Raw genomic sequence first — 136,627 nt, forward strand, 5'->3', positions numbered from 1 at the left:
TAGTACAAGTAATCTGCATAGACAGGTGGCTCGAGCACCAGTGTCACCTAATGCTGTTGCACTGATTGCTTGCACTCAGCTCACACCCATGCATTAGGTGGGGTCCCCAGCAAATGGCTAATGGAGAGGGAGAAAGCCCAGGCTCGGTTGAAGGATGCTATGTCTTGGTGTGAAGGAGACACACTGAAAATGAACTGCTCTCACGCTACGCCCCAGCTGTGGGGGGATGTCTTCCCAGTGGACAGAAGGTTGAGCAATGCACCTGGTTATTCAGAGGTGAATGCAGGGGCTTCTGCTTCACAGGCCTGACAGCTCTGTCACCACACAGAGCTTTCTGCTCAAAAGGTTCCACACTTGTGCTATTGCTACCTTGAAATTCATCATAGTTTTGAACAAGATGCTCTGCATTTTTATTTTACACTGAATCCCACAACATAGGTCCTGGGCAAAAGGTTCCAAGACCAGTACAGAATAGAGGACCCACAGAAGATAAGACTGCCTTGACTTGGGTGTGCCAGGCTACCTATGTGTGCGTGTACATGCGTGTGCGTGCATGTGCGTGTGCATGCGTGTGGTACATACTACGTACTCAAAGCTGATAGCTGGGGGGGCGCCTGGGTGGCTCAGTCGTTAAGCATCTGCCTTCGGCTTGGGTCATGATCCCAGAGTCCTGGGATCGAGTCCCGCGATGGGCTCCCTGCTCGTGCTCTCTCTCTCACTCTCGCAAATAAATAAATAAAATCTTAAAAAAAAACAAAAACCTGATAGCTGGGGCACCTGGGTGGCTCAGTCTGTTAAGCATCTGCCTTCAGCTCAGGGTCCTGGGATCGAGCCCCGCATCGGGCTCCCTGCTCCACGGGAAGCCTGCTTTTCCGAAACCTCTCCCACGCCCCCTGCTTGTGTTCCCTCTCTTTCTGTGTCTCTCTCTGTCAAATAAATAAATAAAATCTTAAAAAAAACAAAACTGATAACTGTTGTTACTGTGTGTTATTGATGATGATGGTGATAAGTTACTGGACTCCTCCAGAATTGTTTTTCAAACTTCCTGGAAGTCTGGTTAATTCACTATCTACAAGCCACCCTTCTGCTTTGTTTCATGGACTCATTTGCAAAGCGTTTTTTTTTTTTTTTAAAGATTTTATTTATTTATTTATTTATTTATTTATTTATTTATTTATTTATTTGAAACAGAGAGAGAGAGAAAGAGAATACAAGCAGGGGAAGCGGCAGGGAGAGGGAGAAGCAGGCTCCTGCCAAGCAGAGAGCCCGATGTAGGGCTCCATCCCAGGACCCTGGGACCATGACCCGAGCCGAAGGCAGACGCTTAACCAACTGAGCCACCCAGGCGCCCCACAAAGCGTTTTTAAATTTAAGCAGTGCCTCAGGAACGTAACACAAACACACACCTAGCCTTTCAAACACCCACTGGTTTGCACGCCTATATCCAATGTTACTCCGTTCATCCAGTTGCATCAACAGTCCCTAAAATCCCACCCCCCAACCCAGCTGCCCCAGATTCTCTCAGAGTTGACATGGACATGCACACTCACACCCTCAGGTCACCTGACTGCGTGGGTGACATCAGCACAATTCCCCTCCCATTCAGTGTGAAAACCTCCTGCCAGGGACAGCTGATGTGAAGGCTGCTTTTGTGCAGGTGGCAGACTCTAGAATTTGCATTTGAAATTTTAAAAAATTATTGCAAATCAGAAAGTATGTGCATGTGTGATTTCTGGGGGCTAGGAAGGATGAGAAGGCGTGGCATCTTGAAAGCACATTAGCTGTATTCCTATAGTTTTCTAGATTTCCAGGGAGAGCCAGAGGTTGTCATTGTGTGGAAGCTTAGCAGAGAAACAGAGGTGATTTTATGTTCTTGTGGAGTCTAGGGCTTGGGGGTGTTGGAAGCTCTGCAAACACCCTGGTGTGAGCCCCTGGGGTACAGGGCCCTGATTTAATAAGGCTGCCAGCATCAGGGGAAGAAATAGCAATTCTCCCGCTTCACATAGTACAACAAATCTGGCCTTCTAGATAAGAAAAGCCAGGGCTGAGAGGGGGTGGGGTGAAAGACGATGTCACCAGCTCCTCTCACGTTTCCTGCAAGAAATCCCAGCAGAGAAGAGACTCCTGGCTCAGTGAATCACTGGCTGTATAAGCCAAGAGAGGTGGAAAGCAGATTCCAGGAAACATGCAAGAGGAATCTTGAGGAAAGTTTTCAGCTTTAGTGTCAAACTTTCAAGCCTCTCTACTCTTGTGGGAACTGGAGGGGAAAAACAAGAGCGAAGAGTGATGAGAGAAATAGCAAGGATCCAGACAGAGCTCAGGTGAGAGCCTGTGCCTCTGGGCAATTTGGAATAACCACGGAGATGGCACCGACTTGGCAAATGATCTAGGCAGGTTCAGAGAGGGAGAAAAGCCCCCAGTGTTCCCGGGCCTGCAGTCTTTCCTAATGCAACAGGTATTTACACAGCATCTGCATCTGCCAGTCTCTGTGATGGGCGCTGGGCACTGGTAGTGAGTGAGGCACCGCAGTCCCTGGCCCTGCAGAACTTTCAGCCACCGGGCAAGCAGTCGCACGCGCTTATTACAAATGACGAGGAAGAAGCTTCAGCAGCACGAGGCCACTGTGGGGATCCTACAGGGCTTCTTTTTTTTTTTTTTTTAAAGATTTTATTTATTTACTTGGCAGATAGAGACATAGCGAGAGAGGGAACACAAGCAGAGGGGGAGTGGGAGAAGGACAAGCAGGCCTCCCGCCAAGCAGGGAGCCCGATGCGGGGCTCGATCCCAGGACCCTGGGATCATGACCTGAGCTGAAGGCAGACGCTTAACGACTGAGCCACCCAGGCGCCCCCCTACAGGGCTTCTTGACACCTCGGGTAGGATTCTCCAGACCCCAAAAAGGACAGGCTAAATTGCAGTCGGGGGCCTGGAATAGAGAGAGCGGGGCTGTTTGGAAGAAGTAAAAGGAGAAGAGTTTGGGGAACAGAGCCACAAGAAAAGACTGGATGAATCCTTTCTCTTTGCCAATTTTGGGTAATTTGTTTGCTTACAAAATTTGGGGGTGTGTGCATCTCCTCAGTGCCAGGCAACCTATTTGGCACTTTCTGTTTATCTGCAGAGCAATTCAATTCACCAGTGTTTCCTGAGCTCCCTGAGCAAATAGCTGGGCCCAGGCATGGAGTAGGCAGAGGGCACAGCAAAGGCAAAGGCCCAGAGGTGGGACCCCCCCCCAAAAGCATCTCAGGGAAAAGTCACTCCCTTGGGTCTGGAGTACAGTAAGGGAGCTGAGGTCCAAACGGAGCTGATCTTCAGACTTCGTCGAATGAGGAGCAGGATGAGTTCTGGAGAGATCCGTGCCCTGAGAAGCCGAGGCTGGGTGGAGGAGGTCCCACCTCAGCACATTCTCTTCTATGTGACGTTGGAGATAATTAACCCCAGGACCCTAGCAGCTGCCACCACCACCCTTCAGGAATTTGGGCCCTCCCTACATGACGTCTAGGCCACACTCCCGCCGCACAGCTCTGGGGGAGAAAGGAATCTCATTAACGCCTTTCAGCAGATGTGCTGCCCTGAAGTCACCTGCACGCCAGTCCCCTTGCTGGGACAGTCTCTACCAGCACCCTGGGCTCTCAAGGGCCCAGGCTGACGGCTGCCTTCCCCCCGGGCCATGAACCTGCCAATTCTCTGCCTATCAAGCTCCCATGGGCTCTCAAGGATCCTGACTCGGCTCACAATGGCATCTGGGGGAACAGGGGAGCCCCAGAGGGGAAGGTAAGAGCCTTGGGCCCCATCCCAGCCTGGCAGCTGGCTTGCTGTGGTGCACTTGGTAACTTTTGAGATCTAGGACGTCTGAGACTGAGAATCAGGCAGAGTGCCTGGACCTGGGTCTGGCCTTGGTGTGAGGAGCCCATATAGGAGCAGTTGTCCCTTTCAGAAGGGGAGGCACACATGGCTGTGGTGGGGAGCAGCATGAGCATTGTAAGCACGACCAAGAGGTTCCTGAACTAGCCTGGAGTCCAGGGAAGGCATTCCAGAGGAAGTGGTGTCTGAGCTGAGGCTTCAAGGGTAGGCAGGGGTTAGCCCAGTGAAGGAAAGAGGAAAAAAGATGCACAGGACAGCCTGTGGAGGCATGGGGAGCAGGGTGTATTCAGGGAACAAAGAAGTTCAGGCTAACCGGAACCAGGACCTCCTGGGGAGGAACTGGCCAGAGATGAAGGACCAGTGGGGAAGTGGGACGGGACAGGGTCCAATATGCAGAGGCCATCAGCTGCCGTGTGGAGAATGGACCAGGCTGGGCGAAACCAAGGACACCAAGAGGCCAGGAAGGAGGTGCGAGTGGTGCCCTGGCTGCGAGTGGGGTGGGGAGGTGGGGAGGACAGGACAGACCTGGTGGCTGGTGGAGGGGTGGGGGTCAGGGAAAAGGCTACCCAGACTACCATGAGAACCCTAGAGGGGGAGCAGTTCTGAGGAGAGGTTATGGGATGGACTTTACACAGTGAGTTTGGGGTACCCAACAGTCACCTTAAGGGGCAAATGGAATGAGAGATGGGGGACCGAGACTCAAGGTATCACTGTGGGGATGGGAAGAAGGCCCTGGAAGTTGTCAGGATGGCTTGGAGAAAAATATTAAGGATGAGGGAAGGGAGACCAATACCCTGAGGAGCCCACCAAGCGACATAAAGAGAAACAGCCGGAGAAGCAGCTAGAAATCCAAGAAGAGCAGTCACAGAAGCCAGAGGGAGTTTCAGAAGAGAAGGAGGATTATGTATATTCAGCACACCTGGAACAGGTCCAAGGCAGAGAGGACCTGGGAAGTGGAGGGTCAGGGAGCATTTGGGAATAGTCTTCAGAGTGTGGAGGATGTTTTAATGGTGGTGGTGGGGTTCCCAGTGACCGTGATCTGCCACTAGGTCCGAGTGTGAGGAGAGTCGCCGCTGCATAAGGCTGAACAGGTTGTGCGCCGCACACTCCAGGGGCTACCCATTCACAAAAACAGGACTTGGGGCAAGGGGTTGCCCCCTGGAGCTGGGCAGTATTTTGTGGAATGTGCTGCTGCAGTGTGGCTGCTTCCCACACGGTGGCGCCAAAGACCAACGCTGTACTTCCTAGGCGAGGATGGGGCAAGGCAGGGGTCAGTTCCAGGATGCACCGCCCCAAGATCATCTTCTGATGGGTGGAGGGTGTGACCACATACAGGGTGACTAGGACCTTCCCCCTCTACAGGGCCCTCCAAATCTTTCAGAACAGTTCTGCTAGTGGTAGGAACTCAGAATAAACTACACATCACTCACTGTAGCCTTTGGCAAGGGGCCTGGCCTGAAGGGGTCCCAGGGGAGCAGCACATCCCGTGACCTGGGAGAGGCGTGAACGTCCCTCCCTACTTGTCCCTTGGGAGAAGGGAGTCAGGAAGGAAGGAAGGACGCCTGGCCCAGCCTGTGGGACACAATCACCCCACCCCAGCACGGCACTGCTCACAGGCCCCCCTGGAGGCCAAAGCTGGATCAGTGGGGACAATAGCAGAAACCCCACCCCGCCTGGGGCAGAGTCCCCAGGGAAGTCACCTGTGGAGCCTGGGTGAGACTTAATGCCTACTAGGTGCAGGGACCAGGGGCCGGCCTGGAAATGTCTCAAGAAGAGGTGGCCGTGCGGTCTTTGAAAACAGTGACCCGTTCACTGCCAACCATTCTTTGTATAAATAAATACAAAGAAAAAAATAAAACCACGTGAAATTACAATGCCCAGAGGTGATGGCCACTGACAGCTCTCCTGACAGCTCTCAGGGGCCGGTGGAGGCAGGTTTGCCCTGAGGAGACTCCTGCGACAGGAGAACAGACAGCTGTTGTGTTTTCCCCACTCCTCCGTGTTTATTGGGTGGAGCACCCTTCCCTGTGGAGAGATGGAAAGCCCTGACTCCCTACCCTACCCTGACCTGAGCCTGCCGCCTTGCAGACCTCCTCTCCCTCTGCTGCAGCCCACGTGACTCACACACAGCAAGCTCATTGCCACCTCAGAGCGGTTGCACTGCTGTTCCCTCGGACTGCAATACCCTTTCTCTGGATCATTCCATGACTGTTTCTTTCTTGCCATTCAGTTCTCAGCTCAAAAGAGGCTTTCCCTGACCACCCTGACTAAAGTAGCCCCTCAGCCCCATCCCTCGACATCACATCAACCCTGGTGGTTTTCTCCAGTTCTCTCCTTTCTCTCTGAAGTTATCGTACTTAGGTGCTAACTTGATGATGATCGGTCTCCTTTGGCTGGAGTGTAAACTCCTTGTGAGCAGAGACCTCGCCTGTCTGGTCTGCCACTGCGTCCCCAGCATCCAGAATGACGCCAGGTGCCTCATACGTGTTTGATCCGTACCTGGCTTCCATTTCCAGTGGCCACAGAGCATCTCCGGGCATACGTGCACCTCCTCCAGCATTCTGTCACCCACTGATGGTCACGAGGACTGTGTCGTCCATTTATCCCGGGCAAGCAAGCCAGTAATCAACATCCTCAGGCACAGATCTTTCCTTGCCTGTACAACTCTTTCTTTGGGGTGAATTTCTTGAAGTGGAACTGAAAGAGGGGTTTGCACTTGACATCCTAAAACATACTGAAAAAACTACGCCTAAACCCTCAAACCAATTCCCACTCTCTTGAGAGTGTACACTCACACATCGTCCCTCACTTCCAATCTCAGAGGCAAAAAAAAAAAAAAAAGTGTTTCTTGTTGTTTATATTGACATTGTATTGATTATGAATGAGATGGAGTGCATCTTCAAATTGCAGTTTTAATGGGTGAATGGGTTCAGTTAAAGCATCGGAAAAGAGAAGTGGCTCCAGAAACCATGAGGTGAGAGTGGTAAAGCTAGGACTCGAACGTGGAGCAGCATCCTTGGCCCTTGCCCTTTGACACACACAATGGGAAGTAGAGTCCGGCTTGGGGCTGGAAGGGAGTGGAGGTCGGTGACAGGTACAGATCTAGCCACAGGCCCCTACGTCCTCCGTCTTGAGCCATCATCTGCCCCCACCACTCACCGACTCTCTCTCTCACACACACACATTGGTGACACAGGAGGTAGAGAGACTCAGGGCTGTAGATGCCCTGATTGACAGTGAGCCCCCATGAGCAGGGATGAGGTTGCCTCACCGCTGCCCCCCCCCCGCCCCCCGCTTCTGGTCCCTCAGGAGCTGAGCATGCAGCAGCTTCTGCTTGGTGACTATCTGGCGAATGAATGAATGCTGCACACTCTGTCCGAGGCACAGTAAGGGGCAGGCTTCTATTCTGTTGCCTCCCAGAAAGCTGGGGAGTGAAGTTGCATACCAGAGAGATGTAGCCATGGAGGCTGTGGGGTGGGGTGAGGAAAGCCTCCATTTTTCTGGGTTTGGGGACTTGAACTGCATTACTTCCAAAAGTGGGACTAGCTACACCCTACACGAGGAACTGGGGTTCGCCGTGGTTCTCACCACCCTCTGCTGTTTAGTTGAGGGACTTTTCTCAGGCCAGAGCCCTTCCTTTCAGGAATGTGGACTCATGGTACTTATGGTTAGAAATGGTGATGGTTCTGGGCTCTGCCCCGGCTCCTAGCCTGGCGCCAAGCTGGGCATGTGCTCAGGGAACCATGGCTGACTCAGAGCCAAACTGATTAGGACTCAGTGAACTGAGCTGGAGCTCAGACTCTGCCCCTTCCAAAGCACAGGACCATGGAAAGGCCCTGCCTTCCCTGAGCCTCAGGATGGCTCCTCTGTGAAATGGGTTTCAGCTGTGTCCTTCCTCACCTGGCTCATGGTTGTTGGGGAGAAGCCTGAGAGGCCTCCATCACCCCATAGGCCTCAGCTACCATCCCTCCTTCAAGGTGCCTAGGCAAGGGGAAGGGGCCAGGCGAAGGTGTCCCATCTGCTCACTGCAGCCCCATCCATGCCTGGCCCTGGTAGTCACAGGATGGGGAGCCAAGCCTGGTCACAGACAAGGACAATAGGGAGTAATAGGTGTTCAGAAGGGTTGAGTGGGAAGCGAGAGGATACAGGTTTCTTGGAGGAGAGTTGAATCCTTTTCCAAGTGGATAAGGGGGAAGAGCAACCCAGGTAGAAGGGAAGCTGGGAGAAGAGACAGAGGCCAGAGCATGGGGACCACACTCAGGGAGTCACAGGTAGAATGGCGTAGTAGAACCAGAGCACCAAAGACTGGCAGGATGCATGGGAGATGAGATGAGTAGGTGAGGTCATCTTAGACCAGACCTCTTAGAGGCTCCACGACTGAGTCTGGACTTATCCTGAGGGCAATGGTGAACCAGTATGACCTGATTTATGATTTCAAGATCACCCAAGCTGTTAGGTAGAGAACAACTGTAGGGGATAAAGGTGGAGGGAGGGAGGCCAGAAGAGATGGTGGGCCAGGCCTAGGTACCAACTGTGACCATGCAGAGACATGACCACACACAAAACGGAGTGGCTACGAAGGGTGAGGGAATCATCCATTAAAAGTGGAAATTTTCGGGACACCTGGCTGGCTCAGTCAGTAGAGCATGTGACTCGATCTTGGGGTTGTAAGTTCAAACGCCACCGTGGGAGTAGAGTTTACTTAAAAAAAAAAAGTAGAAATTTTCTGGAAGTGGAATTCCAGAATAAGAAAGAATTCCTCGGACAGTGCTCTGGTGAGCCCCTGTAATCAGCGCTGCCTCATCAAAGCTCCGAGCAATGGGGCAGGGACTGCTCTATGCCCTTGCCACCCCAGGAGCCAACAAACTGCCCAGCCTTGAGTGCTCAGTGGGTGTTTGTAGAATTAATTAATAAACAGAGTACTTGCAGTGGGAGGTGAGGTACAAGGAGGGAATGAATTTGAAACATGTCTTGGAGGTGGATCAACAGGACTAGAAGGCTGAATGAAGGTTGGGGCAGGAGAGATGACATCATGGTTCATGCATTTTCTGATTCATTCACTTCATTCATTCACTGGCTCATCTGACTATATATATATATTTTTTAAATTTTTTTTAAAGTAGGCTGCACATCCAGTGTGGAGCCCAATGCGGGGCTTGAACTCATGACCGTGAGATCAAGACCTGAGCTGAGATCTAGAGTCTGACGCTTAACCACCTGAGCCACCCAGGTGCCCCATCATCTGACAAATATTTCTCGAGCCAGGGACAGTGGTGACGAGGACTTCCATGGTCCCTGTCCCCACAGAACTTCAAGGCCCACAGTGAGGCAGGTTTAGCACATGAGCACACATGGGCATACATGCTTCCTGGTGGTGATTAGTGACATGAAGGTAGTCCACAGGACATGGGGAGAGAGAGTAACAAGGAGAGGCTGTCCTCAGAGAAGGTGGTCAGAGAATGCCTTGCAGAGGAGGTGACTTCAGAGGTGGGCAGGGACCAACTTGTGCCAGTTTTGAGAGCTCTGTAGAGGCCAGGCCTCTGGCTCAGGTGGGAGCCTAAATGGAGGTCAGTGCTTTGCAGAGATGAGACGAAGGAAGAAGAGTCCCTCAGGGGCCGGTCATGAGATCTGGTGGGTCAACGAGAGGCTCTGGAACGGGAGAGGGCTCTGAGCATGGAGGACTGCTTGGTATGCTCAGCAGTGGATGGATGGAAGCCCTGGGACTGGGTGATATTGTAGGGTGGGGAAATAAAGAGAACCCTGTCCCTGGAAGCAATCCCCAGGTTCAAGGACTATAGAGAAAGGTGTGCTGCAAAGGAAGGCAAAGAGGAGGGGCTGGGAGGCCAGAGTACTGGGAGAGGGTGGTGTGTCTCTTGGAAGAGCTGGTGATGGAGAGGATATTAGTGCCCCCTGAGGGTCTCTGCCCCCCTCCACACACACACACACAACTTCTGGGTTGTGAAGACCAACCCTGGGGGGTGCAGATATTCAAGAACCTCTTAAGGTCCCTCAGCCTGCTCCTGGGTATGTCTGTGCTACCTCCAAAGGTGAAGGACTACAGAGTGAAACCTGAAGGGTGAGGCCCAGAGCTCTCAGTTCCACCTCGAGCCACTGGAGGGGAGAGGCAGTGTTCCAGTCCCCTTATTGGGAAGGACTGGGCTCTGGCCCCCTTGGCCAACATGTGCCCTAAGCCCAGGTACCCAAACCCTGCCAAGCTCTGTGAGCAAGGCCTGAGGCTCCCCAGAAGCCAATAACCAATAAGTGGTGAATGCACGGCCAGGTGTCCAATGGCTAGGCTTCAGGCCCCCTTGTTCCCCTTCCGGAAACTGTCCCTGATCCTTTCCTCCAACCAACCCAACCCAGCAGTGGCCGCTCCAGGACCTGTTTCAGGCGGTCACAGATAGGAGGGCCTGAAAGATCTCTAGAGACCACAGATTCTGAGGAGGGGGCAGGCAAGCGGGGCTTTCCGGCGCACCCTGTTTTGGGATCTGTGTGGGAAGGAATGGGACTGGCTTTGCTAGCAGCTGCCCAGTTCCCGCGGATCCCGAGCTCGGAGAGCTCCCACCACCCTCGCGTCCTCCAGGGCCCCGCCTCCCCGCAGGCTGGTGGACCCCGCGGGCCACTGGCCTGCACCGTTACCCGAGAGGGCGGAGCGAGCCGTGGGCGCCTCCTCGGGTGCGGGAGCCGCGGGAGCGCAGTGGGTGGGGCCCAGCGGGCTGGGGAGGAGCGGGGTGGCTGGGCGGCGGGCGACGGGCGGAAGGAGGGGCGGACGCCGGCAGCGGCGACAGCGGCAGCTGCGGCGCGACCAGGCCGGGCAGGGACGAGCGCACGGAGAGCGCGAGGTCCGCGCAGCCCAGCGCAGCCATGTGAGTGTCACCGCCGTTTCCCGGGCCCGCGGGCCGTGCCGGGGATGGGCGCGGCGCTCCGGGTGCCTCCCCATCGGTCCCGGATCTGCTGCCCCGGCTGCGGCCCTGTCCCACATCGCCCCATCCCCGGGACCCGAGCCGCGCGGTGTGGTTCCTCCCCTCCCCCCGGGCGCGGAGGACGCCCACAAAAGCCGCCGCATCTGGGCCTTCTTCCCTCCCAAGGCAAGGCCCAGGCGGCCCTTGCCCCGGAGCTCTGGGGTGGGCCGGGCCTGACGGCGGGCCCAAGGCGCCAGCCTGGGCGCTGGCAGGGGCGCTCTCCGGGAGCCCCCCCTGCCCTCTCCGCGGGGGAGGCCGAGCTGGGAATGGGGAGGGGGCGGTGAGGGTGCAGGCCAGCCTCCGAGATGAGCTAATCTTCCTGGTCCTACCGGCCGGCCTAAGCGGCTTTGGGGCTCGGCCCGAGGTGGCGGATCCTGGCCTGTGGCCGGGCTCTTCGCCCAGACGGCTGAAGCTGATGATCTCCGTGGCCTGGCGGGGGAACAGACCCTGTCCCTGGGAATGGGAGGCTGATGCGGGGTCTCTCTGCAAGCAGCCAGGCTTGGGCACCCTGCAGAACTGTTTTGGGGAAGAAGCTGATCACCAAGTCTAGGGATCTGGCTAAGTCTGCCCCGGGCACCCTCTGTCCTCTCCCTGTTGAGGCCTGAGTCCAGTCTCCAGCACTGACCCTTCCTAGCCAGTTCTACTGGACTGATCCTAATTCCAGTCCAGGCGAGCTCGCGGAGCACCTACTGTGTGCAGTCTCATATAACAAATATAACAAAGGTGCCCTGGCCACCATCTGTGGGACCTCACCCTGGGCCTGCAGCATTCACACCAGCACAGCCTTCTGAGGAGGGTTATAGCAATCTGACAGATGCAGAAGCGGGCCCAGAGAGGTTAAGTAATATTCTCAAGGTCACACATCGGGCTTAGGGAGAAGTGGGAACTAGAACCAGACCTGAATTTTTGCCACGGCCCTACCACCTTTGTGGCATGGAGAGGGTGTGGGGAATGAGAATCGAAGAATGAGGTACAAAATACTCCAGCGGGACAAGGAGGCCTGGCTTAGCTTCCACTCCCACCACCCCTCCCCCTCCTGGGTTCTGTGGGGCAGCAGCCAGAGATAGAGGCCTGATTTGGGTGGGGGTGAGGGGCGCACGCAGGGAGCCAGGCTGGGTGCACCCTGGGTGGAAAGGCAGGTGAGGAGGACGAGGCTCAGTCAACCCTGGCCCTTCACTACGCCTGGGGACTCCCGACCCTGCCAGGCCCTGCCCAGGGGAGGCCACCAGGCTTCCAGGGCGCCGCCAGCCGGGGAATGTGACCAGCTGACCAGGGAGGGGGCCGGCAGGAAGTGAAGCCACCCGGCCGCCTCCGCCTCGTTCCGGGGTGGGGGGTCCCAGGCTGCGCGCGCGCGCGCGCCCCCCTCCCTCCCGCTCAGGCAGCTGCGGCATGACGTCAGCAGCCGGGTTTGGGGGCAGTCGCCATGGAGACCCGGACAGGTTCGGTTAGGGACCCCATTCTTGCAGCCGCCCCTTGCCCCGGTTATTTTTAGCGTCTGTTTACCTCAGTCTGGGGCAGCCCCGCGCCTGGGCGGGGCTGGACCGGGGACTCCTGGCTAGGCTGCTGGCCTGGCCTCTGGCATACCACTGAGCCGGCCAGTGCAGGTGGTGGGACCTCCCATCCCACACAAGTGCACCACTTTTGGCATAGAGGGTATTGGGGGTGGAGGAATCTGGGGCCATGCAGGCCGCCGGGGCTCCATTCCCTTCTGCCTGGAGCTGGCTGTGCTGCAGGCCCCATAACCTTTGGGACCTGGGATCTTTCCCATGTCCAGAACAGACTTCAGGGCTGGCATGAGTCCAGAGAGTCCCCTGGCTCCCATCATTCAGCCCCTGCCAGTTAAGGTGGGCCCTCTCCCTTAGCTCAAAGGGGTTCAGCTCTTTCTCTCCCCTGCAGCAGGGAAGATCCTGCCTTTCCACCCGCTGAAATGGTCACTCAGGTGGATATTATGATGGTCATTTGGCGAGAGTGCAGACCAACATCCTGGTCCCTGTCAGGGACTAGGGAGTTGGTGGCAGCAGAGCCCTAGTCAGAGAAAGAAAAGTGTTGGGACAGTTAGCCTACTCTGATTCTAGCCTACCCACTCGGTTCCAGAATCCCAGGGTCCCCACGCTGCCTTATGCCCAGGGAGCAGAACCTAACTTGCTGATTATATCAGGGACAAGGAAGATTGTATGCAGGATAGGGGAGTTGGGGTGGGCACAGACTTGAAATCTACCCCTTCAACAGCCCACGATCTGCTCTTCCTGTGTCCGGGCAGCCCGGTTCACTCAGCCCCCTCCCTCATCTCCCTGGTGTGGGGCCCAGAGGGCACAGCAGTGAACCCCACAAACAGGCCCCTGATCCCAGAGTTCACAGTCTGGTTGGAAGACAGATGCTAAAGGAGAACTGACAACTGAGCTATGTGGTCTCAGGGAGCAGAGGAAGGAAGCTATGAGGCGCCTGAAAGGGGGAACCAACCAACCCAGGGCAGGCTTCCTGGAAGAAGAAGTCATAGGGTAGGACATGAAAAAAGAGAGGGAGTTGTTCAGGCTGAGAGTATGGGAGGAGGGTACAGGAGCAATGGAGGTTGCTGCTCAAAGGCTGAAGAGCCTTGCAGGTTTCGAGAGGGTCACAGTAGCTGGAACAGAAAGACCATGAGAGGAGCAGGGGGACTGAGTGGAGGACTGGTTGAAGGTATATGTGGGGAGGCACAGAGCCTGAAGGGTGTTGGGGGTCATGTCAGAGAATCTAGACTTTATCCCTGGGGTAGGGAGTCACCCATGGATGTTTCACAAGAGTCAGAGAGAGGGATGTTAAAGACTCAGAGTCCTGGGGTCCGACTGTCTGGATTTGAATCCTGGCCCTACCACTTACCAGCTGTGTAATCTTGGGCAGATTAGTGATTATTAATAATAGCAGTTAATATTTGTCGTGTGCTTAAAGTGTAGTAGTGTGCCCACCCCAACTTCCTTACCCCACATACAATTTTCCCTTCCCCAAACACTCCCTAGAGAGAGAAATACCTCATTTCAGACTCCCAACAACCCCGGGAGACCATTGTTGTTATTATGCTCATTTAACAGAGGGGTATCTGAAGCCCAAAAAGGTTAAGAAATGTCATGCCAGAGGTCACACAGCCAGTTAGCCTCAGGTTTCTCATCTGCGAGATGGGGCTAATAAGATTTACCCCTAACCCTAATGGGTTGTTACCAGAATTAAATGAGATGATGTTTGTTGATTAAGTGCAGGGCCTGGCCTATAGAAAGCACTTGTCAAAGCACGGTTTTTGGCATTGGGAGATGACTGGAATTTTAAGAAGAGCAATGTTGTTATTGAATAAACAATGCATGGGGCGCCTGTTGGCTCAGTTAGTAGAGCATGCAACTCTTGATCTCGGGGGTCTTGAGTTCAAGTCCCACGTTGGGCGCAGAGCTTACTTTAAAAAAAAATGTAGGCAACCATGTAAAATAAAGCTGGATACCCTTAAGAAAAAAAAAAAAAGAACGGATCATCGTGGGTTACAGTGGAGACAGGGAGCCCATTAGGAAGCTGCAGTAGGGTTCTAGATGAGAGGTGGTGACAGCTTGGACTCGAATTCTAACTATGGGAGTGGAGGTGAGGGGAGCAGATTCCAGAGATGGCAGGAGTGGGTGGCTGAGTGGATGTGGGGGTAACGGAGACAGAGGCATCCAGGATGACTCCTAGTTTCTGTATTGAACAACTGGGTAAAGAGGGGGTGGGGCTGCCACAGAGAGGTTGACTGGGGAGAGTCAAGTTTGAGAAGGAAATTGGTGGATTCAGCTTGGGGACCTCAAACTCAGCACATCCCCAATAGCCCACTCTGCATTGTCACTCAGCTTCCAGGGAGGTGACAAGCAGGCAGTTGGCTATAGAGGCCTGGTGCTCAGAAGAGCCGTTGGGGCAAGGAAGAGATAAGAAAGTTGGCAACATTTAGATGGCATTGAGGTGTGGGAGATGTACCCAGCCCAAGAGTGAGGAGGCTGAGGCCCATTCCGGGATGATGAGAAAGACAGATCTCCTGTGGGAAAATCAGATGTCCAGCCAGAGAGAGATAGGTGGAAAACCAGGAGCATGTTGTTGCCTCTTGAAATTCAAGGGCTCAAAGAAGAGGAAGAGAGCCACAGAGTGAAAAGCTTTACTGAGATCAAGCATGATAAGGACTATGCCTTGGACACTGGATTCAGCAACAGGGAAGTCACTGACCAGTCAGGGGAGTGGTGGGTGTGGAAGGTGGACCAGGGTGGGAAGAGAACTGGCTGGTCATGGAGAGGAAATTGAGGTAGACATCTCTTCAAGAAATTTGACTCTGAAAAGGCCAAATGGAACCATGGGTGGGGTCGCTGGAAAGAGACGTGGGGTCCACAGAAGGGTCATTTTCATTTTGGAGTTATTAAAGTCAACTTTATATTAAAATATACCTACAGAGAGGGTGCATGTCCTAAGTGTACATCTCAACCCATTTTTCACAAGGGAACACACCCACATAGGATCAGAAAATAGAACCCAGGTTAGGAAATACAGAACATTACCAGCACCCTGGAAGCCCCCTTGGGCCCCATTCCAGTAACTACTCCCAAAGGGTAACTAGTATTCAGACTTCTATCGCCATAGATGTGTTCTGCCTGTTTTTGAACTTTCATATCAAGGGAACCATACACATGTCCTCTCTTGTGGTCTTGCTTCTTCTTTATGTCTGTAGGATTCATCCATATTGCTGTGTGCAGTTATATATTGTCCATTCTTTTTGCTGTATAGGGTTCCATTATCTACAGATGGGCATTTTGGTAGTTGCCAGGGTTGTTTTCATTTTTTATGTGGAAGTGACTTGAGTTTGTTTGAGGCTTGTGGAGAAAATCTGAAACACTCATCGTCTGTGAGAAGGAAGAAAGATGAGGAGGGCCACACAGGAGGATTTCCCGGGTGGGAAATGAGAGCCTGGGTGAGCTTGAGAGAATCGCTCTGTGGTTCCAGCTCAGTTCCAGCAGGTGCAGGCACAGAGAAGGCAGGGAGGTGGGTTGCCCAGCGGTGGTTCCTGCCAGGTAGGAGAGAAGCACAGAGTGCTCGGGATATTAGCAGCAGTGAGTGATGCAGTGGTGGCTGCGGATCTAGGCTGGGGAGAAGGATGTGCAGGGAAGAGAAGGTGGGAGGGAGCTGGCAGAGAGAAAGGAAGCTGGGGCCGATTGTGAGCTCTGTGCAGGATGGTGTCTGTGAAATTCTGGGCTGTATCTCCAGTGACTGACACATGCTTGGCACAGAGTTGTCACTCAGTGAATAGGTGAATAAATGAGCTGAGGGCTCAAGAGGTCTCAGGTAGAAGACAGGGAAGGTGGAGGTGATGGAGAGAGACTTAAGGTTGGAGTCACTGTGGTTGTGATTTAGGAAAGGGGCATTCCAGAGCCAGGGGTGTTCCCTTGGAGGGTGGCTGAAGGGAGCAGGAAGTCCAGTGTTGGGCAGGCAATGCACAGGAATACATAGTTGCTAGTGTAGGGTGCACAGCACCAGGTCTTCAAGGAGAGAGAGGAGGTTAAGCACTTCTCAAACTGGGGTTTCCTGGGCATCTTGCATCTGAATCTGTAGGGGAGTGGTGGGCTTGTTGGAAATGCTGATCCCTGGGCCCACCCCAGCCTCTCAGGGAGAAAGTAAGCAGAACTGAGCATCAGGGAGCAGGAGTATTTATGGGATGAGGGAGCACCCAGCCCTTCCAATGCCCACTAGTCCCTGGGCATGGTAGCCTCTATTTAGGCTCAAGGTGGATGAAGGAAATTCAGGGAAAAGATACTGGCGGCGGGAAAGGGCCAACACCAGGGAGATTCAGCCATGTGAGCTGGTGGCCAGGAGGGGGCCTCATTCTAGGATGCAGCTTCTACTAGAGAGGAGGCCCTGGCTGGGAAGTGGGACCTGATCCTCTTCCCTAGGGCCTGGGGGTGCCAGGGAGTGTGCCTAGAATGAGCACCCCCTCTGTGGATGGGGGCTGTGTGACTCTGTACCCAGTTCCTTCTTTGCTTCCTTCTTGAGGCAGCAACACATAATATGAGCTTCGCCCAGTCCCACACTTTAGCCCCTCTCTCTTCTCAGCCTCCCAGACCCCTCATGCTCGTGCCTGACTCTGCCCTCCATTGGCATAGACCCTCCACTCCGCACCCACAGCCCTTCCAGTCTTTACATACTCAGAACCCCAATTCCCAGCCCTCTGTGTGCTCAATCCTCTCTCAGCACCCCTCTACAGCCACTCTATGAGAACCTTATTCTAACTGCATCCAATCCAGCCTCCACTCAGGGTCTTCATTCTGTTTATCCCTCCTTATTCACCGCCGCGCTCAACTCCCTTTACCCAAGCGCCTAACCCCACCCGAGAGGATCCACTTCAGTCTCCTCCCCCAAGGGAACCCCCAGGCACCCCTCCCAGAGGCCGGCCAGTCCCCGGGCCCGGTGTCCCCCCCTTCCCGCCCCCCCCCCCCCCCCGCCCCAGTCCAGCCGGTCCCGCCCCATCCCGGCGGGCTGAGTCAGGCGGCAGGAACTGGGCGGGGGGCGGCGCCGGGAGGAGCTGAAGCCGGAGCCGGAGTCGCTGGGAGCGAGCGCGGAGCCCAGCTCGGCCAGCACCTAGTGGCCCTGGGCCTGTGGGGACACAGGGGCGGGAGGGCAAACGCAGGGGGTGGGGAGCTGTCCTGGACCTACCATGAGTGCCAAGAAGAGAGGTAGGACCCGGCCTGGGGCTCCGAAGGCCCTGGGGCTGGCCCCAGGGGGTGTGGGCCGGACTCTGGGGGCCAGGGGCACGTGTTTCGTCGGAGTAGGGTGGGGGTCTGCGGAGGATCCCTTCCCGCTAAGGGCGCGGGCGAAGGCGTCCATCTGTGACTCAGTTTCCAGGTCGGAGCCACAGGAAAGTGGCGGAGGCAGGGCACTTCTTGGCACTGCCCCCCACTCTGGGAATCCCCCGGCTGCTGGGCGCTGGGAGGGCTCCGGCGTCCCGGCGCCTGCGAGCCGGTGGGGGCTGGAGGGGAACAGTGTACACGGGGCGGGCGGGTCGCGAGAGCCAACCCCGCGCCTGCCGGGCCTGTCGGGCAGCTCCGCTGGGCTCAGAGCGTGCACCCCGCCCGGTGACCTCCGCGGCCTCGCGGGGTGGGGGCGCGGGAACTCCTGGTCACTGTTGGGAGGGTTGTGGGGTGAGTTCAGGGGCAGGGCTGGGGAGCCCGCCCCGCCCCCGGGTAAACAGGCGCTTCCGCACATTCTTCATGCGCCCCGCCCCTTTCCTGCCCCTTCCCAGCCGGGGGAGGGTCCCCGCGCGACCCCCCTTCCTGCCCCGCGACAGGCGGAGCCTGCACCTCTGCAGGAAGTGGGGGCCGAGCCGAGGCCACGCTGAGTCCGAGGCCGAGTCGCCCGGCCGCCCTGTCATTAGCGCCGGGGCCGGCGGGGTTGTCGGACTCCCGGCGTCAGGCGGTGTCCGGCAGGACTAAGATACAGAGGCCGGGCCTCCGGAGGGGGCTTCAAAAGCCTGACTGGCGCTGGACACCCGCCCTCGCCACCCCCCAGGGAGCCCCGCGCGGACTCATTCCATGATGTCCCTGTCGGTGCGGCCGCAGCGCCGCCTGCTCAGCGCCCGGGTCAGTAGGAGCCAGTCCTTCGCAGGCGTCCTCGGCAGCCACGAGCGGGGGCCCAGGTACGCAGCTGAGGGGAGCTAATGGGGTCAAGAGAGTGTGACGGGGTTGGAGCTGGGTGTGCATTGAGGGTTTGGGGACTCCTTCTTGTACCTTTCTGAGTGTAGCCTCTTCTTCAGGAGCTTCCCGGCCTTCAGTCCCCCAGGGCCCCCACGGAAACCCCCAGCGCTCTCCCGAGTCTCCAGGATGTTTTCCGTGGCGCACCCAGCCCCTAAGGTCCCGCAGCCGGAGCGGCTGGACCTGGTGTACACAGCGCTCAAGCAGGGCCTGACGTAAGGAACTCCTCCCAATGCCTTATCCCAGGACCCCTCCCTAAGCCCTCATCCCCTTTCTGCTAGTAGGAAACTTCCCCAGCCTCATATCTTCTTCCCACTGCCTGTACCCTGGGCAGCTGGAGGCTGCAAAGGTAAGCTAATTCTTGTAGTTACCCCTTTCCCCAGGGCCTATTTGGAAGTGCACCAGCAGGAGCAGGAGAAACTCCAGGGACAGATTAGGGAGTCCAAGAGGAATTCCCGCCTGGTGAGTAAAGGGTTGACAAGGATGCCCTGGATTACTGCTCTTTGCCCTTGTGATATGAGGGACTGGGTAGCACCAGCCGTGGGTGACATCAGGGCTGTTTTCTAGGGTGACTTAGCCCAGCTGTGACTAGAAAACAGGATATCGGGGAAAGCTGGGGCTGGGCAGGTTTCTAGCCCCACCTTCCCCAGGCTGTGTACACTTTCTGCCTAGGACCCAGTATCTGTCCGTGGGAGCTTTCAGTGGGGTGGGTCAGACTCCTACAGACATGGACAGCAGGAGACTATATTGTAGTAGTACTGATGGAGAGTCCTGGTTCTTCCCCAGGAACAGGGCAGGACTTCCTAGAGGAGGAAACACCTCTGCTGGGTCTTGAAGAATAAGAGTTCCCTGGTAGAGAGAACCTCTTCCTAAGGGTTGTGGGAAAGGGAGTGGGCCAGAGGAGGGATCCCAGGGGAAGAGGTCAGGGGAAGGGTACAGGAGGGGTCTTGAGGACCAGACCCTATGTCACTAACATTCACCAAAGGCCAGGCATGTGGGAAGGTGGGTCAGTCCATGAGTTGAGTGGAGTGGCTGTGGACTATGGTATGAGGGGGAGGAAGGCTGTGCAGGAGAGGAGTTAGCTGGGTCTGGGTAGACAGGTGCCCCTGCTGGAATACTTCCCATGCCTCCTAAGTGCCTCCTCTCCTCCCCTGTAGGGTTTCCTGTATGACTTGGACAAGGTGAGTGTGTAGAGAATGGTGTTGGAAGAGGTTAGCTCATGGGGAGGGTAAAGGGCTCTGGTCCTCTGGCCCCTCCTGACATACCTCTCCCTCAGCAAGTCAAGTCCATTGAACGCTTCCTGCGACGGTTGGAGTTCCATGCCAGCAAGGTACGTGTGCAGCACACGTGTGTGCACACAAGTGGGGCGGTAGACCGGTATCACAGGGAGATTGGGGTGGGGGCAGTGCTAGGCCCTGGGGGAGCAAGCCCAAGAGTGAGTCTCAGTTCCTCCAATACCACCCCACTCATCTGCCCAGATTGACGAGCTGTATGAGGCATACTGTGTCCAGCGACGTCTCCGGGATGGTGCCTACAACATGGTCCGTGCCTACAGCACTGGGTCTCTGGGGAGCCGCGAGGCCCGGGACAGCCTAGCTGAAGCCACTCGAGGGCATCGCGAGTACACAGAGGTGAGAGATGGCTGTCCATGAGGCAGAGGCACAGGGTATAGCAGAGCTGGTGAGGGGGGCCTGGTTCTTGACCCCCTCTTGTCCTTGACCACCCCTCTCAGAGCATGTGTCTGCTGGAGAGTGAGCTAGAGGCACAGCTGGGCGAGTTCCATCTCCGGATGAAAGGTACTAAGTGATGGGAGCAGACTGGTGGTGGGGAGAGGGAATTGTGTGCCTGGGACCCCTCAACATGGCTCATCTCCTTCTCCCCCAATTCCCAGGGCTGGCTGGCTTCGCCAGGCTGTGTGTGGGCGATCAGTATGAGGTATGAGAATGTGCAGTGAAGGGCTGGGATGGGAGGGTCGCAACACCCAGGGCTGCGTCATCCTGCCTGTTCACCTAGATCTGCATGAAATATGGGCGGCAGCGCTGGAAACTACGGGGCCGAATTGAGGGTAGCGGAAAGCAGGTGTGGGACAGTGAGGAAACCGTCTTTCTTCCTCTGCTCACGGAATTCCTGTCCATCAAGGTGATGTATCTGCCCAGGACCACAGGGCAACGTGATCCTGTGACTCATCTGTGAATATGTGACCCCCATGACCTTCATGACTCCGTGATTTTCTCTCTTTTAATCTTGTGAATATTGGACCCCCTGAACCCCCATGAGGCTGTGACCCCCATGACCTCAGTCACCCTCCAAACTCGGTCCTCTGTGATCTCCATGCTCCCAGGCTGCTTTAATCTTCCATGGCCCCGTCACTCAGAAAATTCCAATCCCTGCAACCTTCTCATGGCCCCGTGACCCTTTGACTGTCATATAACCCCTATGCATATTCAGACGTCTCTACTCTCACAACCTCATGACCCCTATACCCTTGTGACCTCATGATGCATTCTTGGCTACAGGTAACAGAACTGAAGGGTCTGGCCAACCACGTGGTTGTAGGCAGTGTCTCCTGTGAGACCAAGGACCTGTTTGCTGCCCTGCCCCAAGTTGTGGCTGTGGACATCAATGACCTTGGCACCATCAAGCTCAGCTTGGAAGTCACATGGAGGTTGGTGTTGCTGAGTGGCTTGGGGACAGGTCCAGGGGGCCTGTGGCACCTGCTAACAGCCTCTTCCTTCCCCAGCCCCTTCGACAAGGATGACCAGCCCTCAACCGCTTCCACTGTCAATAAGGCCTCCACAGTCACCAAGCGCTTCTCCACCTATAGCCAGAGCCCACCAGACACACCCTCACTTCGGGAACAGGCCTTTTACGTGAGTCACAGGCCAGGCTTAGGCCCCACCATCCCCCAGGGGCTCCCTGGGGTGGTCCTGAAATGCCCTTTCCTCTCTCCCAGAATATGCTGAGGCGGCAGGAGGAGCTAGAGAATGGGACAGCATGGTCCCTATCATCTGAATCTTCAGACGACTCATCCAGCCCCCAGCTTTCAGGCACTGCCCGCCACTCTTCAGCCTCCAGGCCTCTGGTGCAGCAGCCTGAACCTCTGCCCATTCAAGTCGCCTTCCGTAGGCCTGAGACACCCACCTCTAGGCCCATGGATGAAGAGGGCGCCATGGCCCCAGCCCTGGCCAATGGGCATGCACCCTACAGCCGGACTCTGAGCCACATCAGTGAGGCCAGTGTGGATGCTGTCTTGGCTGAGGCTTCAGTGGAGGCTTTGGGTCTAGAAAATCTAGCTCAGGGACCTAGCCTGCCTGCACACCCAGATCCCACCCATGGGGAGCAACCTGGTCCTGTCCCTCCTGCTGTGGACCCTTGCCATTCTGCCATAAGCCCCACCCTCAGTACAACAGGCCCTGCCCACACATCTACAGATCCTGCCCTGTCTGCACATCTAGACTTGCTTCACAAGGTCACAGACTCTAGCTCTTCTGAACTGCCAGGCCCCGCGCACGCCACTACAGGCTCAACCTATAATGCCATTAGCCCTAGCCACAGTGCTCCAAGCGCCACTCACACTACCACAGGTTCCACCCACAAGCCCACAGTCTGTACCCCTTCAACTACAGGCTCTACCCCCAGTACCACAACCCCAGTCCAGACCACCACAAGACCCACTGACGAAGCAATGCTTTCCGCCCTCACTACTGTAGGTCCTACCCCCAATACTACAGGCCCCGTCCAGACTATCACAAGCCCTGTCCACACTGCCGCAAGCCTGACCCATGCCACTGCAAGCCCCACCCATGCCACTACAAGCCCCACCCACACTACAGCAAGCCCCACCTGTGCCACTGCAAGCCCCACCCACACTACAGCAAGCCCCACCCATGCCACTGCAAGCCCCACCCACACAACAGGAAGCCTCACTCATGCCACTGCAAGCCCCACCCACACTACCACAAGCCCCCCCAATACTATTGCATGCACCCCACATACCACTACAAGCCCTACTCACAAAGCCAGGATGTCAACTCAAACTGCTACAAGCCCTACCCGCAAAGCTAAGGGCCCAGTCCAGACCACCAGGAGCCCCACCCATCCTGTCACAAGCCCCACCCTTCTAACTGTAAGCTCTTCCACTTGTCTAGACCATGCTGAACTTCCTAGCCCCTCTACAAACACAGACCCCACCCTCCCAGGTACCCACACCCTGTCCTGCAGCTACCCAGCCTCCACTCCTTGCACTCAGGCAGACCCCACAGCCCCCAGTACCTCCTACCCAAGTCCCGCCTCATCCAGTTGGGAACCCCTCACAAGTCCTTCCCCAGACCCCCCAGAGCCCATCCTTCGGAGCCCAAGTCCCCCTCCCTCACCTCTAGCCCCTGTGCCCCAGCATTTAGACCTTAGCCCGGCCGTGGCCACCCCAGCCTCAGTTCCAGGGGCAGCTGGAGGGGCTGGGGATAGGAGGCTGGAAGAGGCCCTGGGGGCCCTAATGGCTGCTCTGGATGACTATCGTGGCCAGTTCCCTGAGCTGCAGGGCCTGGAGCAGGAGGTGACCCGGCTGGAGAGTCTGCTCATGGTGAGGCGGGCGGGTGGGCTGCAGCAGCACAGGGAGGGCAATCAGGCAGTGGGTGGTGGCACTGACTCCCTTCATGACCCCAGCAGAGACAAGGCCTGACTCGCAGCCGGGCCTCCAGCCTTAGTATCACTGTGGAACATGCCCTGGAGAGCTTCAGCTTCCTCAACGAGGATGAAGATGAAGACATGGATGGTTCTGGAGACAGGTGAGGGGGGCCAAGTGAGGGGGCAGAGGTAAGCTGAGTGCCAGGGGAAGGAGAAAGGCCAGGAGGGGGGAATAGGAGAGGTGGGGCCAGGTAGAGCAACAAGGAGAGCAGCAAGACTGGAGGTGGGCAGAAGGGGATGCACCTGCCAGCAGGTGCATCTGTATTCACCCCCACCCTTTGTAGTCCTTGTGTGTCCTTGATGCCTGTTTCTAACCCTACCTGTGTCCCCAGTACTTCTGACCTCCCTCCTTCTGGTCCCTGCAATGCCTGCCTCTCCTGCTGGTCCCCATCAGCTCATGTTGCTCCAGCTCCTCTTCCCCTGGTCTCACCTTGGATCTACCCTATGGACAAGCCCTTTCACTGCCTCCCCATGCATCCTGGGTCCCCCAGCATCAACCCCCTCTGTCTCAACCTAGGCTTTCCCAGAGAACCCAGCCCCGTGGCTCCCTGTCCCAGAGGGGCCTTTGCCAAATCCTGGTTGAGGGTTGTGCCCAGCCCCTCCTCCCTCTGCTGCTGCCCAAGTTAGGGCCCTGTGCCCTGCACTCTTTGGGCCATAACTCCTTGCAGTCCACATTGCGTAGACCATCCCGCCTGCAACCCTACTCCCACCCGTCCCAGCCCCAGAAGTCCCAGCGGTTGTAGCTGGAGGAGGTAAAAGGCAGACGGACCCTGGAGATCCCCACTACCACCTGCTGGTCCTAGTCCCTTCCTCCTTCCGGAAGTCCTCCATGAACTTAACCATTGTCTGTTGTCTGTGCATCGTCTGTTGTTCCATTCTGGGATGGGGTGACTTTAATAAAAGTACACTGGTGACCACATGGTGATGCGTGCTCCTAGGGTGATTGACCCCATTTTTCTCTCAGGCCCCCAAACAGCCTGGAGCCTGGGGCTGAGGACAGCCTCGACTTGCCCAGTGCCCGCCCCCTCAGCACGGAGTGTCCAGCCCTGGACGCTGCCTTGGTCCAGCACCTGCACCACTGCAGCTGCCTCCTGCTGGTGAGGCTAGTGGTATTCCCCACACCCTCCTTTTATAGCCCCTTATTCCAGGGAGCCCTGCACTTCCATCCTGGCCCTCCATACCTCCTCCGACTTCCACTCCCCACTGCCCCCAGGGCCCTAGCATTTGGCTCTTGCTGAGTGGAACACCTCCCGTACTCTGGCTACCCACCCCCTCTCCATGCATGCTGCGACTTGTAGTCCCTGGGCTCCACCCTCCCCAGTCTTTATCCTGAGGTCTTAGTTGCTTGGCCACCCCTATTCTCCAGAAACTGGGCACATTTGGGCCCCTGCGCTGCCAGGAGGCATGGGCCCTGGAGCGGCTGCTGAGGGAGGCCAGAGTGCTGGAGGCCGTATGTGAGCTTAGCAGGCGATGGGAAATCCCTGCCACCTCTGCGCAGGAAGGTAAAGGCCCTGTCTGCCCCGAAGCTCCTCCCTTACCCAGCCCCATCTACATGCCCATCTGCCTGTTCCGTTGCTGATGCTCATCTACACCTCCGCATAGTGGTGCAGTTCTCAGCCTCCCGGCCTGGCTTCCTGACCTTCTGGGACCAGTGCACAGAGGGACTCAGCCCCTTCATCTGCCCTGTGGAGCGAGTGCTCCTCACCTTCTGCAATCAGTACGGTGCCCGTCTCTCCCTGCGCCAGCCGGGGCTAGCTGAGGCTGGTAAGTGGGCTGCCTACCTGCCCCCTCTTCCTCCTTTCTCGGATCCCCAGTGACGGGACCTCAGGAAAAGCCAGGTCAACCCATACAGACCTGCTGAGCTGAGCACTAGGAAGAACTAGTGAAGGCTATTTCCTTTGCACAGAAGGACCCAGAAGGGTAGGGTTTGGACAGCGGGCCCCTGGACCTGAACCTGGGATGGGAGCATTCTTCCCTGTAAGGGCCTGGGTCCATCCAAACCCTGAGGCCTGCGCACTGCCTCCCACAGTGTGTGCCAAGTTCCTGGAGGATGCCCTGGGGCAGAAGCTGCCCAGGAGGCCCCAGCCAGGCCCTGGAGAGCAGTTCACAGTCTTCCAGTTCTGGAGTTACGTCGAAGCCTTGGATAGCCCCTCCATGGAGGCCTATGTGACTGAAACCGCTGAGGAGGGTGAGGCAGAGGCCCTGATCACAAAGCGGCCTGACCCTGTGGGTGGGTCTGAAGTGTGGATGAGAGCATGAGTGTGCAAAGGACCCCACCCCACGAGGCTCCACCTTGTCCCACCCCTCCCTTTCTTTCAGTGTTACTGGTGCGGAATTTGAACTCAGATGACCAAGCTGTTGTGCTGAAGGCCCTGAGGTTGGCGCCCGAGGGGCGGCTGCGAAAGGATGGGCTTCGGGCCCTCAGCTCCCTGCTGGTCCATGGCAACAACAAGGTCATGGCTGCTGTCAGCACCCAGCTGCGGAGCCTGTCACTGGGCCCTGTCTTTCGGGAACGGGTGAGAGGCAGGCAGGCCTTCCTTGAGGCAAAGGCTGGGGCCCCAGGCTCCCAGCGTCTGGCTAAGTCTGCGCTCCCACCCTTACCCAGGCCCTGCTGTGCTTCCTGGGCCAGCTCGAGGACGAGGACGTACAGACGAGAGTGGCTGGCTGCCTGGCCCTGGGCTGCATCAAGGTAAGCCCTGCCGACCCAGCCCCGCTCCATGCCCCCCGAGGCTCCCTCGGCCCTGGGCCCTGGGCCTTTCCCACCTGCTCCACGGGGCCCACCTCAATGCTCTCTCCCCGGTAGGCTCCTGAGGGCATTGAGCCCCTGGTGTACCTGTGCCAAACGGACACAGAAGCCGTGAGGGAGGCTGCTCGGCAGAGCCTGCAACAGTGTGGTGAGGCCAGGAGATGGGAGACAGGGGTCAAGTCGAGTTTGGGAACATTTCGGCTGATGGGAGCTGGAGTGAGATGGAGTCAGGGATGGGAGGGCCGAGATGGGCTAGGATCACTCCTGACCCCATCCTTCCCTGTTACAGGGGAAGAGGGGCAGTCTGCCCACCGACGGCTGGAGGAATCACTGGACGCCCTGCCCCGCATCTTTGGGCCTGGCAGCATGGCCAGCACGGCATTCTAAATTCCCTCCCCGCTGGCTCCCGGGGCCCCCTCCCCTCACCTTCAGGGCTTATCAGGCACTGGCAGGGAGGGTGAGGGCTGGCTCCAGACACCTCTCCCCCCAGATTCCCATCAGTGAAAATCTAATATATTCTCCCGTTGCCCGTGGGTTGGCGGTCAGTGCCTGCAGTCAGGTGCCTCCCAGCCTCGGCTCAGCACACTTGCCACGAATCAGTGTCCCACCACACCCCTTGGTTTTATATTTTATTTACAGAGTTTTACAGAAAATAAAAAAGCAAAATGCCTTTCCTACATGGCCTGGCCTGGTGCGTCCCTGACCCTCTGCTCCAGCACCCTCTGGCTCTGGCGCTTCCTGACACTAGTGTATCTGCACCCCCAGCTGTGACAATGGCATGTGCTTTGGCCCTGGAAATTCAGGCAGAAGAGAGCCCAGAGGCTGGAACTGGGGTTGGGAAAGAGCAGAGGAAGAAGGTGGTTGGGTGTTGCTGACGAGGCCCTGTCTGGAGACCGGGGGTGCCCTGGGCCTGGAAGCTATGGGCCCAGGCTGCAGCCAAACTGTGGAGCTGGCCCAGAGAAAGCCCAGAGGTGCCAGTCCTGGGAATGGCTCCCCAGCAGCTAGCTCCAGGTGGCCTGGAGGCAGACGAAGCCGGCCGCAACGAGCGTGGGGAAGACTGGAGCTTCTGGCCAGAAGGGGGCAGCAGAACCCCATCAGGGAACGCCAGGCTTCTGGGTCTTCCCTCAGCAACAGCAGCTTCCTACCAAGGTGGCTGAGCTGAGAGCAAGGAGCTCCTGGAGGGCTGGATAGGAAGAAAGGGGAGATCCTTGCAGAGGGGGAGAGCTGGGGCCTGGGAAGCAGGAAACGCGAGTAGCTGCCCCTGTGACCCTAAACAGCAAGTTTTTTCTCTCCCCAAGCTGCCTCTTTTCTCTGTAATAACAAACCTGACTGAACCCTGAGCTCCCCACCCCCGACAGCGGGCAGACTGCTGCTTCAGGAAGCAGGGCTCCAGGGAGAGGGCTCACCTCTTCCCAGAGCTGCCTGGCACGTGAGTGTGTTAACCCCAGAAGGTTAAGAATTCAATGGGGGGCAGGGGGGCGGCGGGGATGGGATTTCAGGGTGGCAGGCCTGTTCCAAAGAGGGCTGGAGGGGGCCCACACCCAAGGCTGGACAAACAGGCTCTCTACCCTTCCCCTCTCCCTCCGAGCTTTCATTATTATCCAGGGGCAAGGAAAACAGGCCCTCCCTACTCCCGGAGCCCACTCTGGTGTCTCAGTGCACGTGGTGTCAGCACACAAGTGGGACACACTGGGGAGAGTGTGCGCACCTGCACTCAAGAGGAGCCAATGAGGTGCCGACAGCCCCCCCCCCCGCACCGGGGAGGCTGGGGGGGGCGGTGACCCAGATCCCCAGGGAGCCCTGCTCCCCAGTGTTTTAGCGCTGTGTATGAGGAGGTTTGGCTGGGCCTTTAACCACCTGCTGGGGAAGCCAAGCTGAGCAGAAAAACGGCCAACAGGAAGGAGCACAGGAAACACCTGTGTGTGGAAGCAGGTGGCTCATTCCAGAAGAGTCGGGGCTGAGGTGGGGGTGGGGGCGGGTAGACACCCTCAGCGCACCGGCACAGTGCTGTGTTCCCTCTGTAACTACGAAGGGTGGCATGGAGGGGATGGGGGACGATGTGCAGCTCAGCTTTTTGGGTGGTCGGCTAGAGTGGCAGGGGATGGAGAAAGCAAACAAGTCATGGAGACCAAACCAGCACCCAAAGTTGGCTACAGCTTGGGCCTGCCCCAAGGGCCCCTGCAGGAAGGTTGCAGTCCCAGAACCACCCCAAGGAGCCCCTCAGGCCTGCGGCCCCACAAGAGGCCCACTGGTAGGGCAGGACTGTCGACTTGGATTTGAAGCGTGCATGGCCTGTGTGGTGGGGAAAGAGGAAGTGAACACTGGCTGACCAGGTCCTGGGAAAGTGCAGACAGGGGTGACGGGGCCATCACGAGCTCACGGCTCAATCCACAGGAGAGGACAGGGCCTGGGCAAGATGTAGAGGATGGAAAAAATATCCCAGCCAGAGGTCAAATGGGGCTGTCACCAAAAATCTGAATGGCCTGCTTTCCAGTGCTGAGAAAGGATAGGGCCCCTCTCTGTCCTCTACAAGGAGAGTCCTAAGACCAGAGCCTAGTATTCAGCTCTAGCTGAGGGTGGGTGTGAGGGTCAGGAGCCAGAAAGAAGACACCATGAGCAAAGCCAGGTACCGGTGAAGGACTGTCAATGCCAAGGCAAGAAGAGTGTCCGGCCTTTGCCTCATCAAGCCTACTTAGCTCAGGGTTATGCGGATCGAGCCCAGAACAAGCCACTCAGACCCCCTCCCTCAATGCCTTGAGGTCAGGCTGAATGGCCTCCTACACTTAGGCCCACGTCTGTGAGGTAGTGGAGGGCAGGGAGAACCCATCCTCCCTCTTGTATCCTCCCCTCTCCCAACACACACACAGCCTCACAAGTGCTTCCCACAGGGCACTCCCCCTACCTCCTACGCTGCAGCCACTGAATAAGTAGCTGAATTGCTACGGCTAGCATGTACGTTTCTAGCTATATCCTCTGAATCTCCTTGCGGCCTTATCTGCCACCACCTCAAGGTTCAGGGAGGCACTCATTCCTGCTGCCCCAGGTGATGGGAGTGGGGGGCTGGTGACACCATCAGGAGTCAAAGGCACCAGGGCAGGGAAAGCCTATGCCCAGGTGTCCTGTGGAGCCTGTGCCAGGCTCTGTGAGGAAGAGGAAGTGTGACACATGGAGGAGCACCCCGTCAATCAAGGCCATCAAGACCACAGCCACGCCTTAGCCATCATCGTTGGGGCTCTCCCTGGACCATAACATAAGTCTGCATTGCAAAAAAGGGACCAGGCTGTGGTAGTCCAGGACACAGTTTATTGTATTGGTGGTCACGGGGGCCTCCCGTTTCTCCTCCCCTTTCCTCTTCCAATCTTACCTTTTCTCCTGTCTCCCACTCTTCTTCCTCGTGTTTTCAAAGCTGTAGAGAACCAAAAAAAAAAAAAAAGAAGAAAGGAAAAAAAGGCATGTTTGGGAAGGCAAAGAAGCAGATGGGTTGGCACGTGGGAAAAGGACTGCTTCTTTGTCTCACCCACAGAGTGGGGGTGCCTTCCTTGTGTGTTTCTGTGCATGGTGCGTGGGTACAATTTGCTGAACCCTAGGCATATGACATGCTCCCTCCCCCTCCCCCTGCCCCCACCCCCAGACAGCCCTGGAGTGTCCTATTCAGGCCATCTGCCCATCGTGGCTCAGCTGCCGGACCCCGATCTTCTGGGCCTGGGTAATACGGAAGAGTGAGCTTGGTAAGGACTCCAGCTATGGAAAAACAGTCTATCATTTAGAAAATAAGACGGTCATTGGCCTGCAAGAGAGGGGCCTCTTTTCAGAAGGTTGCAACGTGGTGGTGGCCACATTTGAGTTTGATGTCAACAGTAAAGTCTCGCTTGTCTCTGAATACACTCAGGCCATATGGACTCCCAGTGAATGCTGACTTAGGGGTGCCTGGGTGGCTCAGCCAGTTAAGCGTCTGCTTTCAGCTCAGGTCATGATCCCAGGGGCCTGGGATCAAGCTTTGGGCTCCCTGCTCAGTGAGGAGTCTGCTTCTCCCTCTGTCCTTCCCCCTGGTCATGCTCCCTTTCCCTCTCTTTCTCTCTCAAATAAATAAATAGAATCTTTTTTAAAAAATGCTGACTTAGAGCCACCGAATAAGTAGCTGAATTGCTATGGCTAACATGTACGTTTCTAGCTATATCCTCTGAATCTCCTTACAGCCTTCTCTGCCACCTCCTCCTCAAGCATCCTCTTACAAACATCACTCCACAGGATTCCGTTCCAGGCCCTTTCCTGTTCTCTCTTGAAACACATTCATCTGTTTCTCTGGCTCCATCTATATGTATGCCAATGATTCACATGGCTCTCTCCCCACTCCCATGTCCAACTGCTGACTGGACACCTCCTTTTGAATAGCCAAGGTGTTTCAAATTCAGCATGCTCGAAATCAAACTCAGTATCTCAAAACCTATTTCTCCTCCAGGTCTCTTGAGGTTACCAACTACCCAGCCACACAATCTGTCCTCTCATCCCAGCCACCAGAATCCTCTCAATTATCGCCCTAAATATTTCTAAATTCTGTCCACTCTTTATTATCCCCATGGGCACCACTCAGATACGGTACATGTTGACCTCTCGCTGAGAGACTAAAACTGCCCCCTCAAAGGCTTCCTGCCTCTGGTCTTATCCTTCTTCCATCCATTCTCCATGGTTCATCAGAGTGATTTCTAAAACCCACCACACAGGCTTTCTTTTCTCCTAGGGAAGAGTCCAGGCCCCTCAACCTGGACACAAAGCCAGCCTCAGTTATGCCACCTAACTTCTTGCTCTGCACTGTAGCCTTCTTGCGGGGCTTGCTTGCCCCTCGTGGTACACTCTTCCCACCTCATCTTGCCTTGTTAATGCCTGTTCACATGAACAGGCTTCAACCTAGACATCACAGATTTCTTCAGGAGCTTGCTCTTCCACTATGCTCCTGTCATGGGAGCCTGCACTTCCCCTAGTCTAGTACTAATCACACCCCATTGCATTTATTTATTTTATATCCATATATATATATATTACCGTGTTTAATGCAGAAAAAGCCTGGACACTCAAAATACCCCCATGTACCCTACAAAGCACAGTGTTTTAGAATGCACTTTTACACTGGGATCCCAATTAAGGAATAAAATGGAAGCCTGAGCACGGGACAATATAGGGAAGGAGAGCTGAGGCTGGACTGGTTGAGGAGGCAAGCAAGTTAAATCCACAGGGGCCAGAGGGAGCCGTTAGAAATGAGGCTGAAGAGGGGCACCTGTTGGCTCAGTCAGTGGAGCGTGCAACTTTTGATCTCGGGGTTGTGAGTTCAAGCCCCACATTGGGTGTGGAGATTACTTAAAAATAAAGTCTTAAAAAATGAGGCTGAAGAGTTGGGCAGGGGCTTGTCATAGGGCCTTGTGGAGTGGCTGTGGGCTTTGGAATTTACCCCCAGGGCACTGGAGACCCATCTGTGGGCTTGAAGCAGGGGAATTTTGTGAGCACATCTGGTCTTTGGAAAGGTCATTCTAGCAGTTGTGTGGAGAGAGGAAGCAGGAAGCAGTGAGGCATCTGAAGGCATAGTTAGGAGACTGATAGTCTGGGCCAGATGGAGGCAGCGGGGATGGAGAGGCTAGTGAAGAGATGTTCCAAAAGCAAAATGGAAAAATGGTTTGGTGATGATAGGATGTGGGAGGTGAGTGAAGCCCAAGTTTCTGGCCTGGTGAAGGCTGGATGGTGATATCATTCACTAAAAAGGGACAGCCCTTATAACAGAAGAAGGTTGGGAGGTAACAAGGCCGGTAAGGTGACCTGGGAGCCTTCCAGGAGGAAGTAACCAGAAAGAAGCTGGAAATGTAGATCCAGGGCAGGAAGATAAGGGCGTAGGCTAGAGGCAGAAGCTTGAGAGTCATCCTTGCTTTACTGTTAAGTCTTACATGACTACTGCGATGTTCAGTGACCAATCTGTTTCCCCCACACCTGTAGTCATACCTTATACTTGCCTCTCCGTCCTTGACTTTTAGCTACTAATGCTCGTGAAGTTTAGTCTGGCCTCTATAGGCTAAGACAAAATGTAAAGCACTTGAGGGCTAGGGACAGCATCTCTCTCCAGTATTACCCAGCATGGGCATTGATCTGTTATCTCAAGAAGTTGCTCAGAACATACTTCTAGATTAAAAATTCATCAGTCCAAATACTTCTGCTATCTGCCTTCCAAATGCCTGACATTTTCAAAATTAAAGCCCTTCCTTTGAGTTAAGGCAATAGTGTCCAACTTTTTTAGGGGCAGAAACCATTTCCTCTAAACTAATCCCGTAACATTTAGGGATGTGGGAGAGCATGAGGGGAGCAGAGATGCAGAGCCTTCCTGATAGACCTCCTTTCCCCTACCTCTTGCCCTTCCAAGGCAAACTGTGAGCTAATAAGCATCATCTCTAGAGGATCCCTATAAAAATGGAAATGTTTCTGACAGTGAGGACTTCTGAGCAGCCATTGAAAGAACTGGAAGAGAGGGGCTGGGGCTGGAAGATCTGAGCACTCATTTCTGGTTTTCCCAACAAGTTACTGGACGACTCTGAGCAAGTCACATCATTTCTTGAGTTTAGGACAAAACTGTGTCTGGCTCTTCAAACGGAGCTGTGAACATCAACTGAAAGGGCAGACGTGAAGATGTTTTGCAAAATGAAAGACGTACAGATGAGATGGATTTTTTTTTTTTTTGAAGATTTTATTTATTTATTTATTTGACAGAGAGAGACAAAGCGAGAGAAGGAACACAAGCAGGGGGGAGTGGGAGAGGGAGAAGCAGGCTTCCCGCTGAGCAGGGAGCCCGATGCACGGGGCTCGATCGCAGGACTCTGGGATCATGACCTGAGCCGAAGGCAGACACTTAACGACTGAGCCACCCAGGCACCCCGATGAGATGGATTATTAAAAGGTGATCAGTGCATGCCTCAAAAATGCAGGTTAGAGCACAGAAAACAAAAGAGCACATCCCCCAGTGTGGGATGTAGGTCTAGGTAAAGTCCTTTAGACTCTAGAAAGCAGTAATTTGAGCTAAGAGGTAAAAAATAAACATGGCTTTTTACAGGGGTCTAAAGAAAGTAGACATCAGTAAAGAAAAAAATCCTTGTGGTCTGGGTAGGAGAGGATATGAAAGGGCAGGTCTTTAAAATGTTAGGAGAAAGTGGTTGCCCTTGACACTGTGAAAACTTTCCAAATGTCTTGTAAGGCTTAGTGTCAAAAAAAAGGTTTAGTGTCCCTAGTTCAATGGTGTAGAATGACTTGCTGTCTCCCAACATTCTTGTGCCCTTTTATGCTCTTGATTATGGCTCCTTTTCACCTTACATGACTTTGCCTTGCTTGTTAATGCCTTCTGATCCTTTACCACCCAGTTGAAATGAGATACTCCTAGAGAATGATTTACTCCTTTATCTGTGAATCCACTTCTTCCCATTATAACCATTTTCACAATAATTGTTTTTTGTTTTGTTTTGTTCTGTTTTTTTTTTTTTTTTTTTTTTTTTTTTAACCAGTCTGACCAGTTAAACTTTGAGTTCAAGGACAGGAAACACATTTTGGGTCACTTTTATATCCCCAGTGCCTAGAACAGCAGGTACTCAATAAATGTTTGCTAAATTGGATTCTATCTCACATAATAGATACAGACACAACAGGGGTATTCAGGTGTAACTTTAGGTCTTACCCCCAAAGTGGGCAAGAAGATTCCTGCCCATTTTTACTTAGAAAATCAACACCTCTCCTCCATTGTTGATTTTCTTGCTTAAAGAGTTAAAAACAAAAACAAAAACAAAACAAAACATAAGGGATCGTAATAATAGCAGACTTTACATGGGGCAACAGGGGGAACCAAGGAAGATCTTGGAAATAGAATTGTTTTCTGAGAATTACAGCACAAAGTACACCATTCCCAGAAAGAATGGCTCCTAGGCCAAGGAAAGCCCAGTCAGTAACTGATTCTGTTAATGAATCTAGAAAGACAGTGTCCACTAGAAGGATGATTTGGGAGTGAAGGTAGGTAACAAGAAGCATAACAGTAAAATAATAATAGTTTACATTTTTTGTACAATTACTGGTGTCTAGAATTATGCCAAGAGCTTTACTTGCATTTTCTTGTTTAATCCTGTGTGAAGTACAATTATCATCCTATCTCATAGAGAAGAAATCTGCAGTTGTTATAATTCACCCAAGATCACACAACTAATAAAGAGCCAAGATAAGATTAAAATCCTGGACAATCTGACTCTAGCATCTAGAGAGGGCAATATTAAACATTTAAGTTATATAATTTACATCTCTTAATCTAATCAACTGCTCACCAAGCTTTCTAGTAATTTGGCTTCCCAGGAGGCTCTCCTGTAGGGAAAGAACATGCCTTTTGCCAGCACAAGGACACTGGTCCACTTGCCAGTTAGTAAAGCAGCCCTCTGCTTATCCATCAAGCTCCTGTGAACCTGACAAGTCCCTGAGGAAAAAATACACTCTTACGATACAGACTACATTTCTCGTCCTGCCCGTGAGGCTGAGGACCAGATCCTGGAACGTGGTGACTTCACATTGCCATGTGGTAAGCTGACAGCCCCAGCTGATAATGCCCTGGACTCCTGTGGACTACAAACCTTAGAGTTCATGAGAAGAATTCTTCCTTAAATCACAGAGTGGTTTTAAATCACCACAGTTCTCATTGGTGAGGTAGTCTGGAGTAGTACTGCAGGGAACAAATCTGTCCTTATTTTTATCTTCCCAGTGGTTTCACATGCTCTCATCATATTACTTTTTGCTCTCAGCTTGTTTCTGTCCAGCCTGAAGCATCCTATCCTTTTGGTTTGGCTCTCCATTTCTTGGTCTTTGGAGTCAATTCCATGAAACAGGACATATCCCTGTTTCCTACAGGGAGAAGAAAACATTTCCTTTTGTTCCTTTCTAGTGATCCTCAGCATTTTCTCAGCCCTGGGTCAGAATAGCACCTGGGATCTTTGTCTTCAGAAAGCAGGCTCCAAGGCCACTTGGACCCCACTCTTGGCTTCTAACTGATGCTTCAAGAGGTCATACAATTGATAGTTTGTTTTTTTTTTTAAAGATTTATTTATTAGAGAGAGAGTGCGAGCAGGCATGGGGGGAGGGGCAGAGAATCTTCAAGCTGACTTCCCACTGAGCGCTGAGCATAGAACCCCGTGCAGGCTCGATCTTGGGATTCATGAGATTACCACCTGAGCGGAAACCAGAGTCAGACGCACAACTGACTGAGGCACCCAGGAACCCCTAAAGATTTTACTTGCAAGTAATCTCTACACCCAGTGTGGGGCTCCAGCTTACAACCCTGAGATCAAGAGTCACACGCTCTACTAACTGAGCCAACGAGGCGCCCTTGATATAGTTGTTATAAATATAGTTGTCTCAGGCTGCTATAACAAAATACCCCTGGCTGGGTGGCTTATAAACAACAAATTTATTGCTCACAGTTCTGGAGGCTGGGTAGTCCAAGATCAAGGTACCAACATGATTGCATTCTGATGAAGGCCCTCTTCTTGGTTCATAGCCATTGCCTTCTGGTTGTGTCCTTAACATGGTGGAAGGGACTAGGGATCTCTATTAAGCCTCTTTTACAAGGCATTTATTCTATTTATGAGGGTTCCACCCTCATGACTTAGGTACCTCCTAAAGGCGCCACCTACTAATACATTGAGCATTAGGATTTCAAATATGAATTTTGAGAGGCACACAAATATTCAGGCCATAGCAGCTGTAAATATCATTGTAAATATAGTTGAAGTTTTTTCCATCTAAATACATTGACTTATATTTGCCCATATTAAAGCTTTAGAAGACATTCTTATAGCTTACTCTTAAAGATAAGGAAGATGGTTTGAGGTAAAGTCTTACAGAAAGTTTATTAATCAGATTATTAAAGGTGCCAGAAAGAAAAAGAAGCTAAGAATTTAAGCGCAAGTCAGCCTTGTTGTTCCCAGTACATAGTTTCTAGGTATACCAGGAGGTGTTTGGGGTGGAGGGCTGAAGAAAATGCAAGATGTAAATATTCCAGAGGTATCTGGTAATTTCCACTAAGTTTGCCTTTATTTTTGAGTCCTCGGGTATACATAAGAGACAAATGGAATCATTTGGTTTCTAGAAAAAGGGGTCACATGTAAATTTTTCAAATATTCACACATTTCTAGAATATTAAGTAAGTGATTAATAAGGCAAGTACCTGAGATTAGGAACCAGAAAACTTGGGCCCTGGTGTTGAGAAACCAAATTATCTCTTTCCTGCATGTCTGTACCCAAGCAGCTGAATATTGCTGGAAAAAAACACATACTAGGCCAACTGGTTTAACTTTAAATTCATGATCACAAACTTCAAATGGGTACCCAATGCTGCCAAGGCAGTCCTACTAGGAAAGTTGTACACTTGCTCCCCCTACCCTCACCAGCATTTGCATCGATCTTCACCTTTATTACCCATTATCACAATGGAAGCATCCTGTTCCTATCCAAGGTTAGTCCTCCTAGTTTCCTTATATCCTCTCATGGATTTCACTCCTATATAGGTCAAGCAAGCCTTCTCTCTCCTGTATCACTCCCAATGGCACATAAACATGCTCCAGAACCCTACCATTTTTTAAAACATCTCCTCCCTTGAGTCCGTATCTTTCCAGTTATCCCTAAATTTCTTTGCTCCCTTCACAGCAAAGCTTCTCATGTTGCCTACGTGTGCTGTCTCTATTTCCTTACTTTTCCATTCATTCTCAACCCATTCTAGTAAGGTCCAAGTCTCGATTTACCAACATGAATCAAGCCAAATTCGCCAATGATGTTCTCCATTGAATTCCAAGGTGACCAATCCAAAAGCCATGTCTCTGGCCCAAGTTGACCTCTCAGCAGCATTAGACACAGTTGACCACTCCCCCCCTACGGAAACCTTCTCTGCCCACGGACTCCAAATTCAACACGCTTGTGGATTTTTTTCTGTCTTCCTGGCTGCCCCCTTTTAGTTTCCTTCTCCATTATCCTATTTCTAAATGCTGGAGTGTCTAGGATCTGGCCTTGGAATTCCTCTTCACTCTTTCCTCCAAGTGATAGCCCACACACATATATATGGTTTAATCAGCTCATACAGTTTAAAAACGCCTGAGTTGCTAACACCTAAATACCTGAAGATTTTACATTACAAAAATCTAGATTTCTGATTCCCTTTTTCAACAAAACCCCGAGAAAATGTCAATATTGGACTGGCATCCTCATAATAGAACAATCAGCTGAATGGAGCAAAAACTGTCTCCTTGATGCTGGGTCCGTTTGTTGTCCGTGACATCTAAGGTATGGGAGTTCACAATACAGTCCTGAGTCAGATTCCCCTAAGTACCAAAGGCTCTCCTCTCTGGGTCACCAGAACATCTTCCAGTCTGTGGTCGGTGAACTTCACCGCTGGTTGGGTAGAATCCGCAGGTGCTTCCTGGGGAGGGGGAGGGACGACCGCACTGTAAGGCTGAAGGGCTGAAGGGCGCCGCCCACAGAGAACTTAACTCTCGAGCAGAGACAAGAAATGTACGTTTTAAAATACAGCATTAAATCACGCCAAATAAGAAAGTCCTTTTGGCAAAAGACCGGTATGGTCGTGTAAAAGCATCAAATCTGGTCTTCCGTCGGCCTTTCTTGGCTGAAGTGGCCTGGTGACACCAAGGGGAAGCCCATGCCTTCTCTTGCACCCGGTTTTAGGAGGCGGAGAGATCCCTCAAAAGCCACTGGGCAAGGACAGCCCTTCTCGCTCTCTGTCGCGGGCGCTGTACAGTTCTGAGGAGCTGGGAGTGTATGGGGACCAGCCCGGCCTTAACACCGTGGCTGGCAGCGGTGGGGAGCTGGGAGGGAGGGTCCGGCCCGGCTAGGGCGGAGACTTGGGCGGGGACCGGCCCAAGAACCGCCTCTGCTCCACCAACTAGCCCGGCGCGCGCTTCCTCCAAACACCCTCCCTCCCACCCCCAACCCCCCCTTTACGGGTTCAGGGCGGGAGACTGCGGCTAGAGAACCAGGTCAAACAAGCTTGGGATCCTGTACAGCCTAGAGGCGGCGGCCTCCGCCCAGGAAGCCCCACCCAGCGGGAGCCCGGACGTCGCGGCGCCCGCAGAGCCCACGCGCGACCGGGCGAGGGCGCGGGAGGGCGCGTGCGGCGTGACGCGACTCGCGGCGCGTCCCGTGACGCCATCGCGCCCGTTTTTGAAAGTTGGCGCCCGGGGCCGCCTCCCATGCTGCCCTGCGCCAACCCCTCCCCTCACCTTTCCTCCCCCGCCCTCCACTCGTCGCCCGGCCGGCCCCCCCACCCGTCCCTTCCCTTATCAGCACCCGCGGCCCCGGCAGCGCCGACGCAGGCGCACTGCACCGCGCCGCCGCCATTTTGTGCCCGAGCCTGTGGAGCGATTAAACCGTGCGCGGAGCTGCTTCTTTGGCGGCAGCGGCGGTGGCGGTAGCCGGTGCGGGTGCGCGGAGCTGGCCGGGGACGCCGGGTGGCCGGAGCGGTGGAGCGGCGGCGGAGCGGGCGCTGCAGGGGGTGTGGCGCGGAGGTAAGGGGGCCCGGGGTGGAGGAGGTTTCGCGGGCCGCCTCTAGGTGTCACGATGGGGCCGCTCCGGTCGGCGCTGGCTGCAGCCCGGCGCCAGCGCCGCCGCCGGGGGGTGTTTGTCTCCCTCTACCGTCCCTGCTGCGGCGCGGCCGCCGCCATTGCCCGTCGCCGCCGCGGCCCGGCCGCCCCCCCCACACCCTCCCGCTAGGCCTCCCTCCTGGCGGCGCGCTAGGCCTCCGGCGGCGGCGGCGGCGGCAACAGAGGCCCGCGCGCCGGCGACTCCATTTTCCTTCCTTTGTCTCTGCCCTCGAGGCCGGCTCTTGGCCCGACTGATTGCCCGGCCGCGGCCCGCCCTCTGCCCTCCACCCCTCCCGCGGCGGGTGGCCGCAGCCGAAAGGCGATCTCTGTGTCCCGGCTCCCGCGCCCGCCTTGCTGTAGGGTCTGGACCCACTGCTGCCGCGCGCGCAGCCCGGTTTCCGTGTAGTATGGGTGTCGGGCCCTGGCCGACGCCTCTCGGGCTGCCCCTCCTCCAGCTTGCCCGGTCCCCGGAACCTACCCGGCCGCTCTGCGAGCATACCCCTGCCGGTCGGCTGCTCGGCGGTCGCTCCCAGTCCGCGCGCCGCCGCCGCTGGTCTCCGTCTCCGCCGAGTGGCGCAGGCGGCGCTGCTGCGGCTGCGAGCAGAGGGACCCCAGAGCTGCCGAGAGCTCCCTCTGCAAGGCTGGCTGAGCTGCTCGCGCCTCGACGCTGCCTGAGCGGGCGGGGGGACGCGCGCTCGCCGCCCCCGCCGGGCCCGGCTGCGCCCCCAAACTCGCGGCGGGGCTCCTCGCTGGACCTGACCGGTGCGGTCCCCCACGATGGGCGGAAGAGACTCGAGTTCCGCACCAAGTAGTTTTTCTACAGCCAGGGTCGGACTCCCCTTGTAGTGATAGCCTGACTTTGTGCGCTAAGAGATCTCAAAGGGATCAAAACTTAATTTCGTTCTGATCTCAAGTGACGTGACAAATTCCTGAATTCGGGATTATGGGCTGGCTAAGTTGGTTTAGGCGACCCTTGAGTTTCCTTCCCGCTTTAAAATGTCCCGACGCTAACTTAGTACAGTATTTAGTACCTGATGCTTTAGGGCTAGACGAAGGCAGTTCTGCCCCGGGATTGTGCAACCCGATCTAAAGCGTCAGTAGGGCAGAATGAATTTATTCTTGACTCCACTGGTAATTTGCCCATACGCTGAAATACGAGGGTTGATGTTGTAATTGAATCCTGGGTCACTAGTTGCAGTTGGTTTATAAATATCTACGCCTAATGTAACTACTCTTTAGTAGCTGACTTCCTGTAGCCCAGAGTGCAGCATTAAGTAAACATTCGCATACGTAGTCTTCATGCTTTGAGTTTAAATCAACTAGGAAAGTTAAAAATCTACGTCCCCTATAGGCGGTAAAAGAAGTTAAACAGGGCATGTATATTAAATTTACTGTCCTTAATTGTCTTCTTGAATGATTAAAAAGCTTCCTGTTGGATTGCCATAGTTTTCTCTCTTATTTTCCTGAAATGTTCTAGTACTTTAATACAGTATCGTGCAGTAGTTGATGTGTCAGCTCCGGTTGCTTTGGAGAGAGGAAGGTTTTGATTAACTTTTTTTTTTTTTTTTTTTAAGAAAAGCTATGTTAAGCGTATGAGGAAATTAAAACAGCCTGGTGCTAAGCAAAGTTGTCGGGTCTGCTGTGTGTAATCTCAATCTGTAGGATTTCGCAGGAATCTGCCTCTATAGGAGTCTTTCAGCATCTCTTTTTTGAACCCTACAAAACGTTCCTTCTCCCCCTCCTCTCTGGTAAAAGTAAAATTGCACTAACAAATGCAGTAGTGTTGATGAAGTGTTAGATTTGGGAATAGAACTATGCTTAATTGTCTAATAAATTAGTCCATTTGTGTAATTTTTTGCATTTCTTGAGGTTTTTGGTTTTATTTTCCTTTTGACATTGTGGATGGCAGGTAGTCTGTTTTACTTATAAAAATAAGCTCTATTCGGGTTAAAGATTAAAATCCAGAAGATCTGTAATTGATCCAGGAGCAAAGCTTGTTTTCCCTGGTTAATGTTGTGCTCCACAGACCATGTTTTGTTTCTTCCTACAGTTCTGCCCTCTGCAGTCATCATCTTCTTAGTCTTTCATATCATTTATGCTGTTTTAATGGTATAGACTTTGTCTACAGAGTTGCTATTCTTTGAGATTTCCTGTATGCCAGGATTCATACTTTATTGGAAAATGAAATCTACAGAGAATAAATTGAGGATATAAGGTTACGCAAAGGAACTTATTACTTAAATCAGTAACATGAGAAAGATTACAACAGGAATGTTTGCCCACTTAAGAAAATACTGCTTATTCAAGAGGAATTGTAAAAGTCATCCTTAGGGGTCTATTCAACCAAAGTAAGAAAATTTAGAAGTTGTAAAAGTCATTCTTAGAATAAGATGCATTCCAATTCTAAGAGCTTTAGGATTTTGCTTTAAACAACACGCAAAATGAGGGAGATCTTTGGGAGTACAGAGGCCACCTGTGGCTGACTAGGACCTCAAGGAGGAGTCCTGTGGCAGAGCCTTGCACAGTGGTGCCTGCTGGCAAAAAGTCTCCTCTAGAGACTTTCTGTTTTGTTTTGTTTTGCTTTAGGGATGCTGCTGGCGTCAAATTCACTCCCCATCATCCATTTTATAGCCTCCATTTCATTTTTTAAGACCAGAAATTTAGTTGATCATCTATCTACCCTATTTACCTGTCTTGGTCCCAGATGACTTCAGGCTCTTTTGCTAGAAATCATGTCCCTCTTCAAACAACTAAAATTTGTCATAATTTAATACTTCGAGAAAGAGCATACAGCTTTGGAAAGAACAATAATGGCAAATAATGTGTAATCTTGAAGACCCTGGTTTGCAATTGGATGTGTGGATTTGGCATACCATATTTGTTTTTCTAAACATCCCTAAACTTTATCTAGTCACTATCTTCAAATCTTCTCTGGCAGTATCTTTGTGCATTTTCTTAGTGATTAGTATTTGAGTGCAAAGATGGAACAATGCGTATAGACTGCTAATATATACACCAAGAATAGTGATTTTTCCATACTTGATCTTCATTTTTATTCACCCTTAGAATGTTGAGGTACATAAAATCTCATCTCCTTTGAGGCATGCTAGTAACAATATATGGACTCCAATACAAAAGTGTTTCTTGGGGTGCCTGAGTGGCTCAGTCATTAAGCGTCTGCCTTCGGCTCAGGTCATGATCCCAGGGTCCTGGGATTGAGCCCCGCATTGGGCTCCCTGCTCAGCAGGGATTCTGCTTCTCCCTCTCCCACTCCCCCTGCTTGTGTTCCCTCTCTCGCTGTGTCTCTCTCTGTCAAATAAATAAAATCTTTAAAAAAACAAAACCAAAAAAAAAAACAACAAAAGTGTTTCTTGGACTAGATATACTAATCCTCAATTCAAGTTGTAAATTGCCTCTTAGCAGAGAAGACTTCTTTAGCTTCATCTAAGAAAATATTATATCAGCATGATTTATGGGCTTTAGTTAATTATGAGATGGATTCCCTCCTAGTTTTACCTGATATGCGAGATTTTTCGGAAACTTTTTTTTTTTTTTTAAAGATTTTATTTATTTATTTCACAGAGAGAGATAGTGAGAGCAGGAACACAAGCAGGGGGAGTGGGAGAGGGAGAAGCAGGCTTCCCGCGGAGCAGGGAGCCCGATGCTGGGCTCGATCTCAGGACCCTGGCTGGGATCATGACCTGAGCTGAAGGCAGACGCTTAACGACTGAGCCACCAAGCCGCCCCTGTTTGGAAACTCTTAACTCAATTTTAGCACTTTAATTTCACTTGTGAGTTTTCCTTTTTCTTCCTTCCTTCCTTCCTTTCCTTCCTAATAAGTTCCACTCTACTGTTGCCTGAAGCTTGAAGCTTGACAGTTAATTTATTTGTAATTTAAGGAGGAAAATGTCAGCTAACAAAGTATTTCATTGCTATGCTTCTAGGAATTTCAAGTCAGTGAAAGCTCTCTCCATAGTTATCTTATTAAACTGAAAAATACAGTCTTGTGGTGTAAACTACCTTAATCAGTAAAGCCACTACTTGCTGAATATAAGGAAATGATACTGTTAAAGGACTACTACTATATCTATAAGAATTAATTTTTTTGTCAGCTTGAATATACATACATGGGCCATTATTTGCTTGCAAGATCATAATGGTGTACTTTTTTTTTTAAGATTTGATTTTTTTTTTTTTTAAATACTCTCTATACCCAACTTGGGGCTCAAACCCAGAACCCTGAGATCAAGAGTCACATGCTCCACCAACTGAACCAGCCAGGCACCTCACTGGGGTACTGTTTTGATAATTACAGATCCTTTATATATTAAGCAAATGTCTAAAAAATAAGCGTGAGTGTTTTATTGGCTTGATAGAATTTATGGAATGCCTCATTTAGTAATGTCACCTGTTAACAAGTATATTGTCTTTTAACAATTTTATCAGCTTTCATCTTGCCCTCATTTTGCTTTTCATATTATATGTGCATTTGTGTATATTTGGTATTCATAAAACTATTGGTGTTTCTGTTTTAGAATGATCACAGATCTGGAGCCAAAGAACAAGATGCACTAGTGGACAGATTGCTAACCAGGGGCTTGAGAGTTCTGTTTTCCCTCCTCAAACTGACTTTGCAGTCACGGAGAGGTAAATGCTCTTTCCATTTCTTGGTCTTGAAAATGGGAGTAGTAAATCCTTTCTGGGGTTGGAGGATTTGCTATATTGTTCTTGGGTATAGGAGATGCAGGACAGTGGGTGATTGAGGGCATACCGGTTTTATAGTTAGAGTCCTTGGTTTGGAACTGTACTGCCATATGCTAGCTGGGTGACACTGAGCAAGTTACTTAACCTTTCTACTCCTACGGTCCCCATTTGTGAGAGAACAACACCAGTTAACAGAGGCTGTTCTCCAAGTTGATGAGAATGTGTGTAAAGCATTAAGTACCATTCTGAGTGTGTACGTAGAAAGACCCCAGGACATGGTTGTTTTTCTGCAGAAACCCTTGGAATATATTTTTTAACTATTGGCAAATGACCTCAAAAGTCCACGGCCTAGGGCAATTTGAAATTTTGATGGAATTCTGTTCTTGGGGAAACATCTTAGATAAAAGTTGTCTTAGTTAACTTGAGTTAGCCTAGCTGATGACCCATTTTTCCATCAGTTATAGTCATTACGAATAACTTTTAAAAACATTTTAAAGTGTCACTTAAAATTTACTGTAGCCTACAATGTCTGTTATAAAATATAATGGACATCATAGGGAACTTGAAACAGGGCTTATAAATGTTGAGATCTACTAGACTTTGGAATCTCATTAACAAAGTAGGTTTCTGGGTAGGAAAATTATCTCTTCTCAGGCTATCAGAAAGCACATCTTTCTTATCCCCTAGAAAATGTGAAAATGTTTTAAAAATGTGAAAATAGTTTAATTGCACTTTTGTAATGGCAAAAGAGAGGTGGGAATTAGAAATGCTGACATTAGATAAGCTTGTGTGAATGAATCATCTAAGTGATGACTACTAAGATTTTTCTTAAAAGCTGGGCCTGGAGCAAATAGAGAGGAGGAAGGGAACAGGAGTGAAAGCTCTACTATTCTTCACATCTCTGTTTTCCATGGGCAGCTTGGTACATTGATAGATGGGAAGGACAAGGTCTATGGGCTATTATTCTGTCACTGCAGAAATAATTTGTACCTTGCAGGTTTTTTTTAGGAGTGTTGACACAGAGTACATATTAATGAGTGCTGAAAAGAAAAACAATACTGATTTGAAAAGCTGTTGAGAAAACTAGCCATAAGAGTTTGGGGAATGGGATTATAGGAACATGTTGGTCACTTTTAAGTGTTATGGCTATTTAATTGTTTAGATCCCTGTTTCTCAAACTGGGATATGAATACCCTTAGGGTACAAAGTGGTATGATTCCGGGGTACTTGAAGTCACAAGATAAACATGACCCATCTTCTTGGAGCTTCAATTGTGCTCATTGAGGGGGCGGTGAGTTAAGTAATTTGACTGGTAAGTAATTTTTAAATTTTTACATTAAAACAAATACATATTTTAGCATCAGAATGGGAACTCTGTATGACTGTCTAAGATAACACAGGTTTTCAACAAAGTGGGTCATGAGTACCTGGGAATAAGAATTGCTTTTTGTATAGGTACTATAGTGGAAATACTTTTACTTTAGTATTCGAGAAGCAATACTTTTGAGCTATAGAACAGCTCTACCATCCAGCTTCTTTGTTCCCTGTAGTATCCTACTGTGGAATTAGATGTTAAATTGTATTAAATGGTGCTTGTTAGCTTGCATGCATGTTCTTGCACATGTTCAACATGCACAAGAGCTCTGCACAGATTGGTAGGCAGTTTCTAGATGGCTGGACCCAAGTCAGAAATATTAAGACCATTCCAATGACCTAAGAATTATAATTTTTAAATAAAGCAATGAGCAAAATCAGATCTAAAATTGTAAATTCTACAGAAGAGAATTTTGAAAGCAAATGTCACATTAACTCGAGTATAATTAACAGTTTATACTGATTTTGTTACCTCCCCCATTCAAGTTGTTATGTAATCAGAGTCATAATAAAATGGCTAAGTCTTAAGCTGGTAGACCTTGTGACTCCTAAGACAATTATTCAGAAGCATCTAAACTGTTTTGTGTGTTTTAGAATTACTAAGTATTGTTACTAGTTTATTGCTCTTAATATAAGTGGCACTTAAGAATTATATTTTCTATATTGATAATATCTATTCTTTGAATACAAGTTTTATATTTTAACCTGATTTGTTCTAGACACAATGGAGTGTGACTTTCTCTGAAACATATTTGAATTGGATCAGCCAGATGTTTAGATGTGCTCTAAATATTTACAGTATTTATTGAACACTTGTAATGTGTTCATTCCATTCTTTGAACACTTGCCTTTCTACTTTGTGTCAGGTACTGCATTAGGTACTGGGTATTTGAAGATGAATAAGAAAAAGATTGTTTTCCAGAGGGTCTTGAGTACGGGGCAAGGAATCAGTAATTAAGTGTTATTTGTGCTCCGATAAAAGTGTGTTTTGGATGCAGGGAGGATAGTCAGTTACAGGAGTTGGTGAAAGATGTTGAGAAAGGCTTTCTGGAGGAGAAACCCTGCTGTAGGTGTATGAGGAAATTCAAAAGGAGCATAAAATTTGATTTTAATCCTATTAGGGCACCAAGGTTTAGTCAGTGCAGCTGAATAGCTGTAGGGCCTTGGGCAAGTCCATTAGGGGTGACTTCCGTGTGCCTTCCTTTTCCCATTGGTAAAATGACAGGCTTATGGCAGTTAAATGTATTGTTGGGGGGAAATATATGTATTTGTAACACTATAATGTGCTATGTAGAAGTAAAGTGAAAATTTTTAGACTTTAGAACAGTTGGTCATTGTAGGGGTGCCTGGGTGGCTTAGTCATTAAGCGTCTGCCTTCGGCTCAGGTCATGATCCCAGGGTCCTGGGATTGAGCCCCGCATCGGGCTCCCTGCTCTCTGGGAAGCCTGCTTCTCCCACTCCCCCTGCTTGTGTTCCCTCTTTCGCTGTGTCTCTGTCAAATAAATAAATAAAATCTTAAAAAAAAAAAAATAGAATAGTTGGTCATTGTGTATATATTTTGCATTAAGCTACAGTGATGACTACCAGACTGTACAAAAATGATGTGAACCAAGTAAATTGGGACTTTGTGGATGAGAAAATTACATTTATCAAACTCTGTTGAGTAGTAGAGAAATGGATAAGTAAACAGGGGCACACCCATGTTGGGAGTGATGTTTGACAACCACAAAAAGAAATTGATTGGGGATACTATTAACCAGCAAAATGCTTATGAAGTTTTTTTTTTTTAGTATAATACAAAAAAATAGTTATGGAATAAAAGTAAAAAACCAAAAACCTGGCACATAGCAAGAACTCAGTGAGTAGGGGCGCCTGGGTGGCTCATTTGGTTGAGCATCTGCCTTCAGCTCAGGTCATGATCTCAGTCCTGGGATCAAGTCCTACGTTGGGCTCCCTGCTCAGCGGGAGCCTGTTTCTCCCTCTCCCTATCACTCCCCCTGCTTGTGCTCTCTGTCAAATAAATAAAATCTTTAAAAAAAAAGAACTCAGTAATTGAATGAATGCCTAGGAAAAAGACTAAACAAACATCAAAACACTGGTCAAAATAAAATAAAAAACTAATAGTTCAAGAGTGGCTAGGTCTGGGGTAACTTCCTGGTTTTCTATAGTTTGTATAACATCTTGTAGCGCAAATAAATTTTTCCGGGGTTTTTGTTTTGTTTTGTTTTTTGTTTTAAATAAAGTAGAATTACCAGAATTTGGGAATGACCATATTCAAAAATGGAGTGATTAAATTATGAATATCTGTATAATAGGATGTCATGCAACTATTGTATTATGTATAGTAACATACTGAAAGGTAGAGATTTGAGATGTATTATATAAAGCAGATTATCAAATAGTATGCACAGATACGTGTGTGTGTATAAGGAGGGGACTGTGGATATAAACCAGAATGTTTATATAAAACCTATGGGGGGCACCTGGGTGGCTCAGATGGTTAAGCGTCTGCCTTCGGCTCAGGTCATGATCCCAGGGTCCTGGGATTGAGCCCCACATCGGGCTCCTGGCTAAGCGGGGAGCCTCCTTCTCCCTCTGCCTCTGCCTCTCCCCCTGCTCATGCTCTCTCTCTCTCTCTGTGTCTCAAATGAATAAATAAAATCTTTAAAAAAAAAAAAAACCTATAGAGGCGCCAGGGTGGCTCAGTCTGTTAAGCGTCTGCCTTTAGCTCAGGTCATGATCCCAGGGTCCTGGGATCGAGCCCCATTTCCGGCTCCCTGCTCAGTGGGAAGTCTGCTTCTCCCTCTGCCTCTGCCCCTCCCCCTGCTGATGCTCTCTCTCGCTCTCACTCTCTCAAATAAACATACAAGATCTTTAAAAAAATAATATAGGGATGCCAGGGTGGCTCAGTCAGTTAGGTGTCTGCCTTCGGCTCAGGTCTTGATCCCAGGGTCTTGGGATTGAGCCCCGCATCGGGCTCCCTGCTTAGCTGGGAGCCTGCTTCTCCCTCTGCCTGCTGCTCCCCCTGCTTGTGCCGCCTCTCTCCGACAAATAGATAAATGGAATCTTTTTTTTTTTTATTTGACAGAGACACAGCGAGAGAGGGAACACAAGCAGGGGGAGTGGGAGAGGGAGAAGCAGGCCTCCCTCTGAGCAGGGAGCCCGATGCGGGGCTCGATCCCAGGACCCTAGGATCACGACCTGAGCCGAAGGCAGACACTTAACGACTGAGCCACTCAGGGGCCCCGATAAATGGAATCTTTAAAAAAATAAAATAAAATAAAACCTATAGATGTATATTCTTGGTTATCTGAGTTTTCTCGTATTTACATATATAATTTTTTTTTTAAAGATTTTATTTATTTGTCGAGAGAGAGAATGAGAGAGAGCAAGCACAAGCAGGGGGAGCGGCAGGCAGAGGGAGAAGCAGGCTCCCTGCTGAGCGAGGAGCCCCATGCGGGACTCGATCCCAGGATCCTGGGGTCATGACCTGAGCTGAAGGCAGACGCTTAATGGACTGAGCCACCCAGGCATCCCGTGTATTATATAATTTTTAAAGGGAAAAGGAATCCAATACAGTAGGAAATAGTACTGAAGCTTTCTGATAAATATAATGAAATAATAAAAGGAATTTTTGTCTAGTTTACTCTGGCAGTAAAGTCTAGACTTCCTGAGTGGATTCAAAACCTTGCCAGAACACTGTTGCAGAAGTGCAGGCAGGAGGGAGGGGCCGGGCAGCCATGTATCTGCCCAAGTGTTAGGAGGAATTGAGGTTGCAGAGGCAATTCTTAGAACTCTCCTCACTTACATTTGGTCTTAAACTTTTTTTTGTATCATCTGAATAATGTTTAGTTTCATTCTTTGGAAGAGTCTAATAGTTGTGGAACTATACTAAAACCTAAAGAACTCTTTTTATTTTCTTTCCACAGAGATAAACACTATTAACAGTTTGGTGTGTTCCCCCTTCGGTTTTTTCTCTGCACTTCTGTAAATGGGCGTGTACATTATAATACAGTTTGGTGTTTTGTTTTGTTTTTGTTTTTGTTTTTAGAGAAGGTGAGGGGGAGGGAGAGAGAATCTTTTTTTTTTTTTTAAGATTTTATTTATGTATTTGAAAGAGGATGAGAGGAGAGAGAGAGCACATGAGAGGGGGGAGGGTCAGAGGGTGAAGCAGACTCCCCGCCGAGCAGGGAGCCCGATGTGGGACTCGATCCCGGGACTCCAGGATCATGACCTGAGCTGAAGGCAGTTGCTCAACCAACTGAGCCACCCAGGCGCCCAGGAGAGAGAATCTTAAGCAGGCTCCATACCCAGCACAGAGCCCAATGCAGGGCTCAGTCTCACAACTCTGAGATCATGACCTGAGCTGAAATCAAGAGTCAGACACTTAACTGACTGAACCACCCAGGCGCCCCCATATAATACAGTTTCAAAGACAAAATATAATTGTGCTATATAAGTATTTTGTAACTACTACATCAAATAAAAACATGGGAATATTTCAAACAGTACAAAATGTGTAGTGGAAAGTAATAACTTCTTCCCACCTCTGATCCCTCAGTTTTCTTCCCGAGAGGTAATAAATACTAATTTTTCATATATCCTTCCAGAGAAAATTCTGTGCATGCATAAACATATGTGTTTGTGTATCCTTTTAAGAAAACACAGATGGTAGCATACTATATACATAGCTCTGGACATTTGAGTTGTTTTCAGTCTTGCTGTTAGGGAAAGATGTTCTAGTAGATATCCTTGCATATATCTCTTTGGGTGCTTGCACTAGTGTATTTATAGGATGACTTCATAGAAGTTTAATTGCTTGTATATTCCCAGAAGAGGGAATGGCATGCACAAAGGCCCAGAGGCAGGAGGAGAGAAGCCTAGGAAGTTCTGGCCACTGAAAGCAGTTATGAAAGAGTGTATGGGGCTGGATGCAGCTCTGCTGATAGGACCTTAGAGGACCCTGTAGTCCAGGTGAAAGAGTGTAGGCTTAAGCTTACAAGTTTTCACAGGGGAGGTTTCAGAATTGAAGTCTCCTTGCTGATAATAAATTTCCATCTTAGAAATCTTTGTCCACTGTGTGAAAAATGGTGGTAAGGAAGCAAGAGGGGAAGCAGGAAAACTAGTTGAGAGGCCATTGCATCAGTCCAGGAGAGATGTAATACCTGCCTGACTTAAGGTAGGGGATCTCACCAAAAATGCTATTTGTATAGTTTTATTTGTTTCATTTTGTTAAACTAAGTTGGAATCCTGTCTTGCATCCTCTTTTGTAATCTTTCTTCATGTTATATGTTAATGAACATTTTCCCCATTAGATACCCTATGTTATTTCAAATTACTAGGAATGTACTTCCTTATTGCTGATTGTTACGTTTTCTAATCTGTTCCTTTGGGGATAAGTCTCTTGGTTTTGGCTCTAGCTTCTTGCCTCTAATACTTCATCTCTTCTCTTCCCCATTGTTTGAATTATTTTTAATACAAGAGTAAATGGACTTTGAGTTAAGAGCCCAGTTAATTGTACATTTGAGTGCATAGATTTTGAGATGTCTAATAACCGTTCAGAGTCCTTTTTTGATTCTGTTCTTGACTGTTCTCAGTAGTAGATATTTACTGATTGACTTTCAGATAAATGTGCATCTTAGCTAATGGTTAAGTCAGTTATCGTATCAAGTATATAGCTATGGCTTTAAGCATTTTTCACCCTAAAATTAAATCCCCTATTTCTTATTTTGAAGGAGGGTAGATGCCTCCCCAACAAGAAAGGTGGCAAATAGAGTCCTAAAATGTCCTGGATTGGTAAGGGCTTTTGAAGAGCAGATGTCTTGATGTTCTGTGTGCAAGGAGAGTGGGGGGGTGGGTATACAAATCGTGATTATACCTTGACTTTGAGCAGCCTTTCTAGCTTAAAATATGTCCTAATGGAGGGAGGAAAGAGCCAGTCTGGTAGATTATATCTAATGTTTGTGTGTTTTTGCCTGACACAAAGACTCCTCATTAAATTTCCTGGACTTGAAGGGTGCCTGGGTGGCTCGGTCAGTTAAGCATCTGACTCTTGATTTTGGCTCAGGTCATGATCTCAGGGTCCTGAGATCGAGCCCTGCATGGGGCCTCTTGCTGAGCGTGGTACTACCTACTTAAGATTCTCTCACTCCCTTTCTCTTTGCCCCTCCCCCCCCCAAAAATTTCCTGGACTTCAGATGTAAATGCCACTTAGTAGAGTGGTGTGCATTAGTCATCTTCGTCTAAATAGATTTTAGAGACTTCTTCCTGATTCTTGGTTACAGACAAGTGGACTGCGAAGCTAGGGAACTACCTTTTGCTCCATCCTTTTGTACAACTTTGTTGTATGGACTTGTTAAAATTTCTTGTCTGACTTTTTTAGCTGGGAAGTAAGGGTACTTGTACTTGTTCCCTTGTTACCTACAAGGATGAATCTAACTGATAACCTAAAAAAAAGTGTAGGATGTTAAACCCAGATGAAATTTTAAGTCATCTGGCAGTCTCTTCATTTTACAGAAAAGAAACCTAAGAGGCAAAGTGATTTTCCTGAGATTATAGATGTAGGACAGGTGCTTCTCCGTTTTTTTATTCTTCCCCATACTGTTTCTGAATAGTCTCTGGTTTCACAGAATATCCTACTGCATTTGGTTCTGTAGCTAATTATTAGATACTCGGTTTTTTAGATCTCTTTTGACAGAATTATAAATCCGTGTATATCTATAGAAAAAACAGTGTGAAGATTATACATTGTTACTACTCTTGAGTATAGTATACCTGTGCACTGGCACAAGTTAGGTTTTTAGTATGTGTCAGAATTTTTTTTAACATTGTCACCAACTTTAAAGGTTGTCCATGTGTACAATGCACTATTAGACCCTGACTGTCACTAATATTAAAGCTTGGTGTCCAGTGCTAGCACTGCTCGGATTTGAGCTTCTTTACTTCTTTCCTTATAACTCAGGACTTCTTCAGAATCCTTCCATAGTTTCTCTGTGATAAGAACAAACCATCGTTGGAGGTCAGTGTTGGTTAGCACCTATTTTAGTATTGTCCAGTTGGACCATTGAAAGTTAAAAATTATTTCAGCCCACTACTTTTATTTCTTTATGAACTCTGGTATAACAACTCTGGCATGGCATGGTCATGATCATATATCATAGAGCAGGTACAAAATATTTTACATTCACAGAGGTATGTATGTAACTATTCTATAATAATAGAGGGTACCCTAGTTACTTTCACTATTTCTCGTGTCTCTCTTTTATTTGTATCTTTAACTTTCTACTCCTACTTAAAATTTTTTGTTGTGAATATATGTTGAGACTATAAAATAATATCTTATATATTTTTTTCCTTTCTGGCCCCTTGTCAGACAAGGTCTTTGCTCTTTCTCTCCTTGTCATGTCTTTTGGGTATTTATAAATATATAATTCCTCCCCCCGCTCCCCCACCCCCGTCTCTTGGTTAAGCTCTTGCCTTTATCTCCTTTCCTGTGTTTGTTCCCATATTTTTAAGTAGTAACCAAATCGACAAATTACTTGTTTTCATAAACTAATATTAAAGTTTCTTCCATTGTTTAAACTTCTGTATCACATGTATAGCCTTTTTCTGTTTTTCAGATTTCTTCTGTTCTATTGAGTAGCACTTTATCCATACTTCATGCTACTACACTATTGACTAAGAATATCTTACTTCTTTTTTTCAATATAACTATTACTTGATCTTTGTTCAGAGACCTCATACTGCCATTTATTATCATTATTATACTTTTAGTATGGGTACATTGTTGGATTTAAGCTGTTGGCTTCTGATTTAACACTGACCTTATAGGAGACCCCATTTACCAAATAAAAATGGTCTTGGTTCCACCAGGTAGCCTTCATGACTGAGTACTGGGTTATAGAGATACTCAGGCATTGGCCACATGGTCACTGAGACACATTGCAAAACCAGTTCACTCTTGTTATGTATATCCATTTTTCTTCTTTTTACTTTTTTCCTTGTGTCATGTGTTAAGCTTGTTCATACCGTGTAGAGAGAGATTTTGTTGCTGGTACCCATGGTAGAGGTAAAACTTTAGGACTTTTTTTTTTTTAAGATTTTATTTATTTATTTATTTATTTGACACAGATATAGCGAGAGAGGGAACACAAGCAGGGGGAGTGAGAGAGGGAGAAGCAGGCTTCCCACGGAGCAGGGAGCCCAACGTGGGGCTCGATCCCAGGACCCTGGGATCATGACCTGAGCCGAAGGCAGACGCTTAATGACTGAGCCACCCAGGCGCCCCAAGATTTTATTTGACAGAGAGAGACAGTGAGAGAGGGAACACAAGCAGGGGGAATGGGAGAGGGAAAAGCAGGCTTCCCGCTGAGCAGGGAGCCCGACATGGGGCTCGATCCCAGGACCCTGGGATCATGACCTGAGCCAAAGGCAGACGCTTAACGACTGAGCCACCCAGGCGCCCCAAAACTTTAGGACTTCTTTTTTGGGTTGTACATTCCATTACTGCTTATATGGGAATCATACTAGTTTTGAAGTAGACTTTGTAGATTTTTCTCTAAATAAATAAATGAAGTAATTATTTGTTCTAAAGAATGAACCAAAAATTCTCATAGTAGAAAACCATGGGTATTTGAGTAGCTTGGATTTATGTAGACCTGTATTTAGGGTGGATAAGTATTGTATTCTAGGTCAGTCACTTCCAAGCCATGGTCAGCAGAGGTTCTATATCAATCACTTGGGGACCTTTTGAAATCAAGTCTCTTCCACCCTAGATCTACTGAATCAGAATCTCTGGGATTTATGTATTTTAAAGCTCATCAGGTGATTCTGATAACCATCCAGGTATGGGAACCACTGCTCGGGTAGAATCTGCTCCCAAATCCATAGATGTGCCTATTGCATGTTCTATAAATTCTTTATTGTGTGTGTGTGTAATCTATTCCTTTTTATGACATATTTATTTATTCAAGGTGATAGACTTGCTATAGATCCCCAGCCTTTCTCATATTCCCAGCAGTGAAAGACTGTAGGACTGCTCCAAAGACAGTGTAACTCTGAGCTGCTTTCAGGGATATGGGCTTGGAGCAAAGCAAAGAGAGATGTGGTAGTTCCTGACAAAGTCCCAAATAGACTTTGTCTTCTGTTTCATGTGTAAATGTTCAGTAAGTGAGATGAATAGGCTACCCTTACTGAGGAATCAGAACATGGCTTCTGAAGCCAGGTCACACTAATAAACCTGAGATAATTTAGTACGGTTCCACTTAGTTATGTTGAATTTTTTTGCACAGTATTTGACTAATTCCATACATGTTTTTTTCTCCCACCTACAGTTTCCTCTTTTATATGTTCCTCTCTACTGTAGTTTGCCTGTCAAGGTCCATCTCATCCTTTAAGATCCAGCTTTAGCAGCCCTCTTTTACCCACTTAAGCCATCCTTTGTGCCAGGGTGGTGGGAAGTATGTTAATCCCTGTTACAGCACTCATCACACTACAGTGGGCCCTTAAACAATGTGGGGTTAGGGACGCCAATGCCCTCCACGCCCCAACCTCCAACTCGAAAATCTGGGTATTACGTATGACTCCCAAAAAACTTAACTACTAACAGCCTACTGTTGACCAAAAGCCTCACTAATGATCTAAACAGTTGATTAACGCATTTTGTATGTTACACGTGTTATATACTGTGTTCTTACAATTGTGGGAACTTGGGATTACTATTTCTTGAGAAGAGTGTATAGCCTTCTAATATTCTCCAGGAAATAAGTTGGGATTTCTTAGCAATCAGTTGTCCCTTGTAAAGGACAGTAGTATATTAAAAAGTTGTGGTAGTTTTATTTGTAGACTATTAGAAATCATCCTTTTCTACTATCTTATTCTCCATATCCATCTATTATTCTTAGTACATATGTATTTTGTAATAACTGATCTCCCCAAAGGACTAAACTCTGTATTGGTGAGTATAAAAGGTTATTTTGGTTGATTTCCTTTGGAAAATATCTGACATATTGGCTGTACAGCCGTTATCTAGGTGATAAATTACTAAATCTTATTGTCAACACTAGCATAGTCACAGTTAGCCTTTATTTAAAAAAAAAATTTTTTTTTCAGCCAGAACATACTTATTGAGTACCTACAGTGCATGATACAAGTGCATTTTATTATTAGTTTTTAAAATTTTAAGTAAGCTCTCCGTGCGTTGTGGGGCTTGAACTCATTACCCTGACATCAAGAGTCGCATGCTCTACTGACTGAGCTAGCCAGGTGCCCCTAGCCTTTATTTTTATGTGGCAGGATTTTTTTAATCCAACCTATAATTGTGTTGTTAGGACTTTTTATTTTTCTTTATTTAAGAAATGACACACACAAAAGAAATGACACAAACAACAATAAAGGAAATAAATTCATATAGTTAAGCTTCCACTTAGCACACAATAGTTTGTTTTTCCATATTCCCTTCCTGCTCTTGTCATGGGCTGGAAACATCGATATGTATTTGATGTGACAGTAAAATCAATATTGAGTGTGTGCTGTTTACATAACACTGTCTTGTATTTACTGCTGTAGAGGATACAGAAGTAAAAGGCATAGTTCCTCCCCTCAACAAGCTAATAAGACTATTTGAGGAAAAGACAAACATAGAACAGTATACTATAGTGAAAACCAGACAAACATGAAGTCAGTTTGCACTTAAGAAGATGTGATTTAGGGACGCCTGGGTGGTTCAGTCGGTTAAGCGTCTGCCTTTGGCTCAGGTCATGATCCCAGGGTACTGGGATTGAGCCCCACATTGAGCTCTTTGCTCAGTGGAAAGCCACTTCAGAAAGAAAGTTTGATCAGGCAGCAATATGCTGGACAGACTAGTAAAGAGTAAAGTCTGGGATGCTGTTGTTCCTTTTTGGCTCTTTTTCTTCACTAGAATTGGTTAGTCACCAGGTTCTGTCCACTGGTTGCTACCTTCATCCTACAGAAATTCAGTAGTTTATCAGAGAAGACATTTTATTGGGGAACATTTATGTAAGGTTTGTGATTAGATTTCTAGGAAACTGGGGCACTGAGTGGCTCATTGGATTAAGTGTCTGCCTTCAACTTGGGTCATGGTCCCGGGGTCCTGGGATCAAGCCCCACATTGGGCTCCCTGCTCGGTGGGGAGTCTGCTTCTCCCTCTCCCTCTGCCCCTCCCCCCCCACTATGCACACACACGCTCTCTTTCTCTCTCTCTCAAATAAAATCTTTAAAAAAGAATTCTAGAAAACTGAAAGGTTATATATTTGTTCGGCTAACATGTATTCATTACCCTCTGGGGTGGAGGATCCAGAGGAGCACAGTAGCCAGGCTTTGTGTGTGCATTGTTCTATTGAATCTTTATGACAGCCTGTGAAGTAGATACCATTATTGTCCCTGTTTTATACAAAAGGAAACAGAAGCACAGAAGGGTAGCATATCTCACTCAATGTCACACTGCTAGTTAAGTAGAGGAACCAGAATTGGGATGCAGGTTTCTGGCTAGGGGGGCCTAAGCTTTTAATGACTATTCCGTTCTGCTTCTCCTGTCCCTTCCCTCATTTCTTTAATACGGAATGAGCATTTTCCTCATATTAGGCATTATATTGAAATGTAATTTTTCAGTGTTTGCATAATATTCTACTTTGTGGATGTGTCATTTTCCAGGTTTTAACTATTCACCTATGGTGGTATATCTAAGTTGTTTATAATTAGTCCCTTTGATTAATAATATCCTTATAATCGGGCTCCTGGCTGGCTCAGTCAGAAGTGTATGCGACTCTTGATCTCTTGGGGTCATGAGTTCGAGCCCCACATTGGGTATAGAGATTACTTAAATAAATAAAACTTATTAATGTCCTTATAATCTTGATGTTCATCTCTGATTATTTCTGGGCATAAAGTGAAGTGGAGTTACTGGATCACAATTTGAATATTTTAAAAATTCTTGATTCATATCATCAGTTACCTTGCTGATCTCATGGCAGCACGACCAACATTAAGGACTATCCTTTAAAACAGCCGTAGCAGTTTAATAGAGATAACATTTGTCATGTTATTTTAATTTGCTTTTTTGTGTGATTTAGTGTTAAAGAGGTTCTTTCTCCTTTTTCTCTCTCTTTTTTTTAATTCATCTGCCTTTTTTTTTTTGGTCATTTATTTATATCTTTTGCCCAGCTTTTTCTTTTGGTGTTCATCTTTTTCTTATAAATTTTACAATCATATGATAAGGATGTTAATCCTTTGTCACATATGCTGCAAATACTTTTTTTCTGTTGACCATTTTCTTTTTAATTTTGTTCAATTTTTTTAATACGAATTTTTTTTTAGGATTTTATTTATTTATTTGACAGAGAGAGACACAGCGAGAGGGGGGACACAAGTGGGGAAGAGGGAGAAGCAGGGTTCCCACTGAGCAGGGAGCCCGATGCAGGGCTCGATCCCAGGATCCTGGGATCATGACCTGAGCCAAAGGCAGACGCTTAACAGCTAAGCCACCCAGGCGCCCCAAGAATTTTTTTTTAAGGTGGTCAAAATTTCAGTAATTTACTCTGGTTTCTCCCTGTTATTTCTGTGCACAAAACCTCCCTCATTCTGAGATCAGAAGGCTATTCACCTGTATCTTTTTTCAAGGTGGGTTTTTTTTGTTGTGTTGTTTTTATTTTTTTAAGATTTTTTATTTATTTGTCAGAGAGAGAGAGCACAAGCATGGGGGAGCATCAGGCACGGGGTAAGCAGGCTCGCTGCTGAGCAAGGAGTCTGACGCGGGACTTGATCCCAGGACTCTGGGATCATGACCTGAGCCGAAGGCAGACGCCTAACCGACTGAGCCACTCAGGTGCCCCATGTTTGGCATTTATGGTCATGGATATAGATAGTAGTGTCCCTGTTTAGTGACACTCCCATTCTTGGGAGAGTTTTGTAATCTTCAAATAGGTCTGCAAATTTTTAGTTGAGGATATTTTTATTTTGATAGGTTTCTTAAGAATGGCATAACTTCCTATATTTCTGTATTTTGTATGTATTAAATATATATGTATATACAGTTTTAAGTTTATAGCTCATCTTATTCCACAAAGAATTTAGAGAAAAGTACAGAAAATATAAATAAGAAATGTTAGGGTACCTGGGTGGCTTAGTTGGTTCTCAATTTTGGCTCAGGGTCATGAGCTCCAACTCTGCACCCGGCTCTGCGCTGGGCATTGAGCCTGCTTGGGATTCTGTCTCTCTGTCCAGCCCCACTCACTCCCTCTCTCTCTTAAAAAAGAAAAAAAAAAAAGATAAAAGTCAAAACCCTAGAAAATACAAATTAGAATAGAAAGCTATTATTACATAGCTTGAGAGGAAAAAAACTGATCAAGGTGTGGCCAACTAAAAAAAGTGGTAACTCACGATCCTGTTACATAGGTCTCAACAATGAAAGAAAAAATTCCTTAGTTGAAGAAAAGCTTTTTCAAGCATGTAACTCGAAAATTTCTCCCACGTATCCTTTAGTGTAAGCCAAGGGCATAATGCCAAAACAGAACTTGGTGAAAGCAGTTCTGTAGGGGATAAGACCATGTGACACAAATATACCCAGCTTTTTCTCTGATGGTCTGGCATAATTCTGGGATAAAGCCTAGACTAGAATGCTGAATTCCACAGAGAGGTCAAGTCAGATCAGGACAGAAAAAGTCTCCTTTGGATTTACCAGTTAAGGGCCATTGCACGCCTTAAGAGAGATTCAGTAGAGAATTTGGGAAACAGAAACCAGACTGGTAAACCAAGGCATGGAAGAGAAATAAAGGAGTGGAGACAGTGTGAGGTTGACCATGAAAGGAATACAGAAATGGCAGATGCTAAATTGTTGAGTGTGTTAAAGGAAGTTTTAAGATGTGAAAGATTTGAGCAACAAAACTGGCAAAGAAGAGACTGAGGCAAGAGGGAGAGGGCTGATCCAGTACGCTCCCAAGGATGTGGGCCAGGCTGGTGGCTAGGAACAAGGCCAGACCTCAAGGGCCCCTGTTACAGGTTAGACTTTTGCATCCTCCCACTCGACCAGTAGGCAGCAAGGGCAGGTAAGTGCTTAGGTGCCAATTTTCCTCTGCTGGCCCCGACATTTGCAAGTGCCAGAATCACCCTGCCACAGTCTGAGGGAACCTTCTCTTTTCCGATCCTAGAAGTTGATCGAATGATTTTTCAAAAAAATGTTCCTGGGGCGCCTGGCTGGCTCAGTTGGTAAAGCATGTAACTGTTCTTCTTGGGGTCATGATCAAGTACCATGTTGGGGGTAGAGCTTGCTTGCTTGTTTGCTTGCTTGCTTAATAAATACATACACATACTAAAATTACTGTTTTGTTTTTTTTAAGGTTTTCTTTATTTGAGAGAGAGTGAGAGCCCTAGCAGGGGTGAGGGAGAGGGAGGGGCAGGGGGAGAGGGAGAAGCAGACTCCACACTGAGCAGGGAGCCCTATTGGGGTTCCATCCCAGGACCATGAGATCATGACCCGAGCCAAAAGCAGACACTTAACCGAGTCACCCAGGCACCCCCCAAAGTTACTGTTTAAAAATAAGTAAATTGGGGGCGCCTGGGTGGCTCAGTTGGTTAAGCGACTGCCTTTGGCTCAGGTCATGATCCTGGAGTCCCGGGATCGAGTCCCGCATCGGGCTCCCTGCTCGGCAGGGAGTCTGCTTCTCCCTCTGACCCTCCCGACCCTCCCCCCTCTCATGTGCTCTCTCTCTCTCTCTCTCTCAAATAAATAAATAAAATCTTTTAAATAAATAAATAAATAAATAAATAAAAAATAAAAATAAATAAAAATAAGTAAATTGGGGGGAGCGCCTGGGTGGCTCAGTCGTTGGATGTCTGCCTTCGGCTTGGGTCGTGATCCCAGGGTCCTGGGATCGAGCCCCACATTGGGCTCCCTGTTCAGCAGGAAGCCTGCTTCTCTCTCTCCCACTCCCCCCTGCTTGTGTTCCCTCTCTCGCTGTGTCTCTCTCTGTCAAATAAATAAATAAAATCTTTAATAAATAAATTAGGGGCACCTGGGTGGCTCAGTGGTTAAGCGTCTGCCTTCAGCTCAGGTCATGATCCCAGAGTCCTGGGATCTAGTCCCACATTGGGCTCCTTGCTCAGCAGGGAGCCTGCTTCTCCCTCTGCTTGCAGCTCGCCCCGCTTGTGCGTGCGTGCGTGCTCTCTATGACAAATAAATAAAATCTTAAAAAATAAATTAATTAATTAAAACAAATGTTTCTAAGCTTCACTTTGTCACCAGGATGACAGAGAATACAGAAAGGATCTGTTCTTCAGAGGACTAACCTACTTTCTAAGCACCTTTGGTCAGTGATGGATTAGGGACTGCAGTCCAGGTTTCTTTATTCCTTCTCCAGTGCCACTGAGTTGAAGGTGATAGCCACACATCCACATGGAGACATCTCCTATAGATAGTGAAACTAGGGAATTGCAGATGTGGATTTGAAAGATCTCTGTGGAGACAGCTGAAGTAAAAAGGCTAGCAAATGGGGTGGCTACAGAGAAAGGAACAGAGCCTTGATGTGTTTGGAGGGGCAGGTGGAGTAGTTCTCAGAGACAAAGGAAGAGACCTAGGAAAGACAGAGGGAGAAAAGAGGCTAATGAAGGAGGAATACAAGCATTGGTCCACAAAAATGTTTGAAAAATCTAGAAAGTATGGCTGACTGGAGCAAGGGGAGGGGGAGTGTAAGTGTGTTCTTTTTTTTTAAATTCAATTTAATATATAGTATATTATTAGTTTCAGAGGTAATTTAGTGATTCATCACTTGCATATAACACCCAGTGCTCATTACATCAAGTGCCCTTCTCAGTGCCCATCACCCAGTTACTCCATCCCCCCCCCCTCCAGCTACCCTTAGTTTGTTTCCTATAGTTAAGAGTCTCTGTGTGTGTTCTGTGTGTGTTGTGTGGCTAAGAGAAACTGAGTGGAAGCAGAGCTGAGTCTGTAGAGGAAGAGAAGAAATGGATCATAACTGCTAAAGTTGTATGGTATGCTGTAAAGGTACAGCTAGCAGAGCACAGTCCTTAGGGAGTAGGAAGAGACACCTGGTCCAGTCTGTTAGGTTAGTTATCGATTCAGAGGAGAGACTCCCTTCGAAGGGAGAATGTTAGGTAAAGGGATCCACTGCTTGAGGGGATGCTTTTGAGTTTTCTAAGCAGTGTAAGGGAGAGGTGGGTGCCTTGCTACTTTGTATCTGATTTTTCTCTGTAAAAGCTGTGAAGCTGCTGCTTTAAGACCCTGAGTAGAGGCTGATGTTCAGGAACCCTATGGCATGTGTTTTTTTCACAGTGAGAGAATACTCTGTCAGCTCAGCTCCCTGGCAACACAATTGGTTTCAATTTGTACTCCTTGTACCATTTCTTTTTCTACCTGGTTTATAATTCCAGTGATTTCTTTTAGGTTAGACTTGGTTATTTACAAGCAAGTATTTACAAATTATTTATATTTAAAAGTTCTCAAATTCAAGGCAGAGAAGAGATGGATTTTTTTGTGTTCTTCAAATTGTTGTATGCCTCACAACCCAGCAGAGCTCAGAAATTAAATGTTTTTCCTCCACCAGTTTTACATTTGAGGATATCTAAATAGCTTGGGATTATGTAGTGATTCTCTGGCAGGGTCAGCATTAGCATTTATGGCTTATGAATTTTTTGTTCTTTGTGCTTTGGTTTTTTTCCCCAAGAATGTCACCAAGGTAGATGGACTTTTTGTCTGTTCCCTAACTCCAACATTTGGAATTACCCATCCTTGTTGGGGTACTAATTTTGGGACCTTCCTGGCCTGAAAACGCTTTTAAAAAATCTGTGAAGAGCAATGGTATAAAGTAGTACTTCTCAAACTTTAGTGTAGGAAACCACTTGGAGATCTATTAAATTGCAAATTCTGATTCTGTGGGTCAAGAGGAGAGCCTGAAGAGGGGCCTAGCTGGCTCATTTGGAAGAGTGTGTGACTCTTGATCTCAGGGTTGTGAGTTCGAGCCCCATGTTGTGTGTAGAGATTACTTAAATAAATAAGGAACTTAAAAAAAAAAAAGAATTGCTTAAGAAAAAAGAATAGAGCCTGAAGTCTGTGCTTCTAACAAGTTCCATGGTTATGCCATTGCTGCTGGTCCTTGGACCATGCTTCGAGTAACGAACATATAAAGCAGTGCTGTCCCAACACAGTAGCTCCAGCCACATGGGACTGTTGAGAATTTAGTGTGACTAGTTCACACTGGTTATGTAGAGTTCTCCAAACCTACCTACTTTTACCTTGAACATTGTACCTGTTCTGTCCCTTAAGTTAGATAGTAACCCCTTAGGGGTGCCTGGCTGGCTCAGTCAGAAGAGCATGTGACTCTTGATCTTGGGGTTGTGAGTTCGAGCCCCACATTGGGTATAGAGATTACTTAAATAAACTTTTAAGAATAAGTAAATAAATAAAATAGATAGTAACTCCTTGAATGCAGGACCAGGTCTCACCCATCCCTCTGTAGTCTTTTTACTGCCTTTTAGGTGGTTCTGAGTGCCAACATGTGTACAGTGTTAAGGTGCCCAGACAGAGAATTGGAGAAATGTGTCTCTCATAGAAGTAGCAAAATATTTGTGTAAGACTAGGGCAAGAATAGAAAACACTTTAATTTTGAATTAATCTTGTATATACTTAAGTTAAATTATTTTGTGAATTAGATGATTGTTCAGACCCATTTTACTGTTAGGCGTCTAGGTACTTTGGGTACTCATAAGATTTAAGAGCCAGAAACTATGAATTGGCTCTTTTTTCTTTTCCTGTTTTTTTAATATGTTCAGTTAGCAGTTGAGTATCTACCAACCTGGGCATAGTGCTGAGGAGCAAAAATGACTTGTTATACATGGTCCCTGTCCTCAAGGAATTCATGATCTCACAGAGGAAAGATGCATGAATGTCAAGTTGATGGTATAACACAGGAGGTAGTGTGGTGTGGTAGCCACAATCAGGACCATTGAAGTCTGGATCCAAGGTCTGATTCTGGCTCCAAAAAAACAGGGTGAGAAAACACTGACAGGATATTTTCTAAGGTAGAATTTAGCTAAAAATAGCAAGGCCCTCTGCCAGTGTTTTTATTAATAGATACGGGAAATGTAAAGGATTTAAACTAGTTTTGTTAATAATTCTTTAATATCATCAAATATCCAGAACTGGGGAAAAAAATCCAGAGTTGAATCTAATTGTCTCATGTCCTATTTTTTTAAATCGTTTGTTGGTTTGAATCAGGATCCAAAAAGATCCATATGTTGTGATTGCTGTATTTCTTTATTATTTTTTTTAAGATTTTATTTATTTATATGACACAGAGAGAGAGCACAAGCAGGGGGAGCGGCAGGGAGAGGGAGAAACAGGCTCCCCACTGAAAGGAGCCTGATACGGGCTCAATCCCAGGACCCTGGGATCATGACCTGAGCCGAAGGCAGACGCTTAACCAACTGAGCCACCCAGGCGCCCCTGCTGTATTCCTTTAAAGATTTATTTATTTGAGAGAGGGAGCACGTGTGCACATGTGCGAGCAAGGGGAGGGGCAGAAGGACACGGAGTCTCAAGCAGACTCCCCACTGAATGCAGAGCCCTACACCCTGGCTTGATCCCAGGACCCTGAGATCACAACCTGAGTTGAAATCAAGAGCTCAGCAGACTGAGCCACCCAGGTGCCCCAATACTGTATTTCTTACATCTCTTTTGTCTATCAGGGTTTCTCAGCCTCAGCACTATTGACGTTTGCAGACCAATAATTCTTTGTTGTGGAGGACTGAACCTGTGCATAGCAGGATATTTAGTGACCTCTTTGGCCTCTACCCACTAGATGCTAGTAGCACACCCGCTCCGGTAGTGACAACCAGAAATGTCACAGGCCTTGCCAAATGCCCCCTGGAGGCAGAGTCACCAGGTTGAGAACCATTGATACGTACATTCTCCCTCTATCCTTTCCATTTTTTGTCTTGGTGATTTATTTGCAGAAGAAACTGGGTAGTTAATCCTGCAGAGTTGCCTTCAGTCTGGATTACTCTGATTTCATCCTGGTATTGTAATTTAACATACTCTCTCACCAGGGCTTCTCCGTGGCTCAGTCGGTTAAGCATCTGACTTTGGCTCAGGTCATGATCTCGGGGTTCCTAGAATCAAGCCCTTCATCAGGCTCTTTGCTCAGCAGGGAGTCTGCTTCTTCCTCTCCCTTCCCCCTGCTCGTATGCACATGCTCTTTCTCTCAAATAATCTTTTATTTATTTATTTATTTTTAAAGATTTTATTTATCCATTTGTCAGAGAGAGAGAGTACAAGCAGGGGGAGCGGCAGGCAGAGGGAGAAGCAGGCTCCCCGCTGAGCAGGGAGCCCGATGCAGGACTTGATCCCAGGACACCGAGATCATGACCTGAGCCGAAGGCAGATGCTTAACCATCTGAGCCACCCAGGCGTCCCAGTAATCTTTTAAAAAGAAACATATTCTGTCACCAATTTCCTGTTAATTAGTGGTTGGCTCTAGAGACTTGATTAGTTTCAGATTTTTTGTTTTGTTGAACAAGACTGCTTCATAGGTGGTAGTTTGTTCTTCCATCAGGAGGTACATAATATCTGTTGTGTCTTTTTGAATATTAACAACCATTTATTTCCTAATTCATTTTTCATTTTTCTTTTAAAATGTATGTATTTTCATTTAGACAAGCTTTATTTTAAATAACCATCTGTGGAATGAATGAATGAATGAATAAATAACAATCTGTGTTCTCCCTTAATAAAGGAAGGGGAAATGGAAGGTGAGGCGGTTGAAGCCATTGTGGAAGAGTCTGAAACTTTCATTAAAGGAAAGGAAAGAAAGACTTACCAGAGACGCCGGGAAGGGGGCCAGGAAGAGGACACTTGTCACCTGCCCCAGAACCAGACTGATGGGGGTGAGGTGGTCCAGGATGTCAATAGCAGTGTACAGATGGTAATGATGGAACAGCTGGACCCCACCCTTCTTCAGATGAAGACTGAAGTAATGGAGGGTACAGTCGCTCCAGAAGCAGAGGCTGCTGTGGACGATACCCAGATCATAACCTTGCAGGTTGTAAATATGGAGGAACAGCCCATAAACATAGGAGAGCTTCAGCTTGTCCAAGTACCCGTTCCCGTGACTGTACCTGTTGCCACTACTTCGGTAGAAGAACTTCAGGGGGCTTATGAGAATGAAGTGTCTAAAGAGGGCCTTGCAGAAAGTGAACCCATGATATGTCACACCTTACCTTTGCCTGAAGGGTTTCAAGTGGTGAAAGTAGGGGCCAATGGAGAGGTGGAGACGCTAGAGCAAGGGGAACTTCCGCCTCAAGAAGATCCTAGTTGGCAAAAAGACCCAGATTATCAGCCGCCAGCCAAAAAAACAAAGAAAACCAAAAAGAGCAAACTGCGTTACACAGAGGAGGGCAAAGATGTGGATGTGTCTGTCTACGATTTTGAGGAAGAGCAGCAGGAGGGTCTGCTATCGGAGGTTAATGCAGAGAAAGTGGTTGGTAACATGAAGCCTCCAAAACCAACAAAAATTAAAAAGAAAGGTAAAATGAGTTTATCCATTATATTCTCATAAACTGATTTTGGGATAAAGCAAATAACACAGGGTATATGCAAATTATTTTATAATAAATGGGGTTTTTTTTTGTTTTTTAAGATCATGAGCTAGGTACCAGTCCTTTTACCTAGTCTAAAAGTTTTTCCAAATTCAGTATTTTTTAAGTCCTGAGGACAAAGAAAGAAATCTGTTAGTGGCATGAAATAATAACGATTTAATATGACTTAGATTGGATTTAGTTTAAAAAGGCTAATGAAATTTATTTGTAGATATTTAACGTTAGGATTAAACTTAACACTTTGAAACCTTGCAAGAAGTAAGTGTTTTGTTTTTCATATAGGTGTAAAGAAGACATTCCAGTGTGAGCTTTGCAGTTACACATGTCCACGGCGTTCAAATTTGGATCGTCACATGAAAAGTCACACTGATGAGAGACCACACAAGTGCCATCTCTGTGGCAGGGCATTCAGAACAGTCACCCTCCTGAGGAATCACCTTAACACACACACAGGTGCTGGATATGAATGTTGGGGGCTACAGCATAGCAAAGGTTAAAACTTGGGTTTTAAGTATCATCCAAGGTGGTTCTGGTGGGAAGTTAAAGAAGAAGATTTTTCTTCTTTTTTATGCTGTAATCCTGATTTATTATAAGCAGATGAATTTGTAGGCAAATGCAAAGAAAATTTAGTGGAAAATAATCCAAACTGTTTAAGTATGGTGATCCAGGAAAAAATTATCTATGGCGGTTAACCTGTAATATTTCCTAAAGGATATCACCATTGCGTTGCCAAGGTTTTAACATCAGTGACAAAAAATGACGCCCGAAATTCCCGGGCAACAATTGCCAGGCACTATAAGGATGAACATTAGAAATAGCAATGCAATTCTTTGTAAAAGCCATGGTTTCTGGTTGTTTCACTTCAACAAAGGTAAGTAATTCATAATCTCAGAATGGAAAGTTTAAGGCGTTATTCTAGCAATTCAGAAACTTACTCATTTGTGCTCCATACATACTTTAATTTTTTTTTTTTTTTTTAAGATTTTATTTATTTATTTGACAGCACACAAACAGGGGAAGCAGCAGGCAGGAGAGAGGGAGAAGCAGGCTCCCCGCTGAGTAGGGAGCCCAATGTGGGGCTTGATCCCAGGATCCTGGGATCATGACCTGAGCCAAAGGCAGATGCTTAACCGACTGAGCCACCCAGGCACCCCCAGACTTTAATATTCTGTGTTAGCATCATGTTGGCTATGATCAGGTCCCAGGAGTCACTAAAGTGGAGGGACTGTGCAGGAGCTCTCTTAAGGCTCTCTTCTGGGCTCTTTGCTCTTTCAATATTGGCATTTGGCTATGAGTGCTGATAGAAACTTCTCTCACACGGTTCTTCATGCAGAGTAGCTTTCCTCTATCCAGATTCTCCACTTAACACAGCTCTTGTTTTTGATTTGATGTGCTGGTAGTCTACTGAGCACGACCAAGTTGAGTTTGGCCTGTAAGCAATATGTTGCGCATTAGTATATTCTTTGCTAATATGATCTGGTCACTTTTCATTATTTCCCTGCTTTCTACTCAAGACACTTGATAGTATATTTTATTTGGTAGTTTGAAGACACTGTGAAAGGGCATATGATTAGATAAAAGCATTTGGCCACATAATAGGACTTCCTAAAATGGGAGTGGTTGATGTGGGCACTGTATGTCATGGTCTAGTCCTCAGCTTTGAAAATAAGAGTGTGGTCTGTCTAGTCGCTCAGAGCTAATTTGGCAGGACTGATTCATACTAATCAAACCCTCAAGGGTCAGATGCAATCAGAAAAAGTTTATGGTGAGGAATACACCTTTTCATTTTCTGGATGCAGTTGTATTGCATTCTAGGGGATACCCTTGCCTATATCAAGAAGATGTAGCAATTGAATGGTGACTTGGTAAGCATGGATCTGAGCAGAGGGACATATGCAATCATGTGGTACAACCCAATGAAAATCTCTGTTGTACAGTAATGTCTGCTTCTTTCCTAATTGCCATGCTTATGTCTACCAGTAGCAGGCCTCTTTCTGTCTCCTAGATAGTACTAGGTAAACATTAGAAATCCTTGGTTTTCAGTTCAGTTTATCCTAACGGAAATGGATCCTGCTTTCTTTCTCGTTAATTGTTGTTTCACTTACCGATCTGTGCTGCCAGATTCTTTTTCATAGACAAGAACTCTGTCCACTCCTACATCCCCAGTGATAATAAAGAAGCAAACTGAGCAAATGAACATTCCTTGAAATTTCTTAGTTACTATCATACTTTAATCACACTTCCCTCTTGAGGATTCTGTCCATCTCAGAATCATTTCTGCAGATGGCTGGTCCCATTCATTACACTGTGACTCTTTCTAATTCCGTTCTCAGAGGTAAATGGTAACCTTCCTTTGATTTTGGTGTTCGGGATTACTTTGTTGTCATCCCTTACCTGCAGTGCACAATTACAGATGGTCCCTAGTTTTTCAGTAATGGTCTATGAAAACAGCACTGTGTTCTGCTGTCAGCTTATCTCCTTATTGTCATCATTACCTGGGCATACTTCCAATGCTATATTTAGAATATAAAGTGACTAGAGAAGATCCACTAATATAATCAGTCAGTTATGTTATAGGGCTACTATGTGAGGGCATACTAAAAACAGATTCCTTCAGTAAAAGGGAAAAAGAAAAACGTGGAGTATATTAGTTTGTAAGAATGTTTAAATATTTCATGAATTCACATTCAGATCACAGAATATTAGATACGGATGTTTGAAAATGATCCGTTTAGGGGTGCCTGGCTGGCTCAGTCAGTAGAGGATGCGACGCTTGATCTCAAGGTTGTAAGTTCAAGCCCCACGTTGAGTGTAGAGATTATTTTTTTTTAAAGGTGATCTTTTGGGGAATCTGGGTGGCTCAGTTGATTAAGCGTCCAACTCTTGATTTCGGCTGAGGTCATGATCTCAGAGGCATGGGATCGGGCCCCAAGTTGAGCTCTGCTCTCAGCAGAGGAGTCTGATTGTCCCTCTCCCCCTGCTCTTCCCCTGCTTGCACTCTCCTCCCCATCCACTCCCCCAAATAAATAAATAAAATCTTTTTTGAAAAAAGGGTCATCTGTTTAAATCACATAAAAGGCAGTACTACTTTGTAAAGCCTTTGATAAATTTCTGGAATTATCAAAATAAATTTATATAGAAAACAAGCTATTGCATTTGGTTTTTGGTTTTTTGGTGTTTTTTTGTTTTTTCTTTAGAAAAAAGTATCAGAATGTGGACAGCCCAGTGTCTCTATATGTACAGTCATAACACAGTAAGATTTGATATGCAGAGGAATCTTGGGTCAAATAACTTTTTTTAATGTTTTTAATATTTAGTTCTTTATTTATCTGAATATTTATCTGTTATAACCTCACGTATGCTGAACTATTTTTATTTTCCAGTCTCTTTTATATTCTATTACATTCCTAATGCAATCTATTTCTGAATGTCTTTGGGTCAAATAACTATTAATTCTGTGACCTCTACTTGACAAAACATTGAGGTTTAAGAGATGTTTTTTTGTTTTTTTGTTTGTTTTTTTAAAGATTTTATTTTATTTATTTGACAGAGACACAGTGAGAGAGGGAACACAAGCAGGGGGAGTGGGAGAGGGAGAAGCAGGCTTCCCGCGGAGCAGGGAGCCCGATGCGGGGCTTGATCCCAGGACCCTGGGATCCTGACCTGAGCCGAAGGCAGACGCTTAACGACTGAGCCACCCAGGCACCCTTTGTTTTTGTTTTTTAAGATTTATTTATTTAGGGGCGCCTGGGTGGCTCACTTGTTAAGTGTCTGCCTTCGGCTCAGGTCATGATCCCAGGCAGGGCTCCCTGCTCTGCGGGAAGCCTGCTTCTCCCTCTCCCACTCCCCCTGCTTGTGTTCCCTCTCTCACTGTGTCTCTCTCTGTCAAATAAATAAAATCTTAAAAAAAAAAACAAAAATTATTTATTTGAGAGAAAGTGTGCACACATCAGCAGGGGGTGGGGTAGGAGCAGAGGGAGAAAAATCTCAAGCAGACTTCCCACAAGCATGGAGCCCGATGTTGGGCTCCCATCTCATGATCCTGAGATCATGACTAGAACTGAAATCAAGAGTCAGATGCTCAACCTGCCAAGCCACCCAGGTGCCCCAAGGTGTTCTAAATTTTTTTAATCAAGAGTTGAAATAGGGGTGCCTGGGTGGCTCAGTGGCATCTGCCTTGGGCTCAGGTCATGATCCCAGGGTCCTGGGATCGAGCACCCTCCACCCCAGGCTCCCTGCTCAGCAGGGGAATCTGCTTCTCCCTCTGACCCTCCCCTTGCTCATGCACGCGCTCTCTATCTCAAATAAATAAAATCTTTTAAAAAATAAACAAAAAAAGAGTTGAAGCAGACTTTTGATCCATAGTGATCAGAATTCATAAACTAGGGGTAAAAAGGATTTTGTATTTTGGCTGGCTGATGAACTCACAGGTGTAGGTAGTGTGCTCCATGAGGGGCAAGTCTTTCTGATATCACCATAAGGGTCTCTGGCCAATTGAGTGGAGTTTAATAGTAATTCTTGCTACGAGTATTTTAAAAGGGGGGGGCGATTTTTGTATTCAAAAGCAGCACGCAAATGGGTAATTAAGAGAAATTAAATGCGTGACACATGTTTTCCAATATTCTGGGGTTAGTGTTAGAAAGTCCGCTGGGACCCCCTATTGCTTTGGAGTTATTCTCAGGCTAGTGCAAGGTTGTTGAGATGACCAGGGTTCAACCTCATGCTGCAGTTCTCGTCAGATGTTGAACTGTCATTAACTGTGCCCTTGATCTTGTCTTCCTGTTATAATCTCCTTTTCTCTAGGTACTCGTCCTCACAAGTGCCCAGACTGTGACATGGCCTTTGTGACTAGTGGAGAATTGGTGCGGCATCGTCGTTATAAACACACCCATGAGAAGCCATTTAAGTGTTCCATGTGCGATTACGCCAGTGTAGAAGTGAGTGTTGAGCAACTTGTTGGTTCCTCTCCTAAGACAGTGATTCCAGTATAAGAACTACCCAAACTGACTTAAGATGAGATAGAAAATCTTACGAGATTATTAACACTCTCACTCCCCTTCCCTGCCACCAAAAATACTAAAACTGTAATGAATGTGAAAGACTAACCCATTTTTAAAAAAGCACTAGTACAACATAGGTAGGTTCTACGAAACATCAAAGAAACAAGTAACTGTACCTGGAGCATTTAAAAATGGAAAATTTGGGGGCATCTGGATGGCTCACTCGGTCAGGTGTCCGACCCTTGATCTGAGCTCAGGTTCTCAATCTCATGGTTGTGAGTTCAGGCCTGGCATTGGAGCCTACTTTAAAAAAAAAGGGGGGGAAATATTTTCTCCTTTACTATTTGAGGCTACACTGTTACCAAAACTGGGTAAGAATGCTACCAAAAAGAAAAGTGTATCTTATTCTCACAGAAAACTAAGCTAAATCAAATTATTCACCAAATTGAGTAATATATTTTAAAAATAAATGATTACTAAATAGAATATATCTAAAATACAAGGAGAGTTGAACATTAGGAAATTACTGGTGTGTGCTACATTGAGAAGTTTAAGAAAAACCATATGATCACTTCTGTAGATTACTGAAAAGCTATAACAATATTCATTACTGTTTAAAGTCCTAACAAGTTAAGAGTGGAAGAAAATGGCTTTACTATAAGGAATGTATACCAGAAACCCATAGTCAATCCATCCCAGTTAACTGAAGCATTGGGAGTATCCCAATAAAATTTGGAACAAGACAGGTGCCTTGATCTCTCGGGGTCGTGAGCCCCACATTGGGTGTAGAGATTACTTAAAAACAAGTAAATAAGTAAATAATAAAAATTTGGAACAAGACATCTGTTCTTACCATTACTGTTTCAACATTGTGATTGTATTAGAAATCCCAGCTAAATAAGAAATTAATTATAAGTGGTAAAACAAAACTTATTTATTGCAGATATACTTGCTTACACCAAAAAAATCCAAGAGTATCAGCTGAAAAAAAACATAGAGCAATAAGAGTCCATTTGGGGGGCGCCTGGGTGGCTCAGTCGTTAGGCGTCTGCCTTCGGCTCGGGTCGTGATCCCAGGGTCCTGGGATCGAGCCCTGCATTGGGCTCCCTGCTCTGCGGGAAGCCTGCTTCTCCCTCTCCCAATCCCCCTGCTTGTGTTCCCTCTCTCGCTGACTCTGTCTATCTGAAATGGATGAATAAAATCTTAAAAAAAAAAAAAAAAGTCCATTTGGGTGGCCAGATATAAGACAAATATACAGAAGCCAGTAACTTAACTTTATACGGTAGATAGCAGGAAATAGTTCACATTCTAATAGCAATAAAATTATTTAGGGTTAAACTGAACAACAAAAAAACATCTGATACCTATATATCTGGAAGGAAATGGACCTATAGATAAGCATGATTACTTCAACTGTTACGGAATATACAAAAGCAGAAAACATATATAGAAATAGACAAAATAGGATAATACACCCCCGTGAATCTGTCACCCAGCTTAAGTAGTTATTAATAACCCATCTTGAGTCATCTATGCCCTGTCCATTTATTTACTGTCTTTGGATTATAAGGATTTGAGAAACAAAAATTACAAATAAGGAGGAAGAAATAGTGTATTTTAGACTTTTTCTGTATTCTGAACTTCAGTGCCCAAAAGCTAAGCTTTTGTGCCTAACCCACAGCATTCACATTACAGTCATTGTGCTTTCATGTTTCAGGTCAGCAAATTAAAACGTCACATTCGCTCTCATACTGGGGAGCGTCCGTTCCAGTGCAGCTTGTGCAGTTACGCCAGCAGGGACACATACAAGCTGAAAAGGCACATGAGAACTCATTCAGGTAGGACATCTTCCCTCCTTGTTGTATTAATGAGCTGCTTTTCAGTGGATCCCATGGGACCCTGTAAACCACCTCACACCCCTGTTGCTTACCAGAATGGGAGCTGGCATAAAAGTAATGGAATTGACAAATGCTTCTCTGGCATATCATCTGAATTCATTGTTCTGAATATACATTGGAGAATGGAAAGTTTCACTATTAGAAGTCTGAGTAGATTACCTAACCCGCTCATTCAGTTTTCCCCATACTGTGTTTTCCTAAAAAAGAAAAATTTGTAGGGGCGCCTGCCTGGCTCAGTCGGTAGAGTGTGTGACTCTTGATTTCGGGGTCTTGAGTTCGAGCCGCATGTTGGGTGTAAAGATAAAAAGAAAAAGAACTTGGAGGTCCTTCTATTGTCTATCTCCTGTCCCCCAAAGGCAGGCCTTGTAGGAATTGTTCGCTCGCTCGCTCTCGGGAGTGAGTCTGTGGTGGAGCTGACAGCCAGCAGTTCAGGACTTGAGTGCCATCTCTTAAGAACGGGTGTGAGCCATGCAGCAGGCCTGAGGCTTGGGCTCGCTGGGTAACACCTGAGGATTCTCTGTAGCTTAGCTTTTCTGCTACCTGACTGCAGCTGAATTACCACCTGAATTACCCTCCAGTTAAATGATGGTGCTCATTTCATCTAATTTGTTCGTTCTGTATTTCCTTTTAAGGGGAAAAACCTTATGAATGTTATATTTGTCATGCTCGGTTTACCCAAAGTGGTACCATGAAGATGCACATTTTACAGAAGCACACAGAAAATGTGGCCAAATTTCACTGTCCCCACTGTGACACTGTCATAGCCCGAAAAAGTGATTTGGGTAAGTAAATTAGCTAGTGGCAAATGAAAAAATATTTTTGAGGATGTGTGAAAGTAGGAGGATCATAAATAACTTCCTTTTCTAAATTATGTAAGTTTTGTATAGGTGAATGGCCTACCACTTAATAACAGCCATTGCTTAGCATCTGTTTTTATCTTCTTTCTCTCATTGCAGTCAGGCCACAAGATTCTTTCCTGAATATAGCTCATTTATAAATTAACAGGAGCTGTAATGAGAGGAAATAGTAAACCTTTAATTAGTAGTCCTCACTGGTAATGTTCAAATCTCCAAATAGGGAAGTGACATAGTATGATTCAAACTAAGGACTGTCCATTTCAGTTTTTCTCAGAGCATAAGTACTTTCTCTAAATAATTAGACGTTATTGGTTGGATGATAACTATATTTCTGTGCATAATTAAACTATAGCTTATACAGAGGCAGAATTTATCAGTAGAAATTGTAGTTGGGCCCATAAAGGTATGGTCACCTGGATGTGTCTCCCTTTGTTTTTCCTATTTAAAAGAGATAAAAATACTGCCCCTGTCTGATCTCTATCCAAAATGTATTGCTCCTTGAATATTATTGTTTTTTCCCTTGAATATTATTAGTATAAACAATTTTATATATAGGTAAATTGTTGTACTTTACAAAACATCTTTTATTACTTTAACTTTTTAATCCATTTGATATTCATAGCAACCATATGAAGTCACCAAGGCATATGTATTTTAGCTGAGTAAAGTTAGGCAATTTAGCTGGTGTCTTAAAACATTGTTATATTGGGGCGCCTGGATGGCTCAGTCGGTTAAGCAGCTGCCTTTGGCTCAGATCATGATCCCGGAATCCTGGGATCGAGCCCCGTGTCGGGCTCCCTGCTCAGTGGGGAGCCTGCTTCTCCCTCTCTCTCTCTGCCTGCTGCTCCCCGTTTGTGCGCGCGCTCTCTCTCTGTCAAATAAATAAAATCTTAAAAAAGATTTTATTGTTATATTAATACGACCATATTGGACAAAATGCAGGCTAGCATACGTTTTTTTAAGGTATAAGTGTATGTATTTATTTATTTTAACATCTAATACACATTTTGAAGATGAAACCATGAGTTTGAAGCAGAGGGCTTTGGGCTCCACATAAGATCTGTGGGTTACTTGTTCATCCTAACATGTTAAGAGGATTTTGTTAGAAAGATTTAAGAGGCACTGTCCTCTGATAAATGAATTTTACTGTTCTTATAATACAGAAACCTAAAATCTAAATTGATAATACCTCATGATAGTGTGTGTGAGCTATTAGGCCACTGTTTGGATTATTTAAATTTTTAAAATTATTCACTTTTATGATGCAAGTATATATTTTGGGTGTTCTATACCTGTATGATACCCTTTAGGCCCTACATAATAAGGAACTTAATTGCTTAGGAGCTGTCAGATAATAGTTATCTCCCAAAACCAATCCCAAAGAAGTTCCCTCTTTAAAGCAGGCCTGATTTCACACTAATATGCTATAAATAAAATTTATCACTTTGTGACACAGGAGAGCGTGGGCTTTGGAGACTTGACCTACTAGAGTCAAGATTCACCTCCAAATATTCCTCTAAGCCTCTTTTTGTTGTTTTTTTTTTCCCCAACTGATTTTTAGGAAAAATAACTACCTTACACAGTTGTTATAAGTATTAAGAACACATGAAAGAAAGTCTTTCACTGTTAGGTCTCTTATCACAGGACCAGAAGGGGAAGTTGAGGCCTTTTAAAAATTATTTGGGGGCACCTGGGTGGTTCATTCGTTAAGCGTCTGCCTTCGGCTCAGGTCATGATGCCGGGATCCTGAGATCGAGCTCTGCGTTAGGCTTCCTGCTCAGTGGGGAGCCTGTTTCTCCCTCTCCCGCTCCCTCTGCTTGTGTTCCCTCTCTCACTGTTTCTGTCAAATAAATCTTAAAAAAAATTTTTTGAAATAATATATGTATGTATGAAAGGCTTTCATATAGTGAACATGTGTAGAGAGTAAAAAAGAAAAGCCTTCCCTCATTTCTGCTCCCCAGAATTGGTCTTCTTTAAGTCTGATGTGGTATGAGTGAAGCAGGTTGGTAGCACCATAAATTCATGATCCCAGATGCAGCTGAGCTTTCATTGTTTCTGGGCAGTCCACCTATTTGTCCTTGTCAGGTGTGCTCCTGTTTTCCTCAATGAGTTCAATCATTCATTCATTCCACAAATGTTTAGTTGCCTGCTATGTGGAAGGCACCATGAAACGAGTCAGAGTTGGGTGAATCATTTGCACTTTTTTTAAACCTCTGATCTTTCCTCCCCTTTTCCCTCCACCTCCATGGTCTCAGTAAGTGACCTCTTTTCCTACTTCATAAGAAAAGTAAAGGCAACAGATTGAAACTCCCAAATTTCTGTTCTCAAACCTACAAACCTATCTGCATTCATCTTTTCTTTGCCCATTTGCTGCAAGAGAGTTGGCATCACTCTTCGTATTTGTGGCCTGTCCCTTTGCTTTTGCCTCAGTCCTGTCTTGTCTTCTCTGCAGCTTTTATACCCTCATGTACTGCCTCCTTACCTTCATCTTCACACTTTCTTTCCTAGATCTTTCCCCTCAACTCTTAAACATGCTTACATTTCTCCTATCTTAAAAAAGAAAGTCTTCCCTGTCTAGGTTTGACTTTTTTTTAAGTTTCTAATTTTTGCTGTTAAAACATAATTTGGAAACTTGGAAATTTTTGTACAATATTACAAACTAGGGGAATGGGACACCTGGGTGGCTCATTCAGTTAAGTGTCTGACTTCAGCTCAGGTCGTGATCCCAGGGTCCTGGGATCGAGTCCTGCATCAGGCTCCTTGCTCAGCTGGGAGCCTGCTTCTCTCTGCCTGCCGCTCTCCCTGCTTGTGCTCTCTTTCAAATAAATAAAATCTTTTAAGAAATAAATAAACTATGGGAATTAGGGGCACCTGACTGGCTCAGTCCATAGAGCATGCGACGCTTGATCTCAGGGTTGTGAGTTCAAGCTCCACATTGGGTGTAGGGATTACTTAAAAATAAAATTTTTAAAAATAAATAAACTGTGGGAATTACGCTGTACAGTAGGTCTCTAGGACTTACTCATCTTTGGCTCATTTTTTATTTATTACTATTTTTTATGTTACTTAGGTGTTTAAGTTTGACTCTTATATCTCCTTCCCTGCCAATCCTCATAAAGAGTTCTATCCCTCACAGTCTTCCTTCCTGTTTCTCATTGCCCTCCCATCTTAGCTTACACCCCATTCTGTAAAGTGACTCTTCCTAAGATCACTAAACACCACATTGCTTAATGTGGGGAACATTCCACTTACCATCTTTCTTGATCTCTTAAGAATATTCTTCATAGTGGACTGTGCCATCCTCCTTAAAACACTTTCTTCCCTTGGTTTCCGTGGCACGATAGCCTGTTGGCTTTCTTCTCTATTCTTTCTCAGCCTTCTCTTGTTTTAACCGTTTTTCCTTCCACTGGCCTTACCTGTTAGCTTTCTTAAAGTGTGACCTGTACTCTTCTTTTTCTTTTTGCCGTAGTGATTTCTTGAACTCCCGTGAGCTAATTCAAATCCCAACAACTCCAGTTCTTACTCTAAATCCTTCCTTTGAGCTAGGCTTATTTAGCCTTTGCCATCCCTAGTTTGATATCACTGGCATTTCACATTTAACAGGTTCAAAACTGAAGGTCTAAAACCCCCCTGCCCCCTTTCCCCAAAACAAACAAAGGGCTTTAGCCCTTTTCCACTGTTCCTTGTCTCAGCAAATGGCCCCATCCGCCTACCCGGTTTTCAAAGCCAGGAACCTGGAGGTCGTCTATTGACACCCACCTTCTTTCTTGTTCTGTATTCAGTGAATAAGTCCTGTTGATGCTACTTTCTGGGTCTCTCATCAGTTCTCCCCACTCCTTCCAAGCCACCATCTTCTCTCACCTGTCCTGTTTCCATATCTTAACTAGTCTTTCCACTTCTCTTGTCTTTTTGCCTTTTAATTCACTTTCAGGACAGCAGCCAGAGTAAATATTTTAAGAAGCAGAGAAGAACGTATTATTAACTTAATGAAATGCCTGTTTGTTTTCACAAGTTAGACTGGGATTTGTGTTTTGCTTTCAGGTGTCCACTTGCGAAAGCAGCATTCCTACATTGAGCAAGGCAAGAAATGTCGATACTGCGATGCTGTGTTTCATGAGCGCTATGCCCTCATCCAGCATCAGAAGTCACACAAGAATGAGAAGCGCTTTAAGTGTGACCAGTGTGATTACGCTTGCAGACAGGTAGAGACCTTCATAGTTAGAAAGCAGTTGATTCCCCATTCCCCATCAGTGTCAGGTTTTATCAGAGGGTTTTTAGATTCCTTATATAGTAACTGTTTTTAAGGATGGTATTTTCAAACTGACTTATGAGGAATATCACCAGAGGTCTCACTCCTCGATGTTATCACCTCAGTCTCCAGCTGATGTTTTTATTCAGTCATAGCTTACCTCCCCCTCAGGCGAACTACTGGCTGCTTTATCAAAACTGGGAGAATTAAGTCCAGGACCTGAGAGAAGAGAAGAATATGGTCCTGGGGCTTAGGGGTGATCTAGACAGGCGGCCCAGCCAGGGAGCATATCCGCACTGGGATTTAAGGCAGCAGTTTTGCAGCCCTGTAAAGATAACTTTATCCTCTGGACAAGCAGTTTTGAGCCTAGACCCTTCTGGAGGGAAAGGCCTCTTGACCATGTGTGCAGATGGTGGCTGGGGTAGCAACCCTGTGACGGGCTCTGAGGCCTTTTCCCCCACCTGCTGTCTTTCAGGAGAGGCACATGATCATGCACAAGCGCACCCACACTGGGGAGAAGCCTTACGCCTGCAGCCACTGCGACAAGACCTTCCGCCAGAAACAGCTCCTCGACATGCACTTCAAACGCTATCATGACCCCAACTTTGTCCCTGCGGCCTTTGTCTGTTCTAAGTGTGGGAAAACCTTTACACGCCGGGTGAGAGTCAGAACTTTACTTCCCTTATCATGGTTCTTAATATCATGTTCTTGATCTTCCACTGCAAAGCAGGGCAGTTTTTTCCACTGAGGTTATAAGCACAGAGATGCCTTATCATTTGGAAAGGGCCACTCATCACCACCTCAGGTTTTCTGTACATGTGTGAACCCTCCTGCTGAAGGGGGGGGACTCAGTATCTGAAATAGGTCTTTCTTGGATCTTCCTTTGGGGCCATGTTAGTCAGGTCTGCACAGGACAGGGGGTTGGTCTGATCCTCCTGTGTTCCTCTGGCCTGCAGGCTGCTGAGAGGACCTAGCCCCTCCTCTTCTGAGGGACTGTCTTTCCTCCCTCCCTCCCTCCCTCCCTCCCTCTCTCCCTCCCTTTCTCTCTCTCTCTCCCTCCCCCCCCCCCCCCCCTTCCTTCTCTCTCCCTCTTCCAGATGGAGACCATTTCCCTTGAATGAGGAGAGCATGTTCAGGATGTGCTTATTAACACATACTAGAACATTTCAGACTAGATATGAGTACCCGAAATTTTTATTAAACTAAAGTAAGTGAACTTCTAATTTCTGATACCAGTTTTTTTAGTAACATGAACGAAGATTTTGTTTCTTCCGTTAGAATACCATGGCAAGACATGCTGACAATTGTGCTGGTCCAGATGGCGTAGAAGGGGAAAATGGAGGGGAAACAAAGAAGAGTAAACGTGGCAGAAAAAGAAAGATGCGTTCCAAAAAAGAAGACTCCTCTGACAGTGGTGAGTAACTTATTTCTTGATTTAGTTACATGTGGTAGATTTTGGTGCCCAGTTGCCAATCCATTGATGTATGGATGTACTGGGATAGGCCAATCACTCTTACTTCCTTTATAGCCTCTAGTCTCTCTAATGTATGTTATGTATTTACAGCAGCAGCTAGTTTCTGGGGAAAGTTCGTGTTTTTTGTTTATTTGTGTGTTTTTTTCTCCTGGTATTCCATTGCTTGATAATACCTTATATATTACATGTTCAGTTAAAGCCAAAGCAAAATTAGTATCTCGACTCAGTTTCCTCAGATTAGTGATATTCTAAGGCCAGCAGAGTTTCTTTTCTATGTTCGTAACTTTTACATTTAGGAATCTGGTCTAGATTTGAGCAATGAATCTAATGGATATGAAGAAGGTTTCTTAAGCATCTTGACCAACTTCTGGTTTGACTGCCTGTGTCAGCCTAGCCTTGAGATGTGTTGATCAAATCCATGAAGGTCAGCCTTTCTCTTCCTACCTTAATCTCTCCGTTTTATAATGTAACACTTTGCCTATTTTCCTACCATTGATGCTGTTGGGGGTGTTTTTTACTTTAGTCATGAAATCCAGGCAGAAGGTATGCTTTGAGGTGCTAGACTCATGAAGAGGGAGGGAGAACAAGAGCGTCAATAACGGAGAGTCACATTGGATGGTACACACTCGTCTCATGGTTTTAGGCTCTGTAATGTGGATGCTTGGGCCACTGGCCAAGTAGTTAAGAAGGCACATCTGTGACTAAAGATTTAAGCTTTTTATGGTAAAAGATATATGTAGAGGGGTTTTGTTTTGGGGAATACACTTCCCCAGAAGCACCATCAGACTGGAGAAATTATAGATGGTGCCTTACGTGTTTCTAAGGCTCCTCATTTTGTCTTGCATTGCTTGTTAGTAATAATGGGGAGGGATTAAAATTTTTTGAAGATTGAAAATACTTGAAAACTTCAGTCTCTCCATTGATTTTATCTAAAACTTGCTCATGAAAGCACTAGGTTTTTTTATATTTAGATCTGTAACAAGGTCCCTTTTAGTTTTTGTGTATTTTGTTTATTTTATTTTATTTTTTTTTTTTTTTAAAGATTTTATTTATTTATTTGAGAGAGAGAGAATGAGAGAGAGCAAGTACATGAGAGGGGGGAGGGGCAGAGGGAGAAGCAGACTCCCTGCCGAGCAGGGAGCCCGATGCGGGACTCGATCCAGGGACTCCAGGATCATGACCTGAGCCGAAGGCAGTCGCTTAACCAACTGAGCCACCCAGGCGCCCCTATTTTGTTTATTTTAATAAAACCTTTTCTGTTTAGAACTTTTACTTTTTCTGGGAGAATATTCATCCAGTAAGCATAAGAGTAGTTTATTTTTTGCTGCCTTTTTTAGAAAATCTAATTTAAGCATTCTCTTCATCACTGGGTTTTCAGTAAACATGCCTCCTTTAAAATGTCGGTTTACTTAAAAGCACACTGTTCTCTCCTGGGGCGCCTGGGTAGCTCAGTTGGTTGGGCATCTGCCTTTGGCTCAGGTCATGATCTCAGGGTCCTGGGAATGAGCCCCACGTCGGGCTTCCTGCTCAGCGGGGAGCCTGCTTCTCCCTCTTCTCCTGCCTCTCCTTCCTCCTCGCACACTCACTGTCTCTCTCTCTCAAATAAATAATCTTAAAAAAAAAAAATACATACCATTCTCTACTGAGAATCTTTGTGGGACCCTTTCACTAAGAAATTAATGAGTGGGGGCACCTGGGTGATTCAGTCAGTTGAGTGTCCAACTCTTGGTTTCAGCTCAGGTCGTGATCTCAGTGTTCTGAGATCAGGCTCCATGCTCAGCGGGGATTCTGCTTGGGATTCTCTCCCTCTCCCTCTGTCCCTCACCCCGCTCGCATGTGGTCTCTCTTGCTTGCTCGCTTTCGCTCTAAAATAAATTTAAAAAAAAAAAATCACAGGGGTGCCTGGGTGGCTTAGTCATTGAGCGTCTGCCTTCGGCTGGTGTCATGATCCCAGGGTCCTGGGATCGAGCCCCACATCGGGCTCCCTGCTCAGTGGGAAACCTGCTTCTCCCTCTCCCTCACTTGTGTTCCCTCTCTCGCTGTGTCTGTCTCTGTCAAATAAAAAAAAAAAAAAAAATCACAGGCCCCAAGTGCCACCAGAGATCCACAGGTAACCTTGAGCTGGAGGATCTCTGTAGGTGCTTCTAGTTGCAGAGCCTCCTACTGCCACAGATGTTGGCCCTTACTTAGCCTTCTTGCTTATGGTACCACTTGGTCACTTCTGTGGTTCATCTCCCAGTAAGAGAGGCTTCATTCCCTAATTATGCATCACCAGAGCATCTTTCAGCAGAAGACTTTACTGATGGTTGCTAATAGATGCTGCAGCTCCTTCTTTTGTCTTATGCATTGCTGGCTTGTAGAGCACAGTTTGGTTCTGGGCCTTGTACCGAGTGTCTTTTTATCCCCCCAGAAAGTCTGGGCTTTCCATCCCATTGCTGACCAAGACCACACAGTCACATTTGTCCTCTCCCAGAAGTTCTGCCTGTTGGCCACTTGCAGAGATTAACCAGCAGAATCTACTGCTATTTTCGAGGCTTTTTGCCAAAATCTCTCCAAGCCAATAAGCCTTTGACCCTATTAACCTTCTTTGTGTGCTTTTTTCCCCCAATTCTGACTGAATTTGTTCGGTTTTCTAGGCATTGGGCCAACTTAGGCAGTAGGGGGCTTGAATAAGTTCAACAGGGAAGTATCTCATCTTGTTCTTGACACACTGCCACATACCAGTGTGTTCCCCACATTTTCACTTAGGATTTGACAAACAAGGCATTTTGTCCTAAAGATGAGGCCTTTACTCCTAGATTTCTAAATGTAAATGTCTGGTCCTAGAGAAAGACAGCATAACCTGTACTCCTCAGAGGCAGAAGCGAGCAGGGAGGGTACTTCGCGTGCCATGCGTGGCAAGGAGTGGGGGAGCAGGAGCCCCGGAACCGTGGCCAGGGGTGGGCAGCAGAACAGCCCCAGGTGGAGGCTGGAGGTTGAGTTCTGCCTGCTATAATTTAGCCATGCCTTCCAAATCACTTAGCTTCTCACTTTTTCTATAAAATGAGGGTAGCACCTCTTACTAAATGAAGTAATGAAGCCAAAATGGAATAATGGAGAATGTTAAAAACTGTGACGCATGGTGCAAACAAGAAGTGTGTCTGTGTAGGGGAGTCCCCAAGTTGCAGAGTGTGATTACATGCGTTACAGTTCAATCCTTTTGATCCTCAAATCACTAGTAAGTAGGTTGGGGGTGTTTTAGAGATTATATAAGGAAACTGAGGTTCACTGTGGTCATTGTCCCAAGTCACACACCTAGTAAGGGATTCAGAGCTCCTTGTCAGTATTCTTTATACAGTAGTCCCCTCTTGATGATGGCATCAGGGAGAAAATTAGGGAGTTAAGAATGACCCATTGATTCCAGCATAGCTGAGAATTAAGTTAAAAAACTTGGCCTTAAAGCATCAGGGGGGCCTGGGTGGCTCAGTAGGTTGAGTGGCCAACTCTCGATTTTGGCTCAGGTCATGATCTCAGGGTTGTGGGATTGGGCCCCATGTCAGGCTCCATGCTCAGCAGAGAGTCTGCTTGAGGATTCTGTCTCCCTCTCCCTCTGCTTCCCCCCACCCCGCCCCGTGTGTGTGTCTCTCTAAATAAATAAATAAATCTTTTTTTTAAAAAACATCAATCATAGTCCTAGAAGAACTCTTGCTGCTTATCCTAGTAATAGGACCTCACAATGCCATAGGAATTTGTTGTGCATGCATGCGCACGTGCACGTACACACACACACACACACACATCGTCTGCCTACTCAGAGACTGGCAGGAGCACATCTTCGAGGGTCTGTCTCAGGCTCAGTACCCTGCTTTATCCTTGCATAACAGATAGAGGGAATATATGTTTTCAACTTAAACACTGTGGTATTGTTACATATCTGGCATATGATGGAATTGCCTCTTAAGAATTTGAAACTTGGGGCGCCTGGGTGGTTCAGTCGTTAAGCATCTGCCTTCGGCCCACATCGGGCTCCCTGCTTGGTGGAAGCCTGCTCTCCCTCTCCCACTCCCTCTGCTTGTGTTCCTGCTCTCGCTCTCTTTCTGTCAAATAAAATCTTTAAAAAAAATTTTTTTGAAACTTAATATTCTGATATCTAAAGCTAAAAGAAAAAAGTAATATCCAGCCCACATAAAGTAGGACTAGTAGTCTTCGAGTTGATTTGTGTATTAATTCTAACAAAAGCATTTTTAAATGGACTTCTGTTGATGAAAATAAATATGTAACTAGACTTAACAGAATATGTGATTTTGTGTGTGTGTCATTTTTCTTCTGCTGTACTTCTCCCTGTCCGTCCCCCCGCCGCATGTTACTCCTGATTTCATGAGAAGAAAATGCTGAGCCAGACCTGGATGACAATGAGGATGAGGAGGAACCTGCTGTGGAAATTGAACCCGAGCCAGAGCCTCAGCCTGTGACCCCAGCCCCACCCCCTGCCAAGAAGCGGAGAGGACGCCCTCCTGGCAGAACCAACCAGCCCAAACAGACCCAGCGTAAGTTCCTTGTCTCCACCTAGTAGGCTGGAGGCTGGCGGCTGCTCCCAGCGTGGGCAGAAGCCAGATGGGTCCTTGTTTTGGGGGATGATGAGAACAAGTTAAGGTCACACCAGGAACAAACTGTCAGGAATCGATTATTTAGTTTTTACTGGGAAACACATGAGGAAGACCCGAGAAGCCCGTTGCACTTCAGGGAGAAGGCCTAAGTAGAAGGTTCGCATGTTGGACAAGATGGGGACTTTGTGGGAGGGTTCTGCAGAACAACCAACATCCCAGTCAGCTGGCAGCATTGATATGGTAATGAATGTGAAAGAGCCAAAGTGTAAGGGATGAAGGATAAAGCAATTTCTGTGCTGAGTGTTCCTCCTAAGAAATCCAGGCCTGTGGATTCAGGGTTGGCCTTGTGCTGTAGGAGCGGACACAGCAGAGGTGTTCACCCTCTGCCTCACACCACAAGTGGCAGTGGGCATGGCCCTTGTGACAGCAGGCTCTGGGGGACTCGAGTCTCTGTTCTGCTCTCTGTTGTTGTGGATATCCTGAAAGCTGGCAGGCAGGGTTTTTTCTTTAACAAACGGAAGATTTTTTTTTTTTTTAATGTACTCCCTGAGCCCATGTGTAAATGTCTGTTTGTGGGGGGTGTGACTGTAGACCCTGGGAACCATTTTGCCTACACATACTTCAGTGAAAACACTGGTGGAGGGCCCTGGGTGTGGGAGACTTCAGGGTCAGAAATGGATGTTCTTGCTGTAGGTGGTTCACCTCCAACTCGACCCTGCATCACACGCATTGGGAGGTATTCTTAGTCATGTGCTGTCTGCAGCTTTTGCCTATCTCGTACTAGTGCAAAGCTCAACTTTATGATGTAAAGGAAAACTAAGGCTTTTAGTATGGAATTTGGGAGGCATATGAACATGAATGTCAGCATTTTGTTCTTTGATAGCCAGAGAGTATTGGGGCTTTATGAATGGCCATATTTTAGGTCATTAAGTCTTTTTTTTTTTTTTTTTATGACTTTTTCTGTGTCCTTGCTAATAAGGCTTTCCTGCATTGCTGACATCCATTTAGTGTCGAGTCTGACGGGACCCTTGCAATCCTCAGGGGCTTTAATGGAGCATTTGTTTTGTTCATGCTCTTTCTTGCCAGCAACAGCCATCATCCAGGTGGAAGACCAGAATACAGGTGCAATTGAGAACATTATAGTTGAAGTCAAAAAAGAGCCAGATGCGGAACCCGTGGAGGGGGAGGAAGAGGAGGCCCAGCCGGCAGCCACAGACGCCCCCAACGGAGACCTCACGCCCGAGATGATCCTCAGCATGATGGACCGGTGATGGCGGGGCCTTGCTCATCGCCAGGACTGCTCTGGGCTGTGTTTAAACGGCCCGCATCTTAATTTTTCTCCCTTCTTTCTTCTTTTGGCTTTGGGAAAAGCATCATTTTACACCATTTTACCAAACACACTGAGAACTAAAACTTCAAGGATGATGTTAGAAAAATGTGATTTTACTAGAACTTGCTGTTTGATGTTAGCAAATCATGGAATGTTCTGAGTCCCTGAGGGTTTACTGTGAAGTGCTGAGGACAGTGTTGATGCCTAACTGGTTTTCTTAGATGGAAACAGAGACATTGGACCCTCTCTCTTGCTATGGTAAACCACTCCAGAATGGCCACCGGGTTTCCCAGAGTTCTAGGTCTTCTTCCCAGGAGAGTTTTTAATTGTAAATGCAGACTTGGGAAGGACTTACACTTTTAAACTGGTTTTTGCTTCTGCTTCTCCCTGACTCCCTTTGCTCGGAGCCAGCTGCACGCCAGTAGTCCGGCATGCTGCGATCGGTGTCTGTCCTGAAGGCTTTGCCGCTTTCTTGGCAGAGTTTCTGGTATGGTCAGGCTTGTAAATAACTTTTTTTACATTTTAATCTTTTCCATTAATTAAGAGGTTGAAAAGAAGTGCAGTGTAAGAAAACCCAGCATTTTAATTACTTGCAAATTAAGTTACCACAGACTCTGTCGTGTGTAAATGTTGACAAGGAATTGGATCACAATCATGTAGCAGAATGGCACCGAGACTGCTGCCCGCTAATGACGGACACCCACATGGAAGATCGCGATTTCCAGCCCGTGGAGCCAGCATTTGAACCTTGTACAATTAACTTTCAGTTATGATTTCCCATCTACATTTTCTTTGCTCTGTTTGTAGCTGAATTTTGTGTTTTATAATTCCTCTGTTCAAGCAGAAGGGTGATTATGAGTGGGTCACAGCAGCCCTTAAAAGCTGGGCCAGAAAATTTCACTAGGTCAGTAATTTAAACTTTGGATCTGCAAAACAAAATAATGTGAAACAAAACCAACTAAAAAGTGATTCTTGCACATGAACTGTCACACGTTTGAAATGTGTTTTTTAGAGAGCCTCAGTCTTGCTGATTTCAAACACTTTTTTCTTCTGTGTATTGCTTTTAAAAGAGCCATCAGTTAGCTATCAGACTCTAGGTTGATGCATTTTGTACTTAGCTGTACTGTGTGATATTTTTCATTATTTTAGGACGCCAACATGAGACCTGTAATAAAATATGTAATGGGGTTGAAAGCTGGGGAGGAGGACCTACTGCTGTACAGCTAATAAATCATAATGGATTAACAAGTGCTCCAGACACTCCGTCACGTGTGATCTCTGCCTGCTGGGGGCCCCACAGGTCCGCGTGCATGGCCTCGGGTGCTGCAGGCCTGGTCGCCGTTCAGAGGCGAACTCTGTTCTTGGGATGGCCACTTCCTGTCCAGCACGTCCGAGATGATCTTGGCAAATGGTGGGGTTAGTGAGTGAACCCCGCCACAGGTTTTAACTCCCCAGAGGTGTGTGTGAGGAGCAAGGTGTGGTTGGACAGCTGCCAGCCTCCGTGATCCACCTTAGGGGTGGGTCCCTGCAGCAGAGGGGTGACCACAGAAGTTAGAGGAGAAGGGGGCTCATGGGAAGTTCTGTCCTCTGGACCTCTGCTCCGTGAGGGCTGAGGTCAGCACCTTGGGTTCTGCCAAGTGCAGGACAACGGAAGCTGGGCCCAGTCTGCCCTAGAGCAGGTCATGTGGGAGGGGAGACAGAGTCACCAGGCTGCAGAGAGCGATTCCTAGACAGCCAGCTTGTTAGCGCCGCGGGAGGCACCGTGGAAAGGGAGTTGGACTAGGAAGCTGATGCGTTAGTGAAACGTCCTCTTGCTGCCGCTGCCCATTTCTGGGCAGATAGCTTTGGTAAACCCGTTTTAGTTAAAAGCTTCAGCCACTGATTCTGGGGCTTTTTTTTTAATTTAAAAAAAAATTTTTTTTTTAAGATTTTATTTATTTGCGAGGGAGAGAATGAGAGAGAGCATGAGAGGGAGGAGGGTCAGAGGGAGAAGCAGACTCCCTGCTGACCAGGGAGCCCGATGTGGGACTCGATCCCGGGACTCCAGGATCATGACCTGAGCTGAAGGCAGTCGCTTAACCAACTGAGCCACCCAGGCGCCCGAGTCTGGGGCTTTTTAACCAGAATTCTGAGTTAGTGGTTTTCAGGGAGAAGTAACAGAAGGTCAGGTGTGTGTGACCTTTGGCTGCTAGTACTGTCCACGTAGTCACATCTCCCAGGAAAACGGGTATCTGAGGCCTCAAGATTCAGAACCTGGCAGGCAGCTCCTTGGGCCCAATGTTAGCGACCCGAGGCTGTCAGAGTGTGGGGTCTTTGTCTCAGGAATGGGCCAGCCCCTACGGGGGGGCAGAGTACCCCCTACCATAGTGTTTCAGTGGCCATACGATTTTCTAAATTTTTTGGTGTTCATAATAGAAGATGTCTGCAGAACAGTGAGATCTTTATCTTCAGCATAGCTTTTTCTCTCTCTTTGTGTACATGCAAGTTGTTTGAAAGTTTAAAAGATAGTTTTGGATGGAGAGGGGGCAAGAGGAGTCCTATTCTGATGGAGTAGAAACTTAGAAGGGATCCCCCATTGCATAGCCCAGGATGCACCCTGTGCGACTCCATTATATATAAAACCTGTATAAAATACAGATTTTACATATATAAACATGGAAGTACAGAAGCCATTTCTCACTGCACACCTGAGAACTGTGGACGGGCTAATTCCTGACCTGTCAGCTCTCCCCCACTGTTAGGCCGGAGCAGGTACTGGAGTAAAATACTCCCTTTGCTCACCTGGGCCCTCCTTGCCGGTGGTCTGGGTCTGGGCTTCTAAACGGTCTGCGGGGAACCTGTGGCCGCCGGGAGGTGCGGCCCGGCCCCTCCTCCTGCGCTGCGGCCGCAGGCAGGGCTTCCGCCTCAGGAGGGTGGGCGCCCACGGAGGGTCCTGCCGTCTAGAACACGGCCGAGCTGGAGGCCTCTCCCCCTCGCGCTGAGTCACTCAGCGTGTTCGGAGCTGGAACACTGGGTCCCCGGGGTCTCTGATAGAGTTGTGGCCGTTGGGTCGCTGCCGCCCTGACCAGCAGCAGTTCGGAGGTGCGTGGCGAGCCCCCCAGCCCTGCCCTGGTTTCCGTGCCTGTCTGGTCTGCTCCCGTCAGACGGGGGCAGATGCCACCGGCGCGTTGCTCGCCTCCAGAGTCTCCTCCGGCAGTCCTTCCCTCTTGTATTTCCCCTCCGAATCCTCAACAGAAGAGCCCCGGCCAGGTGCGCTTCCTCTTGGTCCGCTGTGGGGCCCCAGGGTTGCCGGGCCGACGTGGCCGGTGTGTGTGCGCCTTCCGCGAGTGCCAGGCCCTGCGGTGAGCACTTCGGCAGCATTTCGTAGCCTCGGAGCAACACTCTGAGGTAAGTTCATAGCTCCAGCTTACGAAACGGGAACTGGAAGCCCAGAAAGGTTAAGCAACTTCTTGAGTGTGGAACACCTGGTAAGAGGTGGAGTCGGGACGAACGTCCAGGCGGTCGGCCTTTAGAACCAGCGTTTTCCACGGACAGACTGACCGCTCGGCCTGCTGAGTGCGAGAGACCTACTGAGTTCTCACCCTAAAAGCAACTTGTGGGTTCTATGTGGTCTTAGAAGGAGTCCTAAATCTTAACCCAACCTCTTCTTTCAAACTGGGAGACATCAGAAGACTGGTGCCTCCGTTTGCAGGAACACCTCTGGCTGAGTCCTCCCGTCCGCCCTCGTCAGTCCTCAGCTTTCACATCGTCGGCCTCTTGCTTGAGGGGAGGCTTTGCTCAAGCTGCTACCGTTCAGTTTCTACAGCCACTTTGTCTCAGTCTTTGGTAGAGATAAGATTTTGTTGGGGGGTGGGAATGATCACGTGACTGGAGCATGTTCCCACTTCTCTCCAAGCCCTGAGGTGAGGAGGGGTAGCTAGATGGGAAGGAAACCAAGGGACCCTGCTCATCATCTCATCTACTCTCAAGGTTATTTCACCTCTGCCGGGCTGAGCTATGGGCAGGGCAGAGGGCTGTTCCTAATAAGTGACAGTTTAATTGGATTGTAGTGGAAGAAAAAATAATAATTCTTCTGTGAATCCTCCAGATTCTAGGTCCCTGGTCTTTTACAGGGCAGCATGCTTCCAGTTAGCAGGACCCCACCCCATGACCTCCTGACCCCTTCCAGCCAGTAGAGGTGAGGTCCGTGGAAGGGAGAGGATGCAGACACGGAGGATCCCCATGTAACTGGCCTTTGCTCACCCCTCCCAAAGGCCCTTGAGGTTTAGGCCTTAGCCCAAGGCTGCTCCCTGAGGGTACTTCCCACCTTCCAGCCTTGGTCCAGCCTGAGCCTGATGAGAGCTGAGGATCCTGCGCAGCACAGAAGGGTGCCTGAGCCCATCTGGCATTTTTTTCTGCCGTTTCAAAAGCTGGTGGATTTCCGGGACGCCTGGCTGGCTCAGTTGGTAGAGCATGCGACTCTTGATGTCCCGCCCATGGCCCAGGAGTTCGAGTCCCCATAGAGATTACTTTAAAAAAAAAAAGTTGGTGGATCTCTGACGGGGTCACAGACTCCAGGTTAGGAGCAACAGATTAGGTCCTTCAGGTTAGGCCCCGGGTGTTGGGAGAGGTTCTAGGAGAGATCCGATTCTCCTTGCTGAATAGACGCCCCTCCGGGCCGGGCCCCCAGTCCACCGCCCCAGCTGGGTTTTGGAGTGGACGAACGCGGGTGGGCCGCAGGGATCCCCGAGCGGGCAGCGCCCCCTGGTGCTCCCGGCAGGGACTGCGGCGCGGGGTGGAAGTAGGGGGCTAGGAACCGCAAGAGGCGCGCGCCACACGCGCGACTGTCCCTGCCACCCAAGTCCTACCCCGTGCCTGCCCTGCCAGAGTAGCTCCTGCGCGACAGGGCGGGCGGACAGCTGGGACTCTGCCCCCCTCCTACGTCTCCTGGCCCGCGGAGGCCGGGGCGGGGAGGAGCCGGGCTGGGGGCGGCCCGGCAGGAAGCAGCGCGTACCTTCCGCTGCAGGAGGAGCAGGTGGCTGCAGTGTGGGCCGGGCCCCCAGGCTTCCTGTGTGCGCGCCCGCCCGCAACTGTTTCTCGTCCGAGCTCCTGGGGCCACCCGGCGGCCCGGCCCGGCCCCATGGCCCAGACCCCCGACGGCATATCGTGTGAGCTGAGAGGTGAGCGCTGGCCCTTCCCGCCTACTTGGCTCCAGAACCGGAGCACACCCAGCGTCCAGGGAGCATCTGCAAGCGGTTCTCTCTGCTCCTCGGAAGAGCTTGGCGCCCCCCACACCCACTCCACTCCTTCCTTGCTGGCCCATAGATGAGCCCAGGCCACAGGCCTGGTACAGACCATGGGCATGCGTTGCCCTCCGCGGGAGGACCAAATCACCCAGCAGGCTGCCGTTCCACAGGCGAGATCACCAGGTTCCTGTGGCCCAAGGAGGCCGAGCTGCTGCTGAAAACCTGGCTACCAGAGCGGGAGGGTGCTGAGCGAGGTCATGTCCTGGTATGGCAGGGGGCAGAGCCTGGGAGGGCCTCTGGGGCCCAGGCAAAAAGAGCCTGTTGGCCTGCGCAGGGCGTCAGACACTCTCTCCCCCCAGGCATTGCTACGATGGAGGGCCTACCTGCTCCACACCTGCCTCCCCCTGAGGGTGAGTGCCAGGGGCTGGCTGCCACCACCCCCCCCGCCCTCCAGCAGCTTCCTGGGTGACGGTTGTCCCATGGGCTCTGCCCTTCGCACAGCCCTGGGCTCCCCCGCGGGCAGGGCTGGCTCTGAGCTCCCAGCCGCACAGGGGACTGGGATCCCGGGGCTAGGGCCAGGCTTCCAGCTGACTGCGGCTCTCCACAGGTGGACTGCACGTTCAGCTACCTGGAGGTCCAGGCCATGGCGCTGCAGGAGACGCCCCCGCAGGTGAGACAGCTAATGCCCCAGCCCGTGGCCTGCAGCCTGGTTTGCGCCTCCCCTTCCACCTGCGCCCGCACGCGGAGCCCAACCCAGCCGCCGTCCCACCCCAGGTGACTTTTGAGCTAGAGTCCCTGCCCGAGCTGGTCCTGGAGTTCCCTGGCGTGGCTGCTCTGGAGCAGCTGGCCCAGCACATCGCCGCAGCCATCAAGAAGGTCTTCCCTCGCTCCAGCCTTGGGTGAGGCCCAACAACTACGGGGGCCGGCAGGAAAGGAGGGCAGCACGGGAGTGCTCTGGATGACACCAGTGGGTTGCCTCCCGTCCCAGGGGCTACAAGTCCATTGTCCTTTCTCCCTTCTGCCCCTCCCCAGGAAGCTATTCCGGAGGCCCACATCCCCCTCCATGCTGGCTCGGCTGGAGAGAAGCAGCCCCTCCGAGGACACTGCACCCAGCAGCCCCTGTGGTGAGGGCCAAGAAAAGGCCACCCAGGACTTCCAGCCTACCCCCCCATCCTGCAGCCCCAGACCCCTGAATTGGGGGTCTCCCAAACTGAACAGAGTCACTCCAAGCACAGCCACCACCCAGCTCGGATCTGATCTTCCTCCCTCCCTGACCTTCTGTCTCTCTCCTCCTCACCCCATTATACCCCTGGCACCTCCCCCAGGTGGCTTCTTGGAGACCTATGAGGCTCTGTGTGACTACAATGGCTTCCCTTTCCGAGAGGAGATTCAGTGGGTGAGAGTAGGGCCCTCCCTGGGGGGGGCTCTGGAGACATCTGATCCCCCCGTGTGCATCGGGTCCCCTTCCCCCTTGTGACCCCAAGCCCGGTGGGAGACATCTTCTTCCCATCCAGGATGTGGACACCATCTACCATCGCCAAGGCTGCCGCCACTTCAGCCTATGCGACTTCAGCCATCTGGGCAGTCGGTCTGTGGCCTGCCAAGGGTGGGAAGGGAGGGACATCCCATGACCCACATTCCTGAGCCTCGGCCTCTCCATGGAGAGCCCTGAACTCTGCCCCTCCCCCTGCCCCCTCTCCCACCCAGGGACCTGGCCTTGAGTGTGGCCGCCCTGTCCTACAACCTGTGGTTCCAGTGCCTCTCCTGCGTGGACATGAAGCTGGTGAGCGCATAGGGACAGGGAGGGGCCAACGGTGCGGGGGCCAGGGTGCAACTCACTGAGCCCCACTCTGGTTCTCAGAGCCTTGAGGTCTCAGAGCAGATTCTGCACATGATGAGTCAGTCGTCCCACCTGGAGGAGCTAGTGCTGGAGAACTGTGGCCTGAGAGGGTAAGGGGGACAGGGTAGGGCTTGGGGACAGGAGTCTGGGAGCTTGGGATGAGGAGGCTTGTGGCCTGGGGAGGAGATGGGAATCCAGGGTCAGGAGTCTCATGCCTGGGGTCTGGTCCCCAGAGACTTTGTCCGGCGACTGGCCCAGGCACTGGCAGGGCACTCAGGCTCTGCCCTCCGGGAGCTTAGCCTCACTGGGAACCTGCTGGATGACCGAGGTATGGCTGAACCTAGGGAACCGCAGGGGGCTGGTGCTGGAGGAGGTGAGAGCCACACAGCTGCCCCCATTCCCTAGGCGTGACTGCTCTCAGCAGACACCTGGAGCATCGTCCTGGAGCCCTAAGGAGACTCAGCCTCTCGCAGACAGGGTTGACGCCACGAGGTAGGTGGGGTAGGCCAGGGGCGGCTTGGGGGTGGATCTGCCCGATTGCTGAGCCACTTCCTCCTCCGCCACCAGGAATGAGGTCTCTGGGCCGGGCACTGGCTTCCAATGTGGCCTTTGACACCGCCCTGACCCACTTGGACCTTTCCGGGAACCCTGGGGCGCTGGGGGCCTCGGAGGACAATGGGGTGAGTGGTTGTCTTTGGAGGCAATGACTGGGGGCAGTGGGATGTCAGGGAGCTCTTGGTGAGGTGATCCCTGACTCCCTCCCGCCCCTGTCCTCTCATCAGGGCCTCTATAGTTTCCTGAGCCGTCCTAATGTTCTGACGTTCCTGAATCTCGCGGGCACCGAAACCGCCCTGGACACTGTGAGAGGGTGGTCGGTGGGGGGATGATCTGTAGGGCCGGTGGCCGGGCCCGAGGCCGGAGGGTAGACCGGGGGCGGGGGGGGGGGGTGCTCTGTCCTCCGTCGGTGTAGCCCACACCCTCCTCCCGCAGCTGTTCGCAGCGCTGGCCCGCGGCTGCTGCACCAGCCTTAGCCACCTGGACGCCTCGAGGAACGTCTTCTCCCGCACGTAAGGGGGGCGGGTCCGGGCGGGGGTGGGGGAGAGGCTGCGGGGAGCCGCCTCCCTGCGCCCGGAAGCCCACTCCTCCCGCTCGCCCACCCCAGGAAGTCCCGCGCTGCGCCCGCCGCGCTGCAACTCTTCCTCAGCCGCGCGGGGACGCTTCGGCACCTGGGCCTGGCGGGCTGCAAGCTGCCGCCCGACGCGCTCAGGTCAGTGTCGCTGCCCACGGCTACGTGTGCGGCCACCACCCCGGCCGGGGCCCCCCGGAGCTTCACCCCGCTCCTATCGCTCCCCCCCCACTCCCGGGACCTCCCGGCATCCTGGCCCTTCCTTCTTGGTATTCGTTCGCGCCCTGGGGCCCCTTTCCCAGCTCCCGCCACCCCCTGTAACATCCCCTCCCAGGGCCCTTTTGGAAGGCCTCGCGCTCAACATGCACACGGGCGACCTGCACCTGGACCTCAGCGCTTGTGAGGTGAGCGCCCGGCCCGGGACGTGAGCAGGCAGTGGGCCCACAGGCAGTGGGGCTGCGAGGCGGGAGCGCGGGCCCCAGGGCGCCTGAGCCTCCGCACCTGTGGCCCGTTGGTCTGAGCGTGCCGCGCCTTCCACCTTCAGCTGCGCTCAGCCGGCGCTCAGGTGATACAGGACTTAGTGTGTGACGCTGGCGCAGTGAGCTCCCTGGATCTGGCGGATAATGGTGAGGCCGCCCCGAAACCCACGATCCCACTGCCCACCCACTTCCCACCCCATCCCCACCCCCTCAGCCTCTCCTGATGCGTGACCCGAGCCACCCCTAGGCTTTGGCTCAGACATGGTGACTCTGGTGCTGGCCATCGGGAGGAGTCGGTCCCTACGACATGTGGCACTTGGAAGGAACTTCAACGTCCGGTGCAAGTGAGCCCGCATCCCACTCCCGGACCTCCCAGACAGCACCCCACCACCCACCACCTACCCAGGTCCTTCCAAACCGCGTCCCCTGTCCCACAGGGAGACCCTGGATGATGTCCTGCACCGGATTGTCCAGCTCATGCAGGATGACGACTGTGTGAGTTCTTGGGACCATGCGGGATCGTCAGGCAATGGACGGACCCCTGTGACTCCTGTTCCCTCAGACCCTGTAACCTGCCCCCCCTTGCTGACCGCCGATTCCAAACCCAAATGGCGCTTTTTTTTTTTTTTCCTTCTAACTCCAGCCCCTGCAGTCCCTGTCCGTAGCTGAGTCGCGGCTGAAGCTGGCCACTAGCGTCCTGCTCCGGGCCCTCGGCACCAATCCTAACCTGACGGCGCTGGATATCAGCGGCAACGCCATGGGGGACGCCGGTGCCAAAATGCTGGCCAAGGCACTTCGGGTCAACACAAGACTCCGGTGGGCGGGGTCAGAGGGGGAGGAGGGCGTGGCGGGGAGGCTTACTGGGTTAAGGGGCGGGGCTGAATGTGGAGGGGCAAATGCTGGGGACTGGGGCGCGAGGTGAATGGACAAGGCCAGCGGGTTTGGGTGGAGCCTTGCGGAGCTGCGCCCTTGACTGAAGCCAGGCCTGGCCCAGGTCTGTGGTCTGGGACCGGAACCACACATCTGCTCTGGGCCTGCTGGACGTGGCAGAGGCCCTGGAGCAGAACCGCAGCCTAAAGGCCATGCCTCTGCCACTGAACGACGTGGCCCAGGCCCATCGCAGCCGCCCGGAACTGACCGCACGTGCAGTACATCAGGTTGGGTTCCTGTCTCCTCCCCTGCCCTGCTCTGTGCCGTGGCCCCGCCTCCTACCGCTTCTCAATATCCCTTATGCCCAGATCCAAGCCTGTCTTTTGAGGAATAACCGTGCGGACCATGCCTCTTCTGACCGCACCGGCCGTCCGCAGCCACCTTGTCTGGTCTCAGACCCCTCGGAGCAGGTTGGTGTCCCCTCCCTCAACCTTGAGTCGGTACAGAAGATAGGGGATGGGAAGAGCTGTTGCGCCTGGAATCCTCCAGGAGTTTGAGCGTCCTTCTTGGGGCTAGGGGGCCTGAATTATGCTCTCCAGGACAAGTCCCTCTTTTTGGTAGCTCCCCCAAATAACACCCCTGGATGCCTTTTAAAAGCATTTAAGTAGACTCTCCTGTTCAAGATGGGAGGTATTTAAAAATCCTTCCTTAATTCTCCCCCCCACCCCCAGCTGATTGTAGCCCCATCTGTGACTTCCCTTTCGCAGGGCTCTCCTCTCCACCGACCTCTGCTGGGGCCCAACCCAGCAACCCTTTCTCTGGCTTCATCTTCCTCCACTACCTTGCCCTTATGAGATGTTCCTACCTATCCTTTCCCAAATCCCACTTCGTTCTCAGGCTTTAAAGCTGAGGCATCTTGACTGCTCCCTGCAGGGGCTTCACATTCTGTACACCTTCAAGTGACGTCATCACCTCCCACAGACTCTTCTCTCTACCCTAGACCCCATTCTCACCGGTGCTCACACTCACCAAGTGTTGTGGACAGAGGTTTGGGCCAGGTCTCTCCTGGCCACATTAGAACCCCTACAGACCTCCTTGGTCCTATCCCTGCTAACTCTCAAACACACTGCTCCTCACTCCCACCCCAAATGTCTCCTGCTTCCCAGGTCCTTCGTCCATGGCTCCTTACTCCCATTTCTGCCCACCTCAGTTCTGTCCTCTATGTGGCTAGTGAGCAGACTGAGCTTCTAAAACATAGAAAAGACTAACGGCTCCTTTCTTCCTATTCTGGACACTTAGGAAGGATATATAAAGTCCCTAAAATGATCCAAAGGGGACACTGCTTGCCCTCCTTGAACAGATAGGGTTCCTGAGGGGCTGGCCTGAAGTATTGGCTTCAGGAGCTCACCCACCCTGTTGGAGACTCTGGGAAGGAAGCAGTCAGAGTCTGGGAGGCTGGAGGGGGCTAGGATGGCACTGATTCTTGATGCACGCCTCCCCCACTCCCCAGGAAGTGAATGAACTGTGTCAGTCAGTGCAGGAGCATGTGGAGCTACTGGGCTGTGGGGCTGGGCCTCAGGGTGAAGCTGCTGTGCACCAGGCGGAGGATGCCATCCAAAATGCCAACTTCTCTCTCAGTGTGAGCACCCCTTCCCCACCGCTGCTGCAAGGACCCTTCCCCTCTTAATTAGGTGTCAATTTGCAGCTCCTCTTCCTTGGCCTCCAGATTCTCCCAATTCTGTATGAGGCTGGGAGCTCCCCAAGTCATCAGTGGCAGCTGCGGCAGAAGCTAGAGGGCCTCCTAGGACAGGTGGGCGAGGTCTGCCGCAAGGATATTCAGGTAAGATGGTACCCTTGCCCCAGCCCCATGTCCATATATATATATAGGCTTGACCCCTATTGCATAGGTTTGACTGTGATATCCCTTGCATCAATGTTCTGTGGGGGTTGTAGCCTCAGGCCACACTCTCCATGCTCTGGTCTTTGCCCAGGACTTCACTCAGGCCACACTGGACACAACAAGGAGCCTCTGCCCACAGATGCTACAGGGACCCAGGTGGAGGGAGCAGCTAGAGGGGGTCCTGGTGGGCTCAAGGGGCCTCCCAGAGCTGCTCCCAGAGCACCTGCTGCAAGATGCCTTCACTAGGCTCAGGTAGACTGGATGGGCCTGGGCTGGACTGGACTGAACGGGACTGGGCAGAGATAGCCCATTAATCCTTGCTCTCTGTTGCTCTCAGGGATATGCGGCTGTCAGTCACAGGGACTTTGGCAGAGAGCATTGTGGCTCAGGCTCTGGAGGGGCTGAATGCAGCCCGGGATCGGCTGGTGAGGGAGAATTGTGCGCGCGCACACACACACTGACCTGGCCACTGCCTTGCAGGGGTTCTATAATGTCTTTTGGGGTCATATAGCCCAGGGGTATTTCAGGGTTCCTTTAGGACTGATGGGACTATGGCTGAGGCCCAACTGCCCATCTTTGGGGTGCCTGGTATTATTGTAGGTGGAGAGTCTGGCTCAGCAGGCAACAGTGGCAATGCCTCTTGCCATACCAGCACTGGATGGGGGTGAGCCCAGCCCCCTTGGGCCTGGAGAATTGGAAGGTCTTTTCTTCCCTGAGGAGGTGAAGGAAAATGAGGATGAAGAGGAGCAGAAGGTATGTGGCCCCAGAACTCTGGGCCTAGAACTCTGGATCTTCCCATCTTATTATGAAGTGTGGAAGGCTGGGAGGCAGCTCGCCTGTGTCCCAGACTGAGTTTCTGCCCTCCCCACTAGGATGACAATCCTCCACAGAAATGGCCTGAGTCCAGCCAATGTCTTCCCCAGGTTCCCTCCACTCACAGTAAGTCAGGGCCTGGAGGGAAAGGGAGTTAACCAGGTTGGGCTGAAAGTTCTCCATTAGATCTGGGGACCTGGACACGTGGACACATTTATTTAGTCTTGTCCTAGGAACTCCCTGACCCTTGATTGAGCCAGCCCAGGCCCTCTGTGCAGTTCGCAGGTTGGGGTCTGCTATGGTCAGCATGAAGCGGGACCTGAGCAGACCAGGAGCCGCACACTGTCTCCATTCGCCTCCCCCTTTCTCTAACCCCAGGATGCGCATGCTTGGCGGCAGCGCAGGGCCGCGCCGCTCGGGGCCGCGCTCAGCACCACGGACAGCGGCGGGGGGGGAGGGGCCGGGGGGCGGGCGGCGTAGCCGGGCCCCTCCCCGCGCCCTGGGCGGGTCCCCCGCCGCCCTAGCTCCGCTGCCACCACCACCTCCCCGGGTTTGCTGCTCGGTGCTCCTCTGGTGCTCTCCCCTTAGGTGCTGCTGAGGAACCGGAGCCCGAGCTGGCGGCTCCGGGGGAAGATGCAGAACCGCAGGCGGGGCCTTCTGCGAGTGGCTCTCCGAGCCCCGCCACCCCTGGACTCCAGGCCGGCCCACTGCCTCGCATGGACCTGCCACCCGCTGGACAGCCCCTGCGCCATCCGACCCGGGCCCGGCCGCGGCCACGGCGCCAGCACCACCACCGGCCACCGCCGGGGGGCCCCCAGGTGAGCGCCCTTCCCCCACTCTAGAGCTCGTGAAATTGGGGGTCACGGGTGGCTTTTCTGCTCCTCAGGAGTGATGGCGGCTAGGGAGGTGGATTTTAGGGGCCTGAGACCACCTGGTCGTACTGCCGTGTCTTGGTTTATTCCTGGCCACCCTCTCCCCAGGCCGTTCCCATGCAGGGTCATGAGTGTGTGGATTTCATTGGGGGTACATCTCAGTTTAGGACTGCATCTTGGGTTGGCCCTCTGCATGGATGGATGTGCGAGGGAGGGTGTCCATCTTATCCTCCCTCTCCCAGGGTTACTTTCAGTCTGATGCTGGGCCTCAGGCTGTGGGGACAAGTCCTGCCTCTACTGCAGGTCCAGTGGGTGTTTACGTGGGGAGATCTGTGTGTGCTGGGTACTGGTGGGGGCAGTGGATACAGGGCAGAAGGCAGAGTCAGCCTGAGGCCCCCCAGAGGGTCTGACGCAGCAGCAGGCGCCGCTGAGCTGCCAGCAGGCCGGGTGGGGGTGGAGGGTACTGCGGGGAACTGTTTGGAGCAGAGGGGGTGGCACATGGGAATGTGTGACCCAGGGGGCCTGTGGGTTCTAGCCTGCTGGTTCAGGGAGTGTAGATAGTCCACGGGACAAGAACAGGTGTGGGCTGGGTGTATATGTCCAGGGCCAACTACTGGTGAGGGGATACGTGAAACCAGTATCTCTGCCCACCAGTTGGACAAGAACGTTTGGCAGTAGCCCCTCAGGGTCACTCCAGCTCCCACGTCCTGGAGTTGCCCAGGCCAGGCTACTAGACAAGGGGTGGAAACAATTCATGGTTGTGCTCAGCCTTGACCCTATGGTGTCCCCCAGGTGCCCCCAGCCCTGCCGCAGGAAGGGAATGGGCTCAGTGCCCGCGTGGACGAGGGCGTGGAGGAATTCTTCTCCAAAAGGCTGATCCAGCAGGATCGCCTGTGAGTAAGGGGCGGTTGTAGGGGGTGGGAGAGGGTGGGCTGTTCCATGGGCCTTCCCACTCACTGCTGGCTGTTCCCACAGCTGGGTCCCTGAAGAGGACCCAGCCAACGAGGGGAGTGCCACCCCTGTTCCTCGTACACTGCGAAAGAAGCTGGGTACCCTCTTTGCCTTCAAGAAGCCTCGTTCAACACGGGGGCCACGGCCTGATCTAGAGACCAGCCCTGGGGCAGCTCCCCGCACTCGGAAGACCACACTCGGAGACCTGTTGCGGCCACCAGCCCGTCCCGGCCGTGGTGAGGAGCCTGGTGGGGCTGAGGGGGGCACCAGCAGCCCTGACCCTGCCCGCAGAAGCCGGCCTCGTTACACTCGGGAAAGCAAAGCCTATTCAATGATACTACTACCGGCTGAGGAGGAGGAGGAAACACTGGGTGCCAGACCTGACAAGGTAGGCCTGGGGACATGGGGCGAGGGCTCTGCAAGGCCTGAGGCAGTGGGCTCTCTCCCCATTTGGGCTTCTCGGTCCGCAGCGCCGGCCCCTGGAGCGGGGAGACACAGAGCTGGCCCCATCCTTCGAACAGCGGGTCCAAGTGATGCTGCAGAGGATCGGCGTGAGCAGAGGCAGCGGGAGTACCGAAGGCAAGAGGAAGCAAGTAAGTAGGGAGGGCCACAAGTGCACAGTGAGGGGGCAGGTGACATGTGGCAGTCTGTGGGTGACATATGTGACCAGAAGGAGACTCATGACACACAGACAGCTCTATCAGTTCTACCTCCTCCTCCTCAAAATAGTCCTCAGCTTCAGCCTTCCTTCCTTCCTGGCTTCTGCCCTGGCCCCTGCTACCTCCTCCTTGGAGCTGGGACGGTCCTTCCGCTGTAGATCGAACAGAACCCTGACCTTGTCACCTGCATTTGAAACAGCAAATCCTCCAGGGACTTCCTCTCAAGACACTGCCCTGCCTCCTAACCCCGCCCCAAGGCCTCAGCCCTGGTCACTGCTTTCATCTTGCTGTGCTCCACCCGGTGCATCTCAGGGCCTTGTCACACATTCCTCTGTTGGGCGCTGCTTCCAGCCTCTCATCACCACCCCTGGGTTACATCAGTTTCCTCTTCACCCATCCCAGCATCTCCTGGTGGGCATTTACTGGTAGTTACAAGAATGAAGAAAGAACAAGGCTAGAGTGAGGGCAAGACTGAGCCTGACTTCCCTGTTTCCTACAGAGCAAGGATGGAGAGATCAAGAAGGCTGGCTCGGATGGTAAGTGGGACCCTGTGCTAGGGCAGTACAGCTTTGGTGAGGGAGTTGTCCTTAGGGAGCTAGTCTCCAAGGCATTGGCTCTCGTGGGGGGACAAGGGGAAGAGGCCAGGTTTTTCTTCCCCTCACTCCCAAGGGCTGGTGCCTGAACCCCCAGCCCTGCGTTGCAGGTGACATTATGGACAGTTCCGCAGAGGCCCCTCCCATCTCGATCAAGTCCCGCACCCACTCCGTGTCTGCTGGTAAGGGCCACGGACTGTGTTGGGGGACATGCAACGGTAGGGGGGGTGGTTGTCAGACCACTGGTTAGGCTCATACCATTCTCCCTGCAGACCCCTCGTGCAGACCTGGTCCGGAGGGTCAAGGGCCTGAGTCTACCAGCTGGAAGACACTGGGGCAGCAGCTGAATGCAGAGCTTAGGGGCCGTGGTTGGGGCCAACAGGACGGTCCCGGCCCCCCCTCCCCTTGTCCCAGCCCACGAAGAGCCAGCCCCTCCCCAGACAGCCTGGGCCTCCCTGAGGACCCTTGCTTGGGCCCCAGGAATGAAGGTAAGCGGGCACCCTAGGCCCCACTCCAATATGGGGCTGGGGACCCTGACAGGAGGGAGGCAAGGGCTGGGGTCGGGATAGCTGTCCAGACCATACCCTGATATCCTGGCCTCCCCCAGATGGCCAGCTGAGGCCGAGGCCTCTCTCAGCAGGGCGACGAGCAGTGTCTGTGCATGAGGACCAGCTCCAGGCCCCTGTTGGTGAGGGGGAACACCTCTCTGTGTGCTTGAGTGCAGGAGGAGATGGGGGAGGGTAGACTCCAGGGCTCCCTTTGTGGCTCTGGTCCTTGGAGGGGGCCACCAGTGAGGGAAGGGGTTGAGAAATCAAGGAGCCCAAAGGCCTGGAGCAAGGGGCTGCCAAACCCTTCCTCCTAGCCCTGACTCCACCTCCAGAAGAGTGACCTCTGCCCAGGGGTGGGAGGATGCAGGGGAAGGCTTGGGAACAGGCAGCAAGCCCCTAGCAAAACTGCCCCCAAGTCTTTGTGTCTCTCAGAACGGCCCCTGCGGCTGCAGCGCTCCCCTGTCCTCAAGCGGAGACCAAAGCTTGAGGCACCTTCATCTCCAAGCCTCGGTAAGCGGAGGCTGGGGCCAGCTGCGAGGGGAGGGGGGGGCAGGACTGCTTGGTCCAGTCTTGACCCCTCCTCTCCCTTCCTCCTCCCCTTGCAGGATCTGGCCCTGGAGCCCAACCTCTGCCCCCACTGCCTACAGAGCCCTCCAGCCCTGAGCCAAACCCACCCTCCCCAGCCACAGACCAAAGAGGCGGCGGCCCCAACCCCTGACCCTCTCCTTTTCCTGCCGCATGAGATTATTTTATTAAAAAACTCAAAGGAGCAGAGTGTGGAGCACTGTTTGTCTATCCCAGGCATGGATCTGTGTGCATACATCCTCCCCCATGCTCCCTCACACCTGGGTTAGCTCAGAATCTGGCTGTGGTTCCATCAGAAAGTGCAAGGCCCAGGCCACAAGCTGGGGAGGGAGCCTGGGAAGAAAACCATGGCTGTAGGTCAACGGGGATGGGGATGGGGACTGGTGACTGAAAGCGTAGGGGCAGCCCTAGGCACTCACCTGACAGCTTGGACCTGGGCACAGAGGGAGGTGCAGGGTGGCTCGTACTCATATTGGAAGGCAGAACCATCACGATGCCTCTTTGGAGGGTCCTGAAGGTGGTGTGGTATCCGGAGAGGGGCCAGTAAGGACCCCTAACCCCATCCAAGGCTACCCCTCCACCGCTACTCCCAGCTCCACCCAAGGCTTCCCCCATTTTACTATCCATGTATGCTCACCCAAACAGGGCTGGACTCCAGGGCTCCTGTGCTCGTTTTTGTCCTTGCAGAGTGCTGCCATTTCTTGGGGGGCAACCCTAGCTCCTTGAACTCCAGGCTAGGTTTCTGGGCCCTGGTCACAATGGCCTGATGTGGACTGGGTACATGGCCCAGGGGTGACAGACTTGGGGTGCAGCTCAGGAGTGGGGAGCTGGGGGGCCGGGGGCCAGGGGCTGAACAGATGGCTGGTACAGCCTGGGAGCTGCCCTTCTGCACTGGGTCTGAAGCAGCCAAGGACAGGGCAGGCAGAAGGCTGATGCTAGCACCGCTCTCCTCTGAGGACATGTGGCTGGATAAAGCTGGGGTTCCTGGGAAGGAGGGGACGGACTGTGGGCACAGCCCTCTCAGCTCAGTGGCCCGTGAGTTTAGGCAGGCCTCCCGGGACTGTGTTCATCCCCCACCTGGGTGTGCAACCTTTGCAGCAGCCTGGGAACCTGGCTGACAGCAGTGAATGCCTGGGCCTAGCACCACCTTACCTGAGGAAGTAGGTGAGGAAGGAGAGAGGAGGGTCAGCGATAGGTCCTGCACAGCTGGGTCTGGTGGGGGCAGCTCAGGGCCTGAGGGTCAGGGGGAGCTTATTAGCACTGTGAGCACTGGGCCCCCAGGTACTCCCTCTTCCCCTCTCCAGTCCTCCTTACCCTGTGCCCTCTGCCCTGGGCCCAGAGAGCTCAGAACTCGCTGGTCATTCTCAGAGATGTGCAGCCATGCGCTGGGGACTGTGTACACAGCTTCTCCCTGTGGGGACATAAACTCTCAGCACAGCCCTTGCCCAACTCCTCACCCTGACGCTCCCCAAGGGAAGCCCCAGACTGACCGTGGCCCTAAGGCGGGAGGAGGCCCAGCGGGTGAGGGGGGGTGCTGTGCAAGGGCCTGCCAGCGTCAGACAGCTCTCAGCCAGGCGCACTAGCGCCCCCCGATGCTCCTGGTCCTCCTGCACCTCATCCAGAAGTTGGGATAGTGAAAGGCCTGAGGGCAGGGGACCAGAGGATGGGCCAAAACTTAGAGAGAAGGAAGGGAAGGGTGGGTAGGGAGAAGAGCTTACTAAGGAAGCAAGAGGTGATGACTGGGAGGTCACTCCGCGGGAGTTAGGGTCACTGGCCAACCCCTGTAAGTACCTGCACTGGGGGAGATGGACTCTGAAAGGTGCTCCCTATAGAAAGAGAGAGGACAAGCCTGAGGAACAATCCTGAGGCCTGTCTACACACATTTGCCATCCCCTGACACAGCCACACTTGACTGAAGAGCCCAATTCCATACTCACTCCAGACAGTCAAAGAGCTTTTTCTGCACATCCGGGTCCTGGTTGCTGAGGACAAAAAGGAGAGTAGTAGGCAACGTTGTTACTAGGGGCCTGAGCCCTCCCAGCCAAAAGACCTATACCAACGGCAGCCAGGCGTGGGTAGGGAGAAGCAGCTGGTGGGGGCAGGCATCACTTACCAACCAATCACCCGTTCCCGGGGCTGCTCTGTGGGCAGCAGGCTGAAGCGGTCCACCTGGAGGTAGAACTCAGCGGGCTGAAGTGAGTTCAGGGGCAGGTTTTAGGAGTTGTCACGGAGTCAGGCTCATTAACCCACCCAAGCCAGCCTCACTACTCACCGCGCCGCCTTCGGCGACTTGGACGCGGACCCCACAATCCTGCAGCAGCAGCAGCCGGCCTTCTGCCCCTCGGAAGCCGAACTCCTTCTCCTCCCTGCCGCGAGCGCGACCGTCACGGCCTTAGCTCGCTCGAAAACAGCCCCGCCCGCCTGCGGCCCGCGCACCTCCGGCTCAAGCCTCGCGTTCTTCCCGGAGACCCGGATTTCCCCAGGCCCCGCGCCGCCTCTCTCACCAGTCCGAGGCGTTCAGGGCCTCCCGCGTCACTAGGCACCGGACACTGTGGGTCCCGTCAGACACAAGCAGCGCGGCCGCGACTTCAGACGGGTCAGGGGCGCGGGACGGGCCCGGGGCTTCGGCCTCCTGCAGCACCTGACGGCGTCGACTGGCGTCAATCCCACCGCCCTCGGGCCCTGCCCTGGTCTCCGAGCCCTGAGAAGTGTGGGGGACTCACCTCGAGCAGCTGCCCCGCCTGCGGACTTGAGAGTGCATCTGACCCCAGGACCAGCTCTCGAATCCAAGGCCGCAGGACCAAGCTCCCCAAGCTTGCCATTCCCGCAGCTGCCCCCAGCAAAGAACCACCAGCCTGGGTTTCCCGCGGACGCCGGGGCCCCGCCTCTCGTCGGAAGAGGAAGCGCACCGTGGCTGGGCGGGACCCAAGGTCGAGGCCCCGCCCACATGCGTGTCCGCGCGTGCGCACGAGCCGTGTTGTTCGGACAGTTGCGTGCAGACTCTTGTGGGGTAGGATGGCTTGCCAACCTGCTTGGTTTTACCCGGGTGTCTCCGAGCAGCGGCCTGGCGTTTGGGCCGTTCGCTAAGACTCCCGTGACACCGGGAAGGATGGGGCCAAGGGCTGGCTCGGATGGAGAGGGAGGGATCCGGGGCTTGAGGCTGCGGCCAGGAGTGGTCAAGCGAGTCGGCTCAAAGCCAGTTCAACACCGTGTGAACCCGCGGAGCTCAGCAAATACTTACGGCTCAGTTTCCTCATCTAAAACATGCAGTCATGTAACGTGGTAAGGCCAATGGAAATAATAGTACATAGACAACATTCAATAAATGTCACTTCCCTCAACTTCCCCTTGGGATTGGCCATACCCCTCCCCCACACTCCAGAGACTTGCGCGCCGTAGCGTAATGACGTAAGAGCACACGAAGACGCCTCCGCCCCCATCTCCGTTTCCTAGGAAACGTGGACTCCGCGTTCCACTCTCTGTCGCTGCCCCCTTGACGTCATGGTCCGGATGGGAGGGCGGGGCGAGTGCTACCGCCAGGGGCGGGGCGGCACGAGCCGGCCTGCCGGGGCTGTGCACCTGCGCCTCGGCGGGCCGCCTGGGGCACCGTCCCCGGCCCGCCCGGCCCCACCATGGCCAGGCCGCAGAGGACTCCGGCGCGCAGTCCCGACAACATCGTCGAGGTGAAGAGCAAAGTAAGGGCCCCTCTGGCCCCGGCTCCGGCCTCGGCCCTAGGCGCTTCCAATTCCCTTATTCTCCCCTTTCCTAGCTTCTTAGTCCCCACCACCTTTTTTCTCGCCTCCATCATTCATGTCCCATTCTCCGGCCTTTCCTCTCGCTTTCCTCCATCCATCCTCCTTCCACTGCCGGCCTCTAGAGTCCCTCTGTGGCCTTGGTACCTGGAGGGAGGGGAGAAGACCTTGGACAGCGTCCCTTGTACTGGAGCTGAGGCCTGGGCGCAAGGCTGCAGCCGTAGCGACAGCCTTTTCCGACCTCTAACACCCTCGGACCTGTGGTGGGAAAGGGCACGGGCTCTGTCCTGACCCCTCCTCTCACCCACCCCCTGCCTCCAGTTTGATGCTGAGTTCCGACGCTTCGCGCTGCCCCGCGCATCGGTGAGTGGCTTCCAAGAGTTTTCGCGGTTGCTGCGTGCAGTGCACCAGATCCCGGGCCTGGACGTGCTGCTTGGCTATACAGATGCTCACGGCGACCTACTGCCCCTCACCAACGACGACAGCCTGCACCGGGCCCTGGCCAGCGGGCCCCCACCGCTGCGCCTGCTAGTACAGAAGCGGGGTGAGGAGGATGGGGTACAGTGGGCAGCCTCTGTGGGGTAGGACGGCAGGGCAGGTCTACAAGGGTTAGCCCATGCCCAGGGCGTCCAGGCTTCACCCTCTGCAGTCCCTGCCCTTGGCCTGACCTCCAAGTGGTAGGAAATAGCTACAGTGCCCCCTTCCCCAGGCCTGGGCCTGAGGGAAAAGGGCCCACGTGGGAGAGCAGGGTCTCTGATCTCAGCACCCCCCTTCTCCTGCAGCAGAAGCTGACTCCAGTGGCCTGGCCTTTGCCTCCAACTCTCTGCAGCGGCGCAAGAAAGGGCTTCTACTTCGGCCAGTGGCACCCCTGCGCACCCGGCCACCCCTACTAATCAGCCTGCCCCAAGATTTCCGCCAGGTTTCTTCAGTCATAGATGTGGACCTACTGCCTGAGACCCACCGACGCGTACGCCTGCACAAGCATGGCTCTGACCGCCCCCTGGGTTTCTACATCCGAGATGGCATGAGTGTACGTGTAGCTCCCCAGGGCCTGGAACGGGTTCCAGGCATCTTCATCTCCCGCCTGGTACGAGGGGGCCTGGCTGAGAGTACAGGGCTGCTGGCAGTCAGTGACGAGATCCTCGAGGTCAATGGTATTGAGGTGGCTGGGAAGACCTTGGACCAAGTGACGGACATGATGGTCGCCAACAGCCACAACCTCATTGTCACTGTCAAGCCAGCCAATCAGCGCAATAATGTGGTGCGTGGGGCATCTGGGCGTCTGTCAGGGCCTCCCTCTGCTGGGCCTGGGCCTACTGAGGCTGACAGCGACGATGACAGCAGTGATCTGGTCATTGAGAACCGCCAGCCTCCCTGTTCCAACGGGCTGTCTAAGGGGCCTCCATGCTGGGACCTGCGCCAGGGCCGTCTACTTCCTGGTGCCCGAAGCTCTCTGCCCTCCCTGGATGATCAGGAGCGGGCCAGCTGTGGATGGGGGAGTAGCATGCGAGGAGATGGTAGTGGCTTTAGCCTCTGACAGGCAAGGACGCAGCCCCTTGCCACTCCAGGCTGCTGGGACATGGCAGGGACTTCCCCAGTGGGGGTTTTAAGCTTGCTCACAGGGCCCTCTCAGTCTGGGGAACATTAAAGGTTTTCTACAAATGCAGTCATGGTCTTTCTGTGTCCCAGCCTTAATGTCCTCCTTGGTCTCACAATTTTGCCTTCTGCCCTGGATACGAGGCAGGAGTGGTAAGGAAAACAGAGAGACCTTCCTGCAGTCAAGCAGCAGGAGGGACACCAGACTTGGCATTTCTAGGGTAAGAAAAAGCTCTTATGGAAACAAACCTCACTGTGTACAAAAGGTTTAATTTTGACAAAGGGGTTAAGAGGCTGGGCTGCCCTTCTACAGCCACCAGTGGCTGGGAAGAGTGCTCTGGGGAAACTGCCCACCCCACTGCTCCTGTCTTCAGACTCCGTTCTATGATGGGGCCTCATCCTGCCCTTTGCAACCATGTGGCGATTCTCAGTGAGGACCCCCATAACTACCGCCATAAAAGGGCTCAGGCATCCATCTTCACAAAGACCTTGGGGCGGGAAAAGATCCTGATGGCTTCCTCTACTTGCACCAGCTTCCGGTCCAGCTCAGCACGGTGGCCCTGGGCCCTGAGTGAATCTGCCCCAGCAGGCAGCAGGACCAGCTCACGTAGCAACTGGCTCTGGCCTACAAGGGGCCCAGGAACAGTGAGTGCCAGGCAGGGCTGCATGGTCCCCACTGGGTTCCCCATCCACTCCCCCCCAACCCCTTGCCCACGAACTCACTCTGGAGCAGATTGCTCAGTGTCTCCAGCCTCTGGTTCTCAGGCATGCGAGTGTGGCCAGGGGGCATGGCAGGGTCCGGCTGGCTCTGCTGGCGGGCCTCAGCCTCCCGCCGCCACAGATCCCTGCGTTCCAATAAGCTGCAGACGCACAGGCTCAGAGTTGATGGTCCTAGGGCAGAGGTTGCCTCCCACCCTCCAGAGGCACCCTTCACCCTAGGTGTTGGGCAGTGGGACCTACTAATGGGGCATGTGGCCCTTCTGCGTGGCATCGTAGTGCGCTTGGGCTTGCCGCTGCTGCTCCAGCACTCGAGCCAGGACCTGCAGTGAGCGGGAGTGCCTCCGGGGGGCCCTCTTGGCAGTGCGGGCATTGTGGCTGATGAAGTCCACACCCAGGCCTGGCGTCTGCAGGACACGGCAAGCACGATGGGGTACACAGCACCGTGATGTGCTCCTGAACCCCTCAAGATCTCTGCCCCCCCAGCCCCCACCCATCCTCTCACCTTAGCACTGGGGCCTGGTGGGATTAGCTGAGGGCTGGGGACACGGGGTGGCGGGAGCCCAGGGCCGCAGCGGGAATGTGCCCGCAGGAAGTGGGCAGGCTCTGTTCTAGAGGCAGGGCTGGGCTCCTGGAGGGCAGGGCACAGCAGAGGACTCAGTCAAGCTGAAGTCAGGGTCTTAAGCCAGCCATAGAGTGAGCTTCTGTTCCTTCTGCCTGTGAGGATACTTCTCTATCTCCAGCCCTATGGGCCTCTTCCCTCTTGAAGGAACACTTCTATCCATGAGCATTTAAATATGTGGGTCTCTCACATCTTTAGGAGAACAACAAACCACCCCTCCTTCTCACATTTTTAGGAAAACAACAAACCAGTCCTAGCTCTGGCTACCATTCCCTTTTTCTCTCCTTCCTGGCCAAGCTTCCTGGCTCTGTCCCGACCAAGGTCACTCATAGCTGGCCTCCAAGCCCTCAAATCCAGGGTCACTTCCCTGGTCTCACTGTCATCAGCCTAATCCTCAATAACTCCTGGGTCTCACTCTTCAGATCCAGATCTGACTCTCCATCTGTTTCCTGGACACACTCCCAACCCCCTGGGAGTCCCACAAATGCTTCAGTTTCAACAAATTTGCATATGACCTTATTGTCTTTTCTCTCAATCCTGCTCCTCCTTCTGAGGACTCTGGATAGTGATATGGTACTACTATCTACTGAAGAATCCCACCACAGTACCCCTGCCCTTCTCACTGCCCTTAGAAATAAAGGTTGAGGAGCGCCTGGGTGGCTCAGTCGTTAAGTGTCTGCCTTCGGCTCAGGTCATGATCTCAGAGTCCTGGGATCGAGCCCCGCACCGGGCTCCCTGCTCGGCGGGAAGCCTGCTTCTCCTCTGCCTCTTGCCCGCCCCCACCCCAACCCACCCCGCTCATGCTCTCTCTCTCTCAAATAAATAAAATCTTAAAAAAAAAAAGAAAGAAAGAAAGGTTGAAAAGTGGATTATGTGATCCTTTATGATGTAGGTCCAGCTGACTTCTTAGCCTAGCATCATGCTCTTCTCCCCTGTACACAACATCCCACTGCACACACTCCCTCTGGTCTTAGGACTTCTGTGAGGTTCCATCTCAGTAGAATGTTCTCTCCCATTCTCCCCTTGCCTAATTCCTACTTGCCCCTCAGGATCACCCAGCCATCGCCACTTCTGAGGAAACTCCAGCCCGACTCTGCGCAACTCAGCTATTTCTTAGCCCCTGTTACCCTAGTCCCCTGTGATTTTCATCCCTCCCCATAACTCGGATCTGAGTATAACTGCCTATCAGTCAACAAGATGAACAATGCTTCTGGCTCTCCAAGGTAGGTACCTGCAGCTGGGCCTTGACCCGGGACTCCACTTTGTCATATTTGGGCGAGCGCCACAGAGCCTTCAGGGGCCTGGGCTGGCTCTGCTCCCGGCTGCGCTCCTGCTCACGGAAGCGCCTCTGGATCTCCCTGATCCGCTTCAGGTTCTCCTTCTCATGGTCTTTAGGGTCCTTCCCTGGAAAAAGATGTTGCCAGACTCTACCCTACATATAGCCCAGGAGATCCAACTCCCAGTTGGAGTTCACACACTGGGCCCACACCCTCCCTCCTACAGAAAGATCTCCCTGACCTCTCCATCTAAGACAGTATACACATCACTACATTCCCTTCCTGACATAGTAATTATCTTCTTCTGTCCTTGATTATTCTCTACATTTTTATTGTGAAGTACACCAATAATCATCTTGTATATTATATCCATCTCTTCACTTGTTTATTGTTTTTCTAGCACCTACAGGGCGGGCAGGCAGTAGGCACTCAACACACAATGTTTCGCTGATGCATGAATTCATTAAGCTGAACTAGGGTTCCTGGGAACTACTTCATTCAGTCCTCTCCCGTGAGGAAGTAAGTGCATTTCCCCCTCCTTCTATAGTTGGGGAAAATGACACTCAGGGAGGCAAAGCCTGAACCCAGATCTGGGAAGAAGCAACGGTTTTGATCAGCGTTTGACCTCATACTGGCCTCATTGCCCCTTCTGTCTGAACTTACTCTTGGGAGAGGCCCCAGGGCCTAGGGAGATGCCCCCGAGTTGCAGCAGCACTCCCCCGACGCCACGCCGGCCACGCTCCAGGATCTCTCTGGCTCCGGGACCTACGCGGGGGCCACGCGGAGGGGTGGCGTCCAAATCGAGGTCCGAAGTCAGCAGGTCCAGCTTCAGCGCGTTTCCCTCAAGGCGTCCTTGGGCTGACAAGCCAGACGGGGAGCTCAGTGCGGAGCTCAGTGGTGGAGCGGAGCCAGAACCTCGCTCGGGCCTCGCCCCGCCGCGCCGCACCCCTCCAACTCACCCGAGGCCGGCCGCCAGTAGTAGTCAGGGCAGAGCGTAGGGTCTGGAGGGATGGGCCCCGAGATGCGGGATGGGCCCTCGCACATGCCGCTGTCGCTGCCCTGCAACGGTGCACAGAGGCCCCTTCCTCAACCCAGTGCCTCCTCCCCGGTCCTGGGCCCGGACCCTGACCCCAGCGGCGCCCTCCATTCCCGGTCCCCGCCGCGCAGCCCGACCCCGCCAGCGCTCGCCGCCTCCGCTCCTAACCCACTTTCCTGCCCAGTTCGCGACCCCTTCCTCGCAACAATCGGGCAAGGCGCTCACCGGAGCAGTTTTGCCGCCCGCTGCTACAACCCCACGGGCTTGCTGTTGCCAGGCAACAGTAGTTTCCGTCCCCGAGGTCAGGGGCCAAGGCCCCCTGGCGCAAAGCCTTCTGGGGCTTGTAGTTCCAGCTGAGGGTGGAGCGGAGCCACCGTCAGGTTCCCTTCCCACCCGCCTGCCCTCGCCGGCGGGTCTTTCGCGTCAGCGCCAGGTCCGCAAGTCCGGCCTCTCTCCCTCCTCCCCGCAAGCAACCTCCGAGGAAGCGCTGACCCCGCGCAGCCATGGCCTCAGCCGGGGGCGAGAGACGGCCAGGAGCCCAGGAGAGGACCGCCGCGGGGCCGGCACAGCTCGCGGAGTCGTCCGGTGGCCACGCTCAGAGCTCTGAGGTGACCGTCAAGGCTGTGTAGTCTTCAAACACTTGTCCGGGGCACTCTAAGAGGCCAAACTCTGTGCGACGCCCCCCTAACTGCCAGGACAAGCTCCTCGGCAGGGAGGGGCACGGGCTGGTGCCCTTCATCTGCATTTGGTGTTTGTCAGGTGTCTCATGACTGATCCCCTGTATCTTTTGCCTGGTGACCAGTTACCTATGTGTCCCTCTAGTGTCCGGTGATGGCAGACCCGTGCCTGGCACCAGCCTATGAGGCCTGCCGGAGCCTGGGTGAAGACAAGTGCCCAACAGGACTAGTCTCAGAGCCAGGGCTCCAGGAGGAACAACTCAAGCTGGAGGAAGAGAGGCTCAAGCTAGAGGTGGATTCACTAGAGGAGAGAGGCCCCAGGCCTATGGCCTCCATTGTGAGGACCAGTCATGGTCCGAAGAGGAAGCCTGTCAAGTGAGGGAGCTTTCAGAGGGAAGGAGCTGCAGGGCTGGCGGAGGGGGTTGGCTGGGCTCACACTCCTACAGAGTGCATCCTTGTCCCCTGCCACCACCATCACTCCTCACTCCCTCTGTTCCTGAAGAGCCCTGGCATTGGCAGCGGGGGTGGGGGGGGTGAGGGGGCAGGGGGGTGAGGGAGCGAGGGGGTGGGGGGGCGGGGGGTGGGCATCCGGATGAGGAGTCTCAAGGCCTTGTAGGGTACTGAGCTCACATGAGCTCTAGTCCCCCGTCCAGCCCAGAGCCTCACTGACCAGGAAGGGGACGAGAATCTGGGCCCCAGGTAGTAGACAGGCAGGGCTATTCCCTATGGTCAGGGCACAGGAGCCAAAGCTGGAGGCTGGCTCCTTAGGCCTCCTGTCCCCCAGCCTCCCAGGGCCTAGCCACCAAGCCCATCCTAGGGCTGAAGCAGAGATGCCACAGGGGCTGCCACTGCAGAAGGAGGAGTCAGAGAGTAGCCAGAGTGAGCCCTTCCCATCTGCCAAACAGCACAAAAAAGCCAAGAAGCGCAAGAGTCTGGGGGCTCCAGTGCTCCCAGCTCTGGCCAGCACGGTGTCTGCCCCTTCCGAGACCTTGGGGCTAGAGCGTGAGTGGCAGCCCCTGGGCCTTCCCTTTTCCTCCTGCCTGATGGAACCCTGACATGGCACAGCGTGGGTGTTCCAGCCCCTGCCCTGCCCCGGGTCTTTGCAGGGAAGGCCCAGCGCCTGCGGCCCCTGTACCAGTACATCAACTACTGCAATCCTGAGCTGAATCAGGCAGGGGAGGGGGACAGGGAGGCTGAGGCAGAGACGGAGCCTGAGTTGGAGCTGGCCCTGGTCCCCGAGGAGGCCGGTGTGGAGCAACTGCAGGCCTTGCTGCCCGTGGCAGGTGAGCTGGCCTCGGGCCTCACTCAGCCCTGCCCCAGTACATTTGTGTCCTCCACCCATGCTCTGGTTCCCCTGGGAGAGGAGGTGGGAGAGGAGCCTGGGTGTTTGCCCAGGCTGGGGGGCAGCGGCCGCCTCAAGGCTGAGGTGGATAAGTCCGCCCAGGTGGACATCGACAAGATGCTGAGTGTTTGCGCAGCCCCACTTGTACCTCCGCTCTCTCCTCAGTACAAGTGACTTTCCTGCCCCCCCCCCCCACTGGTGGCTCCCCTTCTCCCAAGTCTGAACCAGAGCAGCAGTCTAGGCCCTGGGGCGCAGGGGAAAATTTGGCCCCTCTCCCTACTTGGGACCTTGGACTTGCTGAAAATAAACATTTTTCCTTTTCTCAGACTTGGTGATTTTGCAAATAAGATGGCTGAAGAGAGGCTGGGAAGGTGGGGGCAGGGTTTGAAGCCTGACTGGTCATCCGGATCACCCAAGAACTTGACAAAAGTACAGGTTCTTGGGCACGACCCCAGACCTAACCAAATCAGAATCTGCAGGGCTGGGGCCTAGTTTTGTGCATTTAAAGGCTCCTCAGGTGAACCTGAAGGTCAGACAGGATAACAGTGTGGATGCAGAGGGAGGTGACAAGGAGAAACTTGGGGCAGAGAAAGGAAAGGGATGGCCAGGTCACGGGAACCAGCTGCTTGGTTTTGCTCCCTGTCTCCCAGGGAAGCCTCCTGCATTTGGTCTGACCTCGAGGGTCCAACTCTTAGGATCTCCCATTGAGGTGTCAGTTCATTTGCCTGCCCCAAGAGTGGCGTCTTTGGAATGCTTTCCACTTACTGGAGACCACAGCTGGACCAGACTTTGCCTCCAAGGTGGCCCTGCTAACAGAGGCATCTGTGCCTTTCTCCTGGCAGCCAGGGCGTGGTGGTGGGTGTGAATGTTCTCCCTGGAGCCTTGCAGCCAAGTCACTGGATAACTGCTGCTTAAGAGGCAGCCAGTGCTGGCCATTTTGGAAACCCTCATATCCTGCTGCCTCCTGGTCCTCCTGCATGTCCCTCATATACCTTAAACATAGGGATCTCCAAATTAAATGAATAACTTCTCCCTCCAATCTGCTTTTCTTCCCGTGTCCCATCAACACAATGGTTCAAGCCAAAATCCTGGGTGTCACCCCAGACCCCATCCTGTTCTTTGCTCGTTCTTTACTCCTACAAGTTAATCAGGCATCAAGGCTGGTTGCATGTACCCTCTAGGCTGAGAGCCTCTCAGATCCCACAGTGCACACCCCTGCCCTGGGCTCCCTGCTCAGCGGGGAGTCTCCTTCTCCCTCTCCCTCTGCCCCTCACCCCACTCGTGCTTTCTCGCTCTGCTCTCTCTCAAATAAATAAAATCCTAAAAAAAAAAATTAACTGAGCTCGACTGCCTCACTTTATGGCTGAGGAAGCAGAGGCCTGGAGTGAAATGGCTTCACATGAAATCACACCCTGGGCACCAGGGAGACACTGCCCTTTCCTGAACCCTGCACATCTGGACCTGAGGCCTCTGGCTAAGGCCTGACCCAAGAAGGCCAAGCATCTGCTTTCTGTATGGTCTCCTGGGCTGGAGGTGTGAGCCAGGCCAGCACTGACAAGGAAGCTCTGTTCCTCTCTTCCAACAGGTGACGTAGGAAATACTCAGTAATCACCAAAGAAAGAACTGATCTACATTTGCAGGTCTCTTTCCTGACAGGTTTATCTAAGCAGGGTGGGTGAGAGTAGCCACAGAAAGGAACAAGTCACTACTATTGTTCCTAAAGGCTCACTCTAGGGGTGCCTGGGTGGCTCAGTCGGTTAAGTGTCTGCCTTCGGCTCAGGTTGTGATTCCAGGGTCCTAGGATTGAGCCCCGCATCGGGCTCCCTGCTAGCAGGGAGTCTGCCTCTCCCTCAGCTCATGCTCTCTCTCAAAAAAATTCTTAATAAATAAATAAGTAAATAAATAAAAGCTCACTCTAAGGGGGAAATGCTGGGTGTAATGCAAGGAGACAGGTGCCACTGAAGAGCAGAGGACCAAGGCGGCGGGACCTCAGTGGGGGAAAGAGCTGCCATTTTACCCAGGGAAGCAGGGAAGAGGCATCCCTCCAACTGACTCCTGGAGAGTTGGGTGGCCTTCCAAGCAGAGGATATGCCAGGGAAAAGCCTTGCTTATGTGAAAGACGTCAGCCCCATGCAGGAGGGTCATTTAGCATGGCTGAAGCGGAGGCATGGCCACCAGGACAGCAGGGTGGGCAGTTCTGGGAGCGATGAGAAGGGGTGTAGGCAAGCAGGGATCTTGGCCTGGCATTCTGGAGAGGTCACTTGAGCAAGAGTGAGAAGGGCAAAAGGAGGAAGGGAGATTGGGGACAGGGAGGTAAGGAGACTGCTGGGCTGATTGCCGATTGTCTGGGTGAGTATGAGGCTTACATTTGGTTGGGGGTTGAGAAATAAGCAATAGGTATTTTGGAAGTTCTTTTCAGTGGCTTGGAAAAACTTAAATCTACTCTGACCCAAGGAAGATCCTGAGATTTAGGGAACTGGTCCTGGGAGGTGATGCTGCCTTCCTCCAGGAGGGGGCGCTGCAGGACAAGCCTGGAACCGCATGCAGGCACAGTCACCCCTGAGGACCAGAACCCTGCTGGCTTCCTTGGCCACAGGCATCTGGGCTACTTCAAGGTGCATCTCCTCCCTGGGACCAACCCAAGAAATACATGATGGTAAAGATGTCTGAGGGATGGCCATGGATGTAGGCTCTGGGGAGTACCAACAGAGGACCCCAGGGTCCTCACAGAAGTAGCTCTGCACCAAGCCCACTGCCACCTGCCCCAGGACTTCTGGGAACCTGTCTTTGTAAACAAGGGGTTTGCTGTAGAGCCCCATGAAACTTCATAAGTGCCACTGTGGGTCAGTAACCTGGCTCTTTCTTAAGTAGGAGCACCTGAGTCCTATATGATGGACACTTGGGCTTTCTTAGTAAATCCCCCAATTTAGGAAGGATCCCATCATCCTCATAACACAGAGGGACTGACCTGGAGCTGATCTGATCATCCCAGGAGGAAGAGAGCAGCCTCTTTCTTTCTTTTCTTCCTTCTCCTTCTTCTTTTTTTTTTTTTTAAAGTAGGCTCCTCACCCAGCATGCGGGGCTTAGAACTCACAACTCCCAAGATCAAGACCTGAGCTGAGATCACGTGTCTGATGCTCAACTGACTGAGCCACCAAGGCGCCCCAAGCAGCCTCTTTTTAAACTCTACCAGCACCCTGCCTTGCAGGTTCTCTCTGTAGTCCACCTCCTAGCTGAGGCCTTGCTGAGATTCCTGCTGCAGAGAGAAGCAGTAACCTGGATTGGGGCCTGAGTGGGGAGGGGCAGTGCCTGGGCACTCAGTCTCTGAGATCTGCAAGTGCTGGGGAAAGAGTAGTTCAGGGTCAGGCTCTGTAGTTGGATGACCCTGACCAGGCTCCTTCCTGGCTCCATCACTTATAACTTATAGGAGGCAAGTAACTTTGCCCCGCCTCTGCCTCACTTATCTGATCTGAATAATGAGAATATTAATATTGGTACCCCATAGAGCGGTTTGGATATTAAATGAAATAACATGCATGAAGTGTATTCCCGGAGGGGGGGGGGGCAGCATGCAAGAAGCACATTCCCCAACACTAGCCACTGCTATTTTCTCACAAGGACAAGGTTTCAACCAGGGCAACACACAGGAAAATTGACCTGGTGACTTCTAGAAAGGGTGCCAAGAGGAAGAGGGAGACTTCCCTGAGCCTTTCTTTCTCTGGCAAGGAGCCCAGGGCAAGGAAGAGAGAGGGAAGTTTAGAGAAGGGAAGAGTTGGGTCTAGGCCTAATCTGGGGAGGCTGGCAGAGGAAACAAAGGGGTGTGTGTCCTTTTCCCCCACCCACCTCATTTCTGACATGGTTAAAAGGCGGTCCCAGTATAGAACAGTGAATAAAAGCAAGGCTGGTGACCGGCTGCCTGGGGCAGGCAGCGCTGGGCTGCACCCACTCCATAGGGCAACATGTGGAGCCTTCCTCTAGTTCATTCCATCCAGGTTCCCTGAGACCACTCCTCACTTCCCCTCTCCCAGGGCTCCCCAGAGCCAAATCCATGGTTGCAAGAACAGAACTTTTCCTGACCTCCGGCCCAAGAAGGCCCCAAGCTCTCCCCATCTCCCTGAGACAGCAGGCATGACAGGCACAAATCAGGAAGTCTCGAGTCCTGTTGTCTGAGAAACGACTTTTTCTTGGACAGCTCCTGGGATTCAGTCGCAAGGGGATAAGCCCACTAGACCGTGATGGATCCAAAGCAGGCCAGAGCTGCTGTGAAGCCACAAGGAAAGAGAAAAATATAAACAATCTACAACAATAAACAAGCCTTTCATTATTAAAGAAACCCAATTTACCAAACAAACAACAAACAACCGTGACATAGTGTCAGACTTTCTGATTTATTTATTAACACTTATCAGATATTCCAGAACCCTATCTCCTCTCCACCAAGTCGGGGGCCCTTTTCCCCAGGTCAACAGCCCCTGAGAGTTTACCTAATGAAGAACCCCTCCTCCCTGCCAGGGAAGGGGCAGCCTAGAGGCTGGAAGGGCCTGGTCATATGGGAAGGAGGGCAGGTGCGGATCCCTGAGGGGATGACTTGACGCCCTCACCATTCCTGAGATGCCCTAGCCCAGGAAGGGCATGAAAACGAGGCTTCTTGTCATTTTTCCTCAGGCTGAGGAATCAGCCAAGCTGGGTCCTTGCTATGCTTCCTCACCTAGTTAGGACCACAAATTGGCAAAAGCAGCCTCCAAGTCAAGCTCTGGCTGGCTCTGCTCACCAGCGTGACTATGCAGAGACCGGGGGGCAGCCCCACCCCGGGCACACTGTGCTAGCCCTCAGCTATATCACCACCCTGCCAAGTCTGAGGAGCAAATGAGCATTGGAGGGGGTGTTTTCCCAGGGCCACCTTGGGCATCACCTGGACCCTGCCCAAGATGAAAGACACTGTGGCCAAGCCCTCCCATGCCAGCTTCTGGTCCCTCCCCGGCCCCTCGGCCCCGTGGCAGGGAGCCCACGTGCAGGCTCACAGGTTATTCCGTTGCAGTGCCTCACAGAGGTTCTGGTTGGTGTCGGGTTCTTCCGTCAGCACCTCCACAGCCTCCCACTCCCCGGATCTGCTCGACCTTTTGATGGCATCCACCACACTCTGCATGTACAGCCCATCCTCGAACGAGGCGGCCATCGAGACAGGGGTGTGGTCCCATGTGCGGCGGTCCCCCTGCCCCTGGAAAGACTGGCGCAGGGCCTGCACCATGTAGACCATGCCCTTCAGGTAGAGCAGTGGGACATCCTGGGGCCCCTGCTCGGGCAGCCCTGCCCCCACGGCCAGCGAGTCCCTCAGGAGCAGCTCCTCTTGCGTGGCAGAGTTCTTCTGCCCGTAGAGGTCCGCTCCTCGGGCAACGAGGCGTCCTGCAGAGCCCACCACCATGACCTCATGCACAAAGGCACCTGGCATGTTGAAGTTAAGTGTTACTGTGCTGCACACCCCCCCACCCATGAGCATCTGGAAGAAGCAGAAGTCATCACTGGTGACATGCCGGATGCCACGGATGGCCGCATTCTGCCTCACAAAGGTCTTGAGCAGCCCATGCACCTTCTCAGCTCTCCGGCCAGTCAGGTGGGTCAGCAGGTCCACAATGTAGGTGCCCATGGTGTGCAGGCCCCCGCCGCCCATGAGCTCGTCACAGATCCAGCCATAGTTGGGGCTGAGCAGGCTGCCTGAGTAGATGCGGGCATCACAGATCATCACCGCGCCCACGTAGTGCTCCGCGATCAGCTGCTTCATGCGCACGAAGGCAGGCAGGAAGCGCAGCACGTTCCCCACCAGGCTCATCAGCTGTGGGTAGTAGCGTGAGGCAGTCACCATCCGGAAGGCATCCACTGAGGTTGCTGCCTTCTCGCAAACCACATTCTTTCCAATACCTAAGAATAAAACACACCAGAAAATCTCAAAGTTCCAGGAGATTTTACACTGGGGGAAAATCTTTTCTTGAAGGCACATGAACTCTGAAAAGCCTCCTATTATCAGATAGTGGCCTGGGGCAAGCGGAAAGGCAATGGCTTAGATAAAAATGGTACCCTGTGACTGGGACTGGAGAACAAGTTATAGGCTGGAGAAAGATGAGTAAATTCTTTTTTTTTTTTTTTAATTTTTTTTTTTTTTTTTTAAGATTTTATTTATTTGCGAGGGAGACAATGAGAGACAGAGAGCATGAGAGGGAGGAGGGTCAGAGGGAGAAGCAGACTCCCTGCTGAGCAGGGAGCCCGATGTGGGACTCGATCCCGGGACTCCAGGATCATGACCTGAGCCGAAGGCAGTCGCTTAACCAACTGAGCCACCCAGGCGCCCCAGATGAGTAAATTCTTAAGGGAAAATGAAAGGAGTAGAGGCAGAAAGTGCAAACCAGGAATGGGAAGTGAACAGAGGAGGTATGATGGGTAATTTTATGTGCCAACCTGGCTAGGCTGTGGTGTCCATCAAATACCAGTCTAGACACTGCTGAGAAGGTATCTTTTTAGGTGTGATTAGCATTTAAACCAGTAGATTTTGAGTACATCAGATCACCCTCCACAATCTGGGTGGGCCTCATCTAATCAGTTGAAGGTTCGGGGATGGGAGTGGGGAAAGACTGAGGTTCCATGGAGAGGAAGGAATTCTGCCTCCAGACTCAAGTTTGCAACACCAACTCTTGCTGGGATTTCCAACCTGTTGTCCTGCCCTGCAGACTTCAGATCTGTCAGCTCCAACAATCACATGAGCTGATTCCTTAAAATAAATTTCTCCCTCTCTATATATACCTTCATTGGTTCTGTTTCTCTGGAGAACACTGCCTAATACACGTGGGCTGGAGAGATGGACATGCCTATGTACTTTCATACATTTATTAGATCATCAGCTTGGGGCAAAAGTATCTAATCTATGTTCTAGGGGATGGGCTTTGTACTCTCAGTTGTTAACTGCAGAAAGGGCCCTAAGATTTCCCAAAGATTGTTCTCTGAAAACACTGGTCCAACACGTTAGTGTAGTCAAAAGGTCAGAAAATGTTTGTTTGGCTCTAGTAGGAGGGGAAAGGGAATAAAAATATTCCTTCTGTCCTCATGACTGTCCTGAGTATACTGTAGCTGGGATGTACTGAGAGAGCAAAACAAGGCTAGAAAAAGCCCTGAAGAGAGAGAGTTAGAAGACTGAGCAGATTCCATATTAGGAAGAAGGACTGATACTCCTCCATGTTTTAAGATGAAAGCTCATGAGGGAATGAGCAGTCACAAGACACCAACACCAGGATACTCCTGTGAGCTTGGGGTGGTTCAAATGGAAGTCCTATGTTAATACCTCCACAGATGTAGGGGTGGGGGGGAAGCAAGGGGAGAGGTCCTTGCACTCAGGTCTGGCAGGAGACAGCCCTGCAAGGAGAGTAGCACCTGATTGTTATCATGATCTGCTCTTGGACAGTCTCCAATATCCCCCTACACATGTGGGATTTTAGGATTAGGGATTGGAGAATCACAATATTGGGTGACAATTTGGCCACTTGGCTGCAGAACATTTATGGCTGACCAGGGAAATAATGAAGAAACTAGATTATCAGACATAAACACCCCATCTGAGGGCTGCAGCTCCGACCAACCCAGAAACTACCCGCTGTAACTCTTCACTGCAGGGATTGGGTGGACACTGCAGCATGGGGCAGAGTGGAGATGGGGTGGGGGGAAAAGGACTCTTGTGACTGCTGGGAGCTTGGTGATGATTAAAACCAGGATAAGAAATCTCTGTTCCATGCCAAGAGAGGTCAGGGAAGGGGGAGAGACCTTCCTCCTTGAGCCCAAACAATAGGAATGCTTTTGAACTTAGGACCCAATAGTATTATCTGTATGGGAGCTAAAGGCCATCTTGAGTTAAACAGGCTCCTGCAGGCCAAATGTACATGATCTTTAACTTTAGAGAACCTGGGTTGTGCTGAAAGACATATTTATTTAAGTTATCTAGCATTCCTGCTAGGAAGCCAAAGGAGAGATTAGAGAAGCTGGGAACTGGTTTTTGTTAACAGGGAGTGGAAAAGCATGGATGCTGAATGCTTATTAGCTCAGACTTTTTGGAGTGTGAATAAATTTCAAGCTACAACCCTTTCTCCAGCTCATACTCCCCAGATTTCCCAGGACTGGGTTCCCCTGAACACCAGAGGCCCAGAGAGGCTGCCGCAGAACACCTCTTTGTTCCCTATTAGCACAGCGCCTGTTCAGAGCTCTAGGACCACAGCACTCCTGTTAGCCCATCTAGAGGCATGGGACTAGAGAAAGGAGACTTCAAACAGTAGGTAGAGAAGTAGCTCAGGAAGAACACGACTTTTATGTTTTACAAAATCCAGGAAGTCTATTTGGGGGGGCGGGGTACAAAAAAGGTTCTGCTACTAGAAAAAGAAGTTTGAAAGCCGTAAGACTAAATCGCTCTTGCCTACTCTTTCTTGGGTCACTGGCCCTTGTTAGCCCCCTGGGTCACACCACCAGACGGGGCATGCATGAGTAGAATTTGTGTGTCAGGCCCTGTGCTCAGCACTGGGGATACAGCATTGGGTTTGGACTTTACTTTCAGAGAACTTATAGTTTAGGGGGAGAGATAGCCATTAATCAAATTACCATATAAATACATGTAGAACTGTACTTGTGATAAATGGAGTGAAGATGATATAAATGGTAAAATGAGAGCATATACCCCTTGACTGGGGGTGGTCAGAGAAGATGTCCCCAGGGACCAGTGTTCCGGAGATTAAATTATTTGGACTAGACTCCTTTTTTTTTTTTTTAAGATTTTATTTATTTATTTGATAGAGAGAGATATAGCGAGAGAGGGAACACAAGCAGGGGGAGTGGGAGAGGGAGAAGCAGGCTTCCTGAGGAACAGGGAGCCCATTGTGGGGCTTGATCCCACGACCCTGGGATCATGACCTGAGCAGAAGGCAGGCGCTTAACGACTGAGCCACCCAGGCGCCCCTGGGCTAGACTCTTTGAGTAATAATCTCTTGTTATGTCACAAGCCCTTGGGAAAGGGTTGGCAAATTCAGTGTTTTTTTAATGAAGCACACTAGTGCCAAGAACTGGGCACAGAAATCTTTTAGTGACAGATTTTTTTTTTTTTTTTTGAAAGACAGAGAGAGAGAAACAGCATGAGAGGGGAGAGGGTCAGAGGGAGAAGCAGGCTCCCCACTGAGCCGGGAGCCCGATGTGGGACTTGATCCCAGGACTCCGGGATCATGACCTGAGCCGAAGGCAGTCGCTTAACCAACTGAGCCACCCAGGCGCCCTTTTAGTGACAGATTTAAGAAAACATTCAACTGTGGGAAAAATGTTGGGGCATTCTGCATGCTAGAATACATTTTCCTGAACCACCTCTAAGCTGAGAAATAAAACATGTTAGGGTCCCTCCCTCTCCTTTAAGGAACTCATAGAAAAGCTTTAAGGATGACACTGGAGGAGAAAGAAGATAAAAAAAAAAAAAAGTCAAACAAAAGTAGAAAATAAGATGCCACAAAAAGAGCAGTGATATGAAAAGGACACCTCTGGAGGCTAAGTCCAAGAATGAGTTTTGGGAAACCACCAATAAGAGTGAGGGCAAGAAACAATCTTTACGGAGGCACCTGGTGGCTCAGTCGTTAAGCGTCTGCCTTCAGCTCAGGTCATGATCCCAGGGTCCTGGGATCGAGCCCCACATTGGGCTCCCTGCTGAGTGGGAAGCCTGCTTCTCCCTCTCCCACTCCCTCTTCTGCTCCCCGCCGGCTTGTGCTCTCTTGCTCGCTCACTCTCTCTCAAATAAATAGATAAAATCTTAAAAAAAGAAAAAATCTTTATGGCCTCACAGGTGAGGTAACATCTAAAGATGTAACAAGCCAAGGAAAATGTAATTTTTCCTACAGCACTGAGACGTAATGAGATGTAACCCTAATGTTCCTGGGCCTTGATTTCTTTCACTGAAAAGGAAGATGCTGGATTAGAATCAGTGGTTCTCAGTCCCTAGTGTGCGTCAGAATCACCTAGAAGGCTTCTTCAACCACAGACTGCTAGGCCTCACCTACAGAGATTCAGAAGGTCTGGGACGGGTCCTGAGAATCTGGATTTATAACAAGTTCCCACATGATGCTGATGCTGCTGGTGTGAGAATCACATTCGGAGGACCACTGGACTGGAGGCTCTCTCCAGAGGGCCCACAGGCCTGACATTTCTACAATTTTATGCATGTGAATGCCAGGAGAAAATACAGTACTACTGACCAGTATGAAAAATTTTAGGAGAAGAATATATAGTCTGTCATATTTTTTTTTTTTCCTAATGTAATCTCTACATCCAATGTGGGGCTCCAACTCACGACCCCGGGATCAAGAGTGGCATGCTCTCCTGACTGAGCCAGCCAGGCGCCCCACTCTCATATATGTCTTCATAGCTGCAAATCTCTACCGGTATTTCTCAGTCTCTAAGATTTATCTCTTATAATGCTTAGCATAGCATAATGCAAGGAGGATCCTTAACTAAATAGAGTCTTTAGATGACTGTGATAAATTTCTCACAGATTCAAGATCTGATCTGATCAAAGCTGATCTAGAATTAAGAGTAGGTCAATAGCTATATAGCTAAGTAATTGTATCTTTTCCCCCCTAGCTTTAAAAAGACTTGAGGATGATGCTCTCTGTCTTCTCTGCATTGGGAGCAGCTCTCCTGCCACAGCCCCTCATCCCCTGAAAATGTCCACCTGTGCAAGGGTGTCTCCAACTCCTTCTTGGTCAGGAGCGCCTCTCAGGTGTTGAGCTGATCACTGTCTGCAATGGTACTAACCACCGGAGACACTGACAGATGAGAGCCTCGGCAGCTTGGCAGCCCCACGGCCCCTGGCCTTATTTATTCCTAGCTACAGCTTCTGAACCAGCACCATTTCAAGGGATATCGACACAACAGCCAAATTCATTGGGGCTGGGGCTGCCATGGTAGGGAATAGCTGGCTCTGGGGCTGGAACTGGGGCTGTGCTTGGGAGCCTCATCATTGGTTATGCCAGGAACCCTTGAAGCAACAATTCTCCTCCTACACCATTCTGGGTTTTACCCTCTTGGGGGCCTTAGGGCTCTTTTGCATGATGGTGGCCTTTCTCCTCCTCTTCACCATGTGAGGAGCCTTCTCCACCTCCCATTGGTCTTTTGCCTGTGTCTCATCTGCCCTGTATGTTCCTTTTCCTATACCTACCCAGGCAGTCTGGGGAAAGTGGTTGGCTCAGGGTTTGACAGAGGGAAGACAAATAAATACTGTATTAGTAAGAAAAACTTAAAAGATTTATTTATTTGAGAGAGAAAGAGAGAAAAAGCATGCACATGAGCGGGGGTTGGGGGCTGGGCAGAGGGAGAGAGATAAGCTCCAGCAGACTCCCTGCTGAGCGCAGAGCCTTGATCTAAAGACTATGAGTGTATGACCTGAGCCGAAACCAAGAGTCAGATGCTCAACCAACTGAGCCACTCAGGTGCCCAGAAAAAATTTTTATTTATCTGACAGAGAGAGACAGCAGGAGAGGGAACACAAGCAGGGGGCAGCTGGAGAGGGAGAAGCAGGCTCTCCGCTGAGCAGGGAGCCCGACGTGGGGCTCGATCCCAGGACGCTGGGATCATGACCTGAGCCAAAGGCAGATACCGAACAATTGAGCCACCCAGGTGCCCCACTAGCCTGTATTCTTAATGAACAACAAGAGACACAGACCCAGGGCGCCTGGGTGGCTCAGTCGGTTGAGCGACTGCCTTCGGCTCAGGTCATGATCCTGGAGTCCCGGGATCAAGTCCCGCATCGGGCTCCCTGCTCAGCGGGGAGTCTGCTTCTCCCTCTGACCCTCCCTCTCGTGCTGTCTCTCATTCTCTCTCTCGCAAAAAAAAAAAAAAAAAAATCTTTAAAAAAAAAAAAGAGACACAGACCCAATAACAGGGAGACCAAAAAAAAAAAAAAAAGAAAGGGGGGGGGAGAGATCTATGTGTGAAAAACACAGAAAATTATACTCTCATGCATATATAAAGAGACTCATACATGGGAATACACTGTTAGGTGAAATGGCAGTGAGAGTCTTTTGGGATATTGACTCTGAGGACTTTTAAATATGCTGCATATTTTTGCAATTATCAGTGCATGTGCTGGTCCTGTCTCCCATCTAGGCTGTGTACAAGAACCAGACACTTCCAGAGTTTTATAGGTGGGAAGAATGGGCCCTGCTTTCAAGGCATTAATTTAAACATGGTTCACCAACCTACAGAAAAGTTTTTCATATCTGAGATGACTCAGAATGCTTAGTTTCATTTGTAGACTACATTCAACTCAGTGAACATTTATTTAATGAATATCCAGAGGAGAATGCTATTATTTATTTATTTTTAAAATGAATTTAACTTAGGGGCAACTGACTGGCTCAGTTGGAAGAGCATACAACTCTTGATCTCGGGGTTGTGAATTCAAGCCCCACAATGGGTACAGAGATTGCTTAAAAATAAAATCTTAAAAAATAAAATGAATTTAACTTAAACAAATCTGCTCTTCCGCTTCGGACAACAGGAAGTCCCTTGTGTTGTAATGCCAATGTCTTTCTTGGTCAGCACTTGGAGGCAGTCATACATATATCATGCTGGAAAGGCCAAAAGGGGCAGGAATTGGGAGCCCCTACTTAACAGGAGTCCAGAGAGTTTGAAAGAGATAGAAATAAGATCACAAGTGGGGTCTGATGTCGGGCACCTGGCTGGCTCAGTGGGTGGAGTGTGTCACTCTTGATCTCTGGGTTGTGAATTTGAGCCCCACACTGGGTGTAGAGATTACTTAAAAAATAAAATAAAACCTTAAAAAAAAAGTAGGGTCTGATGTAAAGTTCAGTACGGTGTTCTGTCTACAGTAGTTCCTACATTCACACCCAGTACTTTGGGAAAACTGGAGGAGTTCTCTCCTGGCCATTTCCACATGTGATTATGTCAAGTGAGAATTCTCAATTAAAAAAAAAAAAATGTGAGTGGCACCTGGGTGGCGCAGTTGGTTAAACGTGGGACTCTTGATTTCAGCTCTAGTCATGATCTCATGGGTCATGAGATCGAGCCCTGCGTAGGGCTCCGTGCTCAGCGGGGTGTCTGTTTGGGATTCTCTCTCCCTCTGCCCCTCCCCCCACACCATGCTCTCTTGTTCTCTCTCTCAAATAAATGAACGAATCTTTAAAAAAGTGAAAGGACACAGGGAGTGAACTTCATGGTCACAATATGCTCAGCAACTCCTTTGGGGTTTGAGTGGCAGTACCTGAAGGGAGGTCCAGCTGACATGAGCTCTCGCAGACCCACCAACCTGACCCTGGGACTGTGTGCCTATAATAGACCAAGGACTCTCATTCACACCCTCTACCTCCTGACAACAGAGATGCAGAGAAAAGACAGATGACCCTGCTTCACCAGGGCTGAGACATAAGATCCCACAAGTCTCTGGTTATCCCTGTCCTTCGTATTTATAAGAAAAGCAAGTCCAGCGTTTTCCTGTACCAGGAATCAGAAAACAGCAGGTTTTTGGCCAAAGAACCCTAGGGTTTCCTCTTTCTTCCTACACAGCTTGGCGATGGTTTCTGTGGGAACCCTAGAATCTAAGAAGACTGAGAGCCTCTAGAACACTGCCTCTGGATTACCTGGCCTCACCAGCCTGCATTCACGCCACAGGATGGCAAGAAATCAAATGACTACGGTAGCTTGGTCCCCTTGCACTAGCCCTCTGTTAAAGTGTTGGCTTAGGCCTACTTCTAAACTAAATCTGAAAGCCATTACCTGCCCTCCTAAGAATCTAGTGACTGGCCCCAGTGTCACACATCTTTAGACACTGCTCTCTGAAAAAGACAAACCATCTACAGTATTTGGCCAAATGTACGTGCTCCCAAATCAACCACCAGACTCATGTTCTTGCTCACTCCAATGAACATTTATCTTTACCAACACACTGGGCCAGAGGTGACAGACATTCTTTTCTCCTCACAACAAGGGAGACAAGTAGCAGAGGCTTGGACTCTCCACCATGGTAGTGGCCAGGAGTGGTCAAGCCTGATGGCATACCAGCTCTTGGGCCCCGAGATCTCTGACTGCATCAGAGATATATTTTGTTCCTATCACCTTACATAAAACAACTTCTCTGTCAATTAATTATATGCCACCTGAATTGTTACCTAAGTCTTGTCTTTTCTACTTTGTAATGTGTGTGATCTCTAGCGTCTTCAATTGAACTGTGAAATCTGAAGGTAGGCAGGGCTCTGATCCAACACTGCTCTGAATGTACAGAAAGACATCAAGGCAGTGCCTGGCACAGAGGAGGCATTAAAAACAAAAGTAACTGCTGGATGAATATTTACCGGCTTGTGTTCCTATTCAATTTGATTCTCATTTACATCAGAAAAAGAAAAAAAGTCACCTACAGTTGACAGGGAAGAGAAGCCCAAAAGAAACTGCAGAACAGATCAGTAAGCCCTGCCCTGTCTACTGCTTCCCAAGGGGGCAGAGATGTGAGCAGGCAGACCTGTGAACCCTATCAGAGAGCCTTGCTGCCTTCCGGCACACAAAATCGCAAAATTTGGCAGGAAGGGTGTGCACTCTATCTAACGAAGGACTGACAAAACATGGGAAATGGCAGCCTTGCTACACACCCTCCTCTCCTCTCTGAGGTGCTACGTGCCACGGAAATGGAAGAACAAACATGTCAGCCACAATCAATTTCCTACTGCCCAAGCCTTTGAACTCTGACTTCAAACAGGCCAACTTTACATTGCATGAAATGTCTGTGTTTTGCCAAAGCGAGTACCACACTGCACGACATGTAATAATCTCTAGCCCCTGGGACAGGCCAACTCTTAAGGCTTCATTTTTGCTCAGGGAGTTACTTATGGAGGTGAGGAAGGCTGGAGCATTTCTTCCCACAGCTGTAACATGCCCCCAGTGTGCCCTCCCCAGCACAGAGGAGAGCAGTGACACACAAGGACCACCCAGAGGGAGACACAGCCTGCCCTTGCTATGGCCTGACTGTCCATACCTAGAGCCTTCACAGATATTTGCCGGGTCAGTGGAGGGGGGATATTGATGCACACAAGATCCACGTCTTGATGCAGCAAGACATCATCGGTCCGGCTGGTGTAGAAGGTGATGTTCATCTCCTCGGCAAGCTGCTTTGCCTCCTCCTCAGTCTTCCCCCACAGGGCCTCCACGGTGAACCCTTCTGCCCTCAGCAGTGGGACCAGAACCCGGGCGGAGCTGCCGGTCCCAAACACGCCCACTCCTGGGAGCATCTTCATGCCGGTTTCTCTGTTCACCAACTCATCTCCTCACAAGAGCCTCCAGCATGAATACGACCTTCCCACAGTCCTGGTCAAACATGGCTCCTGGAACAGCAAGCATTATACTGGCTATTAGTGGATGGCACACTCAGCTGAGGCTACCTTCTGGACTTATTTGGAAGCAACAAGTTCTCCGCCACAAAAGCACAAATGCAATACTGCTCCAAAATGAAAAGCTGCAAAACCTTTTCCCATGGAGACTTAAGGATATTAGCAGTATCCATCTACTGGAAGAAGGAAGAATGAAAAACAAGTAAAGCTGAGTTCCCAAATCTCTGTTCTGTTCTGTTCCTGAATGTTTTGTGTGACTCTGGTCCAATCATTTAACCATCAGGGTCATAACTGTAAAAGTTCATGATTCTATGATATTATATTGGAAAAAGGAAAAGAGGGGAAACAAAAACCAGTACAAGTTGGAAGAGAACTACCTAGGTGCTATGCAGATTATAATTTAAAATCTCATGGTAGAAAGCAGAGGCAAGTATTCATTATAAACAAAAAATAACAACAACAAAAATGTTTTCAACTACCAAACTAGCAACAATAACAGGAAGTTTAAAATGTTATTTTTTGTATAAAGATACTCAGTCCAACATTGGCTATGATAAGTGAAAAACTGGGAAACAATCTAGATGTTCAATAATAGTAATGGGTAAGATAAATAACACTGTGAAGCAGCTGAAAACCGGGGGGGGGGGGGGGGGTAGAATACCCTCAATGACCTGAAAGACATCACCATATATTCATTGAAAAGGGGGAAAACAAAACAATAGAGGAAGTATGATATCCATTTTTTTAAAGCACAAGAGAAGTATAGGTAGCAAAAACTAATGATGTAATGTATGGTGATTAACATAACATAATAATAATAAAAAGAAGTATATATGAATGAGAAAATACAAGGATATCTATATTATTATTTGTAAGCATATTTTACACATGACATTAGAAGGACCAGAATACACCTGAATTTCATAATGATTACTCAAGTTGATGGGATTATAGATGATTTTTCTTTTTCAAACTCTCCCAATTTTCTACAGTGAATTGTGGTTTTTAATTCTGATCACAAGGGTTATCAAATGAAATAAAGCGGCTCCCGGGTGGCTCAGTTAGTTAAACGTCTGCCTTTGGCTCAGGTCACGATCTTGGGGTCCTGGGATAGAGCCCCGAGTCAGGCTCCCTGCTTAGCGAAGAGTCAACTTCTCCCTCTCCCTTTGCCCCTCCCCCTAGCTTGTGCTCTCTCTCTCTCTCAAATAAATAAATAAATAAAATCTTTAAAAAAATAAATAAAATAAAGAACAAAACTAAACAAAAGTCTGGACATTGAGGACGGCATGTGAGGCAATGAGCACTGGGTATTATATAAGACTGATGAGTCACAGGCCTATACCTCTGAAACCAATAATACATTATATGTTAATTAATTGAATTTAAATGAAAAAAGTTAAAAAAACTTAACAAAACAAACAAAACAACAACAACAACAAAAAACTAAATAAAAGTCATCCTGGAAACCAAGATGAAATTTGGGTGTGATCAGGGTTACCCGGTTTCCCCCTACAGCAGCCCATGTGCTAAACCAGGGGTCCCCACTCTGGCTGTGTGTTAGGTACCAGTAACTCCAGACCCACTGAGTCAGATTATAGGGATGAGCCTGTGTCACTATCATTTTCTTTTCAAGTTTAATTCTTTTTTTTGTGTGTGTGGTAAAATACACATAAAATTTACCATCTTAACCATTTTTAAGTGTACAGGTTCAGTGTTATGAAATACACTCAGATTGTGCACCATCTACCTCCAAAAACTCTTCATCTTGGGCGCCTGGGTGGCTCAGATGGTTAAGCGTCTGCCTTCGGCTCAGGTCATGATCCAGGGGTCCTGGGATCGAGTCCCGCATCGGGTTCCCTGCTCAGCTGTCAAGCCTGCTTCTCCCTCTGCCTCTCTCTCTCTCTCTCTCATGAATAAATAAAAAATCTTAAAAAAACAAAAAAACAAAAAACTCTTCATCTTGCAAAACTGAAACTCTGTACCCATTAAACACTAATTCCTCATCCCAATCCCTCTTGCCAGCCCCTGGCAATCACCATTCAACTTTCTTGTTGTCTTTAAAATATATATATATATATATATTTTAAGTAACCTCTACACCCAGCATGGGCTGGAACTCATGACCCCAAGATCAAGAGTCACACGCTCTGACTGAGCCAGCCAGGAGCCCCTATGTTCTGTTTTCTGTTGCTATGAATCGGACTATACTCTAGGTACTTCGCAGAAGGGGAATCATACAGTATTTGTCTTTTTGTGATTGGCTTATTTCACGTAGCATAACGTCTTCAAAGTTCATCTATGTTGAAGCATGTGTCAGAATTTCCTCCCCTTTAAGGTCAAATAATATTCCATTCCATGTATATATCATATTTTGTTTATCCATTCATCTGTACACAGACACTTGGGTTGTTTCCATGTTTTAGCTATTGTAAATAATGCTGCTATGAACATGGGTGTTCAAATCTCTCTTCAAGACCCGCCCCCCCCCCCCTTTTTAAGACTCTGCTTTCAATTCCTTTGGGTATATACCTGGAAGTAGAATTGCTAGATCATATGGTAGATTTTTATTTATTATTTTTAAAAATATTTTATTTATTTATCTGACAGAGACACAGCACAAGCAGGGGGAGCAGCAGGTAGAGGGAGAAGCAGGCTCCCTGCTGAGCAAGGAGCCTGATTAGAGACTCGATCCCAGGACCCTGGGATCATGACCTGAGTCAAAGGCAGACGCTTAACCGACTGAGCCACCCAGCCATCCCCATATGGTAGATTTTTAATTTTTTGAGGAACCACTATATTGTTTTCCACTGGGTCTGTACCATTTCAAATAATTTTATAAATACTTTCTAGTTCCTTAGTCTTCCAATTATCTTTAAAAAATCCTGGGTGCCTGGGTGGCTCAGTTAAGTGTCTGCCTTCAGCTCACTCAGCTCAGGTCATGATCCCAGGGTCCTGGGATCAAGTCCCACACGGGGCTCCCTGTTCTGCAGGGAGCTTGCTTCTCCCTCTGCCTCTCTCTGTCTGATGAATAAATAAAATCTTTAAAAAAAAAAATCTTACTTGGTCACCGCAAATCCCAAATTTTAACAAGTTTTATTCAAATGTACAACTTTGCTGTTCTACTTTAATCCACATAACACTGCCTCACTTGCATCTCCTCACAGATCAGAATCAACCTATTTGTCAGGGAGACATGGCATTCCTTTAGTAAATGCACCATAACTATTTCATTCCTCAACTGCAAGTACTAGGGATATACCTCTCTTCCCTCTCCCTCCATGACATCCACCTTTCTGATAATTTCTGAGTGCCACTTCTGGGCTCCCCACTTCTTTCAATGCTGAAGTTCTTGAGGTGTCCTCTTCTTGCTCCACATGCTCTCTTATCTACTCATGTCCAAGGCTTTATCAGTATACCAGTGACTCCCAAATCTGCAGCACAAGCCCAGATTCCCCTCCAGAGCTTTACACCCATATATCCAGGGCGCCTGGGTGGCTCAGTCACTTAAGTGTCCAACTCTTGATCTCAGCTCAGGTCTGGACCTCAGGGTCGTGAGTTCAAGCCCCACCTTAAGCTCTATGCCTGTGGAGCCTACTTAAAAAAAAAAAAAGTGGTATGTCCATACAACATAGTATTATTCAGCCACAAAAGGTAATGAAGTACTGATACAAACTACAACATGGGTGAACCTTGAAAACATTACCCTAAGTGAAAGACACTAGTCACAGAAAGCCATATATTGTATGATTCCATTTATGTAAAATGTTCAGAACAGACAAATCCATAGAGATAGAAAGTAAATTAGTGGTAGGGATAGCGGGGATGAAGAAATTGGGAAGTAGGGGCATCCAAGTTTATTCTTCCCCATGTGGTTATTCAGCACCATTTGTTGAAGAGTTTGTTCTTTCCCCTGAATGATAACTCCTTTGTTGAAAATCAGTTGACCATAAGTGTATGGATTTATTTAGAGACTCTGAATTTTATTTCATTGCTGTATATGTCTATCCTTATGCATACCACACTGTCTTGATTACTTTAGCTTTACAGTAAGTTCTGAAGTCAGTGTGAGTCTTCCAACTTCATCCTTTTTCAATATTGTTTTGGCTATTCTGGGTCCCTTGCATTTTCCTATGAATTTTAGGTTCAGTTTGTCAATCTGGGATTTTGATAGAGATTGCTTTAAATCTGTAGATCAATTTGGGGAATATTGTCATTTAAACAATACTAGATTTTATGATCCATGAACATGGGATGCCTTTCCATTTATTTAGGTCTTCTTTAATTTCTTTTAACAATGTTTTGTAGTTTTCAGAGAGTAAGTTACACACTTTTTGGTTAAATTTATTTCTAAGTATTTGTTTGATTTTTTTTTTAGATTTTATTTATTTGAGAGAGAGAGCATGAGTGAGCTGGGAAGAGAGGGAAAAGCAGGTTCCCCACTGAGCAGGGAGCCTGATGCAGGGTTCGATCCCAGGACCCATGACCTGAACCAAAGGCAAACGCTTAGCGGACTAAGTCACCCAGTTGCCCCTGTCCAATGCTATTGTAAATGGGATTGTTTTTTCTTTTTCTCTCTTTGTCTTTCTTTCTTTCTTTCTTTCTTTTTTAAAGATTTATTAATTTATTTTAGAGAGAGAGAGAGTACACGCAGGAGGAGGTGTAGAGGGAGAGAGGGGAAGAGACGCAGACTCACCACTGAGTGGGGAGCCTGACACGGGGCTTGATCACACAACTCTGAGATCATGACCTGAGCTGAAATCAAGAGTTAGATGCTCAATTGACTGAGCCACCCAGGTACCCCTGGAATTGTTTTCTTAATTTCATTTTCAGATTAAGCATCTCTTTTGCTTCTAGTGTAGATACAAATGTACTATGTAATTTACATGTCTATCTTAGGGATTGGTTTGCCAGTATAGCCCGCTTGACCCTACCTGAAGGACACCTGTGCCTTTGTGAACCACTGAAATAAGCATGACTTGGGCTGTCTCTAACTCCAGACCCCTATCAGCTTCCTGCCCTCCTGTCTCTACTCTCTGGGACTGTGGTTCTTGGCTTGCCCCCTGCACTCTACCATTGGGTTTTATCTTAATCATCATTCTTTCGAATAATGATGAATAATGTCTGTGAACTCTCAGCTATGTCTTTTTCCTCTTTGCTGATAATTCTGCCCTTATAGACTTCCGTTCTAGTTAGAAACAGGTCAGTCACATAGTATCTTCTATAATTATCATGTTCTGGACTTCTCCCCTTCAGCTATTTTGGTCACCTCCTGCATTTGCAGTTTTGTTTTTGTTTTGTTGTTGTTTTGGCTACTTACATATCATTGACATTCTGGGAGCCTGAGAGCGTCAAATTTGTAGCACTAGACAAGTAAGCTTCTGCGTAAGTTTTGTGGGTCATTAATTACCAACAGCTATGAGAGCCAGAGTGACACACCACTATAAACAAGGACATCCATGTTCTCTCTAAATTCATGACCAGAGCACACTTCCTCCTCTCTCCCACCTCATTTCTTCATGCTCTAGTTATATTCGGGTGTATGTTTGTATTGGTGGCTTAAAATAACAGAACGGATTAGAGGACATTTTAATAACCTCTGTTTTACTGACAGTGACTTAAAGGGCAGCTTCATCAACACCCATAAAGGGGCATCAGCTGGCCTCTGAGGAAGCCAGATGGCATGAAGCTAGGCAGGCTCGATCACTAGGTATTTCCTGTTCAGGAAGGCAGAACTGGTTTCCCTTATTTCAGTGACTACCCTTTCTAACCCCTAAAATTTCCCTACTCCCTGCCCTTAACATTCTTGTATATATACCTTTCGCATCCTCCAAAGATCTCCATAAAGTCAGCCCTGCCTAGTTCCCGTACACTCTAATGACCACATGCTGGTCAGGAATGAAGGGTGGAAAGTGCCCTGACAGGACTTTGCAAGGCTATGGGGAAGACAGCACAGAGGTTAGAGGCATGGAATTTGCAGCCACTTTGGCTGGCTCAAGTCCTGGCTCTACCACTTACCAACTAGGTAACCTCAGGTAAGTTTTTAAATCATTCTGTGCTTCTGTTTCTTCATCTGTAAAATGGGGATAGTTGTATCTACCTGATAGGGGAGTTAAAGATTAAATGAGTTAATATTTGTAAAGCATTTATAACAGGGTCTGGGCCCATAGTAAGTCACTGCATACATCATTTTAGAAAAATTTCTCTGACTGACTTAGAGGTCTCCTCTTCAAAAGCTGTGTAGGAATATAAAGAATACTCTGAGCTAAAATACAGTAAAGTGCAATAGGCCAAACAATGTTTAGTGTAACATACAGTGCATCTAAATCCACACAGTCCTGTTCCGCAGATGAGGATACAGAAGCTCAGAGAGGCTAGGTAACTTTTCCAGGGTTCTGTAGCTGGCTGTATATGACAGAGCTGCCATAACTAACTGTGAAACCCTGAGCAGGTTACTTAGCTTCCCCGAGCCTCTGTAAAAACAGAGGTTTTGTATGTGTGGAACAACTCTTCTTTCACTCTTTTATGCTAAGTATGAGCCAGGAAAGTTCATTCTGTTGTCTGGCTTGGCAAGTGCTTGCCTCAGATCCACCACTCAAACCAGTGTTGATCTGTTCATACATCACGCCTTTATGGAGGGCCTAACAGGAAGGCTGTGACACAAAAGGATGAAAAAAACACAGCCCAAATTTCAGAAAGGTGTGCAGGAGCCAGAGCTGGTGGCACCAAGCGCTAACCTAAGGAATTTGGGCTTTGATAGGTGGGTATGCTTATATGCTTGGTGTGCCCCACCCTCCCCACCTGATCCCCTCTCGGCCCTGCTCTCTCAGGAGTCGGAGGCCAATTCCAAGGCTCCAGGCTATGGGTTCAGCCAATGGGAAGCGCCAGGAGGAGAGATAAATGGATGGAAGGATGAACTTATTTACTTTCTGCTTTCTCTCTACCAGGATGCAGTTCTGGCAGGGTCTGTGTTCCTTGACAGGGTCAAAGTACCTACTGAGGACCCCTCTTCTATGGCCACAGTGTTTACTGAGTTCTGGTATCCCCACCCTTTTCCCATTGTGCCTAAGGTGGTAACATTACTAGTGGTAGTCGGTCCCGGGGTGCTCCACCATCCCTTGTAGGTTGGTTTCCTTTACTGTTCACACCACTGTAAATAATCCCTTTATTAAAGACTTTTCAATGAACCCTTTGAGTGTGCTGGCTGTTTTCTGCCTGGACCCCAATACAGTAAGCAATGAGAACCATTACATTTTTTTAATGTGAATTAGGTGGAAAAGAATTTAAGAGACTCTAGACAAAGAACCAGTTACGATATCAACTAAAAGATAAGGAGGGCTTGATGGAGGGAATGAAATGGAGCAGACAGCTATCAACAGAATTTGGGGTAATAAGGAGGAAGGGAAGAGCCAAAATTGACACTGAACTACAGACCAAGATAAACACAGGCACAGAATCCTCAACAAAGTATTAGCAAGCGGGATCCAACAATGTGTTAAAAGGACAACACATCATGACTAAGAGAATTTAATCCCAGGAATGCAAGGCTGGTTCAACATTCTAAAATCAATTACTATAATCTACCATATTAACAGTCATTAGTTATTAGACTGCATTAACTATAAATGCAAATTGAAACTTATTTAATGTAACTACACACCTATTAAAATGTCTGAAATTCAGAAAACCTGGTATCAGATGCTGGCAAGGCTATAAAGCAACTGTTCATTGTTGGTGAAAATAAAAAATGGTATAGCCACCGTGGAAAACAGTTTGTCATCTTATGAGGTTAAATATATACATATCATATAACCTTGCAGCCCCACTTCTGGTATTTACCAAGAGAAACAAAAACTTATATTCACCCAAAAGCTTGTATGTTAATGTCTATTTTTCTAATGTCTAATACTGGCTTTATTTGTAATTGTCAAAACTTGGAAACAACACAAATGTCCTTCAACTGGTGGTGAATGGATAAACAAACAGTATGTCAATGCAATGGAATACTATGCAGTAAAGCAAACGAATGAACTACTGATGCACTCAACTGACAAAATAAATCTCAAGTGCATTATGCTAACTGAAAGATGCCAGACTCAAAAGGCTCCATACCGTGTGATTCCATTTACGTGACATAATGGAAGAGGAAAACAACAGGGACAGAAAATAGTGATTGCCAAGGGTTGGAACTGGGGGCATGCATCAACTGCAATGAGCTACAGGGAATTTTGGGGGATGGGTGGTAAAGGAACTGTTCTATATCTTGACTATGCTGTTAATTACATGACTGTGTGCATTTGTCAAAACCCACAGAACTGTACACTAAAAAGAGTAAATTTACTGATATGTAAGTTATATTTCATGAAATGGGACCCCCCTAAAAATGACACTGAAGTTCCAAACATAAAATGACAAGTTGTAGTGTCATTAAGAGAAACAGGGAACCCAAAAGGCCTGACTTATTGAGACTTGTGCAGAAGCTGGGATTTGTGGACTCTGCTCTTCCCAGACTGGTGGAATATTATCTTACCTTCTGTATGCCTAGTCCAAGGAGCCACAGCTTCTTCAAAACCATAGGAAGAGACCCACTCCCCACCGTGGAGGGCAAATCCAGTCTGGCCCTCATTTTTCTAAGTTTTGGAACACAGTCACATCCATTTCTTTATTTATGGCTACTTTTGTAATACAACAGTAAAGTAGGTGACACATCGACCATATGGCCCACAAAAATAAAAAAATATTTACCATCTGTCCCTTCATAGAAAACGTTTGCTGATCCCTGCCCTATCCCATGGGTTATGAAGCTAGGAGCTCCAAGTGACAGAATATAGTTATGAAGGTAGCCAGGCCTATGATAAAAAGAACACCCTACCTCATTGTGTGTGTGAGGAGGCACAGATTCTGGAATTCTGGTGTTAGTGCATAACGTATTCCATAGGCAGCTTGAGTAGGAGTCAGACCCTGGGCAGAAGGTGCCTATGAATCCTTTTCTACCAGATGCAACACACAGAACTAAAACTTGTATTTCTTAACCTCTCCTGCAAAAAAGATGT

The 136,627-nt window shown here is 49.7% G+C and overlaps 9 protein-coding genes and 1 pseudogene across 17 annotated transcripts in view; 6 read left to right on the top strand and 4 right to left on the bottom strand.

The window, feature by feature from the left end:
• Nucleotides 1–10,587: 10,587 nt before the first annotated feature.
• On the top strand, nt 10,588–26,638 carry RIPOR1 (RHO family interacting cell polarization regulator 1). 3 transcript variants are annotated; one of them, XM_032424104.1, is made up of 22 exons: nt 10,588–10,727; nt 18,354–18,480; nt 18,598–18,750; nt 18,919–18,997; nt 19,693–19,716; nt 19,812–19,865; nt 20,014–20,166; nt 20,268–20,331; nt 20,427–20,470; nt 20,549–20,674; nt 21,052–21,200; nt 21,276–21,405; nt 21,489–23,114; nt 23,198–23,319; nt 24,183–24,315; nt 24,585–24,720; nt 24,821–24,982; nt 25,248–25,406; nt 25,538–25,734; nt 25,824–25,907; nt 26,022–26,112; nt 26,254–26,638. In XM_032424104.1, exons 2-22 carry the CDS (start codon nt 18,377–18,379, stop codon nt 26,349–26,351), a joined length of 3,888 nt encoding a protein of 1,295 aa, XP_032279995.1. In that variant the 5' UTR covers nt 10,588–10,727; nt 18,354–18,376; the 3' UTR covers nt 26,352–26,638. The 3 variants fall into 3 exon arrangements, with proteins under 3 accessions (XP_032279995.1, XP_032279996.1, XP_032279997.1); XM_032424105.1 differs by having other exon boundaries at nt 23,201–23,319; XM_032424106.1 differs by having other exon boundaries at nt 18,616–18,750; nt 26,254–26,351.
• Nucleotides 26,639–26,690: 52 nt separating this feature from the next.
• LOC116644463 lies at nt 26,691–43,422 on the bottom strand. The gene is made up of 4 exons (XM_032424038.1): nt 43,380–43,422; nt 39,087–39,483; nt 29,329–29,370; nt 26,691–27,147 (listed from the first exon to the last, which is right to left on the bottom strand). The coding sequence occupies exons 1-4, from the start codon at nt 43,420–43,422 to the stop codon at nt 26,709–26,711; spliced, it is 921 nt and encodes a 306-aa protein (XP_032279929.1). The 3' UTR covers nt 26,691–26,708.
• On the top strand, nt 38,330–85,960 carry CTCF (CCCTC-binding factor). 3 transcript variants are annotated; one of them, XM_032424107.1, is made up of 13 exons: nt 38,331–38,533; nt 43,144–43,255; nt 44,512–44,624; nt 64,447–65,236; nt 65,591–65,761; nt 70,112–70,245; nt 72,026–72,146; nt 72,839–72,988; nt 77,105–77,265; nt 77,788–77,970; nt 78,591–78,726; nt 83,151–83,312; nt 84,459–85,960. In XM_032424107.1, exons 4-13 carry the CDS (start codon nt 64,456–64,458, stop codon nt 84,641–84,643), a joined length of 2,184 nt encoding a protein of 727 aa, XP_032279998.1. In that variant the 5' UTR covers nt 38,331–38,533; nt 43,144–43,255; nt 44,512–44,624; nt 64,447–64,455; the 3' UTR covers nt 84,644–85,960. The 3 variants fall into 3 exon arrangements, with proteins under 3 accessions (XP_032279999.1, XP_032279998.1, XP_032280000.1); XM_032424109.1 differs by having other exon boundaries at nt 84,465–85,960; XM_032424108.1 differs by lacking the exon at nt 44,512–44,624 and having other exon boundaries at nt 38,330–38,533.
• Nucleotides 85,961–89,759: 3,799 nt separating this feature from the next.
• Nucleotides 89,760–101,412, top strand: CARMIL2 (capping protein regulator and myosin 1 linker 2). Its single transcript, XM_032424514.1, has 38 exons — nt 89,760–89,861; nt 90,098–90,192; nt 90,287–90,337; nt 90,535–90,597; nt 90,702–90,826; nt 90,960–91,051; nt 91,253–91,323; nt 91,442–91,515; nt 91,635–91,710; nt 91,789–91,877; nt 92,001–92,095; nt 92,173–92,259; nt 92,335–92,447; nt 92,550–92,627; nt 92,758–92,834; nt 92,930–93,034; nt 93,228–93,297; nt 93,438–93,519; nt 93,620–93,716; nt 93,810–93,867; nt 94,016–94,188; nt 94,367–94,529; nt 94,611–94,712; nt 95,753–95,881; nt 95,969–96,082; nt 96,234–96,394; nt 96,480–96,567; nt 96,743–96,895; nt 97,015–97,081; nt 97,544–97,773; nt 98,620–98,720; nt 98,803–99,166; nt 99,249–99,371; nt 99,937–99,973; nt 100,141–100,212; nt 100,303–100,518; nt 101,011–101,088; nt 101,184–101,412. The coding sequence occupies exons 1-38, from the start codon at nt 89,822–89,824 to the stop codon at nt 101,294–101,296; spliced, it is 4,122 nt and encodes a 1,373-aa protein (XP_032280405.1). The 5' UTR covers nt 89,760–89,821; the 3' UTR covers nt 101,297–101,412.
• Nucleotides 101,396–104,164, bottom strand: ACD (ACD shelterin complex subunit and telomerase recruitment factor). Its single transcript, XM_032424515.1, has 12 exons — nt 103,887–104,164; nt 103,668–103,804; nt 103,436–103,529; nt 103,277–103,353; nt 103,101–103,145; nt 102,955–102,989; nt 102,654–102,805; nt 102,478–102,574; nt 102,316–102,396; nt 101,801–102,147; nt 101,583–101,674; nt 101,396–101,496 (listed from the first exon to the last, which is right to left on the bottom strand). Exons 1-12 carry the CDS (start codon nt 103,983–103,985, stop codon nt 101,418–101,420), a joined length of 1,335 nt encoding a protein of 444 aa, XP_032280406.1. The 5' UTR covers nt 103,986–104,164; the 3' UTR covers nt 101,396–101,417.
• A 475-nt stretch (nt 104,165–104,639) lies between these two features.
• On the top strand, nt 104,640–106,581 carry PARD6A (par-6 family cell polarity regulator alpha). Of its 3 annotated transcripts, none has more exons than XM_032424543.1 (3): nt 104,640–104,846; nt 105,237–105,459; nt 105,698–106,581. In XM_032424543.1, the coding sequence occupies exons 1-3, from the start codon at nt 104,796–104,798 to the stop codon at nt 106,450–106,452; spliced, it is 1,029 nt and encodes a 342-aa protein (XP_032280434.1). In that variant the 5' UTR covers nt 104,640–104,795; the 3' UTR covers nt 106,453–106,581. The 3 variants fall into 3 exon arrangements, with proteins under 3 accessions (XP_032280434.1, XP_032280432.1, XP_032280433.1); XM_032424541.1 differs by having other exon boundaries at nt 104,643–104,858; nt 105,698–106,580; XM_032424542.1 differs by having other exon boundaries at nt 104,645–104,858; nt 105,701–106,580.
• Nucleotides 106,582–106,747: 166 nt separating this feature from the next.
• ENKD1 (enkurin domain containing 1) lies at nt 106,748–110,596 on the bottom strand. 2 transcript variants are annotated; one of them, XM_032424539.1, is made up of 8 exons: nt 110,389–110,596; nt 110,087–110,186; nt 109,791–109,985; nt 109,082–109,254; nt 107,734–107,859; nt 107,472–107,635; nt 107,235–107,371; nt 106,748–107,136 (listed from the first exon to the last, which is right to left on the bottom strand). In XM_032424539.1, exons 2-8 carry the CDS (start codon nt 110,169–110,171, stop codon nt 106,976–106,978), a joined length of 1,041 nt encoding a protein of 346 aa, XP_032280430.1. In that variant the 5' UTR covers nt 110,172–110,186; nt 110,389–110,596; the 3' UTR covers nt 106,748–106,975. The 2 variants fall into 2 exon arrangements, with proteins under 2 accessions (XP_032280430.1, XP_032280431.1); XM_032424540.1 differs by lacking the exon at nt 107,734–107,859 and having other exon boundaries at nt 106,749–107,136; nt 110,389–110,595.
• Nucleotides 110,597–110,666: 70 nt separating this feature from the next.
• On the top strand, nt 110,667–112,356 carry CUNH16orf86 (chromosome unknown C16orf86 homolog). Its single transcript, XM_032424212.1, has 4 exons — nt 110,667–110,771; nt 110,986–111,210; nt 111,596–111,842; nt 111,947–112,356. Exons 1-4 carry the CDS (start codon nt 110,667–110,669, stop codon nt 112,354–112,356), a joined length of 987 nt encoding a protein of 328 aa, XP_032280103.1.
• A 3,801-nt stretch (nt 112,357–116,157) lies between these two features.
• Nucleotides 116,158–136,627, bottom strand: part of GFOD2 (glucose-fructose oxidoreductase domain containing 2) — a 41,985-nt gene continuing 21,515 nt past the window's right edge. The window contains exons 2-3 of one of the 2 annotated variants that reach the window (XM_032424413.1): nt 127,226–127,571; nt 116,160–118,098 (exon numbers count right to left, since the gene is read on the bottom strand). In XM_032424413.1, coding sequence (XP_032280304.1) covers nt 117,200–118,098; nt 127,226–127,484 — 1,158 coding nt within the window. In that variant the 5' untranslated portion in view covers nt 127,485–127,571 and the 3' untranslated portion in view covers nt 116,160–117,199. Of the gene's footprint in view, nt 118,099–127,225; nt 127,572–136,627 lie in introns of both variants that reach the window. The other variant, XM_032424414.1, reaches the window with a different exon arrangement.
• LOC116644662 lies at nt 122,607–123,426 on the top strand (annotated as a pseudogene).

Source organism: Phoca vitulina, unplaced genomic scaffold (assembly GCF_004348235.1).
Source record: "Phoca vitulina isolate PV1807 unplaced genomic scaffold, GSC_HSeal_1.0 scaffold30, whole genome shotgun sequence".
NCBI classification, from domain to species: domain Eukaryota; kingdom Metazoa; phylum Chordata; class Mammalia; order Carnivora; family Phocidae; genus Phoca; species Phoca vitulina.

Coding starts and splice junctions, on each gene's coding strand:
- CTCF (XM_032424108.1), top strand. CDS start 64,456: ATGGAAGGTGAGGCGGTTGAAGCCATTGTGGAAGAGTCTGAAACTTTC. Junction 72,989..77,104: donor AGCCCGAAAAAGTGATTTGG/GTAAGTAAATTA, acceptor TTTTGCTTTCAG/GTGTCCACTTGCGAAAGCAG. Junction 83,313..84,458: donor CCAGCCCAAACAGACCCAGC/GTAAGTTCCTTG, acceptor CTTTCTTGCCAG/CAACAGCCATCATCCAGGTG.
- CUNH16orf86 (XM_032424212.1), top strand. CDS start 110,667: ATGGCCTCAGCCGGGGGCGAGAGACGGCCAGGAGCCCAGGAGAGGACC. Junction 111,211..111,595: donor ATGGTCCGAAGAGGAAGCCT/GTCAAGTGAGGG, acceptor CCAAAGCTGGAG/GCTGGCTCCTTAGGCCTCCT. Junction 111,843..111,946: donor CGAGACCTTGGGGCTAGAGC/GTGAGTGGCAGC, acceptor GGGTCTTTGCAG/GGAAGGCCCAGCGCCTGCGG.
- RIPOR1 (XM_032424104.1), top strand. CDS start 18,377: ATGATGTCCCTGTCGGTGCGGCCGCAGCGCCGCCTGCTCAGCGCCCGG. Junction 20,471..20,548: donor GTGTGGGCGATCAGTATGAG/GTATGAGAATGT, acceptor CTGTTCACCTAG/ATCTGCATGAAATATGGGCG. Junction 25,735..25,823: donor GCCCTGTCTTTCGGGAACGG/GTGAGAGGCAGG, acceptor ACCCTTACCCAG/GCCCTGCTGTGCTTCCTGGG.
- ACD (XM_032424515.1), bottom strand. CDS start 103,985: ATGGCAAGCTTGGGGAGCTTGGTCCTGCGGCCTTGGATTCGAGAGCTG. Junction 103,805..103,886: donor AGGCGGGGCAGCTGCTCGAG/GTGAGTCCCCCA, acceptor CGACGCCGTCAG/GTGCTGCAGGAGGCCGAAGC. Junction 102,575..102,653: donor CCTCCCGCCTTAGGGCCACG/GTCAGTCTGGGG, acceptor ATGTCCCCACAG/GGAGAAGCTGTGTACACAGT.
- CARMIL2 (XM_032424514.1), top strand. CDS start 89,822: ATGGCCCAGACCCCCGACGGCATATCGTGTGAGCTGAGAG. Junction 90,338..90,534: donor ACACCTGCCTCCCCCTGAGG/GTGAGTGCCAGG, acceptor GGCTCTCCACAG/GTGGACTGCACGTTCAGCTA. Junction 99,974..100,140: donor CAAGAAGGCTGGCTCGGATG/GTAAGTGGGACC, acceptor CCTGCGTTGCAG/GTGACATTATGGACAGTTCC.
- ENKD1 (XM_032424539.1), bottom strand. CDS start 110,171: ATGTGCGAGGGCCCATCCCGCATCTCGGGGCCCATCCCTCCAGACCCT. Junction 109,986..110,086: donor CTACTGGCGGCCGGCCTCGG/GTGAGTTGGAGG, acceptor CTGGCTTGTCAG/CCCAAGGACGCCTTGAGGGA. Junction 107,636..107,733: donor CACCAGGCCCCAGTGCTAAG/GTGAGAGGATGG, acceptor CGTGTCCTGCAG/ACGCCAGGCCTGGGTGTGGA.
- LOC116644463 (XM_032424038.1), bottom strand. CDS start 43,422: ATGGCAGTACAGTTCCAAACCAAGGACTCTAACTATAAAACCG. Junction 29,371..39,086: donor TATGCTCGCAGAGCGGCCGG/GTAGGTTCCGGG, acceptor GGTTCTCTACAG/CTTTGAAAACACGAGGAAGA. Junction 27,148..29,328: donor AGTGGGAGACAGGAGAAAAG/GTAAGATTGGAA, acceptor CTTCCTATCCAG/CCCTCCAGGAGCTCCTTGCT.
- PARD6A (XM_032424541.1), top strand. CDS start 104,796: ATGGCCAGGCCGCAGAGGACTCCGGCGCGCAGTCCCGACAACATCGTC. Junction 104,859..105,236: donor TCGTCGAGGTGAAGAGCAAA/GTAAGGGCCCCT, acceptor CCCTGCCTCCAG/TTTGATGCTGAGTTCCGACG. Junction 105,460..105,697: donor CCTGCTAGTACAGAAGCGGG/GTGAGGAGGATG, acceptor CTTCTCCTGCAG/CAGAAGCTGACTCCAGTGGC.